Source organism: Malaya genurostris, chromosome 1 (assembly GCF_030247185.1).
Source record: "Malaya genurostris strain Urasoe2022 chromosome 1, Malgen_1.1, whole genome shotgun sequence".
NCBI lineage: Eukaryota > Metazoa > Arthropoda > Insecta > Diptera > Culicidae > Malaya > Malaya genurostris.
The window spans coordinates 137260493-137404671 of NC_080570.1; the positions used below are offsets into that span (position 1 = coordinate 137260493).

The 144179-nt window shown below is 38.0% G+C and overlaps 5 protein-coding genes across 7 annotated transcripts; 2 read left to right on the top strand and 3 right to left on the bottom strand.

Annotated features, from left to right (window-relative positions):
- Nucleotides 1-14359: 14359 nt before the first annotated feature.
- Nucleotides 14360-15361, top strand: LOC131428272 (uncharacterized). The gene has a single exon (XM_058592087.1). It carries the CDS (start codon nucleotides 14360-14362, stop codon nucleotides 15359-15361), a length of 1002 nt encoding a protein of 333 aa, XP_058448070.1.
- A 45753-nt stretch (nucleotides 15362-61114) lies between these two features.
- Nucleotides 61115-106701, bottom strand: LOC131425890 (tumor necrosis factor receptor superfamily member wengen). Its single transcript, XM_058588147.1, has 5 exons — nucleotides 105356-106701; nucleotides 85930-86367; nucleotides 85604-85850; nucleotides 69464-69679; nucleotides 61115-62363 (listed from the first exon to the last, which is right to left on the bottom strand). Exons 2-5 carry the CDS (start codon nucleotides 86362-86364, stop codon nucleotides 62230-62232), a joined length of 1032 nt encoding a protein of 343 aa, XP_058444130.1. The 5' UTR covers nucleotides 86365-86367; nucleotides 105356-106701; the 3' UTR covers nucleotides 61115-62229.
- Nucleotides 106702-111840: 5139 nt separating this feature from the next.
- On the bottom strand, nucleotides 111841-113766 carry LOC131425891 (uncharacterized). Of its 3 annotated transcripts, none has more exons than XR_009229039.1 (3): nucleotides 113098-113766; nucleotides 112539-113038; nucleotides 111841-112474 (listed from the first exon to the last, which is right to left on the bottom strand). XR_009229039.1 is itself a non-coding variant. In XM_058588148.1 (2 exons), the coding sequence occupies exons 1-2, from the start codon at nucleotides 113275-113277 to the stop codon at nucleotides 112613-112615; spliced, it is 606 nt and encodes a 201-aa protein (XP_058444131.1). In that variant the 5' UTR covers nucleotides 113278-113765; the 3' UTR covers nucleotides 111841-112612. The 3 variants fall into 3 exon arrangements, 1 of the variants encoding a protein (XP_058444131.1); XR_009229040.1 differs by having other exon boundaries at nucleotides 111841-112445; nucleotides 112520-113038; XM_058588148.1 differs by having other exon boundaries at nucleotides 111841-113038; nucleotides 113098-113765.
- A 12855-nt stretch (nucleotides 113767-126621) lies between these two features.
- On the top strand, nucleotides 126622-127874 carry LOC131425327 (uncharacterized). Its single transcript, XM_058587142.1, has 2 exons — nucleotides 126622-127207; nucleotides 127267-127874. The coding sequence occupies exons 1-2, from the start codon at nucleotides 127028-127030 to the stop codon at nucleotides 127690-127692; spliced, it is 606 nt and encodes a 201-aa protein (XP_058443125.1). The 5' UTR covers nucleotides 126622-127027; the 3' UTR covers nucleotides 127693-127874.
- Nucleotides 127875-136264: 8390 nt separating this feature from the next.
- Nucleotides 136265-141967, bottom strand: LOC131425336 (uncharacterized). The gene is made up of 4 exons (XM_058587154.1): nucleotides 141733-141967; nucleotides 138309-138473; nucleotides 138132-138245; nucleotides 136265-136555 (listed from the first exon to the last, which is right to left on the bottom strand). The coding sequence occupies exons 1-4, from the start codon at nucleotides 141865-141867 to the stop codon at nucleotides 136487-136489; spliced, it is 483 nt and encodes a 160-aa protein (XP_058443137.1). The 5' UTR covers nucleotides 141868-141967; the 3' UTR covers nucleotides 136265-136486.
- Nucleotides 141968-144179: the final 2212 nt, after the last annotated feature.

Below are 144179 nucleotides of genomic sequence, written 5' to 3' on the forward strand. Positions count from 1 at the left end.
AAATCGTTTTGTCAATTAAATTATCCTGCATGTAAAACACTCGATGAAACAGCCTAATTGAAAGAAAGAACCGAGCATTTTTTCCAATCTGTTTTCCTCGTGAGATGCTAATCAAATTTATTTGCTTAGGTGTTTATTCACTAGTTTCAGGAAAATGCGTACTGTATAATGTACTGATCTTTCAATGTCGATGTACTGTATTTTCTTGGTTTTTACGCCAAATGTACTGTTTGTCGTCAAAAAAATATACGAGCATTAGTTTTTGTGTATTTCACCAGTAAAACTCATGATATTTTACAGATTGAAAATGAAACCAATCGGTGCAACCGCTCTACCAAATGAGCAACCTCGTAATCAAACTACATCACCATGAGACTCGTTTGCAATGTAGTGTTGTGCATATAGACTACCTTTAGGGGCAAATATTGCATTCATCATCTAGATCGCAATTCTGCCCAAGGATCTAAACTTATTTTCAACTTTGTGATTGTTGGTTGTGTTTTGGGCAAGCTGAGTAATAAACAATTTAGATGAAAATAAGGCATAGATATCGTTGAAACGCAAGAAAACTATTTTCTTTCATACTCGATACAACAACTAACAGCCAACAATATTTACGTCCAACCGGTCACCTGGACGAACGGCATCTTAGGTTATAAATCCACCACAACCAATGGCCGTTTCGACAAACGGTCGATTAACGATACAAATCGAAACGAATTGAGCACCTTGCTCTGTGCGTGCTTTGCGGTGCTGTGCTATTTAGACTTCCACTTGAACAGCTTTTGTACGCATACCGGAATCCGGAGGAAATGGATGAGTGCGAACCGATAATTAATGATAATTGATGATGTCGGAGCTCCCGTCCGCCTCGGTCAGGATCATCTTCCATACGGTCTGTAATCGATGCAATGAGCTGAACCCGTAGTCCTTCGACACAGAGTTGCATTCATTGCCTCAACAAACATGAACCCGATCCGGAACCAATCTAAATGGCATTTCGAACCGTCACAGGATTTACTATCGGTAAATATTAGTCGTGTTTTAGCATGCTTGCATGACCGTCGAGTTAAACGCCTTTTTCGTAAGAAAAACTCGATTCGTGCATGTGCGTGCCAATGTCGGACAGTTGAAACAGTGTCCTGCTTTACCCCGACCATCCCCGACTGACCATGTTGCTGTGCCAGAATTAATGACCCAGCTTAGAGGCTAGACCAAAACCCGATTGCTTCGATGGATGGGTTGAGTGCAGTTGGGCACCTAGAGTGTAGGCAATACGCACAACACCCGCAGCGAAATGCGACCTCGGCTCGAATAAACAAATCGCGTGGTGGTAATTTTCGAATCAGTTCACTTGAGAATCAACGACGAGGACAGGATGGCGGAATACCGCGACTTCCATTAGCTGCGTAGCTGCTGCCCGGTATCGACACCCGCCGGACCGAACTAATTTATCGCGACTGGTTCGGTATAGATTACAGGCGCAACACCCCGAGATTTGCCCGGCTTGTAGTAAATATAATGTGTTTAGTTTTTGGGTTCTACGCGATACCGTAATCGTGTTTCGCGATGGTAAATATTTGAATGCTCAATGATTCATTGCTAATTGAAATTGGGCGATTTTATCGGCGCTAGGATGAATGTGAAATGTCGAATCGCAGTGGCTAGCATTCTCGATGTTTAGGTGTCATTTTTGTTATATTCAAACACGTTCTAGTCTGGCATTTAGTTGTTTGGATAGCCGTTTGATAGCGTTCTTGCCCATGGATTAAGGGTAATCATGCCTAATTAGGGAGTAAAAAACCGCACGAAAAATTTCCAGCAGTTACTTGAGTTGTTCTTGAAGCAGTTTTTTCGGTAGTATTCCCGAGTAGTTTTAAGTACTTTGTGAGCCGTTATTCAGAGCGGTTCCCAAACTATTTTTTTGGTACGAGTAGTTATTCGGACAGGTTTTTAACTGTGTCTCCGAACAGTTTTTGCGAGTATTTCTTTCCGAGTTTTTTGCGTCGTTTTTTTCGAGAAATTATCTTCGAACAGTTTTTCGAAATTTTTTTCAAGCAATTTGTGGAGCAGTTTTTTCGAATAGATTTTTTTCGAGTAATTTTTCAAGCTGTTCTCACTAGCAATAATTCCGAGCAGTTTTTCCAATCAGTATTTTGTTCAATAGTGTTGAACATTTTCGGGTAATTTTGTTCGAATACTTTTTTTACGAAGTTTTTCGAAAAGTTTTAAGATAACTTACTATTTTATGTGTTTCCTGTTGCTTTTAACAGTTTAACGTATGTATAGAGCCGTTTCTCGGACAGTTTTTTTTCCAGTAGTTTTTTCGAACCATTTTTCAAGCTATTTGAGTCGTTCTTTTGAACAATTTGAGCCGTTCCTTTGAGCATTTTTTTGAGAATATTTTTTCGAGCAGTTTGTTCAGGATCAATTTCGGGTAGATTTTTCGAGTAGCATACCAGCAGTTTGTTGGAGTCGGAAGAGAAAAGTGAAACAATTTTCTCCTGCAGTTTTCTTTGTGAAGCTTTTTTTCGAGCAGTTCTTTGAACCACGAGTTCAAGATTTTTCGAGAATTTTTCGGAAAATTTTCTCTGTGAGTAGTTTTGTCAAAAAAATTTCTAGTAATGTTTTTGAGATGATTATCTGAGTAGTGTTTTTATCAAGTAGATTTGTTTTGAATAATGTTTCGAAGTGTCTTCGAGTAGTTTTTTCAATCAGTTTTTTTCTCTAGAAGTTTTTCGAATAATTTAAGAATCGTTTGTTAGAGCAGTTTTTCTAGTCTTTAATCGTGATTCGAGAAATTTTTCAAACAGATTTCAGAGCAGATTTTTTAATCCGTTTATTCAAACAATTTTTTCTAGTAGTTTGTTCAGAAATAATTCCGGGTAGTTTTTTCGATTGGATTTAATAAAAGTTTTCTCGTGCAGTTTTCTTCGAGTAGCTGCTTTCAAACGATTTTTCGAGCAGTTCTTTCTAAACAAATTACCAAACAAAAATATCACAAAAACAATTCGAGTTTTTCGAGTAGTTTTTCCAGAAAACTTTCGAGTAGGGGTTTCGAGAAATTTTTTTAAGCAGTGTTTTTATGAAGTAAATTTGTTTTGAATAATTTTTCTAAGTATATTCGAGTAGTCTTTCCAATCAGTTTTTTGTATAGAAGCTTAAAATCTTTTGTTCGTGTGGTTTTCCTAGTATTTTATGACGATTGCTCCGAGAAGTTTTTCGAACAGATTTTAAAGCAAACTATGTATTTTGTTCATTCGAGCAATTTTTTCAAATGGTTTTTCGAGTAGATTTTTCTAGTAATTTTTCGAAGAAATTTTATCAGTTATCTTTCTTTGTGTGCAATTTCTTCGAGTAATCTTCGAGCAGCTTTGTCGAATAGTTCGTCGATTAAATTTCAAATCGCTTAATTCAAATAGTATTCAAATCGGAATTTAAAGCGGTTTTCTTACAGCAAATTTTCTTAGAGTATTTGTATCAGTGTTTTCTAAGCAGTTTTAACAGCTTTTCGAGCAGTTGTTTTTACGTAATTCATTTTGAGTTTTTATAAACCAGTTTTTTTTAATAGTTTTTACTACCTGTTTATTGAAAAATTTTCATAAAATATTTTTGAATTGTCTTTGTCGATCACTTATCTAGCTAACTATAACTGTTTTCAAGCAGTTTTTTCGAATAGTTTTTATCCGAGGAGTTATTTCGAGTAGATTTTAAAGCAGTTTATTTTTCGTACCGTCTGCTTTCGAGTAGTTTTTTTCCGAACAGTTTTTTTAGCTGTTTTCGAAAAATTTATATAGAAGTTTTTTGAGTCATCTTTTCGATTTTCTAGCAATCTTTTCAGTGCTGTTTTCGAGCATTTTTTCCGAAAAGATTTACGAGAAGTTTTTCAATCGGTTGTACCGAGTAGTATTTTTATGTAGTTTTTACAAGCAAAATATTTTTCGTAACATTGTTTTGAGCAGTTATTTTTCGAATAGGTTTTGTTTAAAATTCGAATAATTTTTTCGAATACGTGTTTTTTTTATTTTTCTTTGCTGTTCAGAGAAATTTTATAGAAATTTTCAAGGTCGTTGTATCGAGCAGTTTTTAAATCGTTTTTAAAAACAGCTTTTAAATCGTTTTTAAAGGCAGTTTTTAAGTTTAATTTTGAATAGTTTTTTCCGACTAATTTCCGGAGAACATTCATCGAAGTTTTTTCAGTCGCTTTTTATGAACAGGCTTTTTGAGTAATTGTTTTAGTAGTTTTTCGAGCAGTTTTGTAACAATTTTTTCGAGCAGTTGTTTTCGAGTAATTTATTTAGAGTTTTTCAGCCTTTTTTTCGAGCATTTATTCCGAATTTTTTTATTTTTCGAGTAATTGTCTTTCGAGTTTTTCCGAATTTTTATTAGTTGTGTATCGAAGAATTTTTGTAGAAGCTTTTTGAGTCGTTCGTTCGAGCAGTTTCGGCAATATTTTCGAATTCAGTTTCTGGTAATATTTTCGAATTCATTTTCGAGAGGTTTTTCGAGTAGTATTTTTGAGTAGTTTTTACAAGTATTTAATGTTTCGAATTATTTTTTGAGAACTTTTTTACAAAATTTTTCATAGCTGTTTTTGAAGAATGTTTATAGAAGTTTGTTGAGTCGTTTTGCGAGCAGTTATCTCTAGCAATTTTTTCGAACTGTTTTTCAAATAGTTCTTTCAAGTAGTCTTTTCTAGCAGTTATTTCAAGTAGTGTTTTGGAGTAGTTTTCATGAGCAGTTCATTTTTCGTGAAATTTTTCGAGCAGATTTAAATTGAGTAGTTAAGTTTCTAAAAGTTTTTCTTAGCTGTTCATCGAAGAATTTCTATTGAAGTTTTTTGAGTCGTTTTTTTTTCGAGCAGTTATTTGTACCATTTATTTGGAGTTGTTTATCAAGCTGTATTTTCGAGTAGTTTTGTTAAGTAGTTATTCTAGTAAGTTTTCGGGATGATTTCCATAAGCAGCTAATTGTTCGAGCAATTTTTTCGAGAAGATTTTCGAGTAGTTTTTTTAGCAGTCATTCTTTGTATCTTTTGAAGTAGCTCTAATAAGTAGCTTATTTTCGTATCATTTTTTAGTTGTGGTTTTTTTTTGGCTGTTTCTCAGAGAACTTTTATAGAACTGTTATTTTTTAGTCATTTTCTTCGAGCAGTTTTTTCGACTAGGTTTTTTTCGAGCAGTTTTTCGGAGTAGTAGTAGAGGGAGTTATGAAATAGTTTTTGAGAATAGTTTATTTATCGGATCAAAATGTTTTTCGAGCAGTATTTTCTAGTTGTTATTCGAGCAATTATTTCGAGTAGTTTGTTTGGAGTACTTTTTACGAGCATCTAATTTTTCGTGTCCTTTGCCGAACAACTTATTTCTAGAAGTTATCATCGAGTAGTTGTCTTATATAAGTGCCCTTTGAGCAGTTTATTCAAGTAGTTCTGAATTATTTTTTGTGTAGTTTTGTTTGATGATTGTTGAGCCGTATTTCGATCCATCTTTTTTTGAACAGCTTTCTCTAACTGATTTTGAGTCGCTTTTTTGAGTGGTTGTCCTCGAGTTATTTCTCGATCAGGTTCTTCGAGCAGTTTTTCGAACAATTTTCTCTAACCATCGGATAAAGTAGTTTACCGAGAAGTATTTAAGAGTCGTGTTTTTTTTTAGCAGTTCATTTCGAGTAGTTTATCAAACAGCTTTTAAATTGGGAAATATTTAAAGCAATTTATAGAACAGTTTTTAGGGTAGATATCGAAGAGTTTTTAAAACACGTACAGTTTTTCGAGTATATTTTTAACAGTTTTCCGAGCGCTTTTGCATTTCTCCTAGAACAGGATATAAAATTGCTGGAAAACGGACCTTGGATTGGAGTTTATACCATTCGATTCGATTCGACGGATTGACAAATGTCTGAGTGTACGAGCCTTTCGGAGATTTTTCTATACGTCAAATTTGCCGAGATATGTCTAAATTATTACCACTCATTCAAAAGCACTTGAGTTCTGCATTGCTTAGGTCTGATATGGCATTTTGTCATTATGGTAGAGCAGCTCAGTAAACCACGGCAACATTGTACCAAAGAACAGTAATCCTTCGAGCACGTCACTATAAATATAAATTGGGTCATTGGAGGCGGCATCTTTGGGAATCGAAAGGTCAGGCAAATGAAGAGAAAGACTTCTCTGAAAAGTGAGAAAAAAAATTCAAAATAGGCTGCTGGGAACACTGTGCAGGATTCAATAGGTGGAAAAAAGGGGAAACAATGGTATGCAATTATCATATTCTTAAGGAGCGTTAGTTAGTTTTCAACTGGTTAAAATTTTGTATTGCATTCTAGAAACAGAAAACTTTAAGTGTATTATTTGCATTTATTACCATCACATAATCTAAAAACTTTTCCTGCCTATTTTTAGTACTACTTCAACATTGAGAGTCATCCTTAAATGCTAAAGCTTTCCAAACGCACAGATTTTTTCTCTATCAATTCTGGGACCGATTTCGAAACTCGGATGTTAAAAGAAAATAATGAGACTTCTCACATCCGTTCGTTTCTCGATCAGTGAACTACCTAAATAAAAACAACACCTAAACCATTAACCGTCCGTGAATAGCAATTTTTTCCGTGTACGATGATGTGTACGGCTTCGTTCGTAAAGTTACTACCATTCATTTGATTCGATGACTCTGCATCGAAGTTTCGCGAACTATACCTCGCCAACATTGAAGTTGAAGTTCGTTTGATTAAATCATAATTATCGCTCACAGTAATGCCATTTCTCTTGCCGTTAACTGTAAAAGTGACGTTTTTATTTGCTGTTTCGCACATCGACAGTTACTATAGAGCAAACGAGGAGAGGGGGAGGGGGTCGCTTTATTGCTTTTTTTCCTCTTTCTGTTCAGCATCAATCACGAACGGGGGCAGTAAAAAGAAACGCGAATAGTGGGTTTGTGGTGCCAAGCAATCCAATCGTGGAAATGGAGCCGCTTGGTGGTTCATTAGATGATTTACTACTGCACTGGCAATCGTAAGTTGAGTTCTTTTGCTCTGTTTCGTGAGGAAGCTATTCGTGAGACGAAATGAAGATACACGTTTATGGCAGTTACGTGAGAGATAATCGACGGTTCGGGATTTTCACGCGGAACACCAAACAGTCTCAGCAAGCGCGCAACCTGTCAAAGGTGGAGGGACGAGGTAATTGGTAAATCTAGTGAGCCTTGACTGTAGGCTCCCGGTCTGCTTGCTTATCAACGCATTTTTCAGTTGAACAAACTTCAGAGCATCGCTTCACTCGGTGTGCACCCGTACGTTTATTCTGCATGCGTCGGTTGGCTGCATGGGTGAAAATTTACGCTCGATTTGCTCGGAATTAACAATTTAACTAACTGGTTTGACTTTGTTCATTAGACAGACTACAGCCAGGGACAGACTAGAGCCGTCGGTGAGCCTGATGTCGGATTCTGGTTGCTGTAGTGGAGACGAAGACACACGAACATCATGTCGAATCTCCGACTAAAGGAGTCACACAGATCACAGATAAAATTGGACCTGTAAAACATATTGGTTTAAAAAATAATGTCTGCCTTAGTTTGAATCTTTGACTCTTTGACTCTTCGATTCTTCGACTTCTGGCTTCTTAGACTCTTTGACTCTTGGACTCTTAGACTCTTGTCTTCTTGTCTTGCTTGTCTTCTTGTCTTCTTGTCTTCTTGTCTTCTTGTCTTCTTGTCTTCTTGTCTTCTTGTCTTCTTGTCTTCTTGTCTTCTTGTCTTCTTGTCTTCTTGTCTTCTTGTCTTCTTGTCTTCTTGTCTTCTTGTCTTCTTGTCTTCTTGTCTTCTTGTCTTCTTGTCTTCTTGTCTTCTTGTCTTCTTGTCTTCTTGTCTTCTTGTCTTCTTGTCTTCTTGTCTTCTTGTCTTCTTGTCTTCTTGTCTTCTTGTCTTCTTGTCTTCTTGTCTTCTTGTCTTCTTGTCTTCTTGTCTTCTTGTCTTCTTGTCTTCTTGTCTTCTTGTCTTCTTGTCTTCTTGTCTTCTTGTCTTCTTGTCTTCTTGTCTTCTTGTCTTCTTGTCTTCTTGTCTTCTTGTCTTCTTGTCTTCTTGTCTTCTTGTCTTCTTGTCTTCTTGTCTTCTTGTCTTCTTGTCTTCTTGTCTTCTTGTCTTCTTGTCTTCTTGTCTTCTTGTCTTCTTGTCTTCTTGTCTTCTTGTCTTCTTGTCTTCTTGTCTTCTTGTCTTCTTGTCTTCTTGTCTTCTTGTCTTCTTGTCTTCTTGTCTTCTTGTCTTCTTGTCTTCTTGTCTTCTTGTCTTCTTGTCTTCTTGTCTTCTTGTCTTCTTGTCTTCTTGTCTTCTTGTCTTCTTGTCTTCTTGTCTTCTTGTCTTCTTGTCTTCTTGTCTTCTTGTCTTCTTGTCTTCTTGTCTTCTTGTCTTCTTGTCTTCTTGTCTTCTTGTCTTCTTGTCTTCTTGTCTTCTTGTCTTCTTGTCTTCTTGTCTTCTTGTCTTCTTGTCTTCTTGTCTTCTTGTCTTCTTGTCTTCTTGTCTTCTTGTCTTCTTGTCTTCTTGTCTTCTTGTCTTCTTGTCTTCTTGTCTTCTTGTCTTCTTGTCTTCTTGTCTTCTTGTCTTCTTGTCTTCTTGTCTTCTTGTCTTCTTGTCTTCTTGTCTTCTTGTCTTCTTGTCTTCTTGTCTTCTTGTCTTCTTGTCTTCTTGTCTTCTTGTCTTCTTGTCTTCTTGTCTTCTTGTCTTCTTGTCTTCTTGTCTTCTTGTCTTCTTGTCTTCTTGTCTTCTTGTCTTCTTGTCTTCTTGTCTTCTTGTCTTCTTGTCTTCTTGTCTTCTTGTCTTCTTGTCTTCTTGTCTTCTTGTCTTCTTGTCTTCTTGTCTTCTTGTCTTCTTGTCTTCTTGTCTTCTTGTCTTCTTGTCTTCTTGTCTTCTTGTCTTCTTGTCTTCTTGTCTTCTTGTCTTCTTGTCTTCTTGTCTTCTTGTCTTCTTGTCTTCTTGTCTTCTTGTCTTCTTGTCTTCTTGTCTTCTTGTCTTCTTGTCTTCTTGTCTTCTTGTCTTCTTGTCTTCTTGTCTTCTTGTCTTCTTGTCTTCTTGTCTTCTTGTCTTCTTGTCTTCTTGTCTTCTTGTCTTCTTGTCTTCTTGTCTTCTTGTCTTCTTGTCTTCTTGTCTTCTTGTCTTCTTGTCTTCTTGTCTTCTTGTCTTCTTGTCTTCTTGTCTTCTTGTCTTCTTGTCTTCTTGTCTTCTTGTCTTCTTGTCTTCTTGTCTTCTTGTCTTCTTGTCTTCTTGTCTTCTTGTCTTCTTGTCTTCTTGTCTTCTTGTCTTCTTGTCTTCTTGTCTTCTTGTCTTCTTGTCTTCTTGTCTTCTTGTCTTCTTGTCTTCTTGTCTTCTTGTCTTCTTGTCTTCTTGTCTTCTTGTCTTCTTGTCTTCTTGTCTTCTTGTCTTCTTGTCTTCTTGTCTTCTTGTCTTCTTGTCTTCTTGTCTTCTTGTCTTCTTGTCTTCTTGTCTTCTTGTCTTCTTGTCTTCTTGTCTTCTTGTCTTCTTGTCTTCTTGTCTTCTTGTCTTCTTGTCTTCTTGTCTTCTTGTCTTCTTGTCTTCTTGTCTTCTTGTCTTCTTGTCTTCTTGTCTTCTTGTCTTCTTGTCTTCTTGTCTTCTTGTCTTCTTGTCTTCTTGTCTTCTTGTCTTCTTGTCTTCTTGTCTTCTTGTCTTCTTGTCTTCTTGTCTTCTTGTCTTCTTGTCTTCTTGTCTTCTTGTCTTCTTGTCTTCTTGTCTTCTTGTCTTCTTGTCTTCTTGTCTTCTTGTCTTCTTGTCTTCTTGTCTTCTTGTCTTCTTGTCTTCTTGTCTTCTTGTCTTCTTGTCTTCTTGTCTTCTTGTCTTCTTGTCTTCTTGTCTTCTTGTCTTCTTGTCTTCTTGTCTTCTTGTCTTCTTGTCTTCTTGTCTTCTTGTCTTCTTGTCTTCTTGTCTTTTTGTCTTCTTGTCTTCTTGTCTTCTTGTCTTCTTGTCTTCTTGTCTTCTTGTCTTCTTGTCTTCTTGTCTTCTTGTCTTCTTGTCTTCTTGTCTTCTTGTCTTCTTGTCTTCTTGTCTTCTTGTCTTCTTGTCTTCTTGTCTTCTTGTCTTCTTGTCTTCTTGTCTTCTTGTCTTCTTGTCTTCTTGTCTTCTTGTCTTCTTGTCTTCTTGTCTTCTTGTCTTCTTGTCTTCTTGTCTTCTTGTCTTCTTGTCTTCTTGTCTTCTTGTCTTCTTGTCTTCTTGTCTTCTTGTCTTGGACTCTTGGACTCTTGGACTCTTGGACTCTTGGACTCTTGGACTCTTGGACTCTTGGACTCTTGGACTTTTGGACTTTCGGGACACTTATTGATTAGAACAAATCTATAAATGTTATGCTGAATATGTCAAATCTGGATCTCCTGTCCACAATCGACGGGTGGTGCCATCTTTGGTAAAACACTAGAAACTTTCAGCTAAACCAAATCACATTCTGGTGAGTCCGTTTTGTCTGTGATTGATCCGGCCTAACCAAACCGATAGATCGGTAACCCATCGTGCGTGCATGTGTGTATGTGTGCATCTGTGTGCCAGCATCCAGAACATCCAGAGCTCCTAGAAGGCGACTATCTGATGTGTAATTTAATTAACGATGGGCTCTTGAGTGTGCACTAGTTTTCCCTAGTTTAGATGCTCACTGCAAGGCAGTAGCAGCAGCCGGTAGTCGATTCTACCACCGACAATGACCTGACCTGCTGCATTCAAGTGGTAATTTGTTCCAATCGGTTGACTTACAAAGAGAGTTTCTATAACTAAATGATTTATGCTTTTATAACGACTGTACGCACCAGTTGGTGCTGTTTGTTCCAATGTTAAATTGAATGGAACTGAGGAAACGGTGGTTTGGGTTGGGAGTTTTTCGTCCAGCCCCACTTTTCTGGGCCTCCCCGCACTAGTTAGGCTTCGGTGTGCAGTTTCGTCCTTTGATTGAAAACAAGAATAAAACAAAACGAAATAATTGCGGGGGAGGAAAACTTTTCTGTACGTCGGATTCGTAGCGGTTTTTATTGAAAACAAACAATTCCGGTTAGAGAATGCCAACATTTTTTCCACATTCTATTTTTTTTGCATTCTTATAAGTGGAACTGTTAAACTCTTTTTAAACGAGAATTGAAATGAAAAGTTGTTTCGCAACCAAGCAGCTGAGAGAAACCCTTTCTGAATTCTCCGGATCCAAGTGGGAATTGTTTCGCTGGAATGTGGAATGCCAACTGGGAACATTTTTTATGATGCAAAGTTTTTCTCTTTTCTCACTTTGAATGCTTTCTCGGTTCGAATGGTCCGAATGGAACAAATTCACAAGTTTCTTGATATGAGGAAAAAAACCGTTCCACACTTATCGACTTCGAATTTGGCCATCGTCATCGGTCTAATAGTTATACCCTGTGTTATCTACCTACCAAAACAGTTAGTCAATAACAAGAAGCTAATCTTTAAACATTTGAACCCATTCGAGACTGAAGGATGTTTCGGTGCTTCACATATGACATATTTCCGGACAAGCAGTATATCAAAAGGATTGAATTCAAATCACCACAAGAAGACTCCTCAAACTCGTACTCGCACTCTGATCCTTCTTCAAGGGACCAAACCCGAAGAAAGTCTTAAGCTTCTTATGTTCTACCTATATTTGCATACATGTTTCGGAAGAAGGACACACTTTTTCTCTGGTGTCGGAAACTTTCCTTCTCCCATCCATTTAGTCGGACCGAAATCTTCGCTGCAGCTGTGGTGAAGTTAATTTTAACACAAACCCACATCACATGGTGGAAAATGGGTTCAGGTCAATTTTGTCCGTCGCCTTAGCCAGCCAAAGAAGAAGGAAAAAAGATAAACCTGATCTGCCTGCAGATCTTTTTGACAAAGTTTGCTTCAACTCCTTCCAATAGCAGTCCGAGAAGCCGAGAGATAAGTGGTGAGTTAATCTTTTCACCAACTTTTTGACAGCGTGACGGCTTTTTCAGTCTCGCAGATGTCTTACGGGTTTGTTTTACCGGATCAGGGTGTTGGTAAATGAAGGGGACAACCCGGACGGACATTGGCGGTCTAATGGATGGGACATGATGGCTATTTTGTGTTTTGTCAAGTGTGCGGTTTACGATAATTGGCTATAGTTTTTGAACGCAGCAGAAGATGATTTATTATTCTTATGAGAGACGATGAAAGGGGTTCGAATTGCAAAGGATCTCGTTACTCGACACTAAGACATTCAACAGTAAATAAAGAATTTTCGACTGTCAACTTGTTATAAATAATGTCCTCTTTTCCGTTTAAGTAGTTTTTCGGTACATATCATATTAATTTATTTCATGAAACAAAAAATTGAACTTTTGAATTGAATGAAGTTAAACTTCCAGTCATTCTCCGACCAAGAATTTTTCCACGTGACTATTTTATTTACATATCCTCCCAGTTTCGTGTAATTTAATTCAATGACATGGAAAATGTCAATTTTGTTCCTTCATACATATTGACTATTAGGATCGGGCCCGTACCCAGGATCTCGTTTCGGGAAGGGCCCTCAGGTAAAACAATAATGTTACTGAAGATTACTTATGAATCCAATTCTCGGTGCGCCAGTAAAAAGTGTTTTTCACACACACTCTAATCTTTTCCACTGTCTTCGGTAACATTCAAAATATTGAAACCGTTGAATCATGTGAAATAACATTTCAATTTACTAAATTCTCTCATTTTAAGAAAAGAGCTAATGATTCCATGCATGGATAAAATAGAAGTGTTAATTCACTTGAATAATATTTATGCTCATTTTCCTTCAAAATTAGATACAGATTTTCTTATCAATAAGATATGTCATCGCACTAATTTTGATCAGTGTATTCCATGTCAATGTAGGATCATTTCTAATCGTTTCAAAATTTTGACATTTCCAGTAGATTTTGCAAATAAGTGACTTTATATTACGTTGAAATTGTAATTGTATCGTTCTTACCATCTATAACTTACAAAACATAACACATAAAACGCTTCGTAACACACAAAACTTACGAAAAAGTAACGGATGTAACGCCTCGTGAAGCTTGTACCTTTCAAAAATGCATGTAATGCTTCATAACGGCTAAAACTTACAAAAAACTAACACATATTACGGGTCATAACGGCTGCAACTTACAAAAAGCAACTTACTAAAAACTAACGCTTGTAACTTACAAACGAGTAACGATTCGTAATGTCCATAACTCGTGAAAAGTTTCACATGTAACGCTTTGTAACGCATATAGCTCACAAAAATCCATCACAAATCCAGGGTTTAGAATCTCTGGCAATAATTTAGGTTCAAGTTTAGAATTGAGGAATCTTTGAGATCTCAGGTCCAGAATAAAATTCAGGCTCACAGTTCAGTTGCAAAATAGATTCAAAATATAGTTTCGGAAACTCTGTTAGAAGTTTAGAAAACAGAATTCTGGGACAAAATTCAGGTCCAGAACCTAGGTTAAGTTCTCTGTTAGGAGTTCAGATTCTCAATCTAACTCCAGGTCTAGAATCCAGATCCATGTTCCGAATATAAGTTCTGAATTCTGCTTCAAGTTCAGAATCCACAATCGGATCAAGAATCTATTTCAAGAATCCAGGTTCAGATTCAGTACTCTGATTCAGAAACCTTGTTCGATAGTTCAGTATTTTAATCCAGTGTTCAGAACCAGAATGCAGATCTAGATATCGCTTAGTTATTATTGGGTTAGAGGACTCATTGAACCAAATACTAACAAACGTAATAGTCATGCAAATCTTATTTAAATTTTTAAAATTTTATATAATTTTGCCATCGCACGACGATCATTTAAATGTTTGTTGTATCCGAAAATATGCAGTAGGACCATAAGACCTTTAATTTGACCCTAAGATTGACGGTTTTGAGTTCAGTTTACAACATTTTTTACGTTTTTTGTTTCGCCAGTTTAACTGACGATGTACAATATTGAACACACTTTACCTTATAACTCCGAAACCGGAAGTTGGATCCGGATGAAATTCAGGAATTCCGTATGGGCCCATGAGAGCTTTCATTTGAAACTAAGTTGGTCAAAATCGGTTCGGCTATCTCCGAGAAAACCTAGTGAGATTATTTGATACATACATACATACACACAGTGTGACAGCAAATGGGTTTTGCGATGCTTCAAGTGCATGGGCTTCGGACACATGTCGGCCATCTGCAAAAGCCCAGACAGATCTGAACAATGCAGAAAATGTGGAGAGAAGAGACACATTGCGAAGGACTGCTCGCAGGCGCCAAAGTGCATGCTCTGCACTACGGAAGAAGGAAACGCCCACTCGACGGGTGGATACAAGTGCCCTGCATATGAGAAGGCGATCGCAGGTCAACAGTAATGGAGATAATTCAGATAAACCTAAATCATTGCGACACTGCACAGCAACTGTTGAGGCAGTCAACAACAGAAGCAAAGTGCGACGTTGCGATTATTGCAGAGCCGTATCGAGTTCCTCTCGGTAACAACAACTGGGTGGCAGATAGTACGAGAACGACTGCTATACATGTGACTGGAAGATGTCCTATTCAGGAAGTGGTTGCAAGCACGTACGAAGGTTTCGTCATCGCCAAAATCAACGGCATCTTCGTATGCAGCTGCTATGCACCCCCAAGGTGGACAGCGGAGAAATTCGATCGGATGCTGGAGGAGTTAACCGACAATCTGGTTGGACGCGGGCCAGTACTGATCGGCGGAGACTTCAATGCGTGGGCCGTGGAGTGGGGTAGCAGGCTAACCAACGCTAGAGGTTACAGCCTGCTGGAAGCGCTAGCGAAGTTGGAGGTACAACTGTGCAACGCTGGCACCGTTAGCACATTCAGGAAAGACGGGCGGGAGTCGATCATCGACATTACCTTTTGTAGCCCATCGATGACGCGCAGCATGAACTGGAGAGTAAGCGAAGAGTATACCCATAGTGATCACCAGGCGGTCTGCTACAGCGTTGGCCAACGGAACCCCACGGCCATACAGGGAAGCAGAACATGCGAGCGAAAGTGGAAGACGAAGGCCTTCAACAAGGACCTCTTCGTCGAAGCACTTCGTGCGAACAGCGACACTCCAGACATGGATGTGGTAGAGCTGACAAGAGTGATTACAAGGGCATGCGACACTACAATGCCACGAAAACGGGAGCCAAGGTACAGACGGCGTCCTACACATTGGTGGAACGAGACACTCGGCACCCTCCGTGCTGCCTGCCTAAGAGCCAGAAGACGCTACCAGAGGGCAAGAATCCTCCCGGATAGAGAGGAGCGGAAGTTGGCGTTCCAGGAGGCCAGAGCCGCATTTAAAAAGGAGATAATCGTGAGCAAGTCGAACTGCCACAAGGAGCTATGCTGAGAAGCCGACGCAAACCCCTGGGATAACGCGTACCGAGTCGTGATGGCGAAGATCAAAGGTACAGCGACGCCAGCCGAAATGTGCCCAAATAAGCTGAAGATAATCGTAGAGGGTCTCTTTCCGATGCACGACCCAACGACTTGGCCACCAACACCGTATGGTGAGGAAGACGAAGGTAGTGCAAAAGCTCGGCAGGTCTCCAATGCCGAGTTAGAAGCAGTGGCGAAAAAACTGAAAGTGAACAAAGCTCCGGGTCCGGACGGGATCCCCAACGTGGCGTTGAAATCGGCGGTCCTGGCCTACCCCGATATGTTCAGGTCGGCGATGCAGAAATGTTTGGAAGAAGGCCACTTCCCAGACATTTGGAAGGTACAGAAACTGGTTTTACTGCCAAAGCCAGGAAAACCGCCGGGGGATCCAGCATCGTATAGACCGATATGCCTGCTGGACACACTTGGGATGCTGCTGGAGAAGGTCATCCTTAACAGGGTGGAGCCGTTTACAGAAGGAGAGAATGGACTGTCACGGCTGCAGTTCGGATTTCGGAAGGAAAAGTCGACGGTGGATGCTATCCGGACGGTCCTAGAGAGGGCCGAGAAGGCGTGAATGTGTTGGCGGGAGTTCCACAAGGCTCCATCCTCGGACCAACGCTGTGGAACGCTATGTACAACGGAGTGCTTACGCTGCAGCTACCCACAGGCGGTGGAATCGATCGGCATAATCGAAAACTGGATGAATGGAGTCAAGCTGAAGATAGCCCACCACAAAACGGAGGTGCTATAGGTGAGCAACTGCAAGGCAGTGCAGAGAGTGGAAATCTCCGTCGGAGAACACGCAATAGCATCGAAGCGACAACTGAAGCATCTGGGTGTGATGATCGACGATCGGCTAAACTTTAACAGCCACGTCGACTACGCCTGTGAAAAGGCGGCGAAGGCGATCAACGCACTGTCAAGGATTATGCCAAACACCGGTGGTCCAAGAAGCAGCAAGAGGCGGCTGCTGGCGAGTGTGTCATCTTCAATACTGCGGTACGGAGTTCCACCCTGGGGTGCGGCGCTAAAAACCAAGCGAAATCGGGAGAAGCTAAACAGTGCGTTCCGGCTCATGGCCATGCGAGTAGCGAGCGCATATAGAACGATATCGTCGGAGGCAGTTTGTGTGATTGCAGGGATGATCCCAATCTGCATCACATTGGAGGAGGATATCGAGTGCTACGTGCGGAGGACGACCAGGCAAGTGAGAACGTTAGTGCGAACGGCCTCAATGGCAAAGTGGCAACAGGGATTCCACGGAGAAAGGGAGATGGACCCATCGGCTCATCCCTAATGTGTCGACCTGGATGAACCGGAAGCATGGAGAAGTGAACTTCCACCTAACCCAGTTTTTGTCTGGTCATGGCTGCTTCAGGCAGTACCTACATCGGTTTGGCCATGCCGCTTCGCCCTTCTGCCCGGAGTGCGTGAATGTGGAGGAGACACCGCAGCACGTAGTGTTCATTTGCCCCAGATTCGAGGCGATAAGAAGATCGATGCCGGCATTAAACGTAGAAAACGTTGTCGACGAGATGTGCCGCGCTGAGGAGACGTGGAACGCGATCAGCAGGGCAGTTACAAAAAGTTACAGTTACAGAGAAAGTGGAGGAGCGACCAGCAAGCTGGGATCGCTTGAATAGTTTGAGCAATACGATAAGCGCATGAGCACGGATTAGAAGCGACCAAAAGTGCATGAGCACAGCAATAGAAGAGTGCAGGAGCACATTGACCCCCCCCCCCCCCCCTGCAGCAGTCGCATCAGTGGTACCAGGGGGATCGAGGCATATAGGTGTAGCAGAGTTTTTCCAATCGGTTTTCTCTGCTGAGGGAGGTTGGGAGGAAAAAACACACACACAGAGAGAGAGAGAGAGAGAAGAAGTAAAACCAAAACTAGAAATGACTCGAAAAGTTACTTTTGATAAAAACTAGCACTGCTGGGTGAGTTAATACTCCTCCTTCAAGTGGTCACCTAATCCTTCATATTCACTTGAGCGAAGTTCGTTTTCAACACACCCTTTTATCCATCCATGTGATGATTGACTTAATTTAATAAAACATGTGAAGATGAATCACATCTCCGAGGCCGGATGACGGTCGGATGAAGCGAAACAGTTTGCGGGTAAATTTCCGACAAGGAGTGTAGAAAGGATCAAACTTAAGAAACGAAAAGGGTGTATGTGTTTGCTTGAAGACTGTAAATTTTACAAGACTTTTTGTCGAACAAAAAAAAAAGACAAAAGTTTCCTAATGAAAGATAAACAAAAGGACGACGATGGAGGAGACGACGATCAAAGCAGGCCTGCCTGCCTGCCACACACATACGGTAGGAAGCCTGTATGCCAGGGCAATATTTGCGACACGTGAACAAGTCAGCTTTGTGTGATTCATGGCAAGTGGCAAGTGCGGAAAACTTCTTGGCAAACGCAGTAGGCATCGAGAAAAACTTTCGGGAAAAAAGCCGACTGAAAAATGAATAAATATAAATAATGTCCGATAAAAAGTCATAGCGGGAATAAATAAATATGATTCCGTTTTTATTTTCATGTGGTTTCGCTTCTGATTACTTGTATACGTAAGCCGGTCTACGAGAACCTACAGCCAGCGGAGCCTGAAGAAAGTTGTCGGCAAGAAGGGTAGATTCTTATCACTCACTGGTAGAAATATGTATTCTCTGCCTTAGCTTTTTGTCCTGTGGTTGTCACATTAGGTTTTATGGGTTTTGTCGTTCTTTTTTTCTCTACTGCTGCTGTTGCTATTGTTGGTGAGGTGATTTCCATGGTCCGCTTTTTTTTGGGTGAGGACAAGGGACCAGAATTCGGTCACAGTGCGTTTAATTCAATATTGGACGTGTTGTGGCAAGGGGACCAACAATTGAAATTTTGCCTGTCCAACAGATCCCTGGAGCGGAAGGGAAGCAGGAGGATATTTTGCAACAATGAAAACCACATCATAAATCATGTGTCCTCAAATGAGATACGCACATCCGATAAGAACCGATCCGAAGCTACATTCCATCCAACAGTGAAAGTTTGCCGAAGGAGCATTCCGATTGAAAGGCGTCCAGTCCTGGAAGGCTGTCGCAAAATGAAAAATTGACTTCTTACAAGGACACAGTTAGCTAGATAAATGGTCTGCTTTGATGGAATTATCCAGCAGGACTGATTGAAATATTCACTCGATGTGGAATTGGACAACAAGTGGGTATTTGTTATAATTCTATATACTGTTTCCATTGGAGTAGAATAGTCACGCTTTATTCTAATGAGTTGGTCTCCCGGGAACTATCAAGCTAAGAAAATACTTTGGATTCTGTAGTGATTATTTTGATTAGAAATTCATCACTCTAAATTTCACTTTTTTTTCTAATTTACAAAGCTTGAAGAAGATCTCTTTTCGTAATTATAGCAATCCTCAAAACTTACTAAAAATTTAACTAATAAAAACCCTTTCTTCCCGGGGCTCCGTTCGATCATTCGTTGAGTTCAAAATTTATGTCCTAGCCCTGCTAATCCCCCCGCTATTTAACTGCTCTCCACCAGGTCGGAAAAGTACGGGCCCACCCAACAAGGTTGAAAAATCCTCGACATTCCAAGCGCGAGAAGCCAAATCCGAGACCATTGCCATTGTCCTGCTTCACTAGTGTTTCCCTGCGGCAACGGGTTTGAGATTTTTATAACCTTCGTCTTGTTATTTTAATTCGATCCTGTTTCGATGATGGCCCTGGGGAGGGGGTGCGCTCCCGTCTCCCGCGATTCCTGTCTGTCGGTCGGTCGGTCGCATTTACGTCTTTACGACAGTTGTAACAAGTCAATTAAACCAAACCCACCCGGCGGCACCGAAACGGCGAAGAGTCTATTATCTCGTGACTCGGCCGACAGTCAGAGAGATTCTAGTAGACTTACAAGGAATGGACGGACTAGGAATAAGACGAAGAAGTGAGATACACCGAAATCCTTGCTAAATACAAGAGGAAACATCATCGTTTCCTGTGTACCAATAATCGACCCCGCCATTGTCGGCCCCCGTGTGTTTGTCTTTGGGGCTAATTTTGTTGGCAAAGAAAAGAGCCGGAATTTGGCGTTTTTCAAAACTCTCACGTTCACTTTTGCGTTGATACACGCAAAAGAACTCACCGTTGAAATTATGGAAATTGAGTTTACAGCTTTAACATAATTTACTTTTCGCGTATATTGTTGCGTCTAAAACTAAAATCTCACCAGATTCGAAGGGACAAATTGTGCCTGATATACAAATATTGAACATATAATACGCATCAAAATTTCAAGACAGAATCTTGGCAACGCTCTCTATTTGTGAAAGTTACGAGTGACATGCAGGTCAGTATAGTAAAGAAAGATGTAGTCCTACGTCAAAAACTGACAGCACTAGGTTCGTTCCCAGTAAAAACATCAACCATTGATTTTACAGACGAAACAATTGGTACACAGTCAATTCTATAGACTTCAACATATGGTATATGACATTCGGCCCTCCGACCCTCGGTTCAAAGGTTGGTTTTCACAGTGATGTATCAGAGCTAATAAAAGTCATTTTCATTGACCCAAAATAGACGAAAATGACGAGAAATTAATGTCACTCTCAGCTTCGCTTGCAAACTATGAGAACGAAATCCAGGTGCAGTCAATGACATAAGCGGAACAGTAGTTTCAAAATTGTGTTCAGGGTTGCCACTTATACAGATTAATCTGCATTTTACAGATTTTTCAGATAAATTTGTGACCAAGATTCTGTATATGCAGATTACAGATTTTTGGCAAAAAATACAGATTTGTACGGATTTTTGATAGTGTGGATTAAAAATTGAATAAAGATCAAGTTCAACTATAATAAATAATGGTATTGATTATTTTTTCAAAGTGAAAACATTATCCTGATTGTGTGTTAATTCTAAAAAGAGGATACAACTAAATATAAAAGAGTATGTTAAGGACAGTAAACACAGATGTTCTATCTGCTAATAAAGATTTGTTTATGTTTACTTTTATTTACAACTAATGTAGCGTAATTGCTTATGCTATCAAAAATTACTTCTGATAAGATGAAAAGATGATGGCCATAACGTAAGGTAGTAAAGAAGAGAGATTGCCAATCGATCGATCAGATTAAGTTTCACTTTCAGACTGGATTTTGAAAGTTTTTCGTCAAATCACTATTTCGAGAGGCTCCAACGAAAGAACAACTTCCAGCGTTTTTTTTTTCAACTACAAAATCATGAAATTTAGAATAAGAAAAGTTTTGGTTTCTTTAAATTTGGGTTCTAAAGACTTTTTTCATTCCGTTGAGCTTCGATTTCTTATCACTTCTATATACAGATTTTCAATACAGGTTTTTGAGCTTCAGATACAGATTTACAAATTTTTCTTCTGAAAAATGCAGATTTAAATGTGGCAACCCTGATTGTGTTCTTTCTTCCATTTGCCCTTTCAGTCATTTGCTGTTTTCAGTGAAAACCCCATGTACAGAGTCGATATTCAACCGAAGCTATGAGAATCGAAAATGACAGAAAAAGATTTCACAATTACTTTTACCTGTTGGTGCTCGAATTTGTAGTAGTTTTCGAATTTGTAGTAGTTTTCGAATTTGTAGTAGTTCGAATTTGTAGTAGTTCGAATTTGTAGTAGAGGTTCTGGGATGTACTTACTTCGATTTGTCATATTTTAGTCACTCTTTATAGCCAAGCGTCAGAGATTTTCAATACATCGATGAAAGAATGAGAATTGAAATTCTGCTGATGCTCCCTGCAGACGTTAGTTTGGTTTCGTCTTGTCATAGAGAAGAGAGTGACGTTGGCAATTATACTCTCTCATTTTTTCAGTGAGAAACGAAAATGCTTCGTATCTCTTCGCTTGTTCTGGTGTCGGTCATTTACGAATGAGACTGTAAAATATTGAAAATGAGGTTGTTGAAATGGTTTTTTTCATTGAGAATGCGTGACAATTTTAAGCTCTGGATTGTATAGCCTTTCTATATGAGAGAGGCGAAAAATAATCATTACTAAATACTACACATTTTTTGGTGACGTATTTCCTAGTAAGACGCAAACAATCGTAACCCTAACAATGTAGAAAATAATAGAATATTAAGTGTCACAAGATCTAAAGAAATTGAATACCTCCAGTGACTGAAACTTACATCTGCAATTCTATTTAGTTGCAACATTCTACACACTTAAAACCATTTCTTGAGCTCGGCAAAATAAAATGCCGAAACTGATCAGCAACGTGTAAATTTGCTGATTGCTCAGTAATCAATACGCATGTTTCTGAACTTCGTTAAATGCATTCACTGATATTTCAGTAAAATGCTTCACTTTGCCGAAATTTGGCATAATTGCTTGCTGAATTTATCAGTAAATAACAGATATACCGACATCAGCAGAGACGGTTGCCGAGATTTCGGAATATGCGCTAGCTGTTGCCGAGATTCAGCACGACAGCTGTCATTTATTGCCGCGTTACATTTTCGCTTCGCATTGCGCGATTATTTTCTGATTAAATTCTCGAGTGAAAAAATGGATAATCTTCGAAGAAGCGTGGAACCACTTGCAAGTAAAAATATTGAATAAATATAGTGACATGTTTCGCTTTATAAAAAGCGACTTTATCAAAGTACTCGCGATTATAAGGGAAAAACACCCAACATTTATTTATTTTTATTTTCATATTTCCAGTTCGACTCAAGGTGGCCACATCCGGAAACGCCGCTTTTTTATGCTACATGTTTTCAGGTAGAGGCTTTAAGCACTACTGGCAACAAATTTGTAAGCCTCCTTTAAGTGTTAATAAAAATGAATTTTTGATCCTGAATGGCGTGTTTATAATGTTGAGGAATTATAAACAAAATTAATTGACTAGATTTTTAATTACTGATGATTCGGTAATTTATTTTTTCATTTTTTCGTTTTATTGGATTGCCGAATATTCAGTGAGCAAACAGTAAATCTTATGCTGACGATTTCGGCAATATTTGACGTTTGTCAAATTTGAGGGTGCCGAGACGCTCAGTAATTTTAGTTTTGCCGAGATGTTTGCTGATTACTAGGCTGTGCGAATCTCGGCATTTTTTTGCCGAGACTCAGCTAAAAAATTTAAGTGTGTATATAATTTTACACGAAAAAGCTTTTTTTTAATATAGAGGCTTAAATTAATGGGATTACAACTAATTCGACCGTCCCACGACAAAAGGGCCTAACTGCAGATGACCGTTTCTTTTTGTTTACTTTTTATTTCACGATTTACCGAACCGACTTTTAAGGTAAAACTACAAGCTTTCGATTTATATTGGAAACTTTAGAGAATTTGCATTAATGGCTCCGTAATAATTAAAAGAGAAAGTAAACAAAGTGAGGCTCTCATTTGCAGTTGGGCCCTTTTGTTGTGGGACTATTGAATTGTTTAGCTCCAATTCTCGTTGATGTAGATTGCAGAAGTAGTGTTCCGATGTAATTATGTATTCGCTAAGAAAGTGTGCTTAATCGAAGAAACTGATTGGTTGATTCTAGCCGTTCATTCAGGAATCCTTTTTTTGAATTTAGTAGTGTGTCGTCAACCTGCTAATAGAGACCAGCGCCAATTATATCTTTGCTTGATTATTAATCAATATATAGGTTAGATGTAAAACTTTTTGAAAATATTCCAAGATATTATGTTGTGTCACACCGGTATATTTACTATAACATTACAATGTAATAGATAAACGAATTTTTGGTAAGATTTAACATAAATGTATTTCTATTATTTTCTTTAACCTGGTATATTGTATTTTAGTGGGAAAATTTATAAATGAGTATTTCACTATGATCATGTAGCTTGAATTGATTTAACTAAAAATTAAAACCTGTTTTTAATCCACCTAGTGGTGTAATGATGCCTTTCTCATGTACATATAATATTGTGGTATTCTATTCAATTCGCATGATATTTCGGAACTTTGTATGGGACCATAAGACCTTTCATTTGAATCTAAGTTTGTTAAAATCGGTTTAACCATCCCAGAGTAATGTGAGTGACATTATTATCACATTTCTGATGTATTACTTTCACATTTTGTCGTGAATACGACTTACTTTACTATGGGGTGCCTTTTCAAAATTTACCCTCTGAGAGAGTGATAAGTTTTTGATCGTGAATATCTATTGTTGTATCTAATGAATCAACATAATTCTTGCGACATGCCATCGGAAATATGATCACAATTTTATGATAAAATTTTCAGTTTTGTGACATAGTCTCAAATAATTCAAAATTAAACTTTTCTGAAATGTTTGGTATAAACGAGTATCAAAGAGGATAATTCATAAGGCGCGTTTGCCTTTCTCGTATTTTTAAAGCTCATAGCCCAGTGATCTGTGAAAGGATTTATATAATCTAACTACCAATAGAATCGAAATTTTTCAACTTAAACGTGTATAGCAAAAGCATTGAAATATTTCAATAGTACACTATTGAAAAACCTGTCTCATTTGCTCCATGTCAACACCAGCCAATCAGAATGCGTTCTAAGGAAGAGAACAAAATATCTGCTGCTGTACAACAAATCGTCCGGGAAAAATGTTCCGAAAAGTGGTGAATATCGCAGTGAGTTCCTCAATTTGGTCCTTGTGAATGCTGGAAACGAATCCCTACAGCATATTGATAGTTTCTTTCAATAAAATATGCAAATCCGAAATGAAATAATCGACATTAAAATTCTGTATGCGGCTATTTTTATAGCCGTTAGGACCGCCCATTAGTGAAAAAGCTACAAACGAAATCAGGTAGAAACAAGCCTCTCAACAAAACTTGAATCAGTTTGGATTGTATCTAGTGATGTCTGATTTTTCGTATTAATCGATTATTAGGTATTCGATTAATAAAAGAAGAGTCGATTAGTGTAATCGAGTACTATAAAGCATTAATCGATTAATGCAATTAATCGAGCAAATTATTCTAAACAGAATCTGAGCTGCCAAATGAAAATCTGTGTTGAATATCAAATCTTTACCATTAGTGTATCATACAGCAAGCAAAAATATAAGAAAATGTGGTTGAAATGTCTAGAAAATTCAATAAAATCTATGATCAAACGGATGGAAAAATGTATGAACATTGTAACCGTGGGCAGTATGGATCAAAAATCACTATTTAAACTGAAATTCATATTTCCTTGAATTAAGACAGATGAAACTGCTACTCTCATCATAGCAACGTTTAGCCTTAAGCTGCGTACAGAGTGAGTGCGAGAAGCTGAGCCGAGCTTGGCGCTGACCAAAGCAGGAAACGTACTTACAGCAAAACAGAGGGACCCTGTCAGAGTGAAAGTTGAGCCGATTTCTCACTTGTACTCTAAGTCCTTTTGATTAGCTACTAGTGTCATTCTCGCTTTTGATTTGCCAATGTTAGTCATCAGCTCGGCTGAGCTTCTCGCGCCCACTATGTCTGCAGCCTAAGGCTAAACGTTATCTACTAAGGCTGTGAACCATTTCGCGGTTAACTTTAACTGTTGGTTGAATTTTTTCAGTGTCGGAAAATAACCATCGATCTGTCAAAAATAACCATGCTCTCGAACAGAGTTATTTTTGACAACATCAAAATAACCACTCAAGTGTCAGATTTCAGCCAAAAGTTAAAATTAACCGCGAAATGGTTCACAGCCTAACTGATATAAATCTCGATTAATTGATTGCTATTAATCGATTAGCTCGATTAGTGGCACTGTCGTTAATCGATTACAAATAATCGATCACTTTAGCCTTTTAATCGATTATTTTGATTAATCGAGTAAAAAAATACATCACTAATTGTATCGCCACTGCGAGCAGATGTGTTTTGTGTCGTCTGCACGCTTTCGACAAGAGCGATTACGTCACAGCTGCCAGTCATTAGCATTGGAAAAAAAAACAACGGTGGAGAGCATTGCACAATATCAGCCGTTCTAATGGGTCTAAAAGTTTTCTAAAGAACTATTAGGATTTGTTGTTTGCAAATCGTAGGGAAATATCCTCAGTTTACTGCAAATCAAGAACAGTTTGCTTATGGCGTTTTCGTTTTTAATTTGCACTACACCGGTGCAGTGCTACACTGAGGCATGCATAAACGAACAAAACTGACGAAAACATAAACAGTAACCATTGACTACAATAAACGATTCCATTGCACAGAGCTACACCAAACTTTTGATGAGTGCTACACCAGTGGTATCGGTGCAGAAAAAGTGTAGCACTGGTGTAGTGCAATTGGCAAAAACGAACGGTTTCAGTGCAGCTTTCGCTACACCGGTGTAGTGCAATTTAAAAACGAAAACGACATTAGATTTGTGCACTTTTCGCTGTGGGAAATTCACAGTAATCGAGATCAAGTGAAGCTTTCTTTGTTTTTGCGAAAAATGTGAAAAAGGGAAATGCGTGCATAATTCATACAATTGATATTCGGAAGTGTAAAGGAACATGTCAGTTGTTTTCGTATTCACGACATCCAGTTATGTCTCTGACATTACCCACCCGCCTTTTTTATGCATATCACTCTGTATTTCCGGAATCAGAATTTGGATCTAAATGATATTCAGGAACTTCGTATAGGACCGTGAGACCTTTCATTTAAATCTGAGTTTGAGAAAATCGATTCAGCCATCTCCGAGAAAAGTGAGTGACGTTATTTTCACATTTTTAATGCATTATTTTCCCATTTTTAGTGCATATCACCCTGCAATTCCGGAAGCGAAAGTCGGATCCAAATCATATTCAGGAATTTTGTATGCGACTATGAGACCTTTCATTTAAATCTAAGATTGTGAAAATCGGTTTAGTAATCTCCGAGAAAAGTGAGTGACATCATTTTCACATATTTGGTGCATATCACCCTGTAATTCCGGTACCGGAAGTCGAATCCAAATGAATTCAGGAACTTTGTATGGAACCGTGACCATGAATCCTTTCATTAGAGTCTAAGTTTGAGAAAATCGGTTCATCTACGAGAAAAGTGAGTGACATTATTTTCACATTTTTTATGCATTATTTCCCCCTTTTTGGTGCATATCACCCTGTAATTCCGGAACCGGAAGTCGGATCCAAATGAAATTCAGTTCAAATGATTCAAAAATCGGTTTTTGCAGTGATTGTATAGCCTTTCTATATGAGAAAGTCAAAAACAGAAAAACTCTTTGCTGGCTCGGGGATAAAAATCCAGAAGATTTAAAACTGAATTCAAGTTCCGAAGTATGCAGGCTATGAATTTTGAAACTGAATTTAGGAATTGAATTCTGATTCAAAATTCAGGTTTGGAGTTCAGATCTAACAGTTAGTTCCAGAATTCAGTTCTAAAATTGGATTCTAGAACAATATTCATACCCTAAATTTTGTTCCAGAATTCTGAAGTTGAAATCCGAATTCTGAATTAAAATACAAATTAAGGAACTAAATCTAATCAAAAAACTAGTTCCAAAATTTAGAATTAGGATTCAGTTCCCGAAATCAGGAAATAAATGCTGAATAGAATGAAATTCAGAATTGACAAGTATCATCGTTCATTTAGAACATTCAAACATAAAACATTCATATAAACTGGTACCAGAATCAGAATTCAAAAATATATACCGAATACTGGCACGAATATAAATTTTTAAACTTGAAATCAAAATTCATTCGACGGTCATAGAATGAGCCTGGTTGCCAGAGCAAATAATATTAACAACAGGAGCTCCAGTCTCTAGTGCAGATTTACACAGAAAATTAAAAAAATAAGTCGTCAGAATTACCCGAAATTAATTTATTGTCACAATACTTTTCCTGCTTGTAGGTTCAATTCAAGAGATTCAATTTTTATCTCAAACGATTTGCTCGTGTCTGTTTTGATCAGTGTACCTCCCCCAGATTATAGAGTATTGTCATCCTCGGCGGGCAAATCTAATTACTAATAAAAACCTTAAAACAAGACGCTGCTTTCACAATGTTATCTCAATCTATTTAATTTTTATGTGAAGTTTTTGCTGCGTCGTTGTTGGGGGCTCGTTGGGAAACCGTGAGCACTTGCCAGGAAGGAACGAGGAGAGATGCTTTTGGCTGCCCGGTTTTATTCCCTTCGGTGACATTTTTGCAACGAGACAAACGTTCACTGGAAGGGAAAGGAGGAAAGATAACAACGCAGATTTTCTACCCGTTTTGAATTCAAATTGTCTCGTTGTAATTTTAATTACATTTTTTGTTGGTCTGATAAAAAGTTCGGCGGAAGGTAGGAGGAAAAGAGGTAATTCTGCATAAGCATTTCGAATAAAAGTTTTTAATGTAGCATAACACTTAGTTATCGAACTTTCAGGTTTGTTCCAGGGCACAGAAAAAGTTGTGGACTGTTTAAACATTCTCGAAAAGAAACAAATCTCGTTTTTCGGTTTTTAAGTCTCTTCCCGATTGTACGTGTCTGGTGGGTTTTCCACCAATTCTAGTGGAACTCTGCCAGGAGTTCTGGTAACAAGGCGATCTCTCAATTCTCAACTCGGTAAACATTTTATTGACAGTTGTCGGACTTTAACAAGGTTCATAATTGTCTGATTTCATTTTCAAATTGTTGGTCTTATTCTGTACTAGTAAACCACCTAAAAATCCTTGAATAAAAAGAAATTTTGACAGTTGGTTCGTCCATTTTATGTTGAATATTTTCTATCATTTTTCCGCACCTCGATCAGGGTGAGATAACGAGTCCTCTCAAGTTCTTTATTAATTCAAACAAGTGGGTGCCGAGAGAATAAAAATTCTACCGCAATTAATTCATCTAGCAATTAAATATTTATTAATCACTGTTTAAATTAATCCCCGGTACTACCGTGAGGTTCGACACGTCTGCAAGTTCCAACTGGAGAAGGACGCGAACCACTTCAGAACTGCACCACCAGTAGCTCCGGGAGCCAAAACAAAGAAAAAACCCGAATCAATATGCAAATAAACGACACCCTCTTGTGAAATTTATTCCCGTTGATTTTTCTTTTTCCTCGTTGTTGGTCCGTACTGATTTCTTATCTTTACGGCTTTGGCTAGTCTTGTATTTTTTGTGCCGCCCGGATTAATTGTAATTGAGTGTCACCGAGGGATTTTTTCTGCTCTTAGAATATCAACCGTGCCGTTAAAAGAAATGTTTGAATAAAAAAATGGATGACAGAGCGGGAGGATTTCGTCCATTGACAATACTTAATGGTGCTTGGCGAGAATTATCAGTTTTCCATCGTTGTTTATCCTTTACAAATAAAGGTGAACTGGTTATTTCTTTTCTTTACTTCTAGCATCTTAAAGGGAGCGTTTATTTTGATATATTTATTTGAGTGTGTAGTTTGGTTGTTCTTCATTTAAAAAAATGGGACGGCCAATTACATGGCGAAATAGATAATCGTCAGCTTGCACGGGAGCGGGTCATATCGCCGAAAGCCATTTCGCCGAAAATCGTTTCGCCGAAAGGGTCATTTCGCCGAAAGGGTCATATCTCATGCATGTTATGTCTTCTGTATAACTGATGTGGCGCAGTCACATAACCGAAGCCAAGATAGCTCGGCGGCACAAAGCCCGCCGTCGGAAGCGGCAGCCTATTGGATACAAACCTGTAACCGCCTCGTTTGCCCGGTCTACTCAAAGCTAGGTTTCTTTACTTTAGTTAGGTCCGAACGAGCAGTAGCGAGGTCGGACAGCACATGAACCAAAACGATGAGGCGTATATACAAAACAATTGGTTGGAATTCCAATTGAACGAAATCAATGTGTTTTCCTCTATTATAACAGAATATTCTTCGACCATTCGAATTTCAACCACAAATAAATAAAAATGCACTGGAGAATTAACCTTCTAACGACAGTTCGACAAAGTTTTACACATTCCGAAAGATTGTTATTTCCGCAATTGATATTCGATTCCTATTTTGTTCTATGTAATAATTTGCTAACATCATCGTTTTCTTAGCTCATAAAGTAAAATATAAAAAGCGCTGAGTTGTTTTGAGTTTTGCGTTTGAAAGCCAATGGGCGATCTAACGTTGTGTTTTACAGCTAGAGGCGTACGTGTGCGAGGATGACGAATGCAATTTTATCTGTCAAAATACAAGCGAAAACTAATTTCCGCTTGTATAATCATTTATTACTTATTAACAGCGTCATTTGTTCAAGCGAACGGTATATTTTAGTGTGAGAAAAATCATTCTCCGCCTCTGTAATTTTTCTGCACCCAAGATTCTATTTCAAACAAAGAAAATATTCAGTTCCGATGTTAACATGTGACAAAATGTCATGTTGATCATTTTCAAACGATTTTATTCGTCACGCACATTATGAAATGTTACTTGAAAGGCCGTACAGATGCGCAAACCGAAACCCAGGGTAGTTTCATCAAACAATCACTTTTCACGAAACTGTGTTGGGTTCGCGCTTAGCAACGGGGATTTAAGCAATCCTAATATAAAAACCCGGTTCGACACTGACTCGATTTTCAGTTCAGCAACGTTGAAACTAGCTTCAAATAGACCGTTTGACACCACTTCGGGTGGAGACTGGGTTGGGTTTGGCATCAAGCGAAAATGACATCAATTTCCAGTTTTGTTTTATTATGACTACATTGGTTACTTTGATGGAAAACTGATTCGACAACAGCTTATCGAAAAATGTCGCAACATGCTAGCAGGGTTGTGCTTGACTGACAATTATATCATGTTATTCAGAGAAAACATGTCGTAATAATAAAAATGAAAATGTTTAACGAAACTGTCAACATTTCGGAATAAATGTTTCGAATTGTTGTTAACATAATACAATGTTCACTATATGAGTTAAAACGAGTTTTGCCTCTGATTTCATGTTGTACATGTTTTCCTTTCGCGTTATTTTCTACATGTTGGAAGTTTCGTTAGCCTTACATTGTATTTAACAGCTTTACAGGGGCACTCAATTTCATTTTTGTTAAGTTAAAAACTTAACTTAAAAAACGGTTAGATCTCTTTGGGTGTTGTGCGTTTGTTGGACGACATACTGCACGAAATACTCGTTCAGTTTGTTAGAACGATTTGTTGTTTTTTTCCTACAACAATAGTGTAAAAATTGGTTGTTGTTTCATATAAAAACAAAATGTTGTTATTCTACACGAAGTAGAAGTATTCTACAGGTAATTAGTGTTTATTTAAAAAAATAGGTAGCTAGAACCTTCTAAAATACTCCAGTAAAACTAGACCCACGGGGCTCCAACTGTTGGGATTAGCAATATCCTACACTGATGTTTCGACCAGATGGGCGGACCCCTCTCAGTATCAGCTGTCAAACTACAAGCGAGCGCAACGAGTGCGCGCCTTTTTCTTTTCACTCCAAATCTAACCTTTAACCAGTTAAGTTCGTAATAAAAAGTTGTAAACGTTTATTGCGTTTTCACGTAATCGCTTCGGTATCACTGCCTTAAATCCCATTAGGTTATGGGCCCAGTGATCGCGGGTGACGGTTAAAGTGATATTTATACGGAAAAATGGACAGAGAAGCGGAAAATGCGAGAGTGCCACAGTTTGATGGATCAAACTACCCGCAATGGAAGTTCCGGATGCTGGTACTTCTTGAGGAACATGAGCTCAAGGAGTGCATCGAACAGGAAGCGGGTGAGGATGATGAGCTGGTGGTAAAGCAGGAGGATGCCGCTGATGTCCGTGAGGCGAAAACCAAAGCGATGGAAAAGCGACTCAAAAAGGATCGACGGTGCAAGTCGCTGCTTATTTCTCGAATAAGCGACAGTATGCTGGAGTACATCCAAGACATGCAGACTCCTCGGAAAGTTTGGCTGGCTCTGGAGCGGGTGTTTCAGCGGAAGAGTATCGCTAGCCGTCTTCATCTACAGAAGAATCAGGAATCAGAACAAATTGGCTTAAATGGCACGTTCCCCTTGATACGGATCGTCCGGGAATATAAGTCAACCGGAGTGAACTTGGACGAGATCGATATCGTTTGCTACCTGTTGTTGACGTTGGGGCCGTGCTTTGCAACAGTGGTTACTGCCCTAGAAACGATGCCGGAGGAAAACCTATCAATGGAGTTTGTGAAGTGCCGTTTACTCGACGAGGAAATAAAGCGAAAGGGAGACAATGCTGGTCTGAACGGGAAAACAGCCGAAGCGGCTGCGTTCAGTGGATCGAGTGGTGCAAAACAGCAGAAAAAGAAGACAGAAGTGAAGTTTAAGTGTTTCGGATGCAATCGCCTTGGGCACAAGATTGCTGACTGTCCGGAAAACAAAAATAAGAAGAAGGAATCGAAGAAAACCAGTGCGCATTTGGGGAAAGGTGAAAACAGTGTTTGCTTTCTCGGTGTTAGTAATGGTTCCTCAAAAACGGATGAGGTGAGCTGGATCATCGATTCGGGGTCGTCGGAGCATTTGACGAACAATCGGGAGCTGTTTAAAAAGCTTGTCCCGATGAAGCAGCCGATGCGGATCTCCGTAGCAAAGGAAGGGGAATGCATCATAGCGAAGGAGCAAGGTGACATTACTGTGTATGCCGTCGTTCAGGGTGAATCGGTTCGCGTTACCCTTAAGAATGTTCTGTACATTCCGGAGGCTCGAGTGAACTTGTTATCGGTCCGGAAAATGGAAATGGCGGGACTAAAAGTGATTTTCGCGAACGGCGTAGTAAGTGTTGAACGAGGCACTGACGTGATTGCGGTTGGTGAGCGTCGCGGTAAGCTCTACGAGATCGATTTTTACCGCGAAAAACCACCCGATTCAGTGCTTTATTCGTGCGGTCGAATACCGAAAGAGCTCGAACTTTGGCATCGTCGGTATGGACACATAAGTGCCAAGAACTTAAAACTGTTGATCGAAAACGAAATGGTCGTCGGTATGAGTGCAAAATTCGCCAAGAAAGTCGGGAACGAAGTTGTTTGCGAATCGTGCGTCGCGGGCAAACAATCGCGTAAACCCTTTTCCGCGCGCGAGGGTAGACAGTCGAAGAGAGTTTTGCAGCTCATTCATTCGGACGTTTGCGGGCCGGTGACACCGGTAGGCATCGAAGGTGAAAGGTATTTCGTTACCTTCATTGATGACTGGAGTCGGTTTACGATCGTGTGTCTGATAAAAACAAAAGACGAAGTTCTTGAAGCGTTCAGAAATTACGAAGCTTTAGTGAGTGCCAAGTTCGGAAAGCGTATTTCGCGACTTCGTTGTGACAATGGCGGGGAATACAAAGGTCGCGAGTTCCAAAACTTTTGCAAAAAGAAGGGCATTCAAATTGAGTGGAACGTTCCCTACACTCCGGAGCAGAATGGAGTGAGTGAGCGTATGAACAGAACGCTTGTGGAAAAAGCACGCTCCATGCTAGAAGATTGCGGTATTAGAAAGAACTTTTGGGGACCGGCAATCCAGACGGCAGCGTTCTTAGTGAATCGAAGCCCTGCTAGTGCAATTACAGAAGGGAAGACGCCCTACGAGCTGTGGGAAGGCAACAAACCAAACGTTGGGAATCTACGAGCATTTGGCGTGAATGTGTACGTTCACATTCCGACGGAGCGTAGAAAGAAGTTGGACACGAAGACCTGGAAGGGAGTGTTTCTAGGATATTCCTACAGTGGTTATCGTGTATGGGATCCAAGACGTAAGGAAATCGTCGTAGTGCGTGACGTCTTGTTTGTTGAGAACAAAGACGAAGTGATCCGCGGTGCTGATGCGGATGTTGAGCGTTACGATAATGTGTATCCAGTTCGTGTGATCGAGGATGTGTCCGATGATGAAAGCGAGGCTGGAGATGAGGTGATTCCGGATGACGCGGCTGAACCAGATGAAGATTCCGATGATGATGCAGAGGAAGATGACTATGGCAGCTGTGGTGATAAAACAATCATAGAAGAAGAGAACGCAGTTCCACAGAATGAATCTCCGGATATTCGACGATCTGAGCGGGAGCGAAAGCAACCCGGTTGGCATAGCCAGTACGATCTTGACTATACTGGATATGCTTTGAGTGCAACAAGTTTCGTTAACAACCTACCAAGTTCGTTAGCCGAAATGAGGAAGAGACCGGATTGGGAGAAGTGGAACGAAGCCATTCGAGAGGAGATGGATTCTCTCATGCGGAATCAAACATGGACGTTGGTGAAACTTCCTAAGGGTCGTGTGCCAATTACATGTAAATGGTTATTCAAAGTGAAGCAGAATGAAGCTGACGGAGAAGAGCGCTACAAAGCAAGGCTCGTGGCGCGTGGTTTCAGTCAGAAGGCCGGTTTTGACTACACAGAAACCTACTCGCCGGTGGCGCGATTGGATACCGTGCGAGTTGTCCTTGCAATTGCAAACGAGCAAAGAATGGCAGTTCATCAAATGGATGTGAAAACCGCATTCTTGAATGGGCGATTGGAGGAAGAAATTTTCATGACCCAGCCGGAAGGTTTCGAACAAGGAAGCGATCTAGTGTGCCGTCTTCAGCGTTCTCTGTACGGGTTGAAGCAGGCGTCGAGAGCATGGAATTCGAGATTTCATGAGTTCGTGGTACGTCTTGGTTTCTGCCGAAGTTCAAGTGATCCTTGCCTCTATATAAAAGGGTCTGGAAACAGCCAAGTGATCCTTGTACTGTACGTGGACGACTTACTGGTGGTCGGTCGTCAGCTGAAGGCAGTAGTAGCAGTGAAACGGTGCTTGACCAACGAGTTCGAGATGAAGGATGTTGGCGAAGTGCGCGGTTTCCTAGGCATGAGGATTGATCGAGACGTTGAGAGCAGATGCCTACGGATCAGTCAAAGAGGGTTCCTGGAAAAGCTGCTGTATCGGTTCAATATGTCCGATTGCAAATCGGTTTCGACACCGATTGAATGCCGCTTACGCTTGAAGAAAGAACCGATAAACCGTATCGAGAACTCATCGGTTGTCTGACTTACGTTGCGTTGACTTCACGACCAGATCTGTGCGCAGCTGTGAGTATCCTGAGTCAATTCCAAAGCTGCCCAACAGAAGACCATTGGGTACACGCAAAGAGAGTGTTGCGTTACATCAAGGGAACGTTGGATTTGGGGCTGGTGTTCTCAACGAAGGATGATACACCAGTAATTGAAGCTTTTGCGGATGCGGACTGGGCGAACGATCCTATCGATAGGCGTTCGTTGACTGGATTTGTCTTTCGTGTGTGTGGCGGATCTGTGAGTTGGTTGACCCGGAAACAATCAACTATTTCGCTATCGTCTACGGAAGCCGAGCTTGTGGCGCTGTGTACAGCAGTATGCCATGGTGTTTGGCTGGTTCGTCTGATGAAGGAGCTATCGAAAGTACCGGAAGGTCCAGTAGTGTACTACGAGGATAATCAGTCCACAATAAAGGTCGTGCAGGAAGAACGAGATACCGGTCGCTTGAAACACGTCGATGTGAAACACCGATTCGTACGTGATCAGATTCAGCGAGGGTGCATTGTGGTTCGTTACATACCAACTGGCGAGCAAGCAGCTGATGCGATGACCAAGGGTTTGCCGGTAGGATTGTTTCGCAAGCATCGAGCCAGCATTGGGTTGGCAGACTTCGGATATTGAGCGAGGGTGTTGGGATTAGCAATATCCTACACTGATGTTTCGACCAGATGGGCGGACCCCTCTCAGTATCAGCTGTCAAACTACAAGCGAGCGCAACGAGTGCGCGCCTTTTTCTTTTCACTCCAAATCTAACCTTTAACCAGTTAAGTTCGTAATAAAAAGTTGTAAACGTTTATTGCGTTTTCACGTAATCGCTTCGGTATCACTGCCTTAAATCCCATTACCAACTCCTAATATTGAAAACGGCTCAACCATGGACCTCTGTCTAACAGATTTGTTGAACGAAAAACATTGGCACTCGGTTCAATGGTTCGTTTCAAAATCGGCAAACAAAAGTTCCGAATCGGCCTCCCGTTGTACGATTTATTGGAGAGAGTGCTAATTTTTTTTTTATAATTGGCAATAGTGGTCAATTGTACAGTAATAATCGGAAGAGCAATTAAAGCAAAAGAAACTGTCAATTTTAACTAAAAACGTTTGTAATGCTTGCTTCCGGATGGTCCTTACTTTCATAGATTTTTTCAATCCTGTTCAAAGTAGTAATGGTCAAGTCTGAGCGGCTCACTCCCAAGGGCGCCATCAATTTTCATGGATCACATTCCAGAAACAAGTGAGCGCATTCCTTTTGCCCCCGCTTTCCGGGAAAAAGGTCAAACGCATGGGAAAATTTGCCTTCTTCCAACCCTCGACAGTAAAACAAAACCAACAGTAGGTAATTTATGTATTCAAAATTGTTCCCTAATCGGAGTTCAGTTGTAATTTAATGTTAGATTTTAGGTACCTGTTTTCGGCGTTTGACAGGAGGAAGGGGGAGTGATCTGCAATTTGCAGGAATTTACGAATATTGGCAGTACAATTATTAAATTGGTTTCCTGTTCGCTAGATGATCATTATTTGGTAGGTGTCAGAATGTATATCAATCTTTGTGGTATCTTTGTTCCTAAGCTAAAGAAGCAGCAAAATTTAATTCAGTTTTCATCGTTCAGGAAAGTGGAGCTTGCCTTGTAAACGCTAGTAACAAAATCCATTCTGTGTCAAGCTCATGTTCCGGTGACTGCGAGCTTTACCACTATTCTCCCTGAAGCGACGGAGCTGACACCTGTGGGCAGAAATTGCTCTATGCAATGTACTTTATCAAAAGCTTGCGCCTTGCATGCAAGTTTTATCGAAGACTATCTAGTTGACAAGATTATCAACCAAATCAGAAAATGTGGTTATTTGCACGGATGCCAGGTTCACAGATTAATCTGTGTTTCACAGATTTCTGAAAATGATCACAGATTTTCACAGATTCTGGAAAAAATCACAGATTTTTTAAATCGAGCACAGTTTAGCACCAAAAAGTACAGAGAGGCTGAGGTTTTTTTGCTCACCAAATTGATTTTGATCTGCTATTATGGTACGGGAAACGAGCACAGATTTTCACAGACAGGTTTTCGGCTTGATCACAGATTTTTGAAAAAATGACCTGGCATCCCTGGTTTTTTGTACAGTTACAGTTCTTCACTCACAGTGATTTGTTGAATAGCAGCAGTTTTTGAATTTAAGCATTGTGTTTGACATCAATTTAACTCGTAAAATAAATTTATCATTTGTAATTGTAATATTAAATGGGCATCGGTTGAATTGAAAACTGGACTCAAAGCCTGCATCGAGGTAAAACTAAATTGTAATGCATTGGTATTTCAATGGAATTCATACTGAATTTTTAAATAACCGCTTAGCCTCGTTTCAAAAGTATATAAAAATAAAGACGTGAGAAGTACTTCTATGTCAAATTTCCTCCTACTGCAAATATTTGAATGAAAAATGATGTAAATTCACACAATATATTCATCTGTGAAGACAGACAAATGGAATATGTTAATTTAGACGACTATCATTTAAGTTCATTTGTAATTTCCTACTGAACACTTCGATAAGACATTGATGCTATTATTTGTTGGTGTGATCTAAATAGAATGGTGACAATACTACTATTTAATTTTGAAGATATATCCACATTAAAAAGTTCACTAGTATTGTATTTGACAAGTTGTTTGCTCGTTCGGAGCGGTGCTGTCAAATACGAAACATATATGACAGCATCGAGCAAATACAAGTTCCAAACAAACAACCTTGCTGACCAAGTACTCGGTGATCGAGGTCAGCCAGTATTTTCCTAGAGTGCAGAAGAAAACCATCTCCACGGCACTAACGAACCGCACAGAGTGCAAGGGACTCTGTTTAAGTAATAGCTTAGAAAATTAGAAAAAATTGATATTATTCGTTAATTCGTTGAAGTTACGGCCACTAATCATCTAAAACGTGTAGTTTTATCTACTCGAACCGATGCGAAGAAATAATTCCAAGCAGTAGGTGTAATGATTTTCGAAAATCTATTTAGAATTGTCAGAGCTGTAGATGTTCCAAACTTGACAACACCTTGTACAGGTATATTTTTGCTATTTTTAATTTGACCCTCTATAAAGAAAACAAAGACTTAGTCCTATGTCAAAAATTATCATATAATTTGTCTGATAATGTAACGAACCGAAATATTATTTCCTGGTCTGAAGCAGCAATGGCAGATATTTCAAAAAAAAATGTAAAAATGATTTCCAGTGTAGATATTTTCATTGAAGAATCCAATCAGCTTGTCCAACTAGAAATATATACTAATGTGGTACTGCAAAAGTTAGTACAAAAATAATCGAGAATTTGGATATATCTACTGGAAAATACGTGCAAATCAACATCTTGTTAATTTAATTTACCCATAGCTGGTTAAAAAGTATCTCAATAATTTACCTAGATTCTGAGTTTGTGCACTTTTATTTTATCCAGGGTGCATTCTACTAAGAATCCAACAAAAGTTCACAAACTCTGAGTTTAGGTAAATTATTGAGATACTTTTCAACCAGATATGGGTAGAAGAGATTAATAAGAAATTCATTTGCTCTTATTTTCCTGTAAACTTCGCCAAATTCTAGATAATTTTTCTACTAACTTTGTGAGTACTACAGAAGTATTTATTTCTAGGTGCATTTAGATTACCGTGTATTCAGAAAATGTGTATACGAAATATACCTAATTTGTAACAATTTTTTATCCATCTAGTAGTGTGATAATACTTTTTCTTTGTAATTGTAAAGTCGAATGATATATAACACTAAGCGTCTCCGGAGTGTCTTCTCTAGGGAAAGACTAAAAGAGTGTTAATGACTGTAATTTTAACCGAAAATCATTATTATTAGCTTTAGCCTTTTCGGTCGTTCGCCGGGTAACAACCGAGAACCATTAGATCACAAAGAGCGTCGGGTAATTGATTGAGCTACAGAAGCACATATCTGTTTATCAGGTAAATGCGATACATCTAAATTAGCCGTGTATAAGCAGAATGTAATTCTCAATCAGTCAGTCCTCAATATCACCAGAAAATTCCATTTCACCTATCGGAAAATTTACGCTTCATAGAAAATTCATGTGAAAACTATTTAATACATCGAAAGATCCGGTTTAACCCGGAGTCCGGTCTAGCCCCGGTTTACCCTAATAATTTCTTGAGTTTTCGAGAAAGGGTTCCGCCAAAGCTCCCCTTCCCCCCAGGATACGAGCCTGATTATTACGGGTGAAACATTTTTGAGACCAGATAAATATTACTTTTTTTCTGGTTTCAATATAAACTTCCAACATATTACTTGTTCAGTAATTTCGATTTCAGCTATAAGAGGTTTTTGTACCTCGAAGGTTGTTCAAAGCGAAAATGATCTTTGTCTCATCAATGCATTACCAGTTTATATTCAATTGCTAATACCACCTCGCAGTTCAGCATAAAACACTAAGCAGACTTCAAACAAACTCAAACTTCTATTTGGGAGGTGGATAATAGAACTGAAACTGATACACACAGGAATCTCCTGCTAGCCGTTTTGGTTTTATTCATTCGAACATTCCTAATGTCAAATTAAAAACTGGTGTACGATGTTTTATTCTTTTTCTGTTATTATAATTTTCACTGGCGGTTAATAAAGATTGCGATACGAAAAGATAGCGACAAAAAGCCACAAAGATAACGAAACTGTCATTGGCATCTATTCAATCCCTTCGAGACCACAAACCAGAAAAATATTTTTAAATTAATTGTTAAATGAAAAAGTTTTTGTAACCAGTATAATTATAATGACACTTTGTATTAATCGACATCTTTGTCTTCAAACCCTCGTGCTTCACTCGAAGCTAAAACCAATATTAACTATAAAAAGAAGCTACTATTATTATTGTAAATCGTCTAATTTGACAGACACATACTTGTTGATGTTTTAATTGAACAAACAAATAATTCTTGTTGTTAGAGAATATTACCCTTTAAATCTGTAATTGCCTTTAACCCACCAGACAATTTATTTCGCTATTCGCTCTAATCCTTGACATAAAAATGCTTGATATAAAAAAGTTTATAAACCTGTAAAAAGTCTGCAAAATTGTAAAGTATGCTGCAAAAGAAATCGGCACGCTTACATGCAAATCTGCAACCACCCCACGATTGTGATCTGCATACAATTGGCTTAAGCCGAAAATTTTGGTTCTTTGGTTCTAGTTCGTTGTCAAATGCTGTTCACACGTTCACATTTTTCTTCATGCGATTGCACCAACATAAGGAAATGATTTCGACGGAATATAATCAAACTATAATAAACCACAATTTCTTTTTCTTATTCAAGAAGAGGTCAAATTACTTGTTTTATAGAGAATACTAGACTAGAGTTATATTTATATTGAATTTTAAGAAATTAACTTTCGACACCAGTGTGGTTTGATTGTATGGTATGAACGTAGCTTAACATATTGTTGACAACAACGCCACCAAAACAAAATGCGTCGGTTTCAGAATCCAGCTTCCACAGCAGGGAGGTGTCGGCAACCTGGCACCTGTGATTCTGACGCTCATTATTTCGTTATCCTGCGGCGATTCCGTCGCCTTCTATGCCACGCTGAAAACCACAATAAAAATTACAGATTAGGTCAAACCAGGGTTGCCACATTAACAGATTAATCAGTACTTTACACATTTTTAGATAAATTTGGGACCAAGATTCTGTATATATAAATTACAGAGTTTTGTCATGAAATACAGATTCTTAGAGATTTTTGATAGCGTGGATTAAAAATTGAATAATGATCGAGTTAAAATATATTAAATAATGGTACTGTTTTTTTCTCAAATTAAAACCATTATCCTGATTTGGTGTTAATTTTAAAAAGAGGATAAAACTTACATAGAAGAGAATATCAAGAACAGCAAACGAAAACTAATAAAGAATTTTTTTATGTCCACTTTTTCTTGCAATTAGTGTACCGTAATTCCTATTGCTTCCAAAAATTGCTTCTGATAGGATGAAAGGTCATAACGTAAGATAGTAAAAAAGAATGATTGCCAGTTGCATTACACCTAATAAACGAAAGTGAATATAATCAGACCAAGTTCTCACATTTGGATGGGATCTTAAAAGGCTTTAATCAAATTATAATTTCAAGAGGCTCCAGCTTAAAATTAACTTCCAGCGTTTTTTCCAACTACAACATCAATAAATTCAGACCAAGAAAAGTTTTGGTTTCTAAAGACTGTTCCATTCCGTTATGTTCAAATTCAACCAACAAAATTCAGAAAAACAACGAACATTTTAGTTGTTTTGCGATCGCTGTCCTCATTAAAAAGCATATACACTGAGGTCTTTTTTTATGCGGTCTTTTTTATGCGTTTTTTTTTACGCGACTTTTTTCATGCGAATTTTCAGAGTTATGCGGTTTTTTTTATGCGAATTTTCAGAGTTATGCGGTTTGCCCTTCTGCGGTCTTTTTTTATGCGAAGTTTCAGAGTTATGCGGTTTTTTTTTATGCGAATTTTCAGAGTTATGCGGTTTTTTTTAATGCGGTACGTAAATTCGCATAAAAAAAGACTTCAGTGTACATATAAATTCCTATCTATCATTCAAATTCATCATTTTGCCAATATTGTTGTATTTGAACCAAATACGACAGCTTGTTGTGACCAAGTTTTTGGTTTTTCCTGGAAGGTTGCTGCAACCAGCGGCGAACGGCTTGCGGTCGAACCAAAGCATGCGAGGGCGTCAAAACTCGTGTAACTTGACAAGATCTTCTGCAGGGAAGTTATCTAATTTCAACGAGAATGAAAAAACGACAACAAAATGCGTAATGAAAGAAAGTGTCGTGTCACAACTACCGAACAGATTGAATTCCGGTTCCGATCTCCGGTTACAGGCGCGGGAGGCGCGAAACAAAGCGACTTCGTTTGTCCTCGACCTCTACTTTGTAGTAGGCAGTACATAGAGCAGGATCCAACCGAAATTCGCGTCCTAAAACAACAAAAACAAGAACAACACACACCCGTATTACGAGAGCGCACAGCAAATGTTCCAAAAGAGGACAAATTGTCATCTTCTCGCATTTCCCGATGTTCTAAACAGCAACACGTGCGCACGTTGAAATGCATCCCAATCCCAAATTGAGACTGAATGTGCCCCTTGCGTGATGGATGCCGGTTTGCAGGCGGGTAGGCAGTTCCTATGCTCCGATGTTGCCATCATTTCCAGATGTTGAAAGTGCAGTTGTCACAGGCAAGCCTCACTAATTCGACCGGACTCAGTTGATATGGTTACATTCGTTCGGCCTACTTTACCGAGTTATGTCAAATTACTCGAGGGATTCTGTAGTGGAAGGAACGATCCGTTTTGAATGTAATTCGACAGTGCATATATTTATACTGATGCGGAAGATAAGCTGCACAAGAAGCAGAAGAAGAAGGAGGACCTATTTCGTACACACATGGCAGGGGAAGCCGTGTGCGCGGATTTTTCAAAAATAATTCCCTTTTTCTTGATTTGCGTTCATCTTTTTCTAAGACCGTATGAACTCTCGTTTGCCTTCATTGAGGGAACTTATGTTAGCTTCGACAGAGTTGCTGCGCTGTGACTGAAAGGCAGTTCTGCCATTCGTTTTTTTTTTTGCGCTGAGTTAAATTGCGCAGCATGAACGGGTTATCTTTCGAATGGGTTTTTTTTTGGTGTGGACGGAATTTTTGATAATTTAACCCATCTGGAAAGCAGTGGGTCCAGTGAAAAATTTGTCCTCGACATGTTGTGTTTTAGAATATCAAAAACGGGACGGTTTTGATATTCATTTCAGCATTATGATAATACAAGTGTTATATAATAATTTGTGACAGCTGTCATCACATTCGAGTGGCACCTTTTAAATATCAACTTATTACGTTTCAATTTAAAGCTATTAATTTTTATTTTCGCATTCGAATATTCGTTCAACACTGTATTTATACCGATTTTTGTTCTGGAAACAGTAATACAGATATGTTCTCTTGATACACCGATAATTCAATTTTCATTAAGATAAATTCCGATTTTCGATTTTTGTGTTTGATTGCATCGTTCTCAACATTTTCTTTTGTTTTCTAAACCGATTCTATATAAATGAGTACTAAATAAATTGTTGCCAGCTCTGGATTCGAGATGCATCCAGTTGAACATAATGTTCAGAACGGAATTGCCATAGAACTGCTCTGAGGTTTCCTTCCATATTTTTGAAACAATCAAATCATGCATTCGTTTCGTGTTTTATTGAATCGTAGGGAATGTACTATACTAATAAATTGTTTGAAATTAAAATATTATGTTAATTCATGACTATGCATAGATCTCATGACAACATTGCTATTCAGTAAATTTTTGCCACAGGATTCCCGGCAATCTGTAAATATTCGTTACAGAATTCTCTGAAATTCGTTGAAATTGTCTTAAACTTTATTTCCAATAATAAAATGGGGCTATACATTCCATTTAAAAAACATATCAATTTCAAATTAAATTTCCAAACCAACCATGCAGACCAGCAAATGTGGGAGGGTAATATCAGGGCCATGACAATAACTTACTTGTCAAACCTGTCTCTGAAATATACATTGTATAACGATTTGAAAAAAAATTCCACAAACCTAAAGCCGTCATCTTCGATTTTATGAATTCTAAATTATTAATAACCACTCGCCAAGCGTGGACAAAAAGTATCTGTAATTCCTTCAAAAAAATGATGGGGAATGACGTAAATAAACTGTTCTAAATCACTGAAAATATTCCGTATTTCTATGTGTCAGCTAGGCACCATACGCTTAGTGCGATGATTCGTTCAGTTCAGGCATTATTTTGGCACTGAATTTCACCTTAATGCTCGTTCCTACCAAACCTTTTTGAAAGCTTCAATTTTGGGTTATTTGCGATTCTCTCATACCACTGAGAATATCATCATAAATTGGTGACCATATTCCGATAATATGGAAAAAATATGGTGCTGCGTTGAATACAAAAAGAGATATTTTCGATTAAGTTCTACCCATTCTTGTAAACGGCAAATTTTGAAAAGCTGCCCCATAGTAAAATAAGTTGTATTTACGACAAAAAATATTACAAAACAAAATGCGAAGATTACCTAACCATGGGAACTCATACAGAAAGAGTATCAATCTGTAAAATAACGAAAATGGAATCAAAAAATTTTATCCATCACAAAAGGCAGCGTTAATCTGAGTATTGAACGTCGTTCTACGTCTATTCAATGGTATAGCCGAACACATATTAGACACAAATGAGGTGAACAATCATCGTACTATACTGTTAAATCTATGTGTGGATTATTTTTTAAAACTTTGCATGAAACAACTCGCAAGAAATTTTAACTGTGCAAAACAGTTAAAGCAGAAAAAACTCACGAAGCTAATTTTGTTACGAAATGACTTAATAGGAAGATATTTTTAAACACTTAAAATATATTTTCATTCAAATCATAATGACGTCCTTTTGAAATGTAATGTATCGTGTTGACAGAATCAGAGAACAAAAATTTTGGTTACACGCTTAGAAAAAGTTACTCAGAGTTTGAGTACTAGTTGCTCATTTTCAAATGATACATGGAAACGTCAAAAATTGAGTGGTTATCATCAATGATATTGAGTAACTCCTACTCTAAATTTGAGTTTAACGCAAGAACTCGTTTTTTGGTTACTATTCGCAAGATCAGTCTAAAAGTTGTAATAACCATTTGTAGCAACAGGTTGTATTTTTTGTTAGTGAGATCGCGTATTTCGAGGGTGAGTCGCTCAACACAAACGGTGTTGTGTCTGCAAAAACCGGAATGATAAACTCCGTGTTGTGCTTTAGAATGAAACCGAATATGCTCAAATGTCATTTATGAGGAATAAGTGTATGATTGGTGCTTGAGCATAACTGACATGTATGTTAATTTGCGATTAACACACTACTCCAAGCAACCACCACTTGATATAGTATTGAGTTCAATTACTTAATATTTTAATACAATACACTCAGAAAAGGAGAAATTTTTTTGCAAATTTGGTATATGTGAAATAAAATTTCACTCAAAATTTGAGTGATAGTTACTCTATTTTTGGTACATGTACAAATAAAGTATTACTCAGTAAATGAGTAGATTTTACCCAAATATCGTTTCCAGTGGAAGAACTCAAATTTGAGTAACTTCGGAGTTACTCTAAATTAGAGTTGTTCCACTTTTTCTGTAGTTGAGTGAGATCTTACTCATTTTTGAGTAACTGTTTTTAAGCGTGTACGCTTTAGAACAATGGGAGCTGTCGAGTTGCTGCCCAGTTGAAATCATCGCACATAGAAATACGGAATATTTTCAGTGATTCAGTGCAGTGAGGTTACGACACGTTTTGCTCGCTAGTAAAACAGGCAATAACTATGGTTATTATTAACAGTGTTAACCGATGAATTTAACATATGCTAATATTTTTGTTCATACCTTACCTGTCAAAACTTTAGACGTTAGAAAACGAACGTTTACCTTTTCATTTTTCTCTGCTCAAATACAAAATCGTAACGTGACCGACTGGTTGGATTTTATTTGCTCTGCTAATATTTCCAAAAGTTACAAACCATGAGTATTGGCATTTAAAATACTTTAATCTTAACTATACGTGGGAATGAATTTAACAAAATAGTCGCGTAACCTTTTTCTGCCATGATTTTGAACGCTTATAACTCGGTCATTCGTTGATGAATTTACATAATTTAACTACTAGTAGATTCAGAAACGTTTAACTAAAACACGCTATGGCTCTGCCGCATTTTCTGCTCAGTCAATGCCAGCCTTCATGCTCGATTTGCAGTATGCGGCTATGCCAAATATGTCAAGCATGTGTCGTTTGCTGCAGTTCACTATTAATTTTAATTCATCGTTGAACGACGAAGTTGCAGAACACTAACAGAGTAAGCTCAGAATTACAATATTTTTAAACGCTTGTAATTAAGTAAGTAATTTGTAGATGGATTTACACAATCTAACAACCAATAGATTCGAAAACATTGAACTCAGACGTGTATGGCAAAAGCATGTATTATTTATAATAAGTACTTTTATTAAATTGAATTGACTGATTTTTTATGGATAAATAAATAATTGAATAAATAATAAATGGAGCTGACTGATGTTTAAGCACATCAATTATCTGGATGAGTGGATGTCAAAAATAATTTCGGTTTGTTGAAATTTTTTAAAAGATATATAATATGGTAATCAAACATTACCTTTACCACATCAATTTAACGAGTAGGTTATTGCAAATCTCAATAACGAACATTTGAGAACGAGTATCGAAAATTGATATTTCATATCATTTTTAAACCCAAGATGGCTTCCACTTTCTCAAGATTGTTGCAAGTTCTTGCAATATCGATATTTCGAATCCAAGATGACGTCTTTCAGGATTGTCAAGTAGAATTTTAAAATTGATGTGAAAGAGCATTGTAAAAACAAAGAAGGCGATTTCCGATTTGTCGATATTCTTTAAAAATCAAACATTAGGTTTGACCAAAATATTGAATAATATTATATAGGGTAACAGAGGTATTTTGGCCCACTTTAGGATTTATTTTATTTTGGCCCACTTTGTAAAAATAGCCACCAAACATTGTAATATCTTTGAAAACCCCTTCCGCAATAGGTAATTTTTCTGTTACTTTCTTTAGTTTTTTTTTTTTGAAAATAATAAGCATCTTCAAGTTCCAGGTTCATGATCTAGTAGGCCACTGTACAAATAAAGCTTGCTTCATTTAGAATTGGAACAAACTTTTGCTCATATTGTGGCGCTCCTGGTGGACGGATTTGGAAGTAGTTCTTGGCACCCACGTGTCGGGAATTTTGTCAGCTTCACGTATGATTTTGGACATTCCGCAAATCAACTGTACTTTGTAATCAATTAACATGGAAGCCGAAAGAAGGGAAAAAATTGCGCACAGTTATTTGGAAAATCCATTGAGGTCTGCATCTAGGCGAGCTAAACAGCGGAAATTGCCCAGAACTACCGTATGGCGCGTTATCAAACGGTATAAGGAAACATTGACGACGATTCGGAAGCTTCAAGCCAATCGTCGGAGTGAAACTGTCGACCAGAAACTGCGTGGTAAGATTTTGAAGACTATTAAGAGGAATCCTAATCTGTCGGACCGTGATTTGGCCAGAAAATTCGATGCTGCCCATAGTACCGTGAGGAGAACTCGACTCCGGGAAGAAATCAAGTCGTATCGAGCTAGCAAACAGCCAAATCGGACCATAAAACAGAATAGTGTGGTCAAAATTCGTGCTCGGAAACTATATGACCAGGTGCTTTGTGGTTTTTGCCGACAAATTTGCAAGAACATTTATGATTTTGCAGGGCATTTGAAGCTGTAGCAAAAAAACAAAACTTTTCGTTACAAATAAGACAATGACATCGGAACTATACCAAAAAGAGAGTCTCCAAAAACGAATTTTGCTGTTCATTCGATCCCACGACCATCCCGTAATGTTTTGGCCAGATTTGGCAAGCTGTCATTACAGCAAAGTCGTTCAAGAATGGTATGCAGCGAAAGGGGTCCGGTTTGTTCTGAAAAACCTTAACCCATCCAACTGCCCCCAGTTGAGAAATACTGGGCAATCATGAAGAGGAGACTCAAGGCAAAGGGAAAGGTTGTCAAAGACATCAATCAGAATCATCAGGTGGAACAAGATAGCTAAAACGATGGATGAAGAAGGTGTGCGCCGCCTAATGAGCCGTGTTACAGGAAAAATTCGAGAATTCCTTCGAAACCGTGACGAATAATTTTATCCGTATTTTTTCGAAAAAATATGAAGAAAACGCTACATTTGTATAAAAATAGATCTTAAATTCAATAATAAATAACTGAAATACAGGCGATTGTCTTTGTTCCAATTCTATCTGAAGCAAGGTTTACGGTGAAATCCTTTCCATCGAAACGGAAGTATGGCAGAATTTTTTCCCCGGCATCCGGAATGGCGTGCGAGTTGTGCGTATGCAACTACGTAAGGCAATTCCATCTTACATCATTTGTGGTCAAGGTGGGACACGTCCGTGTAAAATGTTGATTACCTATGAAAATCAGCTGGTTACATGTCAGTTTTGTGAACAACCTGCACACTACGGTAAACCTTGCACTGAAACTGCGAAAAAGACATCTTCAATCAAAGACAAGGTCAACCGTTCAACAATGAAAACTAGTGAGCGCAGTACTCATGTTTCACCATCAAACCAACCAGCAACTGCAACCAATGTACAACAAAGCGCATCTAAAGCAACTAGCAACGAGCTCAAGACTACGAACAACAAGGAAAACGAAACGAAGACGGACACCAACAACAACACAACCGATGAGCAATGGATGACGAGACGAGCCACGAACAAAGTGCCCCTCAACCCTCGCAGGAGGGAAATGGAAGCTCTTCTCCTCCTAGAAAAAGAGTGACAACGAGATCCACTTCAAAAGATTCTTTATTAAAAAAAATCGACTAATCCGGCCACGTAAAGCTTGTACGCAAATAGGCCTGAATTAAAAATTTAAATGCACGAAATATCCGTTCAATTTGCTGGAACGGTTTGTTATTGCTTTTTCTCTTGCAAAAATAGTGTGAAAATTAAGTGTTACCTTTACATAGAAAGAAAATTTGTTGTTATTCTACGTGAAGTAGAAGTATTGTGCACGTATGTAGTGTTAGTTTAAAAAAATAAGTGGAAAAACTTCGGAAATCCTTCAGTAAAACGAGTCCAACGGGGCTCCAACTCCTCATGTTAAAAATGGCTCAACAATGGACCTCTGTCTGCCGGGTTTGTTGAACGAAAAAAATGGCATTCGGTTCAACGGTCTGTTTCAAAATCGGCAAACGAAGGTCCCGTGTTGGCCTCCCGTTGAACGATTGATTGGACTTTCATTGGACCAATGATCCAACGTATTGGACCAATGAAGGACCACCGTTGAACGTTTTTTCTAAGAAGGTTGTAATGTCACTGTCAACCGGGTTGATCGAGCACTCAGAATCAAGCAGTCGAGTTAGAATTCATTACAAGATAATGGGCCGTATGAATAAAATGTAGTAAAGTCTCTTGTTTGTAGTATCTTCTTGAAAACGTAGTCCACAGAGTAAAACACGTTTGGTTTGGTTTTAATTTTTCTACTTCACTTTATCAGCAAACACACGAGTAGCATCCTCTGGAGCTACCTACCGAAAAATTGTAGTAAATACTACATGTTCGAACGTTGTTGTTTAGTAAAGTCTCTGCTTTTGACAGGAACGCGATCCACATGTAGCATTTACTGCCGAAATTCAAGCATGCTACGTTTTATTCATACGGCCCAATGTGAGCTTTTGTTTTAGACTTTTAAAAATCATGTTTTTCGCAGACATTCGTCAAAATTTACAGATTTTTTAAATTGCCGCGGTCTTTTTTTCACTTACTAAACCAGTTCCGTGCATCATTAAGCCTTAACTTAAGCCTGCAGACTTTTTTCAAGTTTAGAGACTCTTTCATCCTTGCTTGATGATATTTGAAAACTTTTACCTTGCATCTATGGTCGAAAGACGGGATTCTCACGGAAACATGGATTGACCAATTTTGTGACGCTTATGTTGAATGCCTTATTCAGATTCCGTTGTATGGTGCATGCTTGGAATTAATTATTGAACAATTTCGAAATCAACTGATCTGCTATTATAATTGATAGTTCATAGAAATAATGCATCTCCCTCGACACATCTATGACAACGGCACTAATTGAAGTGCAAAACACACATCAAAGCATCGCTTGGATTATTTCCAGTGTACAGTTTTGTCTTATGATAAATGCAAAAGAATTCGGACGATTTAGGGGTACGCTCGATTCCCATTTGCCATGAGAATCCGAATTGAAAAGAGCAAACACCTCAGAAATCTCAGCACTTGCTTGGATTGATAGCTGACAGTGATGGAAAGAATTGGGAAAGCCAGCAACCGAGCGAAGAGTAATTAATGTAAACAACTCCTCTTGTAAACACTGCTGATTCAAAGCAGCATGATGCTGAAGTCCGTCGTCGTCATCATCAATTCCGTGCCATGTGTGTCTTCAAATGAAAACCCGATGTTCTTCCACTCATTCAGATCGAGAGGCATATGGTCTTGATTTGAAGTTGCACACATGCAGTAGCATCTATTCACCGGTGCGTTTGCTAACTTTTGCAAGTTTTGTTTCGCTCATTATGGGCGTTCTCTCTACACGCAGAGAAAAATATTGTAAAAATAACTAAATTTGGGTTTTATACAACGAATTTTTCTTTACTTAAATAGTGACAAAAGAAAATCTGGGTTGATATTGCAAATATTGCTACTTGGAACTACAAAACATGATGATTAATTTTTCTCGGTGCATTAGTTTGTTTCAATCAATATTTTGATAGGAATAGCATATATTCTACTTGTACTTTCCTGTCAATTTCTTGTCAAACAATTTCACAGTAAATTCGAAAAATTAGGATTAAATGAACGAACTCTAGTTTAAGTTAATTATTTGCAGCGCTTTAAATTTACAAACTTTTTAGTTGAAATAAATGAATTTAAATTTAGTTATTTCTACTAACGCTTTTGTTTGTTATAATCACATATTTTGGTTTGGTTTTAAGAATGAAATGATTTCTTTTAAATTAATTTGCAAGGTAATTTTTAATGTAACTTTATTTCGATTCATGCTCGTATTCAAATTCTTAAAATTATTCACATTGAAGTCCGCGTATTTTGATTAGTATCCAATGTTTTGGTGCTTCATCAGTGCGGTCAAGATATCTGCTTCAAATATTTATTTTTCAAAAAATGTGTTATTTAATGTTATGCATTTTTCAAGAATATTCTAAATTATCAATACATACGCTTGGATTGTTTAAAACCCCCTATGGAATTGAAGAAAGTTTTTCAGAACGCGCACAAACTTTATCTGCGAGAGAAAAAAATGCAGCAAATAAGATCATAGATAGATTGAACCAATTTTTCTCTTGATATAAAGGTATAACAGGGTTGAATTAACATAGACATTGCCGATAACATCAACTCAACTTTGGTTGACATGTAATAAATAGTTAGTTTATTTCAACAATAGAATCAGCCAAAACAAATAATTTTTTCATTTGACTAGATAAAAATTTTGATTCAAATCCAACAGAGAACACTGTGATGTTGAAGGGAAAAATTAGTTCAAAACAATCATATTCCAGTTAAAAATCATCATAAATCAAATTTAAAAATCTACTGACAGTTTTGTTAGTTTAAACATGCTTCATTTCTCTGCGTGTACTACACTCCCTAGGGTGATTGTACTGTGGGATCCTGAGTGTCGAGTGAGAGGTCAGGGGATTGGGGGTGTGGATATGAGAACAGGAGGAATAAAGATGTGGTTGATCGGTAGTGCTGTTTTTGATTAGAGTTTTCTATAGGAATATCACATGTACCAAGAGATATCTGAGTGAGTATGATTCTAGAAACAGTTTCGAAATAATTTAATATTTAATTTATGATCAGAAATATGGGTTTAATAATTGAGGGGTGTTGCCTACACAAGTGTTTTGCACATTGGTTCTGAAAGAAGCATGGTTGCCAGCCTTCGGCCAAACTGCTAGAAGCCTATCCAATCAGAACCATATTGGAGTCTGTAAGCAGGTTAGATTCCGGCAGCTGTCAAAATAGCGTTAGCAAGATTGTTCCGGTGATGGCTAGAGAAAGACACAATTCTACAAACGCTATTTTGACAGTTGCCTTTTTGACTCTAGTCTGGTTACTGTTACTATTCAATGTTTCGTGATCAACAAATGCCCCGTTAAAAAAATAAGACAATTACTCAAATATATCGACCGTCCCACGACAAAAGGGCCTATATTTGACGCTTTACTCTTCGCAAAACTTTCAAGTTAAAACTACAAGCTTTCGATTTATATTGGAAACTTTAGATAATTTGCAGTAATGGCTCCGTAATAATCAAAAGAGAAAGTAAACAAAGAGTGGCTCTCATTTGCAGTTAGTCCCTTTTGTCGTGGGACTATCGACAGTGATGCCAACTTTCCTTGAAGTAAAATCCGTAGATTCGGTTTCAAGTGTACCTATACTCGTATATTTAAATTTAACAGCTTGAAGCTCTAAGCTATAAAGACAGGATTCCAAAAATGAGTGATCGGTGACGAATAGATGAACTTTAATAAATAAATTTTGAAGTATTGATTTTAAAATCAGACGAAAGATAAAACATTTTCATTTTAATTAATGCTATAAATGACTCTTAGTGATCATCGAATCATTAAAAATCTTTCTTGTAAGTGAATGTTGACAGATTCATTGGCCGTTATCAGAAAAAAGTGCTCGATTTTATGATTATATCTGGAGAAGTAATGCGAAATCTGAAAATTTCCGGAGAGATAAGGAAAAATCCGTAGATTTTAAAAGGCTCAGGTAAGGTAGAAAACACTGAAATCCGTAGATCTACGGATAAATCCGTAGGGTTGGCATCGCTGACTATCGATATGTTCACCAGACGAAACCGGAATTATTTCAAAAAATTGGAATCGGCGCTAACAATGACAACGAAATCAACGTGAAAACATTATAGAAGTGTTAAAATCGGTACCCATTTGGTCATCGTTTGTCTGTACTTCCTCTTGATGTTGACAGGTGCTTTATTGGCCATTTTAACCGTAAAAGGCATGTCACCTTTACCAGAACACGAACGCAACTTAATTGAAACAACTGCCAACGGATGGGGCAGCAAACGTGGTGGAATTCTCACCTGTTGAGCAGTACTACACGCTCGATGTCCAACCACCATAAAAAGTGCTGCTGCACTTATCGGTTTAATCATTGTCCGATGCAAAAATATGGTTTCGTTCCAATATGGCTGAGCGAACGAATCGAAATTATGGAGCTTACTCCGGTGACGGTGGAGCTGACGAAAATTAAGCTAGTAAGCCTAATGGTTCAATACACTCATAGACAAACAGATCAGAAGAAATGTGTATACTGACTGGCATTGAATGCGTGTAATTGAATTAAATGTTCACAAACTGTTTAATGGCACTTGAAAAAACTCAGATCGATAGGAAAATATTTGACGTTTAGAAGATTATAGTTAGAGTTTAGAGAGTTTGACATAAGACGAAAGAAAAATAAATCAAATTATCGTTTACGTTGTGGTTGGTTCTCGAATCACTCGAATTTACATCTTAAAGCAGGATTTAAGTGTCAGTTTTCGAAAAATTGTTATGCATTGACTGGTTAAAAAGAGAAGAAAAAGCGATTTTATTTCCGGAAGAATTAGGACGCTTGAAATATGCGCCTGGTTTTGTGACGTGCAGCAATTTGCCGTATCGAAGTCAAGAATGACATAAGAGTCAGAAATGAGCCAAAAACCAGCAAGCGTAATTTTGGATAATAATAATAAATTTTCTTTCAAAAACAGACCATATTAAAACGTTTTTCTCTTCATAAAATTGTCGGTCGTCAAATGGTGAGATAACTAAGTCCTCACAAGTCCCTATCTCATGCCTCCCCGAGCGTCTATGATGACATTTGGTCAATAGAACGGCGTCGACTGGGTGCTATCGCCTTCTGTGTTAGTAGCAGAATGAGAGGGTGCGAAATGGCTTGTAGGTTGAAGCCCATCCTAAAATGCAGTGTTTATCATAGTATATTACAACATATAATTCTGTTGTTTATTACATCATCTATTATTATTATTATTATTATTAGAAGAGCGTAACTTACACTGCGACATTAACTGTTATATTGTATCATAGCATATTGTTTCATATATTATCGTCTCACACTATTTCATGTTATTATATACTATGTTGTATGGTATTATACTGCATTGCATTATATCACATTATATTGTATTATATTATAATATATTTTATTATATTATATTATATTACATTGTATTCTATTATATTATGTTATATTGTATTGCATTATGTTGTATTATATTATATTATATTGTAGGGTTTATTATGAGTAGTACTACGTACCTCTGCGCAAAATATAAATTTGTTTTCCTTATAAGTTATCATTTTTAAAGTAACTCAATTAAATATCAAGGTCGTCACAAGGTGAGCTTGGTTCTCACTGGTTCCTGTTTCATGCCTACACGTGTGTCTGTGGTGACAAATGGTCTATGGAAGGCATTGATGGCAGAATGAGAGGATGAGAAATGACATATAAATTCAAGTAATATAATATCATAGCATATCGCAACATATCATTTTATTTATTCTATTATTTGTTACATAATTCATTGTACTATATTATATTGTTTTTTTATTGTTATTTTCATAATTATATTTATTGTTATTATTATTAATTTGTCATCAATAATAATAATATATATTATTTTTATAGATGTAGAGATTATTATTGTTATTAGAAGAGAAATATTCTACTTCCTGCAGTATTGCGAAGATAGAAGAGCATAACTGACACTCTACATTAACTGTTATTTTATATATTGTTCTATAATATATTATATTATATTATATAACATTGTATTATATTATATTAAATTAAAATATTTTATATTATACCATGTTATATTATACTATTTTGTAATCTATTATATCATTTTATGTTATATTAATTTCATTACACTGTGTTTCATTGTATTTATCAATATAAAACATTTTGCACGGGGCGTAAAGGGGAGGGAGCATCAGGGCATCGGACGAATTGATGACTGGACGACGGATTGTGGATAGCCAGCCCAAGTCACTTGAAGGAAACTTGTTTCCTTCTGAAGGTTTGAAATGAGTCTGACGCGCCCTTCTCAAACAAACCATCAGGCGGGTTCAAGCATGTATAGCGATATGCTTCATCCATGCACTGGATATTATGGTTGGAAGAGCATCTTTTATTCCCGCGGAATACGAGTAAGTGACTCTACTTACGTATCCGCCCAACCCTTTTTGTTCGCTTTTCGGTAACAGCTATAGTAAGAAGGTGAATTGATGAGTCATATCGGGGCTACTGTAAGTCTACCCGCATCCACTGGCAAGTCCTTGAACTGATGGTGGCATCACTTCACATCACATCATCACATCACATAAAATTGTCATTTCTCTCAGAGAATGCAACAGCTAAGATCCCACCAAAGTTTTTGAAAGATAAAAAACTTACTTTTCTCAGAGACGGCTGAACCGATTTTCACACACTTAGATTCAAATGAAAGATCTCATGGTCCCATACAAAACTTCCAAATTTCATCCGGATCCGACTTCCGGTTCCGGAATTATATGGTGAAGCGTGTAAAAAATTGGATACCGTCACTTGAAGCGGTGAAACAAAACTCGTTAAAAAAAATTCTCAACTTACCACGAAACTATTTCAATCTACCCATTGTCAATAGACAACCAAACAACCCGGTTCTCGTTTTCTGATTCCAGAAGTAAAAAGTAGAATAATTACTAAACTTGCCTCAAAACTATTCCAATCGGTAGTCATTGTCAGTAGACGGCCAAATATTGATTTGGCTTTCCTTGTTCTTGGGTTTTTGAAGAATGACCGAAGATTGTAGCCATAGACTCAAAAATGGAAGTCTTTTCTCTCGAACCAACTTTCGAACTACCGATTCCCAGATTCCGGTTTCAGAAGTACTTCTTTTCGCGTCCTCAAAAATGGCCTAACCGACCTGAGTACTGTTTTACTCTGTAGGTTATACTACACCGATAAAAAATTTACATCTATTTTCATGCACATATTTAGAGCAGCAAATAAGCATAAAGTTACTTTACAATTCTGTGCATTCCAATATAATTTAACCGCAAAACTAAGCGTTAATTTAAAAATAGAGTTCTATTCATTGTATATTCAATACAATCCAATTTAGTTTTGTATCGATGTTGGTTTTCAACCAATTTTTCGGTTCAACCAATGTCTATTCCATGTTACTATTTTGATGCTAAGATTTATGTCGTTTTCGTTTTTAAATTGCACTACACCGGTGTAGGTAAGGTTGCACTGAAACCGTTCGTTTTTGCCAATTGCACTACACCAGTGCTACACTTTTTCTGCACCGATACCACTGGTGTAGCACTCATCAAATGTTTGGCGTAGCTCTGTGCAATGGAATCGTTTATGGTAGTCAATGGTTACTGTTTATGTTTTCGTCATTTTTGTTCGTTTATTCATGCCATGGTGTAGCACTGCACCAGTGTAGTGCAAATTAAAAACGAAAACGCCATTAGTGTCATTTCGAAAAACAAATTTTATTGAAAAAATCGAAAAAAACTTTCTGGGAATTGGACTCAAAAATCTCACGTCCCAGAAAGTCATTTTTTCCAATAAATTTTTTTTTTAGATGACACTTAATCTCGACGTTTCATGCAATTCTAAGACGTTTGGCATCAAAAAAAAATTATTTCGGAAACTTCATATATTTGTTCACCCCTATGGTGATTTTTCAAGATCGAAAATTTTCAAACATTAACCGTCGGGCAGCACCCCTTACCCATATCCGACCCAGCTCAAATTTTGTATGGGGACTTTCTTCGAAGTGCTTAAACGTTTGAGGACTACCGCCTTACGAACTTAGAGAGGATCCCAAAAATATTAGAGCGGCAAAAAACGTGCTTTGTCGGTAACATCACTTATATCATCATATCTCCGGAACCAGAAGTCGCGTGCGAACTAGTCCCATTTGATCAAAGCAAACCTGTCAGAGTGAACGCGATGCGAAAACAGTATGTCGAATTAAATCGCTTCGCTACGGTCCGCGTTCCGCGCTTACTCTGACATCAATCTAAACTTTTGGTTAAAATTGACAGTCGAGTAGCGTTATTTTGTCGTTGTCAAAAATAGCCCTGCACAAAAGCATTGTTATTTTTCGAAACTAAAAAAAAACCTGGAAAAATCATTTTTTTAGATCTTTAGTGAACATTTATTCTGTGTGATGTTTTTATGCTTTCAGCAAAAGAGAATAATTCAATGAAAAGTTCCAAAACATTGTCAAACGAAGCAAATTTTTCTTACGTTCTTTGTATTCCAATCAGAGATGTCCATCTCCTCTGTGTGACGAAGAGCAAGCAAAATTTCTCCCCTCGCACTGACAACTTCAACGAGAGCTCTTCTCTTTCACATATATACACCACTGTTGTATAAAGTGTGCACGCATCATGAGTGCGTTTGTTTATTTCCTTTTACCTCTTCCACTGAATCGCACCAAAGTGCTAGAGCATTAGTTAATAAATTCTCTGAGGTGGATGCAGATACTTTCACAGAGGTGTACACGCCGGTGAGCACTCTGGTGTATGGTTTGCGTGGAAGAAGCGTAGGGCACGCAAAATCAGCAAAATAAAACAATTTATCGTTAAATTTTCAGTTCTCATTGCAAATTTTTCATAGCAAGACCAGATCTACTCTCTATTAATTAAAGTTCACAGAAGTGTTCACTCACCATCACGCGCCAGTGATCACTTGGGTGTATTTAGGCGAGAGCACGTGAGAGTGATTCGTGCGAAGAGAATGTTATTCTCTCGCACCAGTTTCTTTCAACACAAGCACGCACTCAAAGTCTGTCTGTCTGGACACTGAGAAGAAGTGCGCTTTCCTCTTTGTGTGGAGCGGAGCAAATGTATCCGCAGTGTATAATTGAAACCTACGCCCTGGTGTATCACTCTAGTGAAATGCCATCTCTGATTCCAATTATTATGCCAAAGATAAACTCAAAATGGAATGGTCTACGATTTCTCATGTACCATTCAACCAGGGCTCCTCGATGATTTCGATTCACCGTCAGTTGTAGTTCAATTATTATTTGAAACAAAACAGCAAGCCTCGAATCGCTACATGCGGCGTAACTATGACAATGTTTGTTTATGTGGAATTAATCTTAAGTTGCAGTATGATAGAAAGCGCGGTATTTTGCTGCATATCGAGTGGATTTTGAAACAGAAGAACAAAAATCTATTAGAATTGTTGCTAAGAATCTGTTCAATTTGCATTATTCTTATCTTACGAAGCATTTAAGTGAATGGATGTTATATGCACATATTTTGTGCGATATGTTTACATATGTTTACTTCCTTCCAAACTTTTTGCTATGGAATTTTACTGTCATTTTCAAATGTTTATCCAAGGAGGAACTCAAGATTCATTGAAAAATGCTGGGTCAGTAATCGTGAACCAGTTGGTTCAGTAATAATGTAATTTCATTCACCCTCCGTTAACAATCATTGTCATAGTTACGACGCATCATCTAGTGATCAGACGCTTGTTGTTTTGCTTCAAAAGACTGAAACTGACAGTGAATCGAGCTCATCGAGGGGTCCTATTTGAATGATACATAAGAAATCGCAGACTACCCAATCTTGGGTTTATCTTTGGTTTATCGACGCTTATTAACGAAGGGTCAACAAAATTCCACTATTACTAAGTTCACTGGTTCACGATTACTGGTCCGATATTTTTCGACGGATCGTATGGGTCATTGTAATCTTGTGTTTATATTTGATTATACCACTTGATATCGGCTCTTGTTACCGTTCTCACTTCCACTTTCACATTCACTTCACTTACATGTCACTTCACTTGATTTTACCTATTACCAGTATCACGCATAGTGCATAGTGGTCACTGTGGTGGAAAAAATTATTTTTTCAACAAAATGTTGGTGGCGTGATGTTCATAATGACATCAAGTTTATCCAAGTGATTATTTTTTTCTCTGAAGAGACTTCCGTGATTAAAGCCAACATTCACTTCTTTTGATTTCCACCGTGAAGTGATACCCATAATAGGAGTCACAGTCACTTCACTTGGTTTTCACCGTGTAGTGACACCGGTAATACATAAGGGCCATCATCTTATTTTCAGTGCAAAATAAACCCAAAAATCCATCCTAAAAATTGTTAAATGAGTTACAGTTTTAGGCTGTGAATCATTTCAAGAATTATTTTAACTTTTGGTTAAAACCTGACCAACGAGTAATTATTGAATCCGTTGTAAAAAATAACCCTGTTTGAGAACATGGTTACTTTTGACAGTTGACAGTGACAGGCGACAACACCCAAAAATTATTATAGTTCGTGAGATAGTCCACGGCCTAAGAACACGATTAAAAATAGTTACTCAAAAATAAGTAAGATCCCACTCATCTACAGGAAAAGTGGAACAACTCTAATTTAGAGTAACTTCATTACTCAAATTTGAGTTCTTCCACTGAAAACGAAATCAGCACTCAAATTTTGAGTAAAATTTTATTTCAAATTGATTAAATTAAATTTAATTAATTGTAGCATTTACGCTAAATATAAGTACAGTATGTATAACTCAAGACGAACCGCAAATTGTGTTATTGCTAATAATAATTTACTTTTTATCTCTGGAAGCTTTTTTTACTTCTACTTCTGGATGTGAGACATCCCTCCATAATTTTACAGCGAATTCACTTATTTTTTTTAGTGATTCTTGCCAAGGAAAGTTGTGATTTAAAAAACATTGGATTTGTTATTCACGATAAGTAATGATCTTCACGATAAGTAACGTTTCAAGCTTTTAAATCTTTGGCATAGTGAACCACACTCGGAGCACACGAAAGGTTGGTCTGATTTCCAGCTGGTATTCAAATTATGGCTCTTTCAATTCTTTCGCGTGTCCATGAATTATCATGCCACAACCTTTTTAATATAGCTCGAAAACCCTAAAAACGCACTCCTTCTTCTAGATTTCAAAATTATTTCTTAATCTTTACCTCGCAATTTCCTCGCCGTTGTAGAGTCAATATCATCAAATATTTTCTGCATTGTATTATTGTAATCATAGAAATTTCCACCAAATTACCAAGGAAGTTACCCACAGATACGTAACTTGAGCAATAGAAAATAGGGAATGATATCAAAAAATTTTTCGTTCGATTTTTCGACGGTTCGCTGAAATAGTAATCCTAAAATTCGATATGTAAACTCAAATTTAGAGTAAAATTTACTCATAATAATCATGGGTAATAGTATATTCACATTAGCGCCGATATCACGTGATATACGAATATACTTGATGTCCGATGATATCAATACAATTTGATGTCAACGCGTATCACCATTTTGGCATGATATCCGGGATATTATGTACGATATCATGTCGAGTTGTCAAAAATCGCAACTAGCAACACGGATAATAGCATTGAACGCACTCATTTATGAATGTCACTTTGAGAGTGATAATAAACAACAAGTCCCTGCTAGGCCGCAGAGATGGCATTTCACCAGAGAGATACACGCTAGAGTCAGATTTTTGCCACACCGAGGATGCAAAAAACGAAGCACCGCACAAAGAGGAAAGCGCACTTCTTCTCAGTGTCGAATAGACAGCATTTGAGTGTGTGCTTGTGGTTAAAGCAGCTGGCGCGAGTGAAACACATTCTCTTCGCATGAAATCGCTCACACGCGCTCTCGTCTAAATACACCCAAGTGACCACTGGCGCGCGATGTCGAGCGAACACTTCTGTGAACTTCAATTAATAGAGAGTAGATCTGGCCTTGCTATGAAAAATTTGCAAGGAAAACCGAAAATTTTACGATAAATTGTTTTATTTTGCTGATTTTGCGTGTCCACGCTTCATCTACGAAAACCATACAGCAGAGTGGCGTGTACACCTCTGTGAAAGTATCTGCATCCACCTCAGAGAATTTATTAGCTAATGCTCTAGCACTTTGGTGCGATTCAGTGGAAGAGGTAAAAAGAAACAAAACAAACGCACTCATGATGCGTGCACACTTTATACAACAGTGGTGTATAAATGTGAAAGAGAAGAGCTCTCGTTGAAGTTGTCAGTGCGAGGGGAGAAATTTTGCTTGCTCTTCGTCACACAGAGGAGATAGACATCTCTGCTAGGCCGCCATGTTTTCGTGACCATCATCTTTTCCGCAAAGACGAAAACAACGAAGAAGTATATAAGTTCGTTGTTGCTAAATATCTGTGATATTTAGCTGTAAAAGTTGATGTTTGATTATAAATGTGATATCTTTATGAAACGTGCGCTGCCAAATTGTAATACTAACTTTCACAATCAATGAAGTGTTGTATTTTACTTCATTTTGTTTACTTTGCTCTCACTGACTTGCTAGCTTTGATGGCCCCGAAGGACTGAGATGTTGGTTACGATAGCACTAGCTGGAGCGCCTTATTGTTGCCATAAACAATCATAATAATCTCGAATTTTTCAACGAATATTGGCGTTCGGAGACCATTAAATGCAAAACTTCACTTCTTGATTCAATTTTAGCAGAGAAAGGTAATATTATTGACCTTATATCTAATCAGTGCATTCAAGATGACAACTTGATTGTCAAACGATATCATTTCATTCATATGTGAACACTTCGACGTGATATGTATATCATCTCAGTATATCAAGTGATATCAGCGCTAATGTGAACATACTATAACTACTCAAATTTTGACGTTTCCATGTATCATTAGAAAATGAGTAACTAGTACTTAAAATCTGCGTAACTTTTTTTAATCGTGAAGTCAACAAAAATAATTCTGACGTCATACTGATCTTGCGTTAAACGATGAGGTAAAATTGAATCGCTGTGAACGTGATTTCTAGGTTAGACCGAAATTGAACAATGACGAAACTTCTGTTGGATCTCTTGCTGAGTAGGACCGATAATACTGGGCCGGAAATGGTCCTAGTTTAACATATGAATTTCTCAAAACACCATTTCCAACCGTGAAGAGTGGGCAGTTCCATTGAACCGCACAAACCCGGATGGCGATGGCGATGGTACCACGAGGGTATCGAGGGAAACGTTCGGACGTGATGGAATGAAAACGACAAAATAACTTGCTACGATTAAACTCGACAGGTTCGATATAATTAGCATTTCCAATCATACGTGCTTCATTGTTCGAAACTACAAACATGCCCTCATTCCAGCCACTGACGTGGCGTGAAACTTTCCAACAATCCGGTAGTTTCTTTCTTCAAGCTGTAACTATATACGACGACCACTCTCCTAACACTAACTATCTGCTGCCCTAATAAAAGTTGAATTCTAATTACAAGATTTAATGTTTAAAGGGAAGATCCTCTCCTGCATTCATAAATACATACTGCGCTCGTCTAGAACCAACACAAAAAAGCATATTTACATTGAAAGCTGTCTCAGCAAAATAACAGTACAATAGTTTATTACTCCAGTGGATATTTTTAGTACAGTTTAGTGTTATATATTAATAAAATTTGAAAGCGTGTTCCTTTTTAACAAGGCACTTCAATCTGTTACAATTCCTACGCATTCTAGTCTTCTGTACAATTTTTCGTATAATCAAATTCTAACCATAGAAGCCATTCAAATCTATAAATACAAATTGTTCGATGATAAGTCGTATGGTTGAGTTACGGTTTCTATTAGTTGTATAAGTTAATTTTATGCTGATCAATTAATTAACCCTACAAATGTCGACCACAGTAATATCTTAATAACAACAAATTCGTTGGTCCTAATCTCTAAAACTTACTTTTCGACAGGTAGTTGGTACAATACTTTATTGTTTCATGTCCTACGAATAGGCGCGCGTGCGCCTCCTAATCATGACGAGTTTGGTGTTCTGTAACTGATGTGTCAATATATGTAGTGAAATCACATAATTTGAAGAGTTTCACTTCACTGTTCAATGTCGAAAGACATTCTTTTTTCACTTTCTATGGAAATATTTGGTTGTCCCTAACCTCACAATCTTCGTGATATGGCACCCATAGTAATTGACGATTACAGTGTTCAAATAAGAGTGTTCATTGGAGTTGTCATGGTTACACACACTTGGTTTGTTTCAAAGTAAAAACACGTTTTTCTTGTTGTTGCTTCGGAGCGATTTTTCACAAAACTCTGCCAGTGATAAGTACAGGAACATATTTCGGTTTACTGCAGTGCATTTTCGCATTAAACTTCATTCTAGTACATTCTAGTCAGCGGATGATGGACGGCGGGACCGCTGCCACCTCCTCCGATCGGTGACATCCGTTCGTTGTTTTCCTCGATGTACAAATTGCCCGGTCCATGGTGAGTGATACAATTTTTATTGCTGTCTGTAATTGGAAAACGAAAACGTAAACGGGAAACAATTATTGATTGATGTCTTTTGCAACAGCTGTCATAAGGCGAGGCAATAATCGATGAATGCGAACGAGTTGATAGAGTGATATTTTGCAATACATGGACACAGTATGGAGTGGAACCGCAATTTGTTGGTTGCTCAATGAAATACGTTTTATACAAGTGAAATGAGCTTGTATTCATTCACCTATCGCGATGATCTTTGAAAAAAGTAGACATAACCTCAAAAAATGAACATTGAACGTTTGACAAATATCAGTTATTCTAGTATTTTTTGTTAAGACACTAAAATCAGTATAAAATCAGACATCTCTGAATCTGAGATATTCTTATAAGGTTTCTCAGAGAATATCACCAGCACTGTTGGATCCATTGATCTGTGCTTACCAAACAAACAAAATTGCCATGCAGCAGAGGTGTAACTTTTGCTTCCCGGAATGTCGCCAATGACCAAAATTGGACACTGCACGCGCGCACGAACCTGTACGGCAGTAACGAAAATCCACGTATCATAGGAATTCCGTTTCTGGTAACAAAGGGCACATTCAAAGTATTGGTGTTATGAAAACAACGATTCAATACTAGTAAGATTGCGATCTTTTTGCGTGGGTACTTGACCTAATTTTGTGTTGGGCATCTTTTCACCATTTGCCAATTTGAAGAGTGAACATGTTTTAATCGTTAATATCTCCTTTCTTGCTCCATGTAATCGAGAATAAGGTTTTACACGATGACAACACAAATGAACTGCCGATGCATCAAGTTCATCTATGACAGCTGCCGTGTGTATGTTTTGTTTTGCGACTGCAAATTAAAAATTGGAAAATGACAAAAAGTGCCTGTTAAAAACGTGTTCCACAGTGAAAAGAGCTAAAAAGATTACCCTGTAGGCGTTTTCAGTATCGAGAAGCGATATTTTTATAAATCTGTTTAGTGTGAGGCGACTTGAACTTTTTTAAATTCAGCTGATGAACCTCTGATGAACTTTTAATCTTTAAACAAACACAAGGCAGCTGTCAAAAAAAAAGTTTATTCTGTTCATTTTGTGAGGTTATGTCATGTTCGTGTAAAACCTAATATGTCATTTATTATTGAAATTTTAATAGTATGACATAACCAGAAAACCATTAAAAATTTGAGTTTATTTTGAAATTTTGGTATCATAGCGCATCAAAAAGATTAGTTTCTCATAGCGGAATGAGCAAATCGCCTGTAAAGCAGAAAGCGTGTTAAATTTATTCGTATTCGCGTATTTGGTTCATGTCATGATTTTAGGCATTTTTCGGAAGGCAAAACGGCCAAAACAACCAAGGAAAAGTTTGATAAATATAATGTGGCTACTGTTCCTTCAGATAATGCCCAGAGCGGAAGACCTAACGGCTCCCTCGAAGAATGACTCTCCGCAGTTAAAAGCGGGGCTAAATAAACGATAAGTAGAAAATAAAACCCAAAGATTTGGTTATGTTCGGCAATGTCAAAACTACACAAAAGAATTATGGATGACCGAAACGAGAATGTGTAGCGAGCTTATGAAAGCCACTTGGTTTGGTACCGTAAACGCATACACCATAGATTCAATAGATTGGAAAGATATCCCGATGCTGAATACCAAACATGCTTATTCAGAACCTAAAAAACGAACGCGATCGCACTTCGGAAACATGTTTGGCTATGATTGGCAGATTTGTTTGGGATTTTCTTATCGACTAGTAACTAAGAAGTGTATCGAAAATAAGCTATCCACATACACACATTTGTGTTGTACGCATGCATTTGTGATGGTTTTGTATGCTCAGATCACAGCATGCTATGCGTTTGGCTGTCAGCTTTCGTTTGTTTACTCGTTTGTGCGGTTGAAATTCCGCGTTTTCAAAATGTCGCGTATTGAAAAGGAAGTGAAAATTAAGGTTCTGGACACATGGCTAAGTGAGAAGGGTATTACTTGCGAAAATTGGCCATGCGGTTTGGAATTCATCATGCCAGTGTTGAAATCATCATTAATAAGTTTGGGGAACACTATTCTTTGAATGAGCTACCAGGAAGAGACAGAAAACCCGGTTCTTCCAGCTTGGACCTGAAAGTGGTATCTCTAATCATGAAGAACAAATCAATGCCAATAAGTGATTTGGCCAAAAAGCAGGAACGAGTGTCGAAATGATCCAGGGTATCAAGAGGCCAAATCACCTAAAGACCTACAAGAAGTAGAAAATCTCGAAACAAAGTGTAGAACAGAAGAAGCGAGCAGCAACAAGGGCCCGGAAATTGTATTCGTGTCTTTTGCAGTGTCCGAATGCATGCGTTTTGATGGACGATGAGACGTATGTAAAGAAGGACTCGGGTTTTTGAGTCCAGGTCCACAACACTTTACTGTCGTCGTTGGGGAGGATGTGAGCGATGCGGACAGGTCGATTCAAGTGAAGAAATTTGGTCGAAAGGTACTGGTATGGCAAGCAATATGTTCCCGTGGTTTGAAGTCAACCATTTTTTACACTACCGGAACTATAAATGCAGAAATCTATCGATCTGCTGCCTTTATATAAGAAGGATAGTACACCTCCACTGTTTTGGCAGGATTTAGCGTCGGCTTACTATGCCAAAACCACTCTCAATTGGCTTGCGGAAAAGGTATAAGTTTCGTTGAAAAACCCGTTACTGGGCAATCGTGAAGAGGGTCTTCAAAAAGACTGGCAAGGCAGCTGGGAACATGCAGGAGTTCAAAAAAATTTGGGCTCAAGCGTCCAAAAAATGCGATGCAACACTTGTCCGGAACTTGATGAAGAGCTTTTGATCAAAAGTTCGACAATTCGTGAAGGAATAACTTAAATTTCATCCGGTTTTCATTATGCTCAAGTTTAACCTCGTACAATAAAGGATGAATTTTTAGTTTGAATAAAATATCGTTTTTTTTTATCATAATTTGAAAGAAAAATTTGTGGATAGTTTTTTTTTCGATACATTCCTTAGATTCATGAAACCTAAAACCACAATTAAACACGTCAAATAACAGAATGATTTGCCGACAATGAACTAAAGTCGGCACAAGCGCTTTGGAAAAGGAAAAACAACCAATAGCAAATAATAGTGTGCAATATTGGCGCGATAGAATGTCTAAATGGCCTTACATGAAACGAAAAAACGCGTTATTTTTTACTGCTCTATTTTCTCAGAGATGGCTGAACCGATTTCAACAAGCTTAGGTTCGTTCCAAAGCTACTATTGAGTTGTAGATCTAGTTTGGACATCAAATGGCTGTCACTTCTAGTTCAAGAGATAACATGTAATGGTATAAGTGACGTTACCGCCTAATTGCACATTTTGCATCGGCTGAATTTTCTCAAAGATAACACAACGAATTTTGATAAACTTAGGCTTATTTGAAAGCTTACAATGTTGATAAAATTTGGAAGAGTAAAGGTGAACATTTCTGGTTCGGCAGATGTAATAATATATGTGACGTAACCGACAAATCCCAGTGTTTTTAGTGCACCAAAATTTCTAGGAGATGAAAGATTCGATTTCAAAAGACTTGGACTCGTTTGAAAGCTACTTTTAGGTTATTTGATAAACTCACAGTACTACCCGCTTGTAAGAAATTCTGACAGCCGGCAGAAGCCTGGCGAAATTCTGGCAGCGGTCAAAATTTTGCAGGCGAAATTGTGTCATTGCTTCACCATGACACGTCTTGCAAGATCGCTATGCCTTCTATTCTACTGTTCGAATTCATTTCATATTCGTCAATCCTGCATGTAGTCTTGAGACCAGGTAAATGAGATTAAAATACTGGTATATTCAGAGAAGAAGGTAGTGGTAGTGCAAAAGCAATGTTATTACCCTTCATTTATACTTCTAATGGAAAAAAATTAAACCACAGGCGCTAAAATTGTAGAATCGATTCAAAACGGTTCTGCTGCTTTTGTATGGCAAAAATCCGGCAGAAACAGAACCGTCCATAACCGCTAGGCGAAATTCTCTGTCGGGATTTCGCTGGAGATTGCATTGTTGGCAGACTCTCGTTGGAATTCTGCCGACATTTCCGCGGGAAAACATTCTGGCAGACGTTATCAGGCACGTGTAAGCGGGTAATGGCCGAGGATAGAATCTTACAAATGTTTTAATGAACCTTTTTGATCGGCAAGAAGGTTTTTGTCCGTGATTTTCTTCTTATTTTGCAAGCAGTAAAATACCAGCAATAGTGTAAACATTATCAGCTGCTGATCAATCTGCATATTGGCACCAAAATAAAATACAGTGTAAAAGCAACACTGATTAAAAATTTGCACGTTAGCATCATGTTCAAAGCACTACTGAGTATGGAAACTGTAAATTCTTAGTGGAAATCAGGCTGCATTTATTTCAAATGCACATCAAAACGATAAAGTAGATCGTTGACTTCAGATTCTGTATTGATTTCATATGAATGTCAAATTATTTTCCATATGAAATCTTCATTTGAACCACGAAGAACCGAATCAAGTGTTTTTCACATACATTTATATTGTATTCGTTTCCACTACAAAACGAAGTGTTTAATGTACGTAGTTCGATTCAATAGCAAAACACATCTCATCCAAAGGAAAAATGCATCAAAGTGTGAAAAAGAAACTAAGCTTGCATCTTAGTAAATTGTAATTTTAAAACAAATCGTTTTGTTTTAGGATTGAAACGAAAAATCACATGATATTGGAGTGCTATTCACATATGAGTCGATCGTACTTATTTTTATCAGTGCACAGAAGGGAAAAAATTCAAAGTCAAACTAGGCCTAGATTTCTAAGAGTAGAAAAGTTACGATCCAAAAATCAAACTTGTATCACGGTAACGGCTCCAGTAGTCATCTAATATACGAAAACCATTAGTTAGAATAAAAGTAGTTTTGCATCGCTATAACTGCAGTATTGAACATGTTTTGAACTATTTTTACATGAATACGTCTTACTTTACTATAGGTTGCCTTTTCAAAATTCGCCCTGTGGACGAATGGGTAGAACTTAATACTGAATATCTCGAGCTGTACAAAAACAAACAACTTTTTTTTTGTCATGCCATCAGAAATATGATCAGCAATATATGATGCATTTTTCAACAGTTTGAGATAACCAGGATTCACTCAAAAATAAGGTTTTCTTAAACAACGTGGGTCACGCTTTCTTGCTTTTTTCGCACTCGAACGACGGCAAATATCGGCCCGACGTTCAACTGGACGAGTATAAATGAAGGGTGATTTATTGCAGGTATCTTTTTGGCAACACTGTTTTTGATAAATTACGCTTGAATCGTGTCTTGTGTCATTGTCAAACTTGTTCAGTTTGGTCTATAATTTAATCTTGAATCGTCGTTTGGTCTAAAATTTAATCTTGAATGGACGCTGGCAAAGTTGGAAGAAGATCCACTTTTTTTATCGAAAAATTAAATTATTCGTCGATGTTTATTTCTGGTTGAATGGATATGTCAACAATCAAAATTGCCGCATCTGCAGTGAAAACCAGCCAGAAACATTGCAAGAGCTACCAATGCATCCCAAAAAAGTCACTGTTTGGTTTGGATTTAGGGGCCGGTGGCATTATTCGTGAAATACCGGCCAATATGTTGGAAAGAATGTGCCAAAAAAGTTTACCCTTTAGTTAAACATGGTCGAAAAACGATCATTTCCTTTTGTGTTTTACACAGAGCTGAATATCGTGAAAAAACTTCGCCGTGGTGTGAAGTTTGATTTGAATTGCCTTATGGTACTGAATTTTTAAGCGTAGTTCTGTACCTGGATTCTTGCCCACTTAAAATCCGAACTTAATTTAAGGTTTAGAATTTAGTTTCAAATTCAGATCCAGAATACAGATTCGAAATTTAAAAGTAAGACTGGAAATTAACTCTCATTCTTGAACAGGATTTGGTGCCTTAAAAGCTCGGAAATCGTTTCCAGAATTCTGATTCAGTGATTGAGTTTGGAACAAGATTTTGGAACTGAATTCAGATTCAAAATTCAAGTTTAGTATTCAATTCTTGAATTAAACTCGGTACCTGGATACTAAAAATTATGCAAAATTTACACAATCAATAAGCATTTCAAATTTATTTGTATTTACATTCTCCAGGTTTGTCTGTGACATAACCCACCCACCATTTTTGTGCAGTAGAGCCGAAGTGAAGATTTTGTATCCTTTTTGATCTCAATTCGTTGATTGGAATTTGACTTCCATCGGCAAAATAATATTCAACTGTGATTTTCAACAAAGTAGTAGTTTACAAAAAACATCAGAACGTGTTTATTTGCTAACGCAACTAAAGTAATTGAAAATTCAAAACACCAAATTTATAAACAGGCATTCGCAGACGGATGCCATAAAGAATTCGCAATGAGAAGTCCAAAAACTGCGAACGGTTTCCTTCTGGAAACATGCCTTTCCCATCTTATAAATTCGGCAGATTTGTGTTGTCTGGCACCGACGATTTCGAATTCGGCATGTGTCTGCATACGGACAGGAGTATGGAGAGTTATGGAGGTTCGTTTTCCCGTAACGTGCAAAATTGTAGGAAAATTCGTTGGAACAACCAGTGCTGCCCGTCACAGTCAAGGTGATCATTATTCCCATCGTCCAGCTGGATGCGATTGGTTTAGCAATAACCATTAAAGCAACCAGACGATAACCGTACCATTAAATAGACGTAAATCGATCCTTGCTTTTAATTAATATTCCCCTAAGGTCCGGGCTGTTTTCTGCTCAATGAGTGCACGCCGGCTTTGATATCCCTCGGTCTATGAAGGCGGGCGGCGGCGGCGGCGCTGAAAGAACAGGCATCCAACGGGGACAAGGTTCTCCCAAAGCAAGCAATATTCTGCATGCGAAACACAACCGCTACAAGTCGTACTCCGATCAAATCGCGACTGTCGCGTCGGCAATTTTCATGGGTGTTTCATTATTTCTTTTTTTTTTGTTTTTGGCATCATGCACCTGGGTTTGACCAAGACCTGGTTAGCCTGTCTCCGACCGACCGAACGAACTGTTGCCATGGGTGACAAACGGTAGCAGAATGAATAATAACGTTTAGCTGCACGATAGAAGAAAAAAAAACTTACCCAACAATTGATCCAAGTAGACACAGCGAACCTCTATCGGGTGATGGTGGTGATGATGGTGCTGGTGGTGGTGACCTCCCCCGAGCAGTCCACCGGCACCGTTCCGAAATCGTCGCGAATCTCCGCTCATCACGTCGTCCAAAAAGATCGACCCGTTCTCGAGCTGCTGCATGCTCGACAGGTGATTCATGAGCTGGGCGGACAGGGCTTCCATGTCTGCAAAATGAAAAATAAGAAAAAAAAAAGCATTTATTAAATATACAATTCAGTTTTTCACTGTGTATTCTCAAAAAATCGGGTGCGAGTTGTCAAAACAGAAGCTGATTTTGTTATCATGACAACTGCGAATAAAGCGTTTGGAAAAAGATGACGGCTATTTGCCAGATTTTTTTTCAAGAAAACGGCGTAAATTGAGTGTATGAGCTTCTCAATGAAAATACACGTGCTGAAGTACAATATTCCTCCCTTTCACGAGCCGCCGTCGAGTTCAATTCCACTATAATTTACCTTTTCAAGTTTGAAAGCAATTTATGACACAATACGCCGCATTTCCCGCTTCAATCTCATAGAGACTTTGCTCGATCACCGGAAACTACTTCATCGAATTGGATTGAGGCCGGCCTAGGCCACGTGCTTTCGAGCGGCACACTGATTGTTGTTTTACCTACCGGTAAAACGCACCCGGTGATGATGTTTTAGGAACACCGAAAAGACAAAAAAAACTTCTTTGAAAGAATCGCAGCAGGCGGATATTGTGCTTCCGGTTTGGTTTCTTCCCGAAATTCATTTGCGTCAGATGCCCCCGGCCGGCCGCTGATTGGTGTCGTAAAACTGTAAGCGATCACTTCACTGAGTGAGATGTTGGTGGATTGTTTTTTTTTTATTTCAATGCCGCTTACTTTTTTCATCTTCTATTTCTCAAGATACACGTGCTTCCGGACCGTTAAACGGAACAAAATTGATACATTTTGCTCTCGAACAGGAAGAAACATTGAACAGGAACGCTGCAGTTCTTTTCGCCGGCATCTGTTTGTTATTGTAGCCGAGCGCGCAGCAGCTAATTTACGGCCACCTCTTGTGAGATGATTTTTTTTCTCTGTCTCTCTCCCTCTCTCTCCGAGTGATGGTTTCGATACTAGCTTCCAGAAGAAAGTGCAGGATATTTTTGGAGCTGTTCGTTCATTTTTATTAACCGCCAATGGCAGACACTGTTGCAGCAGCCAACGACGCTGCCGCCGCCGTCGCCGCCGCTGTGGCGGCTGTCAATAGCTTTTAACTGTCGAACGTCGAGTATGATGTTTATCAGCTGGTATTTTTTTTTGCAGCTCGCAGAACCAAGCGAACCGAGATCGGATCCGACTGCCGGTAGACGATGACTATCTGTCTGTGTTGGTGTGCGTCCGTTCGTAACTGGTAGTGATAGAAATAAACATCGACTTTTAGACATTTTGAAATTACTCACCCGGGAACTTATTTGCTAACTTCTACCGATGACAGACAGAGATATGGGAGAAAGTGTATCAATTTCTATCGATTACTTTTCAGTAATAAAAGCTTGTTTTTATTCAGCTAGTGGAGTAACGATGACGTTTATATGAGAAATCGAGTCTATTTCCACTTTGAAGATTTTCACTTTTGTTTCGGGGATTTCTGAAACCTGGAGACCGAGAAATGACATAACCAAAGTAATTTCGATTTGCCATGAACCAACAAAATCTTCAGATTTTAAAATTTTCAAGGCCGGTTTTGAAAAATATGGACTTTCTTTATATCGTCACTTATACTAGGTATGGTAGAATGGTATAATGGTATAAGTGACGTAACCGACAAAACACGTTGTTTTTTACCGCTCTAATGTACAGGGTCCGCCATCTAACATTTGTTTTTTGAACTAGCGGTTATTTCGACATTGGTAACCTTAATGTCACTTCTGATTTGACAGAAACTTAGTTTTATCCTTGAGCTGAACAAAAATGGTTGTGTATACGCTTGAGGAACGCGTGAAAATAGTGCCAACTAGGCTTGCGATCAGTTTGAAGAAGACGCCGATTTTTGCCAAAAAATCATCTTCTCGAATGGCGCATTTTTTCATCTCAGCGGGTATGTTAATAAGCAACATTGTCGCATCTGGGGGACGGAAAACCCGTACGTTATCATGGAGAAGCCGATGCATCCTCAGAGAGTGACGGTTTGGTGCGGATTTTGGTCTAGCGGCATCATTCGGCAATTTTGCTTCGAAAATGAGGCAGGAGCCGCCGCCACGGTCAATGGCGAGCGCTACCGCGTCATGTCTAGCGATTGGTTCTTCCCGTTACTTGAAGAGGAAGACTTGGACACCATTTGGTTCCAACAAGACGGCGCTCCGTGCCACACAGCCAACGCTACGATCGATCTTCTACGCACAGTCTTCGAATATCGAATTATCAGTCGAAATTCGGATGTCGTTTGGCTGCCTCGGAGCTGTGATTTGACGCCGTTAGACTATTATCTTTGGGGGGGCTGTCAAAGGTAAGTGTTATGTGGACAAGTCAGAGACAATTCAAGCCTTGAAGGACAACATTCGTGCAACCATAGCTGAAATAAAACTGCATGCGATCGAAAATGTACTAAAAAGCTGGACCGACCGTATGGCAAGGCCGGCCGAGGCAACCATTTGAATGAATTTATATTCCACAATAAACCGGAAGGATTGTACATTAATATGAAAAAATAAATTTTGAAATCGGCATGTTTAAAAAAAAAGTTACATGGCGGACCCTGTATATGAGGGTGCCAATCTTTTGGGATGACCTCTAATTTCGTAAAGCGCTTTTGTTCAAAAGTTTAAGCACCTCGAAAAAAGTCCTCATGCAAAATTTGAGCTAAATCGGACATGGGTAAGGGGTGCTCCAAAAAGCACCATAGGGGGAAATATATGAAATTTCAGAAATCGAATTTTTTTTTGATGCCAAAAATCCTAAAATTGCATGAAACGTGGAGATTTAGTGTTATCTAAAAAAATCGATTTTCTGGGACTTTTTTCTAAGTTTTTTTTTCTAAGTCCCAGAAAGTCGATCTAATTTTTTTTTTCGAAATGACACTAAATATCGACGTTTCATGCAATTCTAAGACTTTTGGCATCAACATTTTTTTTCGACTTCGAAAATTTCATGAACCCAAGAACAATTTATATCCATTGATGGGGAACGTAGCAACCTCGCTTCTACGAAAATTGGTGTACCACAAGGTAGTAATATAGGACCTTTGTTATATCTCTTATACATAAATGATTTAGGCAACTTGATTCCTAACAGTACTCCAAGACTCTTTGCCTTATTTTATCCCCATCATAATATCAGTACCATTATTAGCTCGATGAACAGTGACCTAGATGTCCTTGACAAATATTTCAACGCTAATTTATTGTCATTGAATTTACTTAAAACGAAATATATTATTTTTCGTTCCATGCGAAAGTGTTACCAATTCATGACAATCCGAAGCTAACAGATTACGTGATTGAAAATGTAAAATGCTTCAAATACCTAGGCATATATTTTGACCCTACGTTATCTTGGACTCATCATATAAGTTTTGTTGAAAAGCGTGTCGCATCTTCCTGTGGTATCATATGGAGAGTGCGATCATAACAGATCGGCTGAAAAGTTCGTATCGTTTCTATGAGAGGGCGCCACTAGAATTAAATCCATACCATTTTCAGTTAGTACCAACCTTCAAAAGATATGTGTATAAATTTGACAGCTGTCTGATTATTATGTCGTTTTCGCTTGATACCAAACCTAACCCAGTTTCCACCCTAACTGCTGTCAAACCGTTTGTTTGAAGCTAGTTTCGAACCTAGTTTTAACGTTGTTGAACTGAAAATCGAGTCAGTTTCGAACCTGGTTGTTATATCAGGTTTGCTCAAACCGCCGTTGCTAAGCGCGAAAACAACACAGTTTCGTGAAAAGTGTTTGTTTGATGAAACTACCCTGGGTCAGTTTCAGTGTTCTCAAGCGAAAACGACATTAGTTTGTGAGATATTGCATTTTGAGTGAAGCTTTGTTATTGTGAAAAAAATGGAAAAAAGGAATTTCGTGTGTTGATGAAACACTACTTTTTGATGAAAAAAAGCGCCGCCGATACCAAAAAATGGCTTGATGAGTGTTATCCAGACTCTGCACCGGGCGAAGCAACAATTCGTAAGTGGTTTGCAAAATTTCGTACTGGTCATATGAGCACCGAAGACGATGAACGCATTGGACGTCCAAAAGAGGCTGTTACCGATGAAAACGTGAAAAAAAAACCACAAAATGATTTTCAATGACCGTAAAGTGAAGTTGATCGAGATAGCTGATACCCTAAAAATATCAAAGAAACGTGTTGGCCATATTATTCACGAATATTTGGATATGAGAAAGCTTTGTGCAAAACGGGTGCCGCGTGAGCTCACAATCGATCAAAAACAACAACGAATTGATGATTCTGAGCAGTGTTTGGAGCTGTTATATCGAAATAAAATCGATTTTTTTCGTCGATATATAACAATGAACGAAACATGGCTCCATCACTTCACTCCGGAGTCCAATCGACAGTCAGCTGAGTGGACTGCACGCGATGATGAAGAGGTAATCGCTGAAACTGAGGCCTATTTTGAGGCAAAGGACAAATCGTACTACAAAAATGGTATCGAAAAGTTGGAAGATCGCTATAATCGCTGTATCGCCTCTGATGGCAATTATGTTGAATAATAAAAACGAATTTTGGCAAAAAATGTGTGTTTCTATTAAACGATACGAACTTTTCAGCCGAACTGTTATGTTTCTCGACGTGCACTTGTGAGCTACTACTATGCTTATATTCACTCACAACTTAATTATCTTGTATCGGTCTGGAGCCGTGCAGCTAGCTCTCATCTGAAAAAATTACAAACTCTTCAGAATAGGTGTCTTAAAACCATTTTTAATAGACCTCTGCTGTTCTCTACGTTTTCATTGCACTCCGACCAAGCTCATAATGCTCTACCAATAGCTTACTTATGTGACATGCAAACCTTGTTGTTCGTTCATGACACCTTGCATGCCACGACACATCGTAACATACAGTTTTCAACTCCAAACCATTTGTACGCGACGCGCCGTAATGGCAACTTGCAACTCATTTGAACAACCACAACTCTAAGCAGTGTGCCTAAAATTGTATTACATTATTGAATAAAAAAAACCACAACTTTGGGCCAAAGGCGTATTCTGTTTGTTGGTCCTACAAAATTTAGTGCACTTCCTCTTGACATACAACAAATCAACACCCGTATCATATTTAGATCTAGATTGAAGCACTACTTTGGACAAAGACTGAATGAAATTTTTATACAATAAGCGTAAAGTTTAAACAATCGTAATCTATCTGTATATAAATGTTAGTTAAACGTCAACAGTATCCTATTATTGAATTTTAGATATTAAACGTGGATCCCTTAAAAAGAAACTTATTTCCACTGGGATTCCACACCAATAAATTAGTTAATTGCACATCTTTGAATAAATTGTTTTAATCTCAGTTTTTCTTGTTCTTTTGTTAGTATTAAAAATTTGCCAGTGTTAATAAACTGAGATAAGTTGCGTCCATTACCAGGGGGCTCCTTGTTGAGCTTTTTGGTGTGGGGGAGTGTGGTGGGGAATTAAAAAAAAAGTTTGTGTGTATATGAGCTGTCATAAAAAATCAATATTTGCACATGCCACGGATCATAAACCTGTTACGAATCATCCATTCGCCGTAAAAAAAAGTACATTTCGCGGAAACGACTTCCGGTCGAACTACCGATCAACCGGATTACGATAAGCCATCAATCGGCCAGCATCTGCCGACCCGTTACGCCGTTTCACCTCTCCCCTGGTCCCATGTATTCTAAAACTACTGCGCAGTTGCCATTATTGATGACTTTGCTACTAAACAAATTAGTTTACTTTTTCCGCTCGTTCCATCCCATCCCGTTCCGGTAGAGGCCAAAGGGGTGGTAGGAAAAAAGAGCAACGTGACCATGTGGTGGTGGTGGTGCAATACGACGGCAAGGAAATTCGCAGTAAGCAACGCCTGCTATAAGTTTCGGTATGTTTTTAACGACTTTTCGGTAGTCCAGCACCACTTGGTCAAAGAAATTGATTTAGGAAAGGAAATCACAGCGGCGTGGCTAATGGGGCAAATTTTGCCATGACTATTCGACGTGAACATAGAAAAAGTGCCTTTCTATTTTGATTATTACTGCGTTTTTAAAGAAATTTTCGTTGCACTGACTGAGAAATGAAAGTTACACGCGGAAACTCCGGTTGGTAAAAACAACAAAACTTAGCTTAGTTGCTCATCAAATCAAAAAAATAGTTGTCCCAAACCGAGATATCACAGATTTGAACAAAATACACTTGTTTTAAACTATTACCGTGAACACCGACTTTGGAACCGAAGCTCAGAGTTCTGACTGTCATATATCATTCGATTCAGCTCGACGAACTGAGCCGAAGTCTGCTGTTGAATATCATCCCGAGCCGATTTCCCGTTCCGAAAATACAGGGTAATATGCATCAACATAATGGAAAAAAAAGATGGCTGATTCGATGTTCACAAACTAAAGCCCAAAGAAAAGCTATTACAGTTCCATATCCTGCAAAAAATATGATTTGGATCCGACTTTCTGTTCCGAAGTTACAGGGTAACATGTGCAAAGTAATGGAAAAACTGTGCTCTCAGTTTTCTCGAAGATACTTTAACTGAGTTTCTCAAACTAAAATATAAATGAAATGTCTTAAAGTCCTTTAAAAATTTCTAGAATATATGATCCAAATCCGACTTCCTGTTCCGGAAACTACAGCACGATAAGTGGAAAATTATCAATTTCTTGGGTATTTTTCAAAAACAGGTGCAAATCTCATAAACTCATAATTCGAAAATTTGCAAAAACCATCACTTAGACCAACGTTGAAAAAGGGAAATTTGGCGCAAACCTGTTTCAATTTGTAAGCTACATAGTTCCGGAAATAGTGGTCAGGAACTTCAAAACGGAGCTCACTGATTTTTCTAAGAGATGGCTAAACCGATTTTCACAAGCTTGGACTCAAATGGAAGGTCTTTCAGCACAACAGATTCGATCAAAAAGAAAAATTTGTTTCCATTTAATTTCACTACACTTAAAAGTCTTTACTATTTCGCCACTAACGTCAAGAGATAGTAACAGACACCGATACCAGTATTTCGGTGTGCTATCTATTTGCAGCCTTCTTCAGATTGTCGTGTGTTTCAGTCGATGCTCAATCCGTGCTCTTAAATATTGACAAATATTGGCATGATTAGGCTGCCAAATAAAAGTTGGACATGTCAACAAAAACAAATTTATTCACGATCAAAAACTTATCACTCTCTCAAAGGGTAAATTTCGAAAAGGCACTCCATAGTAAAGTAAGTCGTATTCACGACAAAAAGTTTCACCCTTTTTCGATTTGTTTACATCTATGCTTCCTGTGTGAATAATGAAGTAACGTCCTCGAGCATTTCTCGTGAGCTCTTCTATAAGCTACCCAAAATTAGGTCGTTATCTACTCAAACTTTGAGTTGATCGGTAAAAATGGGTAGCGTGCTCTGCTATGGTATAATTCTTGTACTAAACTTACAAAGCAGCATAGTTAGAGCAGAAGTTTTTCTAGACCCAAACGTTTTTGTTGTTTTTTTTTTTAATTTTTTCAATTCTTGGTGGTGGTTCAAAGTGAAAACTACGATTTTTCACGAAAAATGCTGCCATTTTGTAGCTGTTAATCCTCCCCAAAGTAACAAACAAAGAAAAGGAAAACGTTGGGGTCTGGTTTTTTATATGTAGAAAGTGTGTGCAAAATTTGATCAAAATTGGTGCAGTAGTTATCTAGTGACGATGGACACGGACTATCAAAACTTGCTTTCGAGAAAAACGCTTTTAATGTTTTTTGTCTATAAAATAAATGGCAACAATTAATTACTCCAGGGGCTCTCGTAGGGTCTAACATTTTCAAAAAAAAATATTTTTTCTATTATAATTTATCATAGCGAAACATTTCAAGAATGTTTTGTCAAGTTTTGAAGTTAATCGAAGTAGAAATCTTAGGCCTGTGCTCCGAGCTCTTGCTTCTTCGTAGAATGAGATAGCCATACTGGCTCTAGGTAGTTTTCGTAAGGCATGTGCAAAAAATACTTAAAGATGAGTTATATTTCCTCTACAGTTGAGTCGTATTGACTCAATTTCAGGTTGATACGGTTTACTTATGTCGTTTTTCATTGATTACACTCGCTCGATGACAGTTGATCAATTAAACGGTTTTGTAAAGTTTGGTTTGCACGCTTGCTGCTCGGAAAAGAAAACGGGTGCAGGATATTTGCCCGCGAATTGCCCCGAAAGTGCATTCTGTTTTGATTGCCCGACTGCACGACAAGTGCACGAATCGAGCAAAACACTCCACGAGTGTTCTCAATGAAAAACGACATTAATTTTAGCTTATTGAACGAAACACTCACTGTTGGGTGGTGGAACAATGGAAGTAGTGAATGAAAGAAAAGACTCAAAAGAACGCAAAATTAAGCAAAAAGAAGTCAAATAATAGGTAGTTTTTATTTTCCGTGTAGGTATACAAGGAGAATCTTAGCTTTTGAACGCGTCAAAAAAAATAGTTTTGCAAACAAATTTGACGTTTCGGGAAGTAAATTGTAAACTGACACTTTGTATCTTACAGAAAATCGATTATCCTGCTAGTTCAATGTACAGGTATTTAAACGAAATCCTTTTACAAAATAGTACTGATCTGTTTGTTTTACGTTTCGCATTCAGAGCACGAGTTACCAAAATCTAAATGACTACCATATTTTACGGCCATATAGCCGTAAATTTGTTTTCGCCTGAGACGTCAGAATAGACATTGTGCTTTGGTGCAAATAAGTGATCTGTAATATAACTAATAAAGGGTGATTTTTTAAGAGCTTGAGAACTTTTTTAAACAATAAAACGCATAAAATTTGCAAAATCTCATCGGTTCTTTATTTTAAACGTTAGATTGGTACATGACATTTACTTTTTGAAGATAATTTCATTTAAATGTTGACCGCGGCTGCGTCTTAGGTGGTCCATTCGGAAAGTCCAATTTTGGGCAACTTTTTCGAGCATTTCGGCCGGAATAGCCCGAATTTCTTCGGAAATGTTGTCTTCCAAAGCTGGAATAGTTACTGGCTTATTTCTGTAGACTTTAGACTTGACGTAGCCCCACAAAAAATAGTCTAAAGGCGTCAAATCGCATGATCTTAATGGCCAACTTACCGGTCCATTTCTTGAGATGAATTGTTCTCCGAAGTTTTCCCTCAAAATGGCCATAGAATCGCGAGCTGTGTGGCATGTAGCGCCATCTTGTTGAAACCACATGTCAACCAAGTTCAGTTCTTCCATTTTTGGCAACAAAAAGTTTGTTAGCATCGAACGATAGCGATCGCCATTCACTGTAACGTTGCGTCCAACAGCATCTTTGAAAAAATACGGTCCAATGATTCCACCAGCGTACAAACCACACCAAACAGTGCATTTTTCGGGATGCATGGGCAGTTCTTGAACGGCTTCTGGTTGCTCTTCACTCCAAATGCGGCAATTTTGCTTATTTACGTAGCCATTCAACCAGAAATGAGCCTCATCGCTGAACAAAATTTGTCGATAAAAAAGCGGATTTTCCGAATGGACCACCTAAGACGCAGCCGCGGTCAACATTTAAATGAAATTATCTTCAAAAAGTAAATGTCATGTACCAATCTAACGTTTAAAATAAAGAACCGATGAGATTTTGCAAATTTTATGCGTTTTATTGTTTAAAAAAGTTCTCAAGCTCTTAAAAAATCACCCTTTATAACGTTCGTGATGTGTTTACTGTTTTGATGAAGTTTATAAAACTATTTGGATACTAGTAAAATAAAGAAATTTATCTACAAAGAAAAGTCTTCTATGATGGATTTATATGTGATTGCCTTGTTGTAATTTTTGTACTACTTCCAATAGTAAATCAGAATTCATTTTCAAAAGCATTATGTCTTTAATTGTAGTGTCACTGAATCGCATTCTAGAGTCACATAAAATATGTTTTACCTGACTGAATAGTTGTTCAATCGTTACTTGAGTAGATGGCACAGAGAGAACAACCATAAATTTGATTTTTTTTCTTCCAGCATTGGAGTATATCAAAACGAGAAGTCGTAGTCGGGGCCAAAATTTTTGTATTAGATTCAGTAGAAACGGGTCGAGATCTATTTGTAATGCTGATAGATTGTGGTAGAATGGTGTCGGAGTTTACTGAATTGTAGATGTGTAGGGTAGTCTGCAATTATGTGTATCTTCTCTCTTTTTTCTCGTTTTTATAAATTGACGATTACGGCGTCATTCGCAGAACTTTGAGCTGAAGCAGATAACGAACTCTCAACAGTTTCCTCGTTGAAAAAACTCATCAGGTAGTCTTCTACGAAAACGTTACTTGATAAAACTTTTTCTTCAGTAATCATTCGTCGTTCGAGGAATTTAACTTTTCTAATTTAATGCAATCAAGTATTCCTAAAGCAAGATCGAAATATTAATTATTGGAATTGGTAGGTACACGGGAAGAAATCCGTAACTCTTGTCATGATTAAAAAATCATGAAACCATTTTCAGGGTTGTTACGAAATATTTCCAAATCAAAACGCGCGAAGTCGAAAACTAAAACGCGCGAATCGTTTCCACCACTTTATGCAGGTGTTTACTTTTCGTAGAACTCGAAAATCCACTTGAATATAATCTAAAAATCTGCATAAGTTCGTCATATAAACATAAACAATAAGTCCGGATACAACACGTCACTTTGAAAGGCCCCATGAAAACGATTTCATTTTAATTCTCCATCTTTTTCGATATCCTTAGTTAATAGTATATTTATTTTTCGCTTCCTGTTTAGCTTTTATTTCCTGGGACAGTGCCTTCTCTTGTTGTCGGATTTGACTCTGAATGTCTTTCTTTTCCTCCTCATCTTTTATTCTTTTATTTGGAGCAGGGAAAGCCCATTGGAGTTAGTTTCTGTCAAACTTGCTCTCCAGCAGGCATAAAACCCCCGTCCTTTTTTGCATCAACAGAATGATAAATCTAGTGTTTCTATAGTAACTAAATCTAAAGAGACAATAACATGAGAAACGATTTCTTGATAACATTGCGTGATAAATGAAAGCCTAGTAATGGACTCGTGATATCCATAAATAGTTCTAGCATAGGGAATCCGAAGAAAAAATATTTTCGCTGGTTACGACGTCGAATGTCTAATTGTAACAATTGCAATAACTAGGAGCAATTGATTCGCGTCTGAAGTTGGTCTGCCACAAAACTAGCCTTGCAAACATAGCGAAGGACAGATAATAATTCGAGACCAATCAGTTCGCAGCGGTTATGGTAACTGAGTAAGTTTGAAGGATAGCTCTATGGAAGACGTCGGAGAGTGAATCGGATAAATTTGCGTTGAATCATTTTAATGCGTTGAATATCGTCTTGCTAATAAGGTAACCAGATAACAGCAGCATATTCGAGAGTTGAGCGAACTAAAGCGCAATACAGAGCCTTCAAGCAATGTACATCAAAGAATTGTTTAGTATCGCGGAATAAAAATCCTAATAGATTCAAGGTTTTGGAGATAGTAAATTCTATGTGCTCCTTAAAATTTAACTTGTAATCAAGAAGAACTCCCATACCAGACGATGCGCGTTCGAGTACAATTTGTGAAATATTAAAGTTGAATTTGAATACAGGCTTTTTGCGATTAAAAGAGATGACGGAGCATTTAGAGACATTTCAAACCATTCTGTTGATATGACACCAATTAGTTGAATTATACAATTGTTTTTGTAGGAACTCTGAGTCAGCTGCAGATTTGATTATATGAAATATTTTAAAGTCATCGGCGAACGATAGTTTTAAACACTTGAACGAAACATTTGGATAGTTAAGATACAATAGAAAAAAAACGGTCCAAGGTGACTTCCTCGAGGAACTCCAGAGGAAACAGCAAATGGTGAGGTTGTTCACTCTAGTATTTTCAGTATCATATCCGTTAAATCTCAGTGTACTTAACTTGAAGATCGTTATGTGATGATTGATTTTGTCGAACGCAGCAGAGAAATCGGTGCACACTGAGGTCTTTTTTTACGTAGATTTTTTTACGCGGATTTCCGAAGTTACGCGGGTTTCTTGTATTTTCTTAGAAATGTATGAAACGTAGATTTTTAATGTGGAACACATTTTTGTTTTCTATATAGGGGTGCAAATTAGCAACTCAAGAAAAATACACGTCGACCACGGTCAGGTTTTGAATAATTACAGCTCAGTCAGTTTTGTATCAATTATTAATATCATGTCACCATTTGATTGGAAATATTTCTACGTACTGATTTGAATATTCATAGCCACGTATTTTTAATTGTATATCATTGAAATGTTGATTAATAGCTAGCAGTGTCCTATTTTGTCTTCAAAAAATCTCCGGTATACCAGTTTTCCCTGCCATAGTGGACGGTTTTGAAGGAGTAAGCGACATATCAAAGGGAAAAGCAAAGCTGTTGGAAGCACGAGAATCTATAAATATAAGCAAAATTATAGCTACACAGATAAAAATATTTTGTGATTTTACTTTTATTTTCATGCACATATTTGGAGCAGGCAATTGAATGGAAATTTACATTACAAAACGAAGCGGTTTGTAAATATACAGTCTTGTTCAATGAAAAACTAAAAAACTGAATTTTAATGTAATTTTACATCAATCATGGTTTTAAATCAAATTTTCGTTTCAACTGATGTCTATTTCATAGTACTATCGGTTTACATGTCGTGTAAGTTTCATTTTTTCTTTCTGTGTAACGTTTCAGTCCTACGCGCAGCATGCTAGATGTAGGTTGTTGCTAGACAGCAAGACAAAAAGTGCCATAAAACGATTTGAAGCTTTGATTGGTATGCTCTGATCTTGTGATTCCATGTTATGTCGTTTCGCCTGAGGAATTGACAACTACCCCAGGGTAAATTTGGAGTGCATAAGATTAATTTCCAATTTATATAAGATGAACTCGATTGATAATGATGAAAAGTTTATCGCTTCAACCGAAATCGCAGAATGGTAGTAATGGTAGAGAAACGCTTTAAAAATAACTGCTTGCATACAAAACTTGAACACAAGCTTGTCGAAGAGAAGCTTAAATATCGATATCCGTATCGCAAGCGTGTACAAACATATAATTGCATACATTTGGGCTATTGGTGTAATTTCGTCGGCTACAAAACAAATACAAATCACGACAAATAGAGTCTATATTCTGGGTTTGCGTGTTTGGTTTTGGTTCCTAATAAAGATCAATCTAAACAGACTCTCGTGAATTTGCGAATTCAAAAGTGTGACGATTAATTGAACTATTTGATTATAGATCATTAAAAATTTTGATTGCCTTGTTCCACATCAATGGCTCGAACAACCCCATGGGGCTGATCCTTGTAGTTTTTTTGTTATTTCTAACTTTTTTTAAGATTACACCAGATCTCGACTTTTCATGCATTTCTAAGACATTTGGCATAAAAAAATGTCGATTTCGTAAATCTTAAAATTTTTCTAACTTCCTAAGTCGATTTTCACATTTTTTTTCGAGATTCCAGCAGATCTGGACGTTTCATGCATTTCTAAGACATTCGGCATAAAAAAATCTTCCATTTTGAGTTTTTTTTTTACGCGGAGCTCCGAAGTTACACGGTTTTTCGCAAAAAAAAATTTATGTGCTTCGTATTCCCAGCATAAAAAGAGACCTCAGTGTACAAAGAATCTACTTGTAGTCGTGCTTGTGAAAAACGTATGATGAAGGAAGTGTAGGTTACTAAATTTGTGGAAGTTGAACGCTTTGGCACGAATCCATGCTTGGTCTCAGATATGTAGTCATAAAATCCAGAACTATCATTTTCGATACAGCGCACAAAGCAGCAATTCCACGGTAGTTGGATACTTTTGTAAACTGGAAACACATAGAATTTTTGAATATGTTGGATAGTGGAACCAACAAACTATTAGAACAATTTCTTATCACCACGGATGACTTCCAGCACTAGATAAACGTTTTAACTTTTCTTCTTCGTTTCTTTTCTTGCTCAACTCGAGATCGGAGAGCATTAAATCGATGTTTTGTCCACTGAAGAAACTATTTGCTAGACCCGCTCCTCGTAAATTTTGGTTTATGAAGGTGAAAATTCATCGATTCGGCCAACTCGATCAATTGCTGAAACGTTCGCCCATCTTTAATTGTTTGGGATTTCATAAAACTAAACATTTTTTTGAACAAATAATTCACAGATGTGAAACAATCCACGCGAACGTAACAACCATGCATTTTACATTTTCTTGAAGTCATAATAATTTTTCATGATTTTATTATCAAACGGATCAAAACCAAGACCGATAAGTATTCTCCCATGCGTTATTGAAGGAATATATTTCATTAAAACTCGCAACATCAGTTTTCTTCCATCTGACATCTCGTCTCTCAGATTTCGTAACAGACGCTCACGGAAAAAAAATTTAAAACAGTGTTCTATTCGTGTTTCAAATATTCATTAATTTAAAACAATTTCGTCGAGCAGTTTTAAATTTGTACTCGAAAAATAGAACTAAATCTCAGCGTCGTGATTGACATGTTTCAGTTGTAAATCTAAAGTAGATCAGTCCATATGAAATAAAACAGCGTTGCGAACAACCTAATAGTCGTGATTTGTATTTGTTTTGTAGCCGACGAAATTACATCAATAGCCCAAATGTATGCAATTATATGTTTGTACATGCTTGCGATACGGATATCGATATTTAAGCTTCTCTTCGCCAAGCTTGTGTTCAAGTTTTGTATGCAAGCAATTGTTTTTATAACGTTAAGTTTCTCTACCATTCTGCGATTCCGGTTGAAGCGATAAACTTTTTCTAATTATTAATCGAGTTCATCTTATATAAATTAGTCATTAATCTTAAGCACTCAAAATTTGCCCTGGGAAGTTGTCAATTTCTCAGGTGAAACGACATAACATGGACATGACACATGATCAGAGCATACAATTTAAAGTTTCAAATCGTTTTATGGCACTTTTTGTCTTGCTGTCTAGCAACAACCTACCTCTAGCATGCTACGCGTAGGATTGAAACGTTAGCTATCTATTTATAGATTCGCGTGCTTCCAACAGCTTCGCTTTTGCATCGATTGACCAATCAGAACGATGCTTTCCCTTTGATACATCGCTTACTCCTTCAAAACCGTCGTCTATGACAGGGAAATCCGATATGCCGGAGATTTTTAGCAGACAAATAGGACACTGCTCGCTACTAATCCAAATTTCAATTATTTATAATTAAAAATACGTAGCTTGATACATTCAAATGGAAACTTAGAAATATTTCCAATCAAATGATAAAATAATATTAACAATTGATACAAAATAGATTGAGCTGTAAGTGTTTAAAAGCTGACCACACTTCTACGTGTATTTTTCCTTCAGTTTCTGATTTGCACCCCTATATAGAAAATAAAGATGTGTTCCACTTCAAAAAATTCCCCTGCTTGACGACGCCACCGTTCACCGAAAAGTGGCATGCCGCTGCGATGTGACCTCACCGTTCACTAACCGCAAATAGACTGTTTCCATGTTTTTCGACTCAAGCAACCGACCGACCGGTTCCGTTTTGCTTTCGCAGGAAAAGTAAGTACTGGACCCGGTCCCAAATTGGCTGACATTTCACAGTCGATTCACGGGAGTAAACATGCAAAACAGCAGCGGACGACGACGACGACGACCGGACCGGAGCTGTTTCGGTTTCGTGCGTGTGCGGCGGCGGTGGATCATTAATATGCCCCCTCTTCGCGGAACCGCTTACGGTAATCAGAGATAAACATCTCGCTCAGCAAGTGATTCCGGTAAGCAGCAGGAACCCATGCACACTGCCGCCGGCCGTTTTGTTTTGGCGGCCGTAAATTACGCTATGATCTATTTATTTTGGGAAACGGCAAAGTGGTCCCGACTCCGGACGCTCCGTCGGTAGCGGCCGGTTAACAAGTGTTTTTGTTTAAGCGCCAGACGCAACTTACCTGCATCGAAATGTTTCTCAATCCGCCTCCACTGACGCGTCTGATTCAGTGCGATAATAGCGGCGGCGAAGAAAAACAGCAGACACCCGATAATGGCCAGCAGCAGCGAAGCCGCCTGCCAGTCCCACATGATTTCTTCGGTGTTCTCCTTCTTCTTACTGCTGACATGATGCTGCGCCGACGATTGCCGGTTGTGCTGCTGGCCGTGCTGATGCTCCAGCTGGTGGTGACCATCTTTCCGACGTTCCTAGCAACAACAAAAAATGTGTCAGCATTTATGAATGGGAAAATTTGATAGCAGAGATTACTGGCGACGGAAAACCTACCTCCTTCCAGTGTCGCTGCTCGTGCTGAGCATCGGCGGTACGAGCCAACTGTGCAAGATCCATATCGAGATCTTTCATCGTGCCGCAAACCGTGTCCATATATTCCTGGCAGGGTCGCAGCACAAGCTGCTGTTCGCCACAAACCGTGCAGGGAACGCACTCCGTCCGCACCGGATCCCACCAAAGATCCGGCTCACAAACCGCCTCCACGGCGGACAATACTGACAACAGGATCGTCACGACGGTAACCCATCGCAACCGGTACACTAACGATCCTAATCGTAGTGGTCTGGAACTTTCGCTACTTCTACTTCTATCACTACTGCTGTACATCATGGATGACCACGTGGAATCGGACTGTGTTAAAAAACCGGGCGGCAGGTGTCGCATTTTGTCATAGTAGGCCGTTCGGTTCTCGCCGATCCAAGGTGGCATGTTCTGAAAAATAATCCAACAGAAAAAAAAGTAGGCCGGTTAGAAACAAACAAGAAACGCTGTTAAAATACTGCCACTGCGCGCCATTCCAAATAAAGACCCGAATGTGACCAACAACAACAGCACTCATAAATGCTACCAAACCGGAAGCAGCGACTATACTGAGCTGGGCGTGGGCCCGCGTACTTCTCCGGAATATTAAATTTCCTCGGAAATTAATTACTGCCCAGCAGCGGAACCAAACTAGCCAGGGTAGGAGATGTCAACCATCGACATTAAAATTGAAAATAAACTGTTTTTTACGTAAAGCGAACAGCAAAAGAGAAACGCTTCCTGAACGCTACAGATGTGCGTTGTTGACAATTGAGCTGAGCTGCCATTCGGCTCTTTTCGATCTAGCGGCTATTTCCTGTGTGCGTGTGTGTTTTGTGTCGTCGTAGTCGTCTTCGTTTTCGTCGGTCGCTGTCATCATCCAGTGGCCAACAGGCTATTGTCTTACTGGGTGGGATTGACAGGCATGGGCACAGCCATCTTTGTTAATGTTTTAATATCGCACGATGCCGAGCGTCATTTCGATTGCTTGCGGCTATGGAAAATAGAAAAACTCCGACAGTCCGTTGCTAATTTGATGTAATTTGCTGAGACGAGTGCAATGACATTTGAGTAGTAGTAGTAGAGCTTTTCCGGTTAAGATAAGTAGATTTTCTCGGAATGTGCTGGTTCTTTATCCTCCATCTAAACGAGCTACACGCTTAGAAAGAGTTACTCAGAGTTCGAGTACTAGTTACTCATTTTCAAATGATACATGGAAACGTCAAAAATTGAGTAGTTACCATCAATAATAACGAGTAACTCTTACTGTAAATTTGAGTTTAACGCAAAAACTCGTTTTTATGTTACTATTCGCGAGATCAGTCTAAAAGTTGTAATAACCATTTGTAGCAACAGGTTCTATTTTTTGTTAGTGAGATCGCGTATTTCAAAAGTGAGTCGCTTAACACAAACGGTGTTGTGTCGCAAAAACCACAATTTTTAGACTGTCCTCTTGGTTGTGCCATCGACGCAGTTATTGAGTCCAGAAGGGATCCGTACTGTGCTTCAGAATGGAAACAAATATGCTCAAGTGTGTCATTTATGATTACTCAAGTCAATTACTTAATATTTTAATACAATACATTCAAAACAAGGAGCAATTTTACGCAAATTTGGTATATGTGGAAAAAAAATTTCATTCAGAATTTAACTTTTTACTCTATTTTTGGCACATGGGCAAATAAAGCATTGCTCAGTAAATGAGTAGATTTTACCCAAAAATCGTTTCCATTGGAAGAACGCAAATTTGAGTAACTAAGAAGTTACTCTAAATTAGAGTTGTTCCATTTTTCTATAGCTGAGTGGGATCTTACTCATTTTTGAATAACTATTTTTAAGCGTGTACATAAAAACTTTTTGTCATTCACGAAACAAAAGGAAAGTAGATGTCATTTTCGACCAAAACAAATATTTATTCCATCGCAGCCATTTACTTCTGCTGCATCGAATCCCTCCTTCGTTCCCTTATGTCATCGGTTGACTAGAATGGTAAACGAGAAAACGATTTGTGAAATCGACAGACATCATCATCAACCGATACAGGATGTTTTATGCAATGTTTGCGATACGAGCTTCCTGTGCTCTGAAAGCGGGAATGTTATTGTTCCATCGTGAGAAGTGTTTATTGACATGATTTCTGCCATCGACTTCGGTCGGCGCACTTCGTACTAACAGGACTCAAACTGTAGAAATATAGCTCTCCAGTGCATGCACTTTTCAGTTGCAATAATAATGGAAAAGGAAGAGCAACAATAAGAGAAGAAAATTATGTTTACTTTAGACTGTATACACACAGAACCAAAAAAAGTACTACCGACAACAGAATACTCTTTCCATTGTTGCAAAAAAAAAAGAGTAAAATCACTCAACACGAGAATTGTGTTCAATAAGCATATATGAGGTGCAATACATTCAAACCAAATTGAAAACCCAACAGTTGAGTAAAAGAAACTAACTATCAGAGATGCGAGATAAAAATTTCCAATAAAGTCAGTAAATCCAACAAAATGTCTGCAGGCTTCAAATTCTCTAAAAAGTATGATACGCTAAACTGACTTGGCGAACGAAAAAAATACGTCACGACAATATCAAAATTCTGTAAATTTTGAAGAAATTCTGTAAAAAACTCGATTTTCATAAGCCTGCAACAAATAATGTCTGCAACACTATATAAGAAATCTGCAGATTCACAGACAAATCTGCATACCTGGCATCTCTGCTAACTATTGACAGATCCTGTTAGCTTACACGGAACCGCATAACAACCTAATTTTAAGTACATTTCACCCAAAAGAGTTGGTTGGATTCTTCAATATTCAAAAGAACTCGAAATTAAGTAAAAAGAAGTCAAATAATAAGTAATTTTTATTTTCCGTGTAGAGATAAATCACCCGCTTAAAAAAAGTTACTCAAAAATGAGTATGATCCCACTCATCTACAGAACTAGTAGAACAACTCTAATTTAGAGTAACTCCTTAGTTACTCAAATTTGAGTGCTTCCACTTCCACTCATTTTCTGAGTAATGCTTTATTTGTTTTGAGTAATTAGCGGCCCTTACATGAGCATTAAAAATGTCATTTTAAATGATGACTAAGTAATGATGTATTTCAAATTTGTTAGAAATCTCGTCATTAGTGCACCATTACACGTTCATTAAAATGGTATTATTTTTTAGTAATGACATTTTTAATGACTTGTGTAAGGGCCGCTATTAGCACTCAAATTTTAAGTGAAATTTTATTTCACATTTATTATTTTGTGTGGAAATTGCTCGTTTTCTGAGTATCTTGTATTAAAATATTAAGTAATTGACACTCAATACCTAAAATAACCGTGCTGTGTTTATTTATCAATCCGTTTACAATTAATTTCTAACTTCGAGACATCATATCTAGTGGCGGTCGCTTAGAGTAGTGTGTCAATCGCACCTTAACACACATGAGACAGTAATGCTCAGACATCAATTAGACACTTATTCCTCATAAATGACACACTTGAGCATATTCGTTTCCATTCTGAAACACAATACGGAGTACTCCTGGACCCAATATCTGCGTCGATGGCACCACCAAGAGCACAGTTTATCATTCCGGTTTTTGACAGACACAAAATCATTGGTGTTAAGCCACTCACCGTTGCAGGAGATACAGATGAATAGCTAAATAAAAATACGTGATCCCACTAACAAAAAAATAGCGACTGTTACTACAAATGGTTATTACGACTTTTGGACTGATTTCACAAATAGTACCCTAAAAACGAGTTCTTCTCGTTAAACTCAAACTTAGAGTAAGAGTTACTCATTATCATTTACCATCCATTGTTTTACGTTTCCATGTATCATTTGAAAATGAATAGCTAGTACTCAAACTCTGAGTAACTTTTTATAAGCGTGTAGGCTTCATTAGAACTGTTTGAAATTCGTTTTTATAAAATTAAGCTATCAAACGGAACCCCAACATTAGAAAGAAAGCACTCAAAATTAGGTAATATTCTGGGTTCGTGTTAGTATTTATACCGACGACCAGAGATGCCAGATATTTTCAAAGAAAATCGGTATCAACCTGAACGAAAAATCTGTATTTATCTATAAATAGTTCACTACAAAATTCAGCGTTCAATATTCTTATCTCACTCTACAACGACGAAGTTAAATGTATGCAATTTTCCATCAAGAATCGGAATCAACAAAACATAATTTCAATTTCATATACTTTCAAAATGTTGATTTGGTAAGTTTATGTTGATCCCTGCGCTCAACTTCAAATACCATCCCCATTTTGAGACCATTGGTTGTTCCAAAAATTTGCTTGTTCTTTCCATTTTTTGTGAAATCTGTAAAAATCTGTATTGAATTTAGAAAATCTGTACGAAATTTGTATGCACTCGTTAAATCTGCACAAATGGCATCTCTGGAGACGACATCTGGCCTGAATAAAAACAAAAACTTTGGCAACGCTCTATTTTCAACTTGAAATTGGAACGTTAAATTTTGTACTTTGAATGTCCATTTTGGATATTTAACAGATCGGCTGAAAAGTTCGTATCGTTTCTATGAGAGGGCCCCACTAGAATTAAATCCATACCATTTTCAGTTAGTACCAACCTTCAAAAGATACGTGTATAAATTTGACAGCTGTCTGATTATTAGTTTGTGAGATATTGCATTTTGAGTGAAGCTACTTTTGTTATTGTAAAAAAAATGGAAAAAAAGGAATTTCGTGTGTTGATGAAACACTACTTTTTGATGAAAAAAAGTGCCGCCGATACCAAAAAATGGCTTGATGAGTGTTATCCAGACTCTGCACCGGGCGAAGCAACAATTCGTAAGTGGTTTGAAAAATTTCGTACTGGTCATATGAGCACCGAAGACGATGAACGCAGTGGACGTCCAAAAGAGGCTGTTACCGATGAAAACGTGAAAAAAATCCACAGAATGATTTTCAATGACCGTAAAGTGAAGTTGATCGAGATAGCTGACACCCTAAAGATATCAAAGGAACGTGTTGGACATATTATTCACGAATATTTGGATATGAGAAAGCTTTGTGCAAAATGGGTGCCGCGTGAGCTCACAATCGATCAAAAACAACAACGAATTGATGATTCTGAGCAGTGTTTGGAGCTGTTGAATTGCTCCCTCATCCACCGTATTCTCCAGATTTGACCCCCAGTGACTTTTTCCTGTTCTCAGACCTCAAGAGAATGCTCGCTGGTAAAAAATTTAGAAGCAATGAAGAGGTAATCGCTGAAACTGAGGCCTATTTTGAGGCAAAGGACAAATCGTACTACAAAAATGGTATCGAAAAGTTGGAAGATCGCTATAATCGCTGTATCGCCTCTGATGGCAATTATGTTGAATAATAAAAACGAATTTTGGCAAAAAAATGTGTGTTTCTATTAAACGATACGAACTTTCCAGCCGAACTGTTAAACTCGGATTTTGAAACTTGGCATGTTGGATTTTAGAATCAGGGGGAATTTTTTGGAATTTGGAATCAAAAATTTGAATTTTAGCATAAAATTTGTCTTGAAAAGAAATTGCTCGAAAAAATTTATCGTAAAAATTACTCTAATAAACGGTTCGAATTTGAACTTAGGAATAAGGAATAAGGAAATAAGGAATAAGCAACTAATTGAAATAAATACGTAGAGAAAATGCTAAAAAAAACTACTTGTGAATTATTACCTCGAAAAACCAAACGCTCAAACAAGGTTTGAAAGAAAAACTGTTCTAAAAAAATGCGTTCAGATTTTGAAGTAGGAATTTGAAATTGGTAATTTTATAACTTAAATTTCGCTTTCGATTTGTGATTTTTGAATTTTAAGGCTACAACGTGAAACTTCGAATTCGAAATTGAGAATTTGGAAATATGAATTTAGATTTTTACTCGAAATATTTGCTTGCAAAAAAACTGCTTGACAAAACAGCTTGAACATAAATAGGCTGGAAACTGGAACTCGAAAGAGAGCTGTTAGAAAAACAACTGCTTGGAAAATATGAGTGCAAAAATGCTCAAAAACACTGCTTGCAAAAAGCTACTTCGAATTTTGAATTTTGTGCTTGAAAATTGGAAATTTTAATATGTAACTTCTAGTTTTTATTTTGATTTTTAATTTGAAGTTGACGGACGTTGAATGTGACTTTCGAATATTGAATTTGGAGGCAGAAACCTAGAATTTAGAATTCGGCATTCGAAGAATCTGCTTGATGAAAAGCTCGACAAAACAGATTAAGAATTAACCCCTTAACACTCAAAGGAAATATGTTTCCGTTCTTTAAAACCGTTGTAGATTCTTCAATTACTATTAAATTGATGTTTTTTACTGAATCTTAAAGAAAACTTTTTTTCAAAGCGACATATGTGTTTCTGAACGAATAAGTAAAAAGAACTATCAATCTTTATTGCACTAAAAAAGTTTGTGCAAAATGATGTATAGAAAATAGAACACATAATAAATGTGTTATGTGCAACGGTCACAAGGACATGAAATCGTTTCGTAGAATGCCATAACTAACTATTCGTTTCACTATTCTGATAATCAAAGCAATTGAAGTAATAAATTAAATTACGATATTATAAACCCAACTCTTCTTTTATTTATTTCTAAGTATCATAGGGAAAAATATTTCCCATGAAATTATAGGAAACTTATGCACCCTGCTATGTTTTTCTGGTGATATTCTATTATTTTACACCCCCAATAGCTAAAATATTGTCTTTTACTGACATATGTCGTCCAGCACATCTTATGGTCTTGAAAGAATTAAAAGGCTTGAAATAAGAACGCTCGAAAAACCACTGCTTGTTTATTTTGATTTCGATATCAATCTCGGACACTTTACATAAGGCAAAACTGCAATAATTGCTTAAAATAGGATAGAAAAATTGTTTGAAAAAAAACACAGTTCGAGAAACAACTGTTCGATAAAACGTTTGAAAGAAAAACTGTTCCAAAAAACATGATGTTCCTATTTAGATTTTCACTTTTCATTTGACTTTCAATGTTTGAGTTTAGAATTTGAAGGTTAGAATTTTAGGTTTTGGATTTTTTTTTATATCGTTTATTTATACCCGGCTTTAACCAAGTTGCGGTCGTTCGCCGAAGGTTTTGGATTTCTAATTTTTACTTTTGGCTTTTTTTTTATTTTGACTTTCCAGATTCAACAAATTTTTTATAAAGATTTCTTATTTCGGCACTTAAGCTTAACGTGGCCGTTTAACAGTAATAAAACAATTATTTTTTCTTATGGCTGGATCTAGTTGTCATCTTTTTCCTAGGAGAAGATACGTTTTCATTGCTATCCAGTAATTTAGGGGAGGAGCAATGGTTCGCTCTTCTCGCTCCCATCCATTGGTTCGATGTCACTGTTGTTGGTGGAATCATCGTTGTTACTTTTATTTGTCCAGGTGTTGGGTGCGTTGTTAGCTGCTGCTGCTGTACCTGCATGAGTTGCGACTATAGGTTTCGTTAAGGAGGATGCTTCATTGCTATTGATGGCGAAGTACTGGAGTTTTTTGTTTGGGGTTGTTGTCCTTTGGTGCAAATGTCTTCAGTTTTTCACATGGCTTACCATAGTGAACAGCTTTTTGGCAATATTGACATGTGGCCATCTGATTGTCATCGGTAACAAGTGATTTGCACGGGATTCTTGTATCCTGACTGAAAGTCACATAAGAAGGTATAGGCCTCTTCAAGCGCATGCGTAACAAACGTACGCCATTTAGAATACCAGGGAAATAGTTCTTCCACTTTTCTTTTTCGATCACAAATGCTTGGGGGTAGATCATGCACACGCACTTCTATATCACTATCTTCACTCTTTACGAAATGAATTGCATCCAACTCTTTATAAAACTGGATGTAAACAACATTGTTTGTCTTGTTGTATTGAACCCAAGTAACAATTTTTGTTACGCTAGCTTGTTTGTGACTAGTTTGCAACCAGATATTTGAGTGATTGTTACTAATATCTAACCACTTGCATGACTCAAAAAGCGCAGTTTCTACTAGTTGTTAGGTCGGCTAAAAATAAGTTGTCGTTACGTTGTAATGTCATACTGAAAGAACTTATTTTTTCATAACTTGAAAATAACTTGTTTTCAATTAAACTAGTTGAAACTTAGTCACCATCGACATTATAAACATTGAATGAATACAGAACACTTTTCTATCATCAATAAAAAAACAGAAGAGTACTTTAAATCACAAACTTGATACAAGGTACAAATTTCACAACGATTTTCAAACTGTCGAGCGGAATTAAATTTTACTTAACTGTTTTTTATGCGCCTTCAATCAATCTGTTTATAAAGATATAACAAAAAAACAGGAAAATAACACTATGTTCAGAATGCTCAAAATTATTCCAAGTAGAGTGATTTCTCATCATTTTTAAATCATATATCATAAGAATTATAATATTATCACAATCGATGTTCAATCCCTATATTATTTTCTTCGTGTTTATGACAGTGCATAGAACAAAAATGACTATTCTGCCTTTCACTATTTTCGGCAAAAAGTAGTTTTGAAACAAGTATTATCCTGGTTTTATTTATGTTTCATACACTTCTTGAGACTCCATATTGTGTTCGCCATTTTCGAGCCAACAAAAGTTGTTTTGTTTGCATTTTCGTTATCATAACGTTGGGAAAACCTACCGATAACTATCTGAATCAATGAAGAAATTATATGTTATAATCTTATAATATCTAAGTTATTACTACATCAATTCACAGTAACGATTTACATATACGCTTACGTATTTATAATGATTTCGCAACGGAAAATGAACCTTTTTTCAACTAGTAGCTAAAAGCATAGCTGTGATTAAAGATATGTTAGAATCAAGTAACGATAACTTACAAATGATAGTTAGTTCAATGTTTACGTTATAAAGAAACACTGCTGTCACCATGTTTTAACCAGTATAACATAAAAAACATATTCGTGCTCTTGTTGCAACATAGTTTGGACTTTGTCGTATCAGAACTAGTTGCGAATTGCTACTTGGGAAGTAAATGTACACGTTTAATATCAAGATGCATTTGCTTCTTAAGCAAACCTTCAACTCAGATTTTGTTCAACTCAAAGCAACTATCAATCGACACAAATACGACTACTGGATTACTTTCCACGGTACGGTTGAGCGACAATTTACCCGTAACTCTACCAGCAACATTCCTCGAATAGCCCGCGCTCATTCTCCCTAGAAAGGGGCTCATCAAACTGATTGACTCGATTAGCAACTCGACCGACGGACAAAACACTCGATTGAAACTGACGTCTCCCGTAACCGAGTGAACCGAAGCTAATTAAACAAGACTAGAATGCGAACAAATAGGAAAACATCTTGAAAAGTCGGTCGGCAGGCAGACCGCGTACCAGAAGAGGGCATCATAATCATGATTGCCGCCCTTCAAATCGTAACGAATGCCCTCCACTTGGAACGGAGAGACTCCGAGGGGGCCACTCGACGAGGAGCGCACAAAAGAAAGCGCAGAACCCCGATGACAACGCGCCTGCTGGGTTTTGAATCTTCAAAACGAGTCGTAAATCCATCAACGTCATTCAGTCTAATTTCGACCGTAGCTTTTCCTTAGAAAACAAAATTCGTCATGTCTGTTGTGGACAATCGAAACACGTCGTCGAAATTTTCTTGTGTTCCTGGTCGCTGGTGTCCCTTTGGACTCAGCTGCCATCATATCGCATGCATGTACCATTTGCTTTAATGAACTTCAATTATAACCCGCTCCTCCTCGTGGGGTTGAATCAGAATAAAACCGAAATCTAGTGGAACGTTCGGACCAACGTCATTCGCTACGGTGCTGGACGTAATTTTCCAACGAAAAGGCCTTCTCTCCCTCTTTCTCTTTCTCGCTCCGATTAGCTCGATTTGACTTGATTTGATTGTCCGCCGTCGGTCGGAGGGATTGATTGTGCTGCGGCACGTTGCAATTTTCAGTGGTGCATCGCTTCCTTCCTAGGTGCGCTGGCTGGCCATTAAACCTCCTACGTTTGACCAGATGTCATCCCTACTGCGGTCTACTGGAACTGCAACGGACCGAGGAAACGGTGTGGAAATGTTTTAAACACAGCACCTTCCATGGCTCATTACACTCGGGAGAAACGTGATGTTTATTCGAATTTAAGTTTTATTCGAGAAATCTCGAGGTTTTATTATACAACTCAGCCTTGGGAAAACAAAACCGTCCGAGCGAGTTATTTTCGGAGTCCCAGGAAACTTTTTTCCATTTCGGTCATTTCCAGAAACGTCTTTCGCTGAAATAACGATAAAATGGGATTTAGTTTACTTTCAGAATGACTTGAACTCGAATGTAATGAACATTTGCGAGAATGGAAATCGACCACCGTTTTTTTAATTGAAATCCATTGTACAATCAGAATAAAATTCATAGTCATGTTACCAATTATCAAAAGTTTAAGTCTTAAGTATAAGGTTAATGCTAAAAATAACTATAACTCAGTGAACGAGAGGAAGTCGACGAGTGCATGTGGTTGTAAATAAAACTTGCTATATGTAGCCCGACAAAGCGTAGTCTCACCAATCATGGTGTAATCATCAAATTGCTGCTGAGATGTCGTTTCCCCGCATCTCTAGGACGGCTCAATAGCAGAGCAGTTCAAGGAATCGCTCATCTGCAATAGCCGTTCAGTATGGATAAATACTGAATGCAAATAAAAACTGATAACACTGCTGTCAATGAGGCACCTTTCGTCAACAGTTCCGTAAGTAAAAAGTAAATCTTTACCCAAATTTCCAGTTATTTTCGTCTGATCATGGAGATCAACATTGCAACGCTACACGAAGGAACGATCGGCAGCTACAGCCCGCTTCGATCCATCACTCATCGACGAAAAAAAAACGGAGGGTAAGTCCAGTTCCGTTCGGTAAACAAACTCTTTTTGTGCAAGGAGAAATTTTCCATTAGCCGTTTTTGTATATTATTGAGGGTACGAGAAATCGTGATTTGTGCGTAATGTTTACTACATTTAATATACGCGCACTACATCAACGCAAATGTGGCAAGTGAGCGAAAGCATAAATAGACACGGGACACTATTTCCGAGTGAAGTCGTGAACCGGGTGGAACCGGGCAGGGACAAACAACAGTGAGCTGCTCCGATCAACAAGTTGGTCAAAATATTTAACTGGAGAAAAATAGTTCGCTGAGTCAGTTTCCCTTCAAAGAAGATCGATTGCGTCATCCTGCTGCTGGTCGTTTGCATTGGAGTAAAATACAACGAAAGCGGACAACGATGGGGAGCCCTTCAAATGGCTCTTAAAATTATCTTAAGAACTATTAAGATTACTTCTTTAAAAATCCAAGGTAAAAATCATCATCTTAGTGCAAATCTGGAATAATTCGATTACCTTTGTGCACTTCGTGCAGTACGAAATTTGCAGCAAACGAGTGCGAATGAGGCCAGCATTTGACTGCTTCGCGTTGGATAAAAATGCTTCGAAGAGTGTTTATTATCGGAAATAATTCTTCAATTTGGCCCTTACGAATGCCAGAAATGAATACCGTACAGCACTTTGATAGAATCCAGATCAAGAAATCAGGTCATAAATATAGTTCTAGAATTACGGAATTGAACTCATTAGAATTAGAACTGAATTCTAAATTTGAATTCCGAACCTTAAGGGCTGAGGACAGTACCGTAAAGTGGTAGGTTTTTTGCTATTTTCCCGTTTCAAATTAAATTTTCTTGTAAACGGTAAAGAATATAGAAAAACCCACCTGACAATGTCTTCGAAATTAAGTTGAGAATATTCTGTGAAATTTTCAGAATGATCCATTGAGTTCAGCGCTCGTGTTGTATTTTTTTTCTGACTGAATAACTGCTGAAATTTGGAACGCTCGGAAATGCATACCTCTACTTGTTCATCGAATATCTCGGCTTTGAAGGCTTGTATCATAAATCTACCGTGACAAAGACTAAATAATTTAGTTTAGATGCGTTTTTAGTACATAAAAACATATATTTTATCGCGATAAAAATAAAGTCTTGTATTTTTCTGTGAAACAAAGTCAGTTTCAATGCATCCGCCATTTCTTTCGCTTTGGTTTCCTGATAGCATTCTACAAAAGGAGAGAGAAATAAAATTGGCTCAATAAGGCTGCCAAACAAACAGACGTTTCATTATGTATAAACACATTTTTTGTTTCGCATTCAATCTTTGTGAACGTTGAACATTTTTTTCATTTTTCATTAGAATCCATGTAATGTCCAACCCATACGAGAGATTTATGTAATAAAACTTCTTATCAAAATAATAAAATGTATGCTGGCAACCCGGTACAGTTTGCTCATATACGAGAGAGTACGAGAGAAAAACGATGCGCAAAGGGAATTGAGCGAGCCACGTGGTCGATTTAAAACTCAACACGCGACCCTCTGTCCCCAGACCTTACGAATAGTTTCAAAATCTAGCTCCAGAATCCATGTTCCGAATTTAGTTCAAGCATGCAATTTCTGAATTCTGGAAATCAATACTGAAACAAAATTTAGGAATTAAATTCTTATACAGTAGTTCAGATCTAACATTTAGCTCCAGAATCCAGATGTATATTTCACATAATTGATTCTAAGTTCCAGAATTGTGGAGTTGAAATCCAACATCAAAGTACTGGATTCAAATTTCGAACATAAATTAAAGAACTAAATTCTTTTTTGAAATCTATTCACGAAACCAGTTCTAGAATTCAGAAATAGAAATCAGATTCAGATTCATACATTTAAATTCTGACCCTGTATCTGGAACTATGTTCTAAAACCAAAATCTAAAGTTAAAGTAAAGTTTAGAGCTCAGGTTGACGTTGCTACATTTAGTACAACTGGAGATATTCACGATTAGGTTCTGCCCAATTCATGTATCGGGCGAGTTTTGAAAAGGCTTAAAGTAAGACGTATTCACGTCAAAAAGCGTCCTCGAAAGTATTCCTTCGTCCGCTTATTTTCCTAAGAAAAAAGCGAATGAATAATGTCAGAGACATAACCGGATGACGTGAATACGAATTGAAAAATAGTTCGGTGGTAAACACTGGCGAGTGCTATGCAAAAAATGCAGTTGAAGCTAAACTTAACATATCACTGTTTCAAGTCCAAGTAGAAATCCAGATCCTGGAACTGGATTTGATCTTACCGTATTACTAAAGTTGGATCTAGAACCAGATCCGTAATATGGAAAGCCCAGGTCCGGTTCTAGTCTCAGATTCAGGATTTGGATTTCGAACTCCTAGGCTCAGAATCTGGATCAGTAATATGATAGGTGCAATTCCACGACCAGGATCGAGCCCTGAATCGGTAATATGGTAAATTTAGGTTCAGTTTCGTAACCAAGTTCAAGTCCAAATCCATGAACGGAATTTGCGCCAGACCCTGTATTCAGAATTGGTAATAAATTCTGTTACAGTATTTTCAATTAAATTCCCAAAATGAATTTGTATTGGATTCTGGAACTGAATTCTAGTACTGAATTCTGGAACTGGCTCCTGGACATGAATTCAGGACCTGGGTTCTGTAGCTGAAATCTGGAACTGAATTTTGGACCAGGATTCTGGAACTAAATTTTAGTATTGAATTCTAGTACTCAATTCTTTTTTTTTTTGTAAGTAGTCACAGTGGCAGCAGTCCCTTGCTTCGGTTCTACACTGGACCCTTGATAAGATTCACTTCTATGAGCTTCTATTTTAAATCAACACACAGACGTTCCTAGGCTATGGTGCCCACTTGGTCACCGTTTTTTTTGCTGATTGAAATAGATTGTATAAAATTGTCTTTATAATGTGTGATTCTTGCAATGGTATGTATGGAATGTAGTGATAATAATTTTAGTAATGTAATAATGGTAATAGTAATAATAATAATAATAATCTTTTAAATTGGTTTTCCTGTTGGGTACTTGATGTATTTTTTTACATACTTATCTATACTCTTGCGTTATTTATTCGTTTCTTTTTTTATATTTCTGCATCATTCTTCCTCTATTCTCTAACTTCTGAAATTCAGCTTTTTTGGCACCAGCCGAGAAGCGACACGTTTCAAACCCAAAACATCAGGCCTTAAATCCAGTTGCAACACAAAATTTGATGCACGCACGTTGTTCTAAATTTTCATCCATTATAAAAATCGCCACACGAAAATTTTTCAACTTCTTTGTATAGACGCCAAACAAAAACTAAACGTACGATATGCGTCAAAATTTGACAGAATGTGTATAAAAGTGTTGCCAACGTTGAGAGAATAAAAGTTCACCGATTGGACAAGCGCGGGAATTTTAAAATGAAAATTCCGGTTCTTTTTTTATCATAAGGTATATCTATATTAAATTATAACTGTAATTGATTGTATCTGATGATGTTTGCAATACCGTCAAGCCCACCAACCACGGGAAGGAGGTATTGAATTCTAGTACTCAATTCTGGAACTGAATTCCGATCCTAAATTAAGGGGCTGACATTTGAAACTGAATTGATGAACTGTATTTTCAACTATACTAATTTCCGGATCTGGATTCTGGAACTAAATTTTGAACATCAATTTGGAACTGAATCCTGAATCTGAATTCTCATCCTGGATTCTGGATCTGAATTCTGAAACAGAGTTTAGGTAGTAAATTTTGGAATTGAATTCTACCTCTAAGTTTAAGGACAAAATTCTTGAACTGGATTTGGTAACTGTAACTCTGTAACTGAGTACTGAGTCGGAGTTCTGGAACTGATTCCAGGATTCTGGAACGCGGGTATGATCAAAGCTGGTTTTCGAGAAACAAAAAAATTAATAAATTCGAGAACTAAATTATGACCTTGAAGTCTGTAACAGAATTTGGTAACTGCAACACTAATTCTGTAACTGAACTTGGATTTTGAAACTGAATTCTGAACCTTGATACTGAATTATTAAACGCAAGAATGATCAGTTGTCGACGGATTCCTAAAATTTTAGAAAACTATAATAGAAATAGAAATTAAACACTAAAAATTAGACTGCTAGGCGGAGACGGCGGTTCATTTGAACTGCTTCAAGCACTGACGAGCCGAAGGCGAAATGTGAAGAAAATTATTTGAAATGTTTGCTTGCTTGTTTTTGAACAAATATAGAAAAAAAAACATTTGCATTTATTTTCATTTCGATTAAAATTTATTTTGGTGCGAGATTTTTTTTTTGAAAATTGCTGATATCACGCAAATGGTCACCTTTGGCCTTGAATACAAATGTCCCCTTTTTTCGGTGTTTTCCAGCGTTTTGATCAATGTATCGGTCGTTATGACGGCGATATCACGTCGTAAGTTATCTTTGAGTTTGGATTTCAAATAGCCCCACAAAAAAGTCTGGTGCCGTCAAACCGGGTGATCTAGGAGGTCGGTCAAAATCCCCGATATTCGATATGACTCCTCAGGGGAACCGTGGCCGTAACAAAAAGATTTTAGTCATGGTGTATGTCATGTTGCACCATCCTATTGAAACCAGTAGCCATTCAAACCATATAAACGAACAATTTGCATCACAAAATCATTTATCATGGTTCGATAACGATCGCCAAAAACAGTTTTCCTTGGTTCATCACCGTCTTGGAAAAAATAGGGACCGATCATCATATCCGCACAAACACTACATTAAACTGTAGCTTTTTGGTCGTATAAAGACTGTTCCTCAATTAATTGAGGGTTCTCAGTGGTATAGAACCAACAATTTTGCTTATTAACGGATCCATTTAACGTCAAATATGCCTCGTCTGACATGATGATTTTTCGCCAAAAGTTGGCTTCGTTTTGAATGTAAAGCGGAACCATTTCAGCGTGTTCTTTTGATGTGCACTGTTCCATGGTAAAATTGTCTTGGGATGACACTTCCAATGCGGTATGTCATTAGTTGATTTGACAATTCTGTCAAAAGTTTTTGGGTTCTTCCACTTGAAATGGCCCAACCTGTAATTAGATATATTTGGACCATTAATGGAATTTCGTCAGAGACAGGGCAAGCACAAATCAATTAAGTACCCTATACATCATTCATCATACGTTCGTTACAATCACGACTACAAGTAGATTCTATCTACTTCGACACGATCATCTAACAATCTCAACAATCTCAAAGTAAAATAGACTAGGATTTAACGGGTCATTTCTGAATTGGCTTCACTCATATCTTACTGGTCGTGAAATGATAGTGAAAATAGGAGACTGTACAACTTTACCATTCGGTGTTATCCAAGGAGAGTTCCTCAAGGAAGTCACCATGAACCGTTTATATTTTTACTTTATCTCAACGATCTAAATTTTTCGAACAAGTGCATGAAACTATCGTCATCAAATCCACAGCTGACGCAGAGTCCTTACTAGAGCAGTTTGAAAATTTGACTAACTGGTGTAATATCAGCAGAATGGTTTCGAACGTCTCCAAATGCTCCGTCATCTTTTTTAGTCGCAAACAGTCTGTAGTCAGTTTCGACTATAATATTTCACAAATTGTTCTGGAACGTACATCGTCTGTGAAGGACCTTGGTGTCCTCTTGGACTTCAAGTTAAATTTCAAGGAGCACATTGAGTTTACTATCTCCAAAGCCTCCAAGCTGCTAGGATTCATTTTCCGCGTTACTAGAGAATTCGATGATGTACATTGCTGGAACGCATTATATTGTGCCTTAGTTCGCTCTGCGCTCGAATACGCCTAGGTTGTCTGGTCACCGTACTATCAAAACGATATCCAACGCATTGAAGCAATTCAACGTCGGTTTCCTTGGTGAAACTCTTGAAGCCTTCCAAGTTACCATGCCAGATGCAAACTGAGCTCTTACAGCATTTACAAATTGATATCCATCGCCATAATCTTAGAAACTAGCGAGCCTATTGTCAGCATGAGTCGAACATTCAACCACTGTTCCAGTTCATTCGACTTTAATCTATCACGAAACGTTGTCAAGAAATTGTTCCTAGGGTAATATCTAATTAGCTTTAGTTTTATACTATACTTAAGTGAAATGTATCATTTGGATGATTGTAATCTGTTGATGCAAGAGATGAGGAGGTTTTATGCCTGTTGGAGAAACTAACTTCACCGGGCTTTTCCTTACTCCAAATAAACAAATAAACGAGTGAAGGCGAACAGAGTCTATGTTCTTGGTTCGCATGCTCGATGTTTTTTTGAATTTTTGCAATACCGCCCAAGACCGCAACTCCGGTCAGGTTGATTCGCCTCTTTCGTAATAAGATGAATTTTATATGCTTTATACCACTCCAAAACATCTTTCGTGTAGTGAAAAGATGCCAAATTGGGCTAGAATAGCGAGAGAGCATCAATGGTAAAAATCGCTTCTTTGGCAATTCTTCATAATATATTTCCTTGTTCACGGTTCCGGTAGTGATGAATTGTTGTGCCGCTCACTGCCTTTCTGACTGTTGTCAAAGGTGTATCGAAAGTTTTAAGAACGTTATGGACAGGTTAACAGTTCGGCTGAAAAGTTCGTATCGTTTAATAGAAACACACATTTTTTTTGCCAAAATTCGTTTTTACTATTCAACATAATTGCCATCAGAGGCGATACAGCGATTATAGCGATCTTCCAACTTTTCGATACCATTTTTGTAGTACGATTTGTCCTTTGCCTCAAAATAGGCCTCAGTTTCAGTAATTACCTCTTCATTGCTTCTAAATTTTTTTACCAGCGAGCATTCTCTTGAGATCTGAGAACAGGAAAAAGTCACTGGGGGCCAAATCTGGAGAATACGGTGGATGAGGGAGCAATTCGATGCCCAATTCGTTCAATTTCAGCATGGTTTTCATCGACTTGTGACACGGTGCATTGTCTTGATGAAACAAAACTTTTTTCTTCTTCAAATGAGGCCGTTTTTTTTTTTAATTTCGTCCTTCAAACGCTCTAATAACGCTATATAATAGTCACTGTTGATGGTTTTTCCCTTTTCAAGGTAGTCGATGAAAATTATACCATGCGAATCCCAAAACACAGACGCTATAACCTTACCGGCCGATTGTTGAGTCTTTCCACGCTTTGGGTTCGGTTCATCGCGTGCAGTCCACTCAGCTGACTGTCGATTGAATTCCGGAGTGAAGTGATGGAGCCATGTTTCGTCCATTGTTATATATCGACGAAAAAAATCGGTTTTATTTCGATAGAACAGCTCCAAACACTGCTCAGAATCATCAATTCGTTGTTGTTTTTGATCGATTGTGAGCTCACGCGACACCTATTTTGCACAAAGCTTTCTCATATCCAAATATTCGTGAATAATATGTCCAACACGTCCCTTTGATATCTTTAGGGTGTCAGCTATCTCGATCAACTTCACTTTACTGTCATTGAAAATCATTTTGTGGATTTTTTCGCGTTTCCATCGGTAACAGCCTCTTTTGGACGTCCACTGCGTTCATCGTCTTCGGTGCTCATATGACCAGTACGAAATTTTTCAAACCACTAACGAATTGTTGCTCCGCCCGGTGCAGAGTCTGGATAACACTCATCAAGCCATTTTTTGGTATCGGCGGCACTTTTTTTCATCAAAAAGTAGTGTTTCATCAACACACGAAATTCCTTTTTTTCCATTTTTTTTTTCACAATAACAAAAGTAGCTTCACTCAAAATGCAATATCTCACAAACTAATAATCAGACAGCTGTCAAAATTATACACGTTATATCTTTTGAAGGTTGGTACTAACTGAAAATGGTATGGATTTAATTCTAGTGGCGCCCTCTCATAGAAACGATACGAACTTTTCAGCCGATCTGTTATGTTTGTAGGAAATCTTATGGTCTGATGTTTCGTAAAATTCTCAAAAGTATCGACCGCAAATGGAAAATTTTAAGCCCATCTGCACCCACTGTGTCAAACACATCCTCAAAACAACTGTAAACACCGTTCGTTGGCAAACAACATCAACATTGAACCAAAAACGAATGGTACGGTCTGTGCCGTTTATAATGCACATCTTGCCCAGCTCGGATCCCGTCCAGGCCTGACCACCACCAGACCTGATGATCCTCGGGTTTCGTCCCAGTGCCTTCGACACAAACTACTGCAACGCAGAAGAAGGCAACCGACGCTGTTCGCCCGTCAGTTAGTCTGTCAGTCAGTCAGCCAGTCGCCGCACCACAGCATCAACGCGATCGGTGTGGAAAAGCGACTAGCCAAAAATAAATGGGATGTTTGTATACATTAAATGGAGGGAGCGATGAAATGATAATTAACTCCCGAACGCTGCTAGAATAATGGTAGCTTTGCTGTGCGTTGCGCTTCATGTTTTTTTTTTTGTTTGCCATTTCAGCGCTTCAATAACAACTAAATCTTTTTGCCGCCGGTTTCGAACTTCTGGTTTTATTCAATGTAAAAATCGTACACAAAACTTACCTCCTCTAGGAGCCGATATTTATTTGAAGAATCCTGATTTCACTACCGAACACCCGATCAGAACGACGTCCAAACGGATACGATCGTTACCGATCTTAGGCAGCAGCCATCTTTGAACATTCTACTTTGAAGCGCAACCACGGATGATGATGATGATGGGAGAGGCGGATCAATCAAAGCAAGCCGACGGATGACGTGCCGATTTGTCACTGTGTGCAGCAAAGCCAACTCTCACCTTACGCGTTGCGTTAAAACATTCACTACGTGCCGCGGATAGGAAGTTTAATGCACTCTCGCCGGCACACACCTAGACCCACTATCGCACTGTTGTCGTTTGAAGCAACCAACGAAAAACAAAAATCAATGGTAATTATTCTTCACTGGACGCACTCGGGGTGTTGCGCGACTAAAACGCACGACACTATTGTAAACAAGTGATTCTCGACTTGTCGTTTGACGCGTTTGCGTACGCGCGCGTGTGTTGTTTGTATTTTTGGTTAGTTTCGGTTTCACGCCCCTCAGGTTCTTCAACTTTCGTGACCGGATGCCTGTCTTCCTCTTGACTTTTACAACCCAAGCAAGCGACACTCACACCGAGGAGGAAACTATCTTTGGAAACACTTTGAAAATATTTATGAAACGCACTCACCGAACGGCGGATTTCAGTCGATTCGAGTTTGCTTCCACCAGATTCTAGCGAAACCACCGGAAAATTCCTGACCCAACGGGGGACAAGCTTCCCTCCTCGCTTCGCGATTACGATTATGTTTCCACTCGGCTTCCCAGCCGTAGACAGCTGAACACTATTTCGCGAATTTTTCTTTGCCGCAGGCTTCCGTTACCCGTCGTGTTCCGTGCTTGACACCAATTATTCAAATCTCAAAAATACCTCGAGTGTCTGCCGCAGTATGACACTTTCCGCTCGATGGAACGAGAAACACACAAAAAGCACAGTGCGCTGCTGCTGCTATTCTTCCTCCCGCACAGTGACACAAACATCGGGCACTTATATCATCGGCATTCAGCATTTAGTGGCAGGTCAACCCCTTCCGATCCCGTTAACGCACTGGTTTTGAATAACACACACAAACACAAAACAAAAATCGTTGCTATGATATCGATTACACAAAAATTCGAAGTTAAAAATAAACCACCGGTCGTTTGAAACAATCAATAGAAAGAACTGAAGTGATCACTGCGAAGCTGCCACCGCGAACTGACTGCTGATGAGGTCAAACGAAAATTGATTCTACAATTCAAACCATCCAATTATGTACGAACAAGTTCGAGAGCTTTCCGCTAACTCATACTCAAACCACGGTCAAGTCTCAATCGGTACTGAAGAGTGAAGTGAAGACGATACTGAAAACCTGAGCGTATGTTTGCGCTCTCATATCCACTTGCATGAAGTTTCTCTCTTTTTAACACACGAGAGCTCGTATCGTGAGTACAAGCGCATGAAAACAAAGCAGAGTCGGATTTCGGATGGCAGCTTGTTCTTTCTTGAATCGAGTGGACGACGACACGACCTGCCACTCGCTTTTAAAACTGTATCGTAAATCGAGCTACCCCTCAGTAACTGGTAATGTCAAAATGGAATCGCTTGAAAAAATGTTGGAACTGGCAACACAAGTTGGTAAATTATTGATTTTGAAAAACAGTTACCAGTAGCCTTGGTAACCACAAAAGAAATGTAAACAAAAACAAGAGATTCTCACTTAAAACGAAACCACTGAGTGTAGTTGGCCCGCTGGCAGGTATTAAATTTATTCTTTCAGAGACCTGCCATAGCTGCATAATCTGCAGCTTGGCTGCTGCATAATCTTCAGCTTTGCAGCTGGCGCGTTGTATTCTCGACACTTTTGAAGTACTTGTCTCATAACGAATATGTAATTCGTGGTGGCGTACCGTACCGGCAACGCAAATTATTCACTACTAAAAATTTGATTTTGGTTGTTTAAGGCAATAAAAAACTTCTCGTGTGTTATTTTCAGGGGGGATATATTCATTTAACTAAGCAAAAAAACTAAAACTAGTCCACCAAGCCGATTGAATGTAGATTTTTTGATAACTCGCTCCAGGCGACTTGTAACTTCACTAGTAATGGTACTAACCGAATAATCATAATCCATCATAATTTCTTGGTGTGAGGGCAGTTTTGAACGCCGTTAATAAGGCGTCGACTTGCACTATAAGGCATTGTATAAATGTTTCCCCAGCTTCATACGATGCCAACTCTTCCTCAGCGAGGTTGTGATTGTGATTAATAAATTGGTCAACCCACGGATGCAAACGAGGTTTAAAAAAATGTTGCACGTGCCTGTTCAACGTCACTAGTTTGTAATCGCCCTTGCTGGATTGAACTTTGAAGTGCCGATTGGGCTAGATCTATGTAACCGGTAGGGTAACCAGATTTCAGAGGTGATTTCAAAGCATTTATGAAGTCTAGTTCCAAGCAACTAGCAGCGTTATTAACAACAGCACACACTCCGTCTAGCGATTGCGTTCCACCCACGTTCCACGTCGAATGCAATTCCGAATAATGAAAAATACGTCATCAAACATGCTGGAGCATTGCTGCCCCGTTTCAATGCTGTACAAAATTATCGCTTTCAGGACGCTTTCTTCCATGAAATAACACTCTAAAAGTAAATATGTCCCAAGAATTTCCTGCATTTGCGTACTCAATCGGGACTTTTCAATCAACTCATTTAAAGTTTTTAGCTTCGCTTTCTAAGTATTTGGTTCCAGAGAACTTTTTTCGAGATCGAACTAAAAACACAAAAGCGATTAGAAATTTATTTATACGAATTAGAATATCATTTACACTCACCAAGCATCGGCGTTTGACAAACTTTTTATACAATTCAGCCCTCGAATGAATTATTGTTATCTTTTGCAGTTTTTTGTAAGATTTTTATTAACCATGAAATGTGGAATTATTCCACAACTGTTTCAAACTGTTTGTTTATTTATCCTGGTGCTCCTTGGTAACTAGCTCATAGCAACTTAAACAGTGTTGCTCGAATAGTTAGTTTTTGTCATTTTCAAGGGGTCGCTATATTTATGGTAACTGGTGGTAAATCGCTCACGAACACTTTTTATTCCGATTTTTCTTCGGAGTGTCTGGTCGTGTCGTCGGAGTGGATGTATGTGACAAGATTGTCATGTCAGTTTTAAAATTAAAATCAGGAAATTATAACAAAATAAAGTGGCAGTCTCAGTAGCATTTTACTCGTGTTTCCAATATAGAAAAACGTGCTTAATTCACCTAGCAATATGATGATACCTTTTTCATCAATCAGCATCTGTTTTTCGCGTGGATTTTCTTCGTTGTGTTTACTTTTCATGAAATTATTTTAAAGACCGTCGTTTTAAATGAATTGTAATTAAAATTCTGGAACTGCAAGACGAATCGAAGATAGAAATTGTATGAACCTAGAAATTATTCCTTTCAATCTAAACGTGTGACAATCGATTAAGCATTCCATGAGATGCAGAAGTGAGTTCATCTTCAAAGTTTTTGCAGTTATTTATGGCACATTCAGATACGGTATTCAAAGACCAGCATAACCAAAAATAGTTCGTATGTCCATGAATTAATATGATGAATACATTGAAATAGTTTTGAGCCCAACTTTGAAGATTTTTCGGTATCGTCATCATCTATGACGGTTTGAATTTGTAGAACTCATCACCCTGTAATTTCATAATTGGAAGTCGGAATCGGATAAAATTCATAAATTTTGTATGGGCCATTAGTTAATTTCAATTTAAATTTTTGTCTATTAAATTCTTTTTGGCCATCTTTTAGCTTTACTCTCGGAAATGGGATTCGGAAATCGGTGTGGCCAAAGCCAGTTGAATTCGCCAAATGGATTGTAAACCATTTAATTTGAATTGAAATTTTTGAAAGTCAGAGTAGCTATCTTAGAAAAATCGTAGTTCGCTTCACATAAAATTTCTGGATACCTTCCGGGATCGCAAATCGAATAAAACTAAAATAAGTTTATTTGGCCGACGAATCTCAAAAAAAAATTTTTTTGCGCTAATCACCCTGTATCTCCTGGACCGGAAGTTGGATCTGATTAAAAAACAAACCGTTTTTATGAGATCTTTTATTTGAATGTTAGTGGACGAAATCGATTCAGCCATCTACCAACAAAATGAGTATCATTATTCATATGAGTCTAGGTTTGTAGAAATCAGTTAAGAAAAAATAATGATTTTTTTTCACATACAAAGAACTTCTTGGAGTAATATATGTATAAGGTTGTAAGTATTTGTGTTCTTCCAGCAATTAAAATTTTATTTGAATTGTAATTCAAATAAAATTTTCGACAAAATTTAACTTTCAGCAAAACATATTTAACACAACTTTATCGACTATGCAAAGCGTAAATGTATAGTGCTTTGGTCAATCAGTTGCCTCTAGAATATAATTTAATTTAATCGCATACCAGAATAGTAAAATTGGAAAAACTGTTTCGAGGATTGAAGAAGGTCAACAGCTTCGAATCTAATCTTCAACAAAAACCTTTTCATTTTTCGCTATCCCAACCTAGCCTTTTCTAATCTTTCTCTCGTTTGACATTGATTGGTAGTTAGGGTAAGTTATTAATAACTTTACACCATATCGGATAAACGATAAGAATTTTGTCGTGAATACGACTTACTTTACTATGAGGTGGGAAAGGTGAATGAATTGAATATTTTTGAGGCGAAATCGATTTTTTCGTGATGTAATACCAGATGCTATCAAAATTTTCGCAACCAAAGATTAGTTTTGTCATTTTCAAAATGTCTATCGTGAAAATTTGTCAGTGATATACAGGCTGCTGTCGAAACAAAGCAAACCAAAGTTTTTGCTAAACATTTAGCTGCTCATACAGCAGATGCTTTGGTTTAGAAAAAAAACGTGGAAGACCGGCTAAATCAACACCAAAGGCGCCACTATCCAAATCATCGACCAAGAGAGCCAAGGCGAAGTCACCATCACACAATGAGGATAATTTTTTCGAAAACGCCTCCGAAAAGAAAAAAAATCCGGTTTTCCTTTGAATAATTGCATTCTTTACTTACATTTCCCCAAAATTTCTTGGAGTGCCGGTAACCGAACACCTTTTTTGAAATTGCCAAAATTTATCACTTTACTAAATTGATAATATTTTTTTTTTCAATCAAATGAATAAACTTAGTTTCTTAATCTTAATTCTAGGGACTTTAGCTTTCCATTGATGTATAGATGTTCGCAAAATGTGCACTAAGTCAGACGTTATGAGCTTAAAATAAACGTGTGCCGGTAACCGAACACTCTTGCTTAATATAATTTTAGACACACTGCTTAAGCTCTAGGATGCTAAGGGCATTTTCTAATCTTAATTAACGACTAACTTAAAACTAGAATAGTATCATTAGACTATGTCATCTCGGATTCTCGAAAATCCAACCTTTAGCTGACGATCGGCAGTGGTCGATGATTTGAATATTGCGTGAGTCTTCCAGATGGCGTTAGTAAATATTAAGCACTGGCCGCATCCTTCGGTTCGTGTGGGTCCGCGGGAAACATCCTAATAAGAGTTTTTTTTTTCAAATTGTCGGTCGAGCTGCGGTCCGGCAGATTTTTTATTACGGCCGGCAGCTACTTCTAGGCCCGACACTGCCAGGCGTGGCCCGCGCAGGTGGCAACCCTGAACTTCATAAAACTCTGTAAAAATCTTGGTGAATCATCTAAAAAATCTGTTCGGTGTTTTTTCTCTAAAATGTGAATAAATCTGTGATCTGTGACACAGAATCTGTGTAGTAAAAGTGATTTGAAAATCTGTGATTATAGTATTGTGATTATAGTACTGTGATTAATAGTAAACAAAACGCAATTCCACGCTCTCAGTGGCACCTGAGTAACGGAGAGAATATCAAGATAATTTTCTCTGTATATGGTTTTACACCATAACCCCATGTGCCGTTGAAATTTGAAAGCTTTCGTTCGTACAGTGTTGCATATATTACGGCGATAAACCCGATTTCGCTCATCACACCAGAGCCCGTATAGGTGAGAATAATAAAGTAATCACCAATTGTCATCATCATAACTTGTTTCGATATTTCTAAGTTTTTGTTCAATTGCGAAATATTTTTTTCTTGAAACTAGGAAGTAGTATACTTAATGCCAAAATGAAGTGCTTGCCTCATAGATTCAAGAGTTATTTGGTATTCAAATGTTGGTTTCAATAAAAATTTAAACACTGTATTTTTTATTAATATCGGAAAAAACTTTCAAATATAAGTGTCTATTTAAATTTTGATTTCAAAGCAGAAAAATTAAGGGAAAGCTTTTCAAAAAATTTAACAGTGAATTTGATCTTTTACAATCTTTAGAATATGGTGAATACCCTGCTTTGCCATGCTCTCCATAAGGTATTTCAGGCGCTGTGAAATTAGCTTTTCATTTTCAAAATTTATTTCCAAGTATTGAAACACGATAATTGTTGGATATACATAAATATGTAAAGTTTGCTTTATTAAAATACACCAATTCGTCAAAACACTTTCACTTACAACTATTCTGTAGATACATTTATATAAATGGTGAGTTTCCCATACATGGATCGGTTAGTTAGCCTGTTGAATACAGATTTTCCCCTTCAGGTGAGCTTCGTTACCCGCGAAATACCGTACACTCGAGTCGATTCGGCATCGCCATCGACATCGAAGTCGGAATTCAATAGTTTCTGGACAAGTCGCAGACGGGCAACCGAGTAGTGTGACGGTAGACTGTTAGTAAATGTGTATATTCTTAATTTCGGTCCCTCCGGTTCCGTTAATCGGAAAGGGCGTTTGGCTAGTTTACGATTTTTGTTTTGTTTTTTTTTTTAAATATTTCTGCGGTCGTGGCCTGAATACATTGGCTGTTGGATGGTATCACCGTAAATTCACCACCGAATGTAATAAAAACAAACTCCGGTGAGTGTGATGTGACACATACTAATTTACACTCGCAAATTTACCACAGATACGGGGATTCCCGATCGGCACCTTTGTTTACACTGTTGCAGCACGCACAAACGTGCGCTTGTTGGCTGGAGAAGAGCTGTGGTGAATTCACATAGTTGTAGTTATCTTAAATGATATCTCATGATTTTTAATATGGTTACGAAATGTTACCCAATTTAGAATCACTCACTGTTGGGACGTGCTTCGCATAATAAAATTTGCAGCACATCCGCCCTTTCACGAATGGCACAGCAGGCGATAGATTTATTTCGTTTCCACAATAATCTGCTCCACAGTAGGCGGAGCTGTTGCGTCTTCTGCCGGAATGGAATTTCCACTGAAGAGCCGCCACCAATCGACTAGATACACAATGCTTACTAGGAATGCAAAACCACTTCCGACCACGTTCAGAACCGGAACCTGCCAAAAGTGAAGGGCATTAATCAACACCCAACAGGCGAGGATTTGGAACACAATCCCCACGATGCCCGTGTAACGAAGTTCAATGCGGAACCAAAATTTTGACCCAAAACTTTTCTCCGCGTAGTGCGATTTTTGTAGTGCATCTATCAAAATCACAAGCGTAGCAAGGGTAGCATAAATTGCGACGAAAAATAAAACATAATCAGTATCCGTGTAATTACTCAATGGGCGAGGATGTTCCAATCCGATTATGATAATTCCGAGAACCTGCAACAGAATCCTTTGTTCAACCGAAGTTTTACGAAAAATAAAATTGTCACACTCACCACTTGTGTCACCTTCAGAATCCCTTTCGGGGACTTCAGAACATCCCAGTCAAACCGAGAGGGTCTGCTGGGTGTTTTCGCCTTTCCTTCGGCACCTGCCAGTGGGACCTCGACCGCATTCTTCGCTTCCATCGTGCTGTCGCGGCTGCTTCCCGGCGGTTCCTTCAGTTTATCCGACATTGCCAAGGACGGGTCGAAAATTAATTCTAACACGCAAAACCACTAAACCTTGTTGCTTTTTTTTTTCTGCCGTTGCCGTTGCTGCTGTTATTGTTGTTAAAAATAAAACGGAACTGAGGACGCACTCAACTTCACGGGTGAAGTGTTTGCAATGGATTGAATCCAGCCAGGCCCCAAAAAAGCCTGTCCAGCCTGCGATGGTACGCGATAAGCATCCAATTTATTGGCGTTCAACAGGCGCAAGTTTGCACTTTCGATGTGTGTGAGCGTGCAGGGCGCGCTTCGGATGCGGAAGTATAGAGTTTTCCCCTCGGATTTTATTCCTTTTCGACGCACAATTGCAAAAATCTTCACACAACTAATGGATGCATTCCACAGCAAACAAATAATTCCGAACGCATCAACACTTCCGACAACAGCTCGAGTCTAGTGTGCAATAAAAACCTGTTCCCGAGAAAGGTCTATTCTTGTACGACTCAGACACCCATCGGCATCGGATTGGAAATAGGATGGAATGGATGCCAATAATGGGTTTGATGTGGGGTCGAAGCGTGAAGCGTCGTGGCATGGAGCATAAACAAGTTCCCCTCCGTGACCAAACCCAAAAATGTACTGTTGTATTCACACACCACAGCTATATGGACATGATTGTAGTCGTGTGTTTCGGAGTTTGATAAAAGCAAAAAAAAGGGGGGATTCACGAATCTATGAGACAAAAGAAACCAACCGTTTGATTGAAAACTTTAGTTAAAATATTTAGCTGTCGCTTATTCTGCCCCGGTTTTAACCTTTAAGGTCGTTTGCGTTTATTGGATGATAAAATAGTAAGCGTGTAAAGTACACACTGAAAAATGTAGAACGAAAAATGTGCTTGGGAACGAGAAACGGACTTGTTGGAAGAATATAAAAAACATTAGTTGAATGGAATCAATGAATATATGGAAGATCTATAATAGAGCAGAAACTGGAACAAACGTATCCCCAGCAAGCCGTTCTAGCTTTATTTATTCGACCAATTCTTCTGTCAAATTTAAAACTGGTCTACGATGCTGTTCTATTTATACATATTTCAAGGATTCCGCGCGAAATATAATTCAAAAGTCTTACTACTTTTTGCCTATAGTACAGTGTCTTGGTAAGCAACGCGATCTCAACAGAACTTCCAAAATTCGTAGAATTGCCGACAACCATAAAACTGCATATCTATATAAAGACTGTCCCAGAAAGTATGGACGCACTTTGATTTCGCTGTAAATAATTCACAAGTGTTAGATATTCAAATTTTATTCGATATACTGATAATATTAGACTACAACAACAGAATATTATTCTCAACATTTGCTACTTACCCATTGTAGACTAGCTGGCGCACCTTCTTGCGAACGTTCCTCATTTAATTCCGTACAGACTTCTTGGCGACAAGTTTTGACACTTTTTTCCAATCTTTTTCGAACTGTTGAATGGTTTCGGCTGTTTCCTAAGATGTGCTTTCGTTAATGCCCAAAATTTCTTAATAGGTCGAAGTTGTGGGCAATTTGGTGGATTCATGACTTTTGGGACGAAAGTAACATTTTTGGTAGTATGCCATTCTACCGTTGATTTCGAGTAGTGGCAAGAAGCAAGAACTCGCCAGCAAACAACAGGATCCTTGTGGCTTCGAATCATGGGTAGAAGTCGTTTTTGTAAACATTCCTTGATGTATATTTCGCTGTTCATTGAAGCAGTGGTGATGAAGGGTTTCGAAATCTTACCGCAGCTACAAATTGCTTGCCAGACCATAGCTTTCTTACCAAATTTTTCGACTTCAATTGATGTCTCGGACTGGTTTAACACTTGCTCTTCTCGCACCGTATAATATTGTGGTTCTGGCAAGGATTTGTAATCGATATTCACATAGGTTTCGTCGTCCATGATTATGCAGTTCAAATTTCCAGCAAGAATCGTATTGTACAGCTTTCGAAGCCTCGGCCTGATCGATGCTTCTGGTTTCGGACTACGTTTTGGATGTTTCTGCTTCTTATAGGTTCGAAGATTCAAGCGTTCTTTAGCACGAACAACATTTGACTTCGAAGTGCCCACTTTTTTGGCCACATCCCGAACTGATACCTCCTTCTTTTGCTCGAACGCCTTCAGTATACGTTTATCCAGGCTTCCCAAATGTACCGCCGCGCGACATTATTATTGAGGATGTCATGCTACTCTTTCCATGACAGCCTTGTGATAGGTTTCATCACGACAGCCCTTAGACAAATAGTTCTGTACAGCCAACGTTGCCGTCATTCACTTCGTTCGACAGTTCATTCCATCGTAAGACATTTTGTCATGGTCCACGACAGCCGAAGAAGCATGAAGTTCTCGCTGTTGCGACAGTAAGCTTCGGGTATCAGTCACTGCGTTGTTTCTGTCGAGAGCAAAATATTACTCTCCCTTGACCAGGTCTGCGACAGTAACCGGTGCGGTTCAAATTTGTTGCTCTTGGTTTGCTATGAAGATTCGAGGCAAGCATGTGGGTTTTAGTTTTGCCTTTGGTGATTGCTTTGCGCAGCGGTTGATCATTGCGCATAGCAATCACCGTTGGTAGGGCATTGATAACAATATAATTGATAATTAATAATATACGAAACTCCTAATACGAAACGGATTGAAGAACGGACTTTGGTTTTAATGAAAGTTAATTTTTATATTTTGGTCGATCTTCTATGAATTGATAGATCGATTAATTAAAGAGCAATGTTTTTTAATAGCTGAGTCAGTTCGGCGTGCTCCTTTCAGGCAGTTTGCGGTCGGTTTGTGGGCTGTAACATTCATAGTGTATGCGCGTACTGATGTGCGTGGAGCATTATTTTCATCCTCTTTATCTCTTCCTTCAGGATAGTAAAGGCGCAATCGTTCCTTATATAAGAGTGTAAAAGCCAATTGAATCAGATTTTAGATTTATATGTTAACGGTAAATAAATGTTCGTAGCGAAAGATATGTTCAAATCAAAGATTCCGTATTCGATACTCGTTAGCGTTAGCTTTGCAGTCGACTTGTAAGTCTACGGGATTTTTGCATGGCCAGTGCTGCAATACTACGGACACTAAGAATTCTTTCAAGTCAGGAATGAAACATACAAAACCTGGCTCGTTAAGTTCGTTATACGTTGAACCACCAATCGAATAAAAACCTTGAGTGAAAAATTTGGAGTCGGAATTTGCAAGGCAAAAATCATCCAGAAACATCTTATTTTCAGGTACCGTACAACAAAGCTTTGAATGCAAAAACTGAATGAAAAATTCCGGTTCTTCAAAAAAATATGTTTCCAAGCGTGGAATGCAGCATGGTTGCCCGTAACAGATTCGAATGTTTATTTTGTTTTATTTAGAAAAAAAGTTTTAATTCCCCAAGTTATGTAATAATGTCTTTCTTGAGTAATGTGGTCTCAAGCTTTCCATACATATCAAGTTCTCTTCTATATATGAATAGTATGGTGTTTCTATTACCCTGGAATATATTCCAAAAAAAAATCGGATATAGTACGGTTACTTATATGATATAGGGTTGTGCTGATAATCTGCTGAATCATTTTCTTCCTGTTATGCATAGAATTATCTTATTTCCAGAAACAGCATATTAACTATTACATTATTTTGGTCATAGCTACCAGAAGTTCGCGACTTTTACACACGTTGAAACTGTCACTTTACATTGTAAAATTTAAAACTCGGTTAAAGCGTATCTTTCATCAAGTAGAAGCTTGTGTCAGTATATTTTGAATTCTTTAACTTAATGTCGTTGTTTACCACAAAACTTGCTATAAAAGTAACTGAGGCCCAAATTTATATCTACAGTTAAAAGGACAATTTCATGTAAACTTCTAGAAGTATCTCAATCATTTCCTTTATGTGCTTTTACGCTCAATCCAATTTTGGAAATGTAGATGTTGCAATCACGAGCCGCACGCAGAAGAAGATGCGGTGCATTGAAATTTCAAACAGCACATCCAGTTTATATGCGCTCGCTACAATTCTCGTACACATTTTTCGTTTTCTGTTTGAGTCGACTCTCACGCCCTCACGGAAAAGGAAAGTTATTCGTGAATAGCAAAGCGAACTATTGAATTTAATTCGGATCCGACTTCCGCAGTTAAAAGTCTAATAATGTCGAAAATTTTCTAAAATCTAATTGCCTTAGTAGCTTGTGTCTGCATTTAAAAAAATCAAACGTTTGGAACTATAAATATTGTAACTAAATAGTCAAACTTTCTGAGAGCCGAGTTCTTTGCACATATTTAACAGTTTTCTTTCTAAAAAGAAATTATGTTCTGAAAAATGTAGGTGTAAATCCCCGGTGAACAATTAAGTTTGAAACCGGGAATAAATAAAAGATATAATGAAAATAATAATAATAATAATAATAATAATAATAATAATAATAATAATAATAATAATAATAATAATAATAATAATAATAATAATAATGATAATAATAATAATAATATTGTAGCAGTCATTTCCGACCCTAAGAAACTCATTGTTTTAGTTATCCTAGGAGAAACAGAATTTAAGAGCTGTATATGACACGAATTTGTCTTTCATTTATTTAAAATTCAAAAATTAAATTTTTAAATTCCCAGTTTTGGTACTGATCATCCCTTAATTTCGAAACAAGAAGTCGAATATGGATGAAACTAAATGGAAGGCTTTTAATTAAATGATTTGCGATGATTAAATGATTTGCGATGAAAATTTCTTCTTAACTTTTCTTCACATAAACAACCATCTGTTGAACTACTTTTTATCTGAGAGCTCCCCCAATCAACTTCATGGTTGCGGACCCTGTATTTGTGTAGATGGTACTAAAAGATCTACCACCTCAACGAAAAAGAGCTCAATTACAAGGTCCGGGGAGTACTTAGAAACTTGCAATGAGAGCAAAGGGAAAGTCAATTTAAGCCGCAATGAAGCTATATTAATAGGCACTGAATTCCATAAAAAATCTTATAAACTTATTTTTCTAGTTTTGTGATATTTATGAAAACAAAAGAGGTTTATTGAAGATCTGTTCTCAAAGGTAGTAACAAATTAAGAACTCAACGTTTTTTATATTCTCATTCCTTCAACTGCTGGCAAAACCTATGTGAATGTTAAATGAACAACTAAATTTAAGCTATTTTAAATAAATTTAAGCTATTAGTTGATTGATTCCTATGTGGAAAAGAACAATTGAGAATACTAAATTTGTAACAAAGTTTGGGGTAAACCAAAAAATTTGATGCTTTTGGGAAAAATAATGGTTTCATTATATTTTTCTTTTTAAAACACTTTTAGCGAAAATCTGAAAGCACATGTTCACATATAAACATAAAAGTTGCCCATTCAATTTTATGGTCGAAAACTATTCAAAGTGCACCAAACATCTTATTTGGGTTCAGAGTATCATATTCTATAGTTTCAACGAAATCGGTGAGGCACGGGTACCAAAGTGTGCCGACTATTGGTGGAGTAACGTTAAATACACTACATAATTAATTAGTTGTGAAAAGTAGCTACGATTCGATCCAAAAATCAAACGTCATTATTCAGAATAAGGGTGCATAAGACATTTTCGGAGTATTGTTAATGAATGGAAGTGTATCTGTTTCTTTAGGAATAAGAAGGAAGCAGTAAGGATCAATACTTTAGAAATTCATATATACATATGAGCCGTTACACAAAACTCAGTGTTTATCTTTTAATATTCGTTAGTTATTAAAATTCATTGCCTTCGCCGACAGTATATATAAATCTAAAACAATTTCTTTATTTCACAATGGTATTGTAATGAAACGTTACTAAAGTTTCCTGCAAAGGTAATCCCAACAACGCAATCGTATGTACTAGTACCATTTCATTGAGGCAGCCGAAATAGTGCGAGCGCACTATGACCCACGGCTCGTCTCCAGAAACAGCCGGTTCATTGCTTCAAGAGACATTGATGAGACAGCCGGCTTGCGACAGCCCTTCGTAACAGTAATGCCCTTAAAATCAAAGGATGTCTTCGATTTTCAAAGGCTGTCTCCGTAACATTTTATGCGAATGAGCGAACAGAAAGAAACAGGATACAAACAGCCCGTTCGGTTTGACTACTCTCCGGATAGAATACTCTCATCAATCTGGCGAGTACAAACTGTCTCAGTGACAGCATTCATTTAGGCATGCGAGCGCTGTTGCCATTACAGTTCGGCGTATGCTTCACACATATTGTAGACTGGGCTTTCGACTTTGCGCTCCGACAGTTCATGCTATCTCGTGGCGGATGTCATTGAAAAGCAGTACTGCTGGGAAGCCTGCGTTTATCCAACTGAGGGTTAGCAGGACCTTTTTTTCGACCCGTTTTCGGTTTATCCTCAAAGGTGTTATCCTCACCGAACTTCCTGATTGCATTTCGCACGGCTTTTTCACTTACTCCTTCCATTTTCGCTGTCTTTCTCAGTGACAGTCCGCGTTCTGTGCACCATTTGTACACAATTTTTCGACTTTGTTCTGCTGAAAGTCCACGCATTTCGAAACAAACTAATGAAAACGAATAAACAACTGCACAAGTGGTTAGAGAAGAGTGTAAACAACAGGACGCAGCCAAAAAAATTGACAGATTCTGAGCCATTGCGAAATGGCAGCGGTTTTTGGTTGCGCTCAAACTTTCTGGGACAGTCTTTATGGTGATTTGTAGAACCTGGTTGGCAGCAGTCCAGTGACATAAGCTTTCCAATCTTCATCGTGCAAAGTTGCTAGTGACATATAGCAGCTCTGATCGCAGGATTTTTTTTAATGTCTGAAAATGACTATCGAACTGCCACAAACAGTCATATTCTCGAGCAGGATAATTTTGGACAACGTATAAAATACCTAAAAAATTATCCGACCCGAATCCAAAAATAAAATTATTTGCAAGATGTTTTACAGTCTAACCCGCTTGTGAGAAATTCTGGCAGCCGGCAGAAGTTTCCTGTTCAAAATTTTTCAGGCGGAACTGCGTCATTCTCTCGCTGGACGTGTCTTACAAATTCGCTCTTCCTTCTATTTTTTTCAGTTCGACTTCATTTGATATTCGTCAATTTTGCATGTACAAACATAAAATAAAAACGAGTCTCGAGATGACCAGGTAAAACAGTTAAAAATATGAGTATTTTGATAGATGAAGATATGCATATCATGATGGGTAGTGCATAGCTGTGTCTTATGGAGAAAAAACATAAAACCAAGGACACTAGAAATGTAGAACCGATTCAAAACGCTTCTACCAGTATTGTATGGAAAGAATTTAGCAGAAGCAGAACCATTAACCAAACGTCAAACAATGTACGTGAATTTCCAGTGTGAAAAACTCGATTTTGAAAATGGCGAACAGTGGCCTTCAAAGTGTAAGTAGTGTAAATATTTGCGAGAAATGTTACTTAATTAAATTTTTTTACTACATCGACCGGACCATTCCTGTATGAAAGTTTCCATGTGTTCAATTGGACCGAGTGCCTGTGTGAATCCGGAAATTTGCCCGCTCCTGTCAAATGCTTCAAACAGGCCGTTGGTCCACCGAAAAACGTAATGCGATCTCAACCTGCATAGGTAGTGTTGTGGGAGTTCTTGGATCTCAACTTCGGCTTCGGTTGGATGGCAGTGACAACAAAAACGATTTCTGGAGGCTTGTCGATTTGAGATACCACGACGTTTTAGTTGCTTTTTTAGCTATCGAAATTATATGCTAATTTTCCGAAATAAATTAATTATTTTCCATGGTATTTTTCATTTCATAGATTTATATAAAAATCTTAAATCTCCCTTTTGACTTCAACCAACATATAAAATAGTAATTCTCTGGTATCTAAATTTGATATGAACTGATAGGTAAATGTGATATGAACAGTACATTACTTTTACTGGATTGTGCATTAGGAAACAGCTTTTAAATGCCAGTCCATAAATACCTACGTGAAAAGTAGGGTGGAAAATATTCACATAACTTTTCACGTATTTATAGAAAAAATGAAAAGGCAGCGTATACCAGTTCTAAATTTGACAGTTTCAGTTATATTATAGACCACCCATATGAATCTTGCAGCTGCTGAATTTACTCTAATAATAACTAGGCGACATTCTCTGCCGGAAACGCCTGTTGCATTGTTGTCAGTCTCTTACCGAAGATTCTGGCAGGCATATCTCGTCGTTTGGGGGGAAATCTGCCAGCTGAGTACGAGTGGAAAAATGTGGAATAATAATATCAATAATGTAAGAATACTTACCTGTTTTGAGGTTTGTTTCCTATTTATGTTTGGTTGATAAAATATTCATGACGAATATCAAATGAAACCGAACAGAAAAACCTGTTTTAGTCCACCTGGTTGTGTAATGATGCCGTTCTCATATCTCACATGTTTTGATATATAAATGTGATGTATTCTACAAAATAATGTTCTTTGATTCTTAAAAAAACAAAAAAAAAATGTCCATAAACTAGTGTAACCTACAGGTTCGAGAAAAGGGTTCTAGTTTTGAGTCTATGACTATAATTTTCGGTAGTTGATCGAAAACAGAGAAACAGGTAGGCCGAAATAAATTTGTTTGGCCGTCTACTGACAATGACTACCGATTGGAATAGTTTTGAGGCGAGTTCAGAAATTATTTTACGTTTTTTACTTCGCCGCTTCTAGTGGCGGTATAACTATTTTAACAATCTTCACCCTGTAATTCCGGAACCGAAAATCGGATCCGACCGAAATTCAGGAATTCAATATGGAACTATAAGACCTTTCATTTTAACCTTTCTTTGTACAAATCGGTCAAGCCATCGCTGAGAAAAGTTAGTGAAATCCGGTGCTTCCAGAATCTGAAAACTGGAACCAAGATAGCCGGAACCAGGATTTATTTGGTTGTCTACTGATAATAGCTCAGATTAGAAAGAGATTTCCTTTTTTTTTGTTTCACTGCTTGAGGTGACTGTATCAAATTTTTAACACATTTTATCCTATAATTCCGGAACCGAAAGTCAGATCCTGAATAAATTTGGGAATTTTTTTTTTTGTGCCATGAGATCTTTCGTTTGAACCTAAGATTGTTAAAATCGGTGACGCCATCTCTGAAAAATATGAGGAAGTAATAAAAAATGGGAATTTTTTCACTAATCACCCTGTAATTTCGGAACCGGAAGTCGAATCCAAATAAAGTTCAGGAACTTTGTATGGGGCAGTTATACCGACGACACGACCAGATACTCCGAAGAAAAATCTGAACAAAAAGTGTTCGTGAGTCATTTACCGCCAGTTACCATAAATATAGCGACCCCTCGATAGTCATGAAAATAATCTTCTTGAGCAACACTGTTTAAATTGCTTTGAACTAGTTACCAAGGAGCACTATAATAAATAAACAAATCATTCGAGAAAGTTGTGAAACTTTTCTATAAATTTAAATTTTGTTACAACGTTCTTTTTAGATTTGCGTCGACTACAATAGTACAACGAGCATTAAAACGTGCTCGTTCTGCTGCTCTCCGGAAATACTGCAATTGTCGGTCTCCGTATTTCAAACACCAGTTCAACATTAGAAGCAATAGATATCGTCACTACAATCTATTCCTTTATTCTCAGTACGTTAAACGGATTGAGCAAAGCCTTCGTCGTAAACCCAAACTGTTTTGGTCGTTTGTAAATTCCAAAAGAAAAGAAACTGGTCTTCCTCGTTCAATGTTCTTGGAAAATGAGACAGCCAACAATGAAATCGAAAAGTGCTATCTGTTTGCTCACCATTTCAAGCATGCATTCCATGCGCCACAACGATGCAGATTGACGAAGCAACAGCTGGATTACCGCGAGACGTATTTAGTTTCGAGTTGCCATACATAACGCAGGATATGGTTATTGCAGCCTTGAACAAACTAAAGCTATCATTTGCTGCTGGTCCCGATGGAATTCCTTCGTCTGTGCTTAAGCGCTGTTCATTCGTCTTGAGTTACCCGTTAGCAATGCTATTCAATCTTTCGGTTCAACAAAGTGAGTTTCCCACGTGTTGGAAGTCGTCCTTTATGTTTCCGGTTCACAAAAAAGGCGACAAGTGCAATGTTGCTAATTACCGAGGAATTACTTGCTTGTGCGCATGTTCAAAACTGTTTGAGATCATTGTCAACGACATCTTGTTCGTCTGCTGCAGAAATTACATTGACACCCAGCAGCACGGATTTTTCCCTAATCGTTCCGTGTCGACGAATCTCTTACAGTTCACTTCGAACTGTATACGGAACATGGACCGTGGCCTGCAGACTGATGCGGTTTATATTGACCTTAAAGCGGCATTTGACCGGGTTGATCACGGAATTCTTCTAAAAAAATTAGAGGTACTTGGAATCTCTACACGAGGAGTTGCATGGTTTAAGTCTTACTTGACGAACCGCTTTGTTCGGATTAAAATTGGATCTTCGACTTCGGAGACCTTCACGAATCTTTCGGGAGTGCCTCAAGGTAGTATCCTTGGTCCGTTACTGTTCTCTATCTTCATTAATGATGTATCAACGCTGTTACCGCCGGAATGCCGTTTGTTCTATGCTGACGACACGAAACTTTTCAAAATTATTGAAAGTCTGTTAAATTGCCTGGAGTTGCAAAAAATGCTTGATACATTTCAAATATGGTGTACCAAGAATTTTTTGAAATTGAGTATCGAAAAATGCAGTGTTATATCTTTTCATCGAAAAAGTGCACCAATAGTATTCGATTACAAAATCGCTTCACTATGAAAATATTATTTGCAAAGCAAATCGGCAATTGGGATTCATATTTAAAATTTCCTCCGAGTTTCGCGATCCTTTGTGCATACGATCATTATACTGCTCGCTGGTACGGTCAGTGCTTGAGTCGAACGCGATTGTCTGGTGTCCATATCATTCAAATTGGATATTGAGGATTGAAGCAGTGCAACGCAAATTTGTGAGATACGCATTGAGACTTTTACCCTGGAACGACCCCATACAGCTACCGTCATATGAGGATCGTTGCCGTCTCTTAAGCATTGAACCCCTGGAATTAAGAAGGACATATGCTCAAGCTACATTCGCAGCGAAATTGCTTCTTGGTGCTGTTGATTGTCCCGCATTACTCGAACGTCTGAATATGTATGCTCCAGAAAGATCTCTTCGACAGCGTAATTTCTTGCTCCTTGAAACACAGTATACTGTATACGGACAGCATGAGCCATTTAGATCCATATGTCGACAATTCAACGAATTCGCTGAGTTTTTTGATTTTAATTTGTCGTCCAATTTGTTTTATCGTAAGCTACTTGACCTTTTTCGTGTTGTGTTTCATGATAATTTAGCCTAAGTTGAATGATATTTAGTTTAGTTTACTTTATTCATTAAGACACCTATTGTCAGATGGATTATATAGCAACAAATAAACAAATAAACAAATAAACAATAACCTCTGGTACTAGAAGTAGTGTTGCGACAGAAAGGCGTCATCCTATATCATCCACAGCTATCCATTAGCTCTATCTGCAGTGGAGTCATATGACTCATCCATGATGATGGTCTTTCTTTTTAGAAATATCCAGTTGAGTTTCCGAAACACATTACTTTTGCTTAATATACTGTCAACCAACTCGGAAGTTAGTACCAGTCTTCACGAAACGAAAATGAGACTTCATTGTTGTATCCGACACTCTTCACATTCGACTACTTCAACAAGTTCCAGCCGCCTTACGGTAGATCGTAATTACAGTCTGTTTGAGACACAAATAATCAAATTATTTGAAGGAGACCTGTTTTCACTGAAGGTCTTCGGTGTGCACTTCAAAACCTATAATTTCGATCAGATCTAATATCCTGAGAAATTTGATTCCCGTGCTGTTCAAGTGCCTTTCATATTCATCAAAGTATACAAGCACTTTGCGAAGACCTCAAATCACTGAGAGTAGAAGTAGAGAAGTTTCCAAAATATGACAGCGCATTGTTTCACAACATGTATGCTGATTAGCAACGAGGGTTGAACGATTTGGAACAAGTGGCGAATTGAAATGGTTTTACTTTAGGAAGTCATTCGAAAATAATAAACTGATAAAAATTTCGCAATGGCGGATTGAATGACTGCAAAACTTAACACCATTTAAAAACTCAATTACATAGCAGATAGTCATTACAGATCTAAGTATGGTTACGTTAAACTATTTAACAAACATCCATGAATATTGAATTGTCTGGAATTCATTTTTAATTTGTTCTAACACCACCAAGCCTTAACGAAGACTTCTATCCTAAATGATAATTCCACTCGAGGCAGTTTGTTTTGTTTACATTTCCCACTCTTTAATGTGCTGTAACCAAGGTTATGGTAACTGTTATTTAAAATCAATAATCTATCAACTTGTGTTGCCAGTTCCAATTGTTTTTCAGGCGATTTCATTTTGACATTACCAGTTACTGAGGGGTAGTTAAATTTTCGATACAGTTTCGATAGACGAGTGGCAGGTCGTGTCGTCGGTTATACCTTTCATTTGTATCTAAGTTTGTGAGAATCGGTTCAGCCGTCTCTGAGAAAAGTTAGTGCACTTATTTTCATTTTTTTTTTGCACATATCACCCTCTAATTCCGGAACCGAAAGTGGGATTTGAATAAAATTCAGGAACTTTTTTGGGTTAAAAGACCTTTCATTTGAATCTAAGCTCATGAAAACCGGTTCAGCTATCTCCCAGAAAAGTGAGTGCAACAAAATGTTACACACATACAGAAATTTCGCGTACTTGACGAACTGAATCGAATGGTATATAAGACTCGGCCCTCCGGGCCTCGGATCGACAATCGGTTTTCACAGTGATTGCATAACCTTTCTATATGAGAAAAGCAAAAATGGAATGAAGGCAAATATGCGACAAAGAAAGGGACATAAAACTACCAAATCTGTTTTGAAGTTTCTGGTGACTGGCGGAATTCCTACCATGCAAAGGTCAATCAGCAATACCGTCATAAAAGTTGTTCTCACTACTCTCAGTGTTGTCAGCAAATATCATGCAACTGAACGGTTAGATCCGTTTGTCTCTGCTCTGCAATGTTCGTATCAATCAGGTACACAGCCATCCGTGAATCTCCCCTTTTCATTGTTAAAATCTCTTCATCACACGACTACACTCATAGACGTGGCGTACGAATACAACATCGTATTTTCTGGGTTTGGTCACAGAGGGGAACTTGTTTATGCTCCATGCCCCGACGCTTCACGTTTCAACCCCACGTTATTGGCATCCAACCCTGCCGACGGGTGTCACAAATTGAACAATAATAGATCTTCCTCGGGAACAGGTTTCAATTAATGGCAACTCCTACGCAGCGGCTGAGGATGATGATGCATTTTGAACTCGATAGTTTTTTACTTATTAAATCGCTTCTATTACGAGTGGAATGAAATTTTATTTTGCAACCGTGCGTCGAAAAGGAATAAAATCCGAGGGGAAAACTCTATCCTTCCGTAGCCGAAGCGCGCCCTGCACTCTCACACACATCGAAAGTGCAAACTTGCGCCTGTTGAACGCCAATAAATTGAACGCTTATCGCGTAACATCGCAAGCTGGACAGGCTTTTTTGGGGCCTGGCTGGATTCAATCCATTGCAAACACTTCACCCGTGAAGTTGAGTGCGTCCTCAGCTCCGTTTTATTTTTAACAACATTAACAACAGCAGGAACGGCAGAAAAAAAGCAACAAGGTTTAGTGGTTTTGCGTGTTAGAATTAATTTTCGACCCGTCCTTGGCAATGTCGGATAAACTGAAGGAACCGCCGGGAAGCAGCCGCGACAGCACGATGGAAGCGAAGAATGCGGTCGAGGTCCCACTGGCAGGTGCCGAAGGAAAGCCTAAAATACCCAACATATACTCTCGATTCGACTGGGATGTTCTGAAGTCCCAGAAAGGGATACTGAAGGTGACACAAGTGGTGAGTGTGACAATTTTATTTTTCGTAAAACTTCGGTTGAACAAAGGATTCTGTTGCAGGTTCTCGGAATTATCATAATTGGATTGGAACATCCTCGTCCACGGAGTCCTTACACGGAAGCTGATTATATTCTATTTTTCGTCGCATTCTACGGTACCCTCGCTACGCTTGTGTTTTTGATAAATGCACTGCAGAAAACGCATTACGTGGAAAAGACTTTCGGATCAAAGTTCTGGTCCGGATTTGAGCTTCGCTACACCGGGATAGTAGGGATTGTGTTTCAAATTCTTGCCTGCTGGGTTCTGATTCGTGCCCTCAACTTTTGGTGGGTACCGGAATTGAACGTGGTGGGAAGTGTTTTCGCGTTCCTAGTTAGCATTGCGTATCTAGTCGACTGGTGGCGGCTCTTCAGTGAACAACAGCACGCTTCAACGAAAAGCAAATCAACGCCTACTGTGGAGCAGATTGTCGTGGAAACGAAATAGATTTATAGTAACAATTTGGAAATCAGAATCGGTTCTATAAAACTTCGAAGAATCAGTAAATTCTATTTATCAAACTTGTCAGAGTTTGGTGAGAGTACAATTTAAATGTAAAATTTTACAAATTAAGCAAAACTGTGAGTCATTAATTGTATTTATTTATTTATGTATCATAATAAACCAAAGTATTTTACTTCCAATTCAAAACATAGTAAAATAGGTGTTTATCCGTTATCCGTGTGCAAGTGTCAAAGTTGACCCCAAATGTCTCGCACGAATCTTCACAGTCACCTACAGAACACCTCACTTTTGGTTGGTTGGAACTGTGAGACTGTTAGGTTTCTTCGGATCATCACAACTCCTCGATGGTTAAGTTTTTCTTATCTCGATTACAGAGGATTTAACCTTAGGAACATACGCCTTGTAAATCTTGTATAATCATGAATATGGATACTCGGAATACTGCATTTCGAAAAAGATGTGTTTTTGCAAATATACTATATATCAATATGGATCACTCTTGTGATTCACGAGGGACATCACAGTAAAGTGCGGTGGCAAAAAAGGTTACCAATACACTACAATTTTTTCAATGCACATATGACAGTTTTCCTAATCAATGCATTGAACCAAAAAACTCTAAATATATGGAATATTTCTGCACGAAAAAATAAACTGTAGATACGGTTTAAAATTGCAATCTGATCCTAACTCGGAAGAGAACACACTGTTTTATGAAAATCCCTATAATATAAATGTGCACGCAGAACTAAACAAATTAATCTTTATGCTAATTTCAGAATTTTGCCAACATGTCCGAATTCAGTATTACAGTATTTATTATTACAATATTAACTTGTTCTTATGCTAAATGTATTGCACTTATCATACTATTTATCAGCATTAGCACAAATTTTCTATTTGTCGCATTTTGGAATGGTTCCTCTGTTGAATGAAAGTCAACTACTTTTTAGAAAATGTTAATGTGCAGCTAATTTAAATGCAATGTCATGAACGCAATGAAAAAAATATCGCAACCAAAGTAACTTGTAATACACCGTTCATTTCATTTTAATTTTGTTGATATATTCTATACATCAGAAGTGATCTGCCAAAGATCGCCCTCAAAGGTTTCGTGAAGATAAGCGTTTCAGCCACTATTCATAACATTCATGAACAAAGTTGAATACTGCTTTATATCTCTTGAAAGTGAAAAAGATAGGTCTAAAATAGCGTAATTCTACATTATTTATAAGTGATATTTTTCTTTCGTCAGAAAAAACACACTTCAATATAAAAAAGTTCACACCTCTGTCACCTGCTTATACGCCCTTTTGAAAAATTAAACGAGATTTCACTTCTGGGTGCACGCTAAGCGCAAACTGCTAAACATGACAGACCTAATGGCCTTTTTCGTCACGAGATGGTGTTACTGTGATACGATTCGTATTGGGTTCGTCAAAGTGATTCATATATTGATATATAATATATTTGGTTTTTGGAACAACTGATTCCTGATATTATTGATCACTACAGACGGCTTTTGATGGGTTCAAGAGATCTCAGAAAAGCAGAACCGAACCTATCAACACACTTAAAATTGTAACAAATCGTTCACAGATAATCCCAAAAACAAAACTGATTATTCTATTCTGATTAATTTCTATTTATCGAGGTGAAATACAAAGATTTTTTTTTCGTTCGAGTGTCGGTTTTGTTTAAGAATGATTGAACGGAGTTCCGTTCATTGGAGCTGTCTTCTAAGTTTTGTTCCATTACATCCATAGTAGTAAGATCCGGTTTTAGAATATTTTATAATGGAACGTAGTATAAAGCGCTTCTGCTGGCTTTTAACCGACTTCCTCCTTCCCATTTTGAGCATTTAAGACTTTTCCAAACTCAAACTGCACATGTTTGAATTCGTTAAGTTTTATAAAACCCTCGTTAAGAAATCGTTTGCTAAATACATGGGATATGTCAAAAGAATCACTATCACGCTATCTTATGGTGACCACAGTGATTCGATTCTTTTTTTTTTCCATAAATACGTTTATTTCTTAAGGCAGTTTACATAAGTTTTTCTTCGCCGTAGCATCACTTTTACATAATATTCTTATCCTAATTTAATTCTAACATAGTCACAACGTTTTTAATTTATTAAAACATATTCTCTTATAGCTTAAATATCATCTTAGGTAACTCGTCATTAATTATGAGATCTACTCGGATATATTATTTGAACCAAACGATTAACTTCTATAAATTATAAAATAAGCTGTTATTTTCAGACATTTTGTTGATAATTTCATAAACTGTTTCGAGTTTGTTTGTATCATTACATAATTTTTATTCTAATTTAGCTATTGGTTGAACTCATGGACGCAGCTGGGATCAGAACTAAGTCTTAAAAGGGGCCTTTATTAAATTGAAACTCCAATTTTCTTTATGAAATGATAAATAAGTTTCATGTATGAAAGGTCACGACAAGCAAGAATGTCTCGAACTGGGATATTGGATAGTCTACCTTGGGTACGCAAAGAATTTATTAGTTGAGATCTGACATCACGATACTCCACGCATGTCCAAACGACATGATCAATATCCCGATAACCTTCGCCACAAGCACAATGATTAGTCTCGGAGAGCCCAATTCGAAGGAGATGTGCATCTAACGTGTAGTGATTGGACATGAGTCTGGACATCACACGAATGAAATCCCTACTCACATCCAGTCCCCTGAACCATGCCTTTGTCGATATTTTCGGAATAATTGAGTGCATCCACCGACCCAGATCATCTCTATCCCAAGATGCTTGCCAGCTGGCAAGTGTTCTTTGGCGAGACGAACTATAGAATTCGTTGAAAGCAATCGGTCGCTCATAAATTTCACCCTCAATAGCACCACGTTTGGCTAAATTATCGGCTCTTTCATTGCCTGGAATGGAGCAATGAGCCGGGACCCAGACTATAGTGATTAGATAATTATTATTCAATATGTCGTTCAGACACTGTTTTATTTTACCCAAGAAAAACGGTTCATTTTTGCCAGCGATTGAGCGAATGGCTTCAATTGCACTCAGACTATCTGTGAAGAGGAAATAATGTGACGATTACACTCAAACTATAATGAACTGCTGCTAGCTCTGCTATATAAACAGATGCAGGTTCTTGAAGCCTAAATGAGGCCGAAACATTATTGTTGAACATACCAAACCCTGTCGCTTCTTCAATTCGCGATCCTTCCGTATAAAACATTTTCTCAGAGTCAATATGCCTGAACTTACTTGAAAATATTTTTGGGATTTCCGTCGAACGTAGATGATCCGGGATTCCACGCGCTTCGCGCTGTATGTATGTGTCGAAAAATAAAGTTGAGTCAGGGGCACTTAGGATGCTGACACGGATAGGAATATATCTTGAAGGGTTGATTTCCTGTGACATATGGTTAAAATATACTGTCATGAATTTTGTTTGAGATCGAAGCTCGACTAGTCGTTCGAAATTATTAATTACCATGGGATTCAGCACCTCACATCTTATTAGCAGGCGTGATGAAAGCTCCCAAAATCGATCTTTTAATGGAAGAACTCCCGCCAGAACTTCAAGACTCATTGTATGTGTCGAGTGCATGCAGCCTAAGGCAATTCGCAAACAACGGTACTGAATTCGCTCAAGTTTGATAAAATGAGAGTTTGCAGCGGAACGAAAACAAACGCATCCATATTCCATCACTGAAAGTATCGTTGTTTGATACAATTTTATTAGATCTTGCGGATGAGAACCCCACCAAGATCCTGTTATTGTTCGAAGAAAATTTACTCTTTGTTGGCATTTCGTTATCAGATACCTAATGTGTCCTCCCCACGTGCATTTGGAATCGAACCACACCCCGAGGTATTTAAAAGTTAAAACCTGTTGGATCATTCTTTCCATCATATGGAGCTGAAGCTGCGCGGGATCATGCTTTCTTGAAAAGACGACTAACTCTGTTTTCTCCGCAGAGAATTCGATACCAAGATGAACAGCCCAAACGGACAAGTTATCTAAGGTATCTTGCAATGGTTTATGCAGATCAATAGCTTTGGGCCCAGTAACTGAAACCACGCCATCATCTGCCAATTGTCTTAGTGTACATGGGGTTACTAGACAGCTGTCAATGTCATTCACGTAAAAATTATAGAGGAGCGGACTGAGGCATGAGCCTTGCGGGAGACCCATGTAGCTAATTCTGAATGTTGCCAAATCGCCATGTGAAAAATACATGCACTTCTCTGACAAAAGGTTGTGCAAATAATTATTTATAACCGCTGGAAGTCCATGTTGGTGGAGCTTGTCTGAAAGAACATCAATGGAAACTGAATCAAATGCTCCTTTAATGTCTAAAAATACAGATGCCATTTGTTGCTTTTGAGCGAAGGCAATTTGGATGTCAGACGAAAGTAATGCAAGGCAATCATTCGTCCCTTTATTTCTACGGAAGCCAAACTGAGTATCTGACAACAAACCGTTCGTCTCGACCCAAGTGTCGAGACGTCGTAGAATAATTTTTTCGAACAATTTTCTGATGCAGGACAACATCGCAATGGGTCTATATGAGTTGTGATTGGAAGCTGGTTTCCCCGGTTTTTGAATGGCGATAACTTTCACTTGTCTCCAGTCAGGTGGAACAATATTTTGCTCAAGAAACTTGTTGAACAATTCCAACAAACGTCTTTTTGCGAGGTCGGGCAGATTCTTCACCAAGTTGAATTTAATTCTGTCCAACCCAGGGGCGTTATTGTTACAAGACAAGAGTGCTATAGAAAATTCCATCATTGAAAATGGGTTATTAATAAAACCATTATTTGGAGGAGATTCCCGTATAATGCTTTGCGTAGGAACAGAATCTGGGCAAACTTTCCTAGCAAAGTCAAATATCCATCGGTTCGAGTATTCATCACTCTCATTGCCCACGTTACGATTCCTCATTCGTCTGGCCGTATTCCAAAGAGTGCTCATTGAGGTTTCTCTTGACAAATCTTCGACAAAATGTCTCCAATAGCTACATTTTTTGGCTCGAAGTATGCTCTTGTACTTGGTTTCTAAAACCATAAGTTTTTCAAAATTCTGAGGAGTTCCTCCTCCCCGTTTTAGAAACGTCTTGCAAGCATTTTGTTTTGCGAGTTTAGCCTCTGAGCACTCTTTGTCCCACCAGGGGTTGGGAGGCCTTCTGTTAGTCGTTGGCCCAGGAAAGCGTTTAGTTTGGGATTGTTCTGCTGCCTCCAGAATCGAACAAATGAGGAAGTCATATTCTTCAAGTGGAGGGAGCTCTTCCATTGAATTCAAAATACTAGAGATTCTACTTTGGTATTTAATCCAGTCGATATTTTTTGTCAAATCATATGGAATACTAGCTGAATTAGCAATACATTTGTTACATGATCGCTACCGTGTAAATCAGGCAATATTTTCCAGGTGCAATCTAGTCGAATTGATGTTGAGCAAAGAGATAGATCTAATGCACTTGGGCGTGCAGGAGGTCTTGGGATCCGTGTCATGCTACCCATATTTAATACCGTCATGCTAAAATTGTCACAAATGTTTTGTATTAAAGATGATCTGCTATCATTGTAAACGGAACCTCACATCATTCCGTGCGAATTTAAATCCCCCAGGATCAATCGTGGAGCAGGAAGGGCTTCAACCATTTCATTAAGCTGTCGCTGTCCAACTTGTGCTTTTGGAGGAATATAAACCGAAGCTATGCAAATATCTTTGCCTTTAATGTTTATTTGGCAAGCAACAACTTCTATACTAGAAGTTGAAGGGATGTTTAATCTATAAAAGGAATAGCATTTCTTAATTCCCAAAAGCACTCCACCATACGGAGAGTCTCTATCGAGACGTATAATGTTAAAATCATTAAAATTTAAAGCTATGTTTGAAGTAAGCCATGTTTCGCATAAAGCAAATACATCACATTTTTGACTATGCAATAAAATTTTAAATGAATCAAGTTTTGGCATGATGCTTCGACAATTCCACTGCAGGACAGTGATTGTATCATTTGCGGCGGGTGATAAATTATCCATCAAAAGATACAAAACCTGAGACAATTGGCCATTGAGCTGATAACTGCTTCAAAAAATTTCTAGCTATTGGAAGGAATGCCATTATGAGGGTCTTTAAGGGTTCAGATATATTGAATGCTGAGAAAATCCATTCAACAATTTCCGAAAACTTCAGTAATCCTGTTGGTGGCTGTGAAATGGAGCCTACAGGATTATTACCTTTTTCTGTGCTAGATCCTGGATTGGTTTGTGAATTTGACAAACCAGGAGGCACAGTCTTTGGTTTTGACTTTTTTTGTTTAACACGGGGATCTTTTTTTGAAGATGAAACTTTAGGTGTCTTTTTTGGTAATTTGGAAGAAGATTTCTTTCTCTTAACTGACCCTTGGGTAGTGATAAACGAATTACCTTCACTATTTTCGTCAGAGTCAGAGTCCTCTGTTTCCTCTAGATTTGAAAACCCGTTTTCGGTTTCCAAAGGGGGGACATCAATGACCGTTTTAAGCATTTCTGCATAAGTGCGCTTTGACCGTGCTTTTAAAGAAAGCTTAATTTTGTCTTTGTGCACTTTAAATGCAGTGCATACTGAAATATCCTCATGAGGGCTTTCCCCACAATAAATACATTTTTCAATTTCCTTGTTGCAATCATTATCTTTATGAGGTCCTTCACACTTAATACATTTTGGTTTATTGCTACAGTAAGTAGCTGTGTGTCCGAATTTTTTGCAGTTCGTACAATTCATTACATTTGGAACAAAAAGCCGAACAGGGAGGCGAATTTTATCGACATAGACATGGGACGGCAACGCAGATCCGGCAAATGTCACTCGAAACGAGTCTGATGGGCGATAAACTTTTTTTCCCTCTTCATAAACTACTGAGTACAGTTGTTTGCACTCCAGTATTTTCACACCCTCAAGCATAGAGTTCTTGAAACGACCAACACCATGCTTGAGTAAATCATCTACCGAAAGACTCGCTTCGGTAACAACACCGTCAATTTCGACATCTTTGGAGGGTATGTAAACTTTATACTCTTTATTGAAATGTTCCGAAGAGACAATATCATTCGCGTGTTTCAAATTATTTACCACAACACGAATTTTATCGTTATTTACTTTTATGATCTCTTTGATTGAAGAGTATCGTGATGTCAAACCTTTAGAAATTTGGTAAATGTTTAATGGCTTTGATATACGTCTAAAAAAGACTATCCAAGGCCCAGAAGAGCTCTCCTGATATTTTTTCGTTCGTGGGGGTATCGGATTCATGCTAGGATTTACGTCCATGGATTCATCCATCACATTAAAATTTTTTTAATCAAACTTTAAAATAAAAAATGAAACCAACACTACACAGTACTCAATCAAAAGGAAAAGAAAAAACTTCTACCTTGAAATTGTTGTCTATCTCCGTTGCACTGCCGTGTAGATCCTCGTTGCTCTAGATGTTCTTGTTGGATGCTGATTGTTGGATGTGATGCTACTGCTACCTGACATCCAGCACCACTCGATTTCCGATTTACTTTTGTCTTCGCCAGCTGCAACCAGCGCAGGTCACCGGTGTATACCTGCGTGTTGTATGGCAGTGGAAAGACCGAGTTGTCTTGTCTCCTTCTTCCTAGTGCTCCGCACCGATATGCTTCTGCACCGAAGTGCCTTCGCACCGGTGTGCTTTTGCACTCTCCTGCTTCTGTGTGCCTTTGCACTCTTCTTCTTCAATGTGCCTTTGCACTCTCCTGCTCAGCACTTGTGGCTGTATATTGTGGCCTGGGTAGAGCTTGGGAAACGCCCTTTGTTGTTTCCTTCACCAGCTTGGCCCAGCACTAGGGCTCTCTTATGCAGCACGATTTTACGTTTTAACGGCTGCTGCCAACAGGTCTCTACCTGTAGTTCAACCGTTGTCGTATTTAACGCGTGTAAACTAACCAGCGTTATTAAACTGTACGCTTCTATACACAACCTTCTCGGTTGAACGGCTATTACTGAATGGATTCGATTCTTTAATAGCTAATTGATATTTAATATACTCAAGCGAACACGGTGTGCACCGACACATCACATACAGTGCAAAAGTGACTTTCCGGTGAGCGAACGCATATACTTTACAATCAAGTCATTATCTCGTTGGCCAAGCTACCCGTTTTGTTCACAGGCAAGCACTGACTGAGCAGAAAACCTATTTTCAACCATCTACTGGCATTATAATGACTTTCTCATATAACTATTTGGTTTGTACTAATCTATGAGGTGAGAGGAATGCCGACAAATTGAGCTCACCCCATGTGCAAATCCAGTGATAATGAAAGTAACAATTACAGTATGTCATCTTTTGTTATGGGGTAACGGTACCTCGAGTAATCCGTAAAGTAATATGATTTCTCCACACGATGACAACCTTTAGTACAATCCCCATTGGTGATGACTTAAATTAAATAATAAATATGGTCATCAGGATCCACATTTATAATTACCACAGAAATAAAATACTGGTTTGTAGTGTTCATAAGCTATTATTCCGGTGAATATTTATAAAACTTTTGGAAATTCTTCACACATCTCGTCACAAAACAAAAAAGATACTAGTCGCACTTAATTTATATACGAAAAAATATTCGACAACACTTATTACAGTCCTTAACACATACTGTTTTCTTCGGTATTGGAGCGCACTCAATTGATGCTTAGGAAAATGATCCACGAAAAAATAAAACATTATACTTATTGTTTCCTCGCATCCAGTGTCCTATCTGTAGTCCACGTACAGGAAATACGTGCCAGCCACGTACGCCAGAAAGTTGAATATTCCAAAAGACTGAAAATGATAAATGGAATTTAGTAAGAGCGATTCAATAGGAAAAAAAACCTTCCAAAATAGAGATTTTTTTTTCAATTGATGCAATAATTTGACCGATGGTAAGCATAATATTAATGATTCCCTACTTAGTTAAAACATGCGAAATTTGGTGTTCGAAAGTATTCCGAATTAGATACCCTCACCGTTTCCAAGCTGGAATGAATTGACTGGGAAACAACCAAGGATTCTTTCCTTAAGGAATGAAATGAAGATTTTCTGTTTGATCCCGTTCGAAACGGTGTGCAAAATACTTCTTTGCAGCATCGTTGATCTGCTCACACGAGCTGTTTTTTTTTTATTGAAGGGTCATCTTTTGACTTTCAGCATAGCAAAATAATTCGAGGGAACCAAATCGAGCGAATGGAAATGGATGGGTTAGCGATTGTAGCCTTAAATCGTAGGTTTTAGCTGCGGTTGCGGTTGTCTTGTGAAAAAAAAACCTTTTTCGCAACGATATCGGTTTAAATTTTGCTCCAAAAATGCCCAATAATAGAGAGTGTATGCGATAAAAAAGCGCACTCAAACTTACTCACAAAAATTGAATTTTCTTGTAATTTTCAGGTAGTGAAAAACTACTAATGAGATATGATTTGAAAAATTTGTTTCACATGATTTCAGCTCCCATCCCTAAAGTCCGCACTTTCCTTTTCACTTCACCGATTACATTTCGTACAAACAATACTCTTTGTGTTTTTTGTTGTTTTTTACCCTGGAACCTGGGTAAATTTTAATAGTTATGGGAATTTTGCGAAATTATGTCTTCTTAATTACCCAGAATTGAAATGAATTTTGTGGGTTAATATCTTTTGGCACAAAATTGACTCCGTTGGCGCGGCACCATTCCAATCTGTTCCGAGCGCATTGGCAGAATGCTAAAACAAGCCAAAACAGAGTTAATCCTTTGAGTTTCCTTATGAGTGCCATACATGGAGACACTTCTTAAGAGTACTCTTCCGTACAAATCGCACAGTTGATGATTCCGGAGTTAATAAAAAGAGCACATCACATCCGATAATCACTTGGGAAAATTCTCCGGAAAAAAAACATAAAGCATAGAAAGAGATATTTGTACTCTTTATATCATTTCTAATTACACGTTGCACAACAAGTCACAAAAGTTGAAGAAATTGTGTGACTGTATACATATTGTTTGAACTGCTAACGCAGTCGAAGACGAAACGTAAAAACAAATCAGAAGGGCTATGTGCACTTAGCATAAATTTACTTGTGATTTTTAACCTCTCAAATTATGACTTTCTCAAGCCGCTTCAGTAGCAGCGCCGTTCGATATCTATTTTGGACACAATTCGTGTGGTATCCAATTTCAAACCTTTTGAACGATTACCAATGCTCTTAGGACCAGATACAAAATTTCCGACCTTCCAAAGCGCATTCCGCTGGCCGAAGAGATTCTTATCATCGAAAGAAAGATGAGGATTCGGAATGGTCCATTTAAACTTAACATTAGAGTAAATTTAATTCCATCAGAATCGATAATGGGATTCTTGATGCCGCAAATGAAAACGAAACTTACCCCGGCTGCCAGATTTCTACTCCGATCCGGATGATCCAGATTCGCCCACAGTGCCAACTGCACGATGAATGCAATGAAGTACAGCAACGCCAGGAAAGCTGTGATGAAAAATTCCTGCCGGAAATAAACACTATTAGTCATACACGTTACTCATGTCAGTCTCGCCATCAAGCTTACCGTTGCACCCCACTTGAAGGATGGGTCGATCACTTCCCGGATCCCAAAGAGATGCGCTAGGCTCCACAGTGCCGTCAGTATGAAGGAGAAGATTGCCACAAACATAAACCAACCGGTGCCAGCGATGACCGGAGAGGCACAGGCCATGCAAACGATACCGAAGATCTGGAAAGTACGGAAAAACGTCAGAACGAAGGTGTGTCCTACACACTAAGATTTAATTCCTTTGTTCGGTTTTTTTTACGTAAAACTTCCGGTAACCAATAGAAATAACCGATATTTCGGTACATGAACTTCATTTTACAGAAATTAGGCAAATTTTTACTGGACGATCGGTCTTACGCATGTTTCTTTAGAGAATGCTGTTAATAGATATACAATTCATACTGTAAATCTGAATATTCGCCGAGTACGGTAAAAATCCTACTGTCCATATATGGTAAAATTATCATCCAGTAACCGAACTTCTGTAAATACTGATTGTCGTGAAAACTAACTATCAAAGTTATTAAAATTTCCAGCAAGTGTCTTTTAATTGACCAACCGAAAAAAAATCTTGAAGGGTTCGTCCAATGAATTGAGGTACAGGTAAACAAAGTTTTAAGACATTAAAACTACTTAAAGCTTTTTGTTTACCCATAGGCAGAAAATAAACTCATATCACTTGTCCACTTGCTGCCCACACATATCGTTCGAGGACGATCTCTGGTGGACTCGACGGAGAGCGCTCATAATTACGGGACACTTTTTGTTTTTTCGTGGATATACAGTACAATGAAACTATAGCCACGACTGATTCGAATATTCTTCATTCGTTTTTGAGAAAAAAAAATCCGAATTTGAAAAACCTAATGGTAAGATGAAAATTTGTGTTGTTTTATGAAATCCGAAAATCTATTCAAATCCAGAATTTCACCGAAAAGAAAACAAACACAAAAAGGCGGATGGGTAATGTCACAGATATAACTGGAGGGGGAGCGGGTCATTTCGCCGAAAGTCGTTTCGCCGAATGCAATTTTGCCGAATGGGTCATTTCGCCGAAAGGCTTATTTCGTTTACTTTACATAATGAACTCGTCGTCGCCACCGAAGTGGTGAAGCCGCATTCGATTTTTTTTCATTTGCACTCAGTTATCGGAAATACCACAAACAATTACCCGGTAGATACTTAAATAAAACAACAATAAAAAAACATAAATTTTGAAAACGCGCCCCATAGTAAAGTACGAGACTTACGACAAAAATTTACCGAACCATTCGTTAGATTAGTGAACAAATTTAAAGTCTGTCATCATATGTCTTAAGCAAATGTCAACATTTCAATCTGAAGGTAGTAATGTTTGGCAAATAAGTCTGTAACTAGCTGTAATCAATCGATCGCTTGCTAAGAATACTTTTCCGACGCAGTGAAAGAAGGCTTTAATGTTACCAATTCACAAAAACGGAAACGTTCATAATGTCATTACAGAAAAATTTCAATCCTGAGCTGCCTTCTCAAAGTTTTTGAAAGTATGCTACTAGGGATTCTTTATCCGGCAGTTAAAAACGTAATCTCATCGGCCCAACACGGTTTAAAAAAAAAAAATGAACGGTCGTCGACAACGAATCTCTTGTTAGTAAAACGGAAATACGACAACAGATCGATGCGATATATGTTGACTTTTCGAAAGCTTTTGACTGCGTACCACATTCACTTGCTGTTGAGAAATTGAAACGAAATGGTTTCCAAAACTGGCTAACCTCTTGGATTTTTTCACATCTTACAAATCGTAGTGCATCTGTTAGACAGGATTCTTCGTGTTCGAGCAGTTTCATTATCACATCTGGAGTACCCCAAGGAAGTCATCTTGGGCCACTACTATTTGTGCTCTTTATCAACGACCTATGTGATAGATTAACGTCTTTTAAAACCATGTACGCTAATGATCTAAAAATTTATCGCATCATCACTACGCTAGTGGACTGCTGTGCTCTGCAAATGGACACGGAAAGGATATTGACATGGTGTGACACAAACGGTATGACGGTGAATATAGATAAATCAAATGTTATAACGTTTGCCGGCATACGCTCGCCTATTGTGTTTGAGTACTCTATGAAAACCATCCCAGTTGTACGAGTATCATCTGTTAAGGATCTAGGTAGTATTCTCGATTGCAAGCTCCGTTTTACGGAACACTACTCAACGGTTACTGCTAAGGCATTTGCAGTACTGGGACTAATCAAACGTGTAACTCGAGACTTCACAGACGTTTATAGTCTGAAGACACATTTCCCTGGTTCGGAGCATCCTTGATAATTTGTGGTCCCCGTATCACTCCATTCATATCGATCGTATCGAATTTGTTCAAAAGAGCTTTATGAGGTTCGCTCTTAGACGACTTCCTTGACGTAATCGTTTCCAACTACCTTCTTATGAACATAAAGCACGTTGTCACGAAATGACATACTATTGAAATAATTCTGAAATTGACTTATTTCATATGCATTTTGTAACTTTTTATGAATGTGTGGTAAAGATAAATATATCATTATTTTGTTAGCTCCGGATTTCTTTTTTGATTTTACTCAAACGCATTGCATTCATTCGTAACATCATAAACCGGATAACGTGATAAGATAAAGCACAGATAAAAAAAAAACAAGCACAGGTGCTGTACAATCAAAGTACAGGTGTTTTAGTTGGAAAATTGTGACGCAATGTTTGAACTAATCGGAATTCCAGTCACTATCTTCTGATTACTCATTCTTCAAACTGTCATGGTTATTCCCGTTTGATGACTTGTTCTTACTTTGTTATCAGTTGGGACGAAGATATTAATAAGTCATAGGTCTAATCTTGCAATCATACTCAAAATCACCAAAACTAATTCAAACCTAGATTCATTTTAACTCAATTGGGTTCGAGAACCAACACATTGTCAATCTACTTGCGTCAAGTCAAGTAGGCACTTTCTGCCATATTTTTTTCGTACTTTAGATCAATGATATCCGTGAAATCTTAGATCTCACCCAACCTTGAACAATCTTACAATTTACACTTTGTCACGCTAAATGACTTCCTATTTCGGCAATCAGAAACCCCTTCCGTTCTGAGAACTGTCCCAACTGATTCAACAAGTTTCGTAATCTTATCACTTATCACTCAAAATGACCCAAAATTTTCTTTTGCCGAAAAAATAAATCACAACTGAACACTATCAAAGATCTCCACTTGGTATTGATTTATGGCTTCGCCCCTTTTCTGTATCATCAACAAACGCCTTCCCGTTGCCTCCGACCGTAGATCGCTAATCTTATCAATGGCAGGCGAATCGACCGACAGTGTGGAAACTAATTTTACGAACCATAGAATCTAGACTGCCCAACTGTCCAAAGAAAAAACGGATCCTCCGGCTATAATTAAGCCAACAAAATTTACTTACAATCTGAACCAACTTCAGCACTCCGGACATCGTGAAAAAGTATCCCACGTTGAACCGCAGTCGGGCGGATTCGGACGCGACCGGATTCGGGGCGGGTGTCGGCGTCGGCACCGTCACGACCGTTCCTTGCATCATGGTTGGTGGGCACGAAGATGGTTACTTCCGGCAGCTACTGACAATGGACTTAACTCGGCTGGTCTTGACTTACAGAAATCGTCGAAACCATCCGGTTGAAATGCGCGCATCGAACTGACATCCGTGGTGCGATATCCAAATCACGCTTTTCACGTAATCATCGACGACGGTGGAGGGACGGTGCCAGTGTTGGTGAAGACAGTTGGTAATCGCTTTCGGGCGGCTCGGAATCGATAAGATATCCCTGCCGGCAGTGTGGCAGCTTCGTAAAAGCGAATGAAAGCGATTGCGGGTGGTCTAGTCTGCATTCGGGAGCTTCACCGAAAAAATTATCTACGATTCAGTGATTTGAGTGATGTCGAATATTCCCCGAAATATAGGAAAATCCCAGTAAAATTTGTATTTTGTTATTTTACTAACAATTTACTATTCAAAACCGGGGATCTTTCCTTTACGCATTTCGTCTTTGATTGTTCTGTGCATAGCAGTTCAAATTGAAATACAAGTGCCACTTAGCAATGCTAGGACAACTTAGCGTTAACTATAATTGAACCAATCCTATTTCTGCTTTTGAAAAAAACCTAAATACCTAAGAGAAGTGGGTTTTAAGATTTACGTGAGGGTAAAAACTCCACTGCCGATAAAGCACGCAACGGCAGGTCTTACGAAGCAGAACAGAGCTAAAATCATACAAAATGGAGGATGAACCCGGAGTAAAATAAATGACAACAATAATAATACATAAAATAGTAGTGTAGTGGTTGAAGCTATACACGGTACGAAGGTACTATGGAAGCTTTTTTTATTCCGATTATAGCGGTAGGTCATTCGCATCTTCAGGCTAGAAAAACTTTCTGACCCTACGTGCGGGATTGGGAATCGAACCCAGCCGGGTTACGTGAAAGGCATCGACTTACCCATCACGCTATTCCCGTCCCCAATATGGAAAAATGTTCCATTTGACGAAGCGTTTCATTCAATATTATTGTAAGATGGGAAGCGTTACCTTTAAGTTTAAGAAGCAAGAAAGCGTTGCATAGGAAAATTTTCTTAAATTGAGGGTTACAAATCATACCGAGTTATTTTGTCGAAATTATGAATGTTAAAAACCGTTATAAGGGTTAGATTCTTGCGGTAAATGAGTTACGATGCGGTACTTTTAAGAAAGATTTAGGGGTTACGAAGCGTTACGAAGTTACAGACGTTACGAAGCGTTACGTTTTAGTTTGTTATAGGCGTGGCGATGCGTCACTTTTTTGTAAGCTGAAGGCTTTTAGAATCATTAAATGCGTTACTTATTAGTAATAGTCATATGTGTTACGAAGCGTTACGAAAAGTTACTCTTTTGTAAGTTATACACGTTACAAAGCACTACATCTGTTACTTTTTCGTATGTTATAGGCGTTACGAAGTGTTACATGCGTTACTTTTTTATGAATCATAGGCGTTACGAAGTGTTACTTTTTTGTAAATTATAGCCGTTACGAAGTGTGACATGCGTTACTTATTTGTGAGTTATAGGCGTTACGAAGTGTTATATACGTTACTCTTTTGGAAGTTACAGGCATTACGAAGCGTTACATGTTTCTTTTTTATGAACCATAGGTGTTACGAAGCATTACATGCGTTACTTTTTTGTAAATTATAGGTGTTACGAAACGCTACATACGTTAATTTGTTGTACGTTTAAGATGTTACGAAGCGTTACAGACGTTACTGTTTTATAAGTTATAAGCGTTACATGCGTTACTTTTTTGTGAATTATAGGCGTAATAAAGCGTTACGTTTTTGTTACGACGCGTTGAATGCGTTACTTTTTTGTACGTTTACGACGTTACAAAGCGTTACGGACGTTACTGTTTTGTAAGTTATAGGTGTTTCGATACGTCACATGCGTTACTTTTTTGTAAATTATAGGCGTTACGAAGCATTACATGCGTTCCTTTTTGTATGGTATAGGCGTTACGAGGCGTCACATGCGTTACTTTTTTTGTGAATCATAGACGTAACAAAGCGTTACATGCGTTACTTGCGATACTTTTTTGTTAATTGTAGACGTTAAAAAGTGATGCATGCGTTACTTTTCTGTAGGTTTTAAACGTTATGTAGCGTTACATACGTTACTTTTTAGTAAGTCATACGCGTTACGAAGCGTTACATTTTGGTGAGTTAAAGGAGTTACGACGTGTTACATGTGTTACTTTTGTGTAAGTTAAAGGCATTACGAAGCGTTACATGCGTTACCTCTTTGTAAGTTACAGGCGTTGCGAAGCGTTACTTGCGTTACTTTTTTGTAAGATATAGGCGTTACG

What these genes read in the sequence shown, in the direction of transcription:
- LOC131425891 (XM_058588148.1), bottom strand. Translation starts at nt 113,277, where the DNA reads ATGTCGGATAAACTGAAGGAACCGCCGGGAAGCAGCCGCGACAGCACG. An exon ending in TTCTGAAGGTGACACAAGTG is followed by an intron (nt 113,039 to 113,097) that starts GTGAGTGTGACA and finishes ATTCTGTTGCAG; the next exon opens with GTTCTCGGAATTATCATAAT.
- LOC131425890 (XM_058588147.1), bottom strand. Translation starts at nt 86,364, where the DNA reads ATGCCACCTTGGATCGGCGAGAACCGAACGGCCTACTATGACAAAATG. An exon ending in AGCAGCGACACTGGAAGGAG is followed by an intron (nt 85,851 to 85,929) that starts GTAGGTTTTCCG and finishes TGTTGTTGCTAG; the next exon opens with GAACGTCGGAAAGATGGTCA. An exon ending in TGAGAAACATTTCGATGCAG is followed by an intron (nt 69,680 to 85,603) that starts GTAAGTTGCGTC and finishes TTCATTTTGCAG; the next exon opens with ACATGGAAGCCCTGTCCGCC.
- LOC131425336 (XM_058587154.1), bottom strand. Translation starts at nt 141,867, where the DNA reads ATGATGCAAGGAACGGTCGTGACGGTGCCGACGCCGACACCCGCCCCG. An exon ending in TGCTGAAGTTGGTTCAGATT is followed by an intron (nt 138,474 to 141,732) that starts GTAAGTAAATTT and finishes CGTACTTTCCAG; the next exon opens with ATCTTCGGTATCGTTTGCAT. An exon ending in CCTTCAAGTGGGGTGCAACG is followed by an intron (nt 138,246 to 138,308) that starts GTAAGCTTGATG and finishes TATTTCCGGCAG; the next exon opens with GAATTTTTCATCACAGCTTT.
- LOC131425327 (XM_058587142.1), top strand. Translation starts at nt 127,028, where the DNA reads ATGTCGGATAAACTGAAGGAACCGCCGGGAAGCAGCCGCGACAGCACG. An exon ending in TACTGAAGGTGACACAAGTG is followed by an intron (nt 127,208 to 127,266) that starts GTGAGTGTGACA and finishes ATTCTGTTGCAG; the next exon opens with GTTCTCGGAATTATCATAAT.
- LOC131428272 (XM_058592087.1), top strand. Translation starts at nt 14,360, where the DNA reads ATGGAGATAATTCAGATAAACCTAAATCATTGCGACACTGCACAGCAA.